This window comes from Lithobates pipiens, unplaced genomic scaffold (genome assembly GCF_037356315.1).
Source record: "Lithobates pipiens isolate NorthernLeopardFrog02 unplaced genomic scaffold, aLitPip1_a1.2 Scaffold_8, whole genome shotgun sequence".
In the NCBI taxonomy this organism is placed as follows: domain Eukaryota; kingdom Metazoa; phylum Chordata; class Amphibia; order Anura; family Ranidae; genus Lithobates; species Lithobates pipiens.
Genome location: NW_027507903.1, coordinates 104908810 through 105052988, shown reverse-complemented (window position 1 = coordinate 105052988; position 144179 = coordinate 104908810). Strand labels below are relative to the sequence as shown.

Genomic DNA, 144179 nt, shown 5'->3' with positions numbered 1-144179 from the left:
GAGCTTGGTTTATTTTCACCACGCCAGTGGGTCATGATCAGGGATGCATGCACTGTCCTGTCACCATTTGAGGAGGCCACAAGGATGGTGAGCAGTGACAGTGCATGCATCAGTGACACTGTAACTCTTGTCCACCCGTTGGAGCATAAGCTGCGTGGAATAATGGACAGGGCACTTGAGGCAGAACAGAGGCAGGACGAGGAGGACTTCTTTGCCTCTCAAGGCCCCCTTTATCCAGACAGTGCTCCTGCTGTCCATCCCATCACACAGGAAGAGGACGAGGAGGAGGATTGTGTCAGTATGGAGGTGGAGCCTGGCACTCAGCATCAGCAGCAGCAGTCTTTTAGGGATGATTTACAGTCCCAAGAAACCCGTGGACTTCTACGTGGCTTGGAAGAGGTGGCTGCGGATCATGTTGTCCTTAGTGACCCAGAAGACTCCGGACCGAATGCCTTAGCTAACCTATGCTTCATGGCCTCCCTGATCCTGCAAAGCCTGCGGAAGGATCCTCGTATTCTTCGGATCAAGGAGAGGGACCATTACTGGCTGGCCACTCTCCTTGATCCACGGTACAAGGGTAAGGCAGACCTTATCTTGCCGTCGCAGAGGGAGCAGAGGATGAGACATCTCCAGGAGGCCTTGCAGAAAGGTCTGTGCTTTATGTCCCAGAGACTGGGAGCTTACAAACTCCTGGTCCTGGACAACGTGTTGCTGAGGCTTCAGTCAGTCACAGAAGGAGCGGTGGAGAAGGTGGCCATCTGACCGATGCGTTCAGACAATTTTTTAGTCCGTAGCCCCAAGGCATGATCGGTTCCAGCAACCATTGCCAGCGTCTGATTTACATGGTGCAGGAATACCTAGGGGCAAGGTCAGACTTGGACACCTTTCCCACCGAAAATCCTCTAGCTTACTGGGTCTTGAGGATGGATCACTGGCCAGAGCTTGCACAGTATGCAATTGAGCTACTGGCCTGTCCTGCATCCAGCATTCTTTCGGAATGCACCTTCAGTGCTGCTGGAGGCTTTGTAACCGATCACAGGGTGCGACTGTCCACTCGGTTAATCGACTGACTTTCATAAAAGATGAGTCTTGGATCACCACCAGCTACCAAGCACCTGAAGCTGATGTAACCGAATAATTTTTTTTCAAATGTCACATCCCTTCAAGACTGCCTATGCTGATGCTGAGTGACTGTCCTGTTATTTAGACTGACTATCCTCTTCCTCCTCAATGATCCTGCTGATAGCTTGGAAGAACTTTTTTGGTTCTGGGTGATGCCAACAGCCCAATTTTTCGGCCCCTGTTTAACAGGGGCGTGTAATTACAATTTTTATGCAATTCTTTGCAGCATGGCTCATTCCTGAACTCCAATTAGAGTATATGGGAGAGGTTGCAATGTCGTGGCACCAGCAAGCAGTGCCTAAGGCCCAATTTTTCAGCCCCTGTTTAACAGAGGCATGTAATTACAATTCTTGATATAATATTTCACAGCAGGGCCCGTTCCTGCGCCCACCAAGAGTAACTGTGAGGAATTAGCCCCTGTACACGCGGTTGGAGATTTCCACAACCAAATCCGTCGGATTTTGTCCGTCAGATTTAGTCTGACGGATTGTGTCCGAAACTGTTGCATACACACCGTCGGACTAAGTTGTCGAAAAATCCGATCTTTCAGAATGTGATGACGTAATTTTGTTACGATGGGACTAGATTCAGGCTAGTAGCCAATAGCTTTGATGTAGGAATTTGATCTGCGCATGCGTGGCACTTGGTCCGATCAAAATTTTTTACACATGATCGGATTACGTCCGACCAGCCCAGTTGGTCGGGAAATATTTCCAACATGTTGGAAAATTGGGTCCGACGGAGATTCGGACAAAATCAGTCCGATGCATACCACACACAGTTGGATTATCTGACGACACGGTCCGATAAGACGCATTCCGACGGATTCTCCGACCCTGTGTACGCGGCATTATAGTGTTGTGGCACCAGCACCACCACCACAATCACCAAAGGCCCAATTTTTCTACCACTGTTCAACAATGGCATGTAATTACAATTCTTGATATAATCATTCACAGCAGGGCGCTCCAGCGCCCACCAAGAGTCACTTTGAGGGCTTACAGTGTTGTGGCAACACCAACACCTTAGGCTCCCATTTCTGCAGAGCATATAGGGCAGGCCCCTACTTTCAAACATCCAACTTACAAACGTCTCCTACTTGAAAATGGAAGGAGACAACAGGAAGTGAGATGAAAAAAGACGGACAGCCAAAAAAATTATACAGGGGTGATAACCCTACCCTATGTTTCCAAAAAACGTAAAATAGATTTTTTGACTAGTGCTACACTTTAAAAATGTACCAGTTCAAAATTACAAACAGATTCTACTTAACACAACAAACCTACACAGTCCCTGTCTTGTTTGCACCGCCTGTATACTGCTGCTCTGAGTAGGGGGGTCCTATGCCTTTCCTTTTTTTAATTTGGGTACGGGGTTCCCCTAAATATCTGTACAAGACCCAAAGGGGCTGGTAATGGGCAGGGGGGGCTACCCATGCCATTTTTCTCAATGATTTTCATCCGTATTGCCGGAACCAGATATTACATTAAAACCACAAGCAGTTTTAAATGACTTTTTTTCAGTTAAATGTAATTTTGTTCAGGGACTGTTCTAAACACGGGACACACGTGCCACTTCACAGGCATACTATAGACACCCCCCAGGTACGATATTTAAAGGAATATTTTTTTTTTTTTACTTTAATCGTCATTAAAATCAGTGCTCCCGAAAAAACTTCAGTTTTAAAAAAAATTTTTGCCATTGACCCATGTCCCCTGGAGCAGGAACCGGGTCCCCAAACCCCTTTTCGGACAATATCTTGCATATTAGCCATTCAAATTAGCACTTTTTATTTTGAACGTTCGAGTCCCATAGACTTCAATGGGGTTCTAAAGTTCACACAAATTTTCGGTCCGTTCGAAAGTTCTGGTGCAAACCGAACCGGAGGTGTTCGGCTCACCCCTACTCGCCATCTCCATTCGCCGGGACCCCAACATACAAGGCGTTCAATGTGGCTCTCAAGTTTATAAATGTGGCCTGTTTGCAGACGACAAACACTGATGCCTAGTCATGGATTCCTATCTTAGGGAAAAAGACATATGGTCATTTCCGTCCCTCTCCTTACATTCACACCTAGGGGTCGGTGGTTAATTTCCTCCTCTTGGGCACAGCTAGCTCCCATTGGGGGTGTGCAGGGAGGAGGTACACCTCTGACCATTAACGGGAATACCAACCCTTCACTCTAAGCCCGACGGATTTAGTCCGGAAGTGGTGTTGCATACACACGGTCGGACAAAGTTGTCGGAATTTCCGGTCGACAAGAACTCGGTGACGTAAACCTCATACGACGGGACTAGAAAAGGGAAGTTCAGCACCACGTACAGCACCCTTTGGGCTCCTTCTGCTGATCTCGTGTTTCTCGCTTGTTAGTAGAAGTTTGGTAAGAGACGATTCACGCTTTTCAGATTTGTGCTTCAGATCGTTACTGCTCTTCAGTTTATGCTTGTCGGTGCGTATCTGATTATCAGTGCGTGTAGTCAGTTCACATTTGTTGGTCATTGCAGACTGTATCTTGGTATATAGTACGCTTTGATTTACAGTGCTTATTGTCCGCTCGTTTCTGGTTTTCAGTTCGTTCTTTCAGGCCTTGCTGTTTATCGGTGGCTTCTGTTGCCCGTTCTGACCAACCGACCGTTTTAAGCCATGATTCGTGTATGTACTTGTCATAGAGTTTGTGCTGTGTAGGGGCTTGGTGTTGAGCTTTTAGCTTTGACACAGGCCCAGTCCATGAACAGGATGAGGAGGAGTTCGTGGACCAAGAATTGGTTGCTCCAGCGTGACCAGTTCTCGCACATGCCTTTGCTCTGTGAGATCCGGTAGAATAATCCTGATGATTTCAGGAATTATCTCCGGATGACGGACCCCGTTTTTCACTATCTGCTGGCTTTGCTGTCCCCTTATATCAGCAGGCAGGATACCTGCATGCGGCAAGCCATCACTCCGGAGCAGAGGCTCATCGCCACGTTGCGGTACTTGGCGACAGGGAGAAGCCTTCAGGACCTGAAGTTCGACAGGCATCTCCTCCCAGGCTCTGGGAATCATTATTCCAGAGACCTGTTCTGCCATCATACAGGTCCTGCAGAAGGACTATATTAAGGTAAGTTTTCTCCTTTAACATCACATTCTATGTATTTAACCACTTCAGCCCCGGACCAATTGACAGCCTAAGGACCAGAGGTCTTTTTACAATTTCGCACTGCACTGCTTTAACTGGTAATTGCGCAGTCATGCAATGTTGTATCCAAACGAAATTTGTGTCCTTTTCTTCCCACAAATAGAGCTTTCTTTTGATGGTATTTGATTTCCTCTGCGATTTTTACTTTTTGCGATATAAATGGAAAAAGGCTGAAAATTTCGAGAAAAAAATATATTTTCTACTTTTTGTTATAAGAAAAATCGAATAAACTCAATTTTAGCCATACATTTAGGGCAAAATTTATTCGGCCACATGTCTTTAGTAAAAAAAATGTCAATAAGCGTATATTTATTGGTTTGCGCAAAAGTTATAGCGTCTACAAACTAGAGTACATTTTCTGGAATTTACACAGCTTTTAATTTATGACTGCCTATATCATTTCTTGAGGTGCTAAAATGGCAGGGAAGTACAAACCCAACCCCCCTCCCCTCAAATGACCCCATTTTGGAAAGTAGACACCCCAAGGAAATTGCTGAGGGGCATGTTGAGCCCATTGAATTTTTTTTTTTTGTCCCAAGTGATTGAATAATGACACAAAAAAAAAAAGTTTACAAAAAGTTGGCACTAAATGATATATTGCTCACACATGCCATAGTTCTGCTTCTCCTGAGTATGGGGATACCACATATGTGGGACTTTTTGGGAGTCTAGCCGCGTACGGCACCCCGAAATCCAATCACTGCCTTCAGGATTTCTAAGGGTACAAATTTTTGATTTCACTCCTCACTACCTATCACAGTTTCGAAGGCCATAAAATGCCAAAATAGCACACAACCCCCCCAAATTACCCCATTTTGGAAAGTAGACACCACAAGCTATTTACTGAGAGGCATGTTGAGTCCATGAAATATTTTATATTTTGCCACAAGTTGCAGGAATATTACTTTTTTTTTTTGCACAAAGTTGTCACTAAATGATAGATTGCTCACACATGCTATGGGCATAAGTGAAATTACACCCCAAAATACATTCTGCTGCTTCTCCCGAGTACAGGGATACCACATGTGGGGGACTTTTTGGGAGTCTAGCCACGTACGGGACCCCGAAAACCAAGCATCGCCTTCAGGATTTAAATATAAAACGCTACAAAAAAAAACTGTTAGCGATCGCAGGGATCTGGCCTGACTCTGTGAACGCTGCAGTTATGTGTTTAGTGTTTTGTAAGTGACAGTGATCGATCGATACTGCACTTGGGTAGGCTGGGCGGAGGGGCAAAACGCAGGTGCCAGCAGGTATCTGGGCTGATCCTGCTAACAATGCGTTTTTTTGGAACCCTAAACTGCTGGGGACGCTAGTATAGATCTGATCAGATCAGATATTGATCTGTTCAGATTCTATACCACTACGGGAGGTGTATGCTTTGCGCGTGGGTGTTAGCGGTACTGGCACTAACCTAGCGTTGCCTGGGGCGACGCAGACCCTGACCCTAAAACCTAATTGATATCACCCGCCGGGTGATTAAGGGGTTAAACCTTTATTGTGTAATAAATGATGGGTGCCCTGATGCTATAAAAAGCAAACTAACCAGAGTCCCCCGTAACACTTATACGGTGATCACTGGTGAAAGGGTTAACTAGGGGCAATCAGGGGGTTAAAATCTTTATTAGGTAGTATATGGGGGTCCCTGGCGCTATATAAAAACCTGACGGGGAACCTAAATAACTAACTGGCTAACCAGCGTCACCAGTGGCACTTATATGGTGATCGCTGGTGAAAGGGTTAACTAGGGGCAATCGGGGAGTTAAAACCATTATTGGGTAGTATATGGGGCTATATAGCGCTATAAAAACCTGGCGGTGAACCTAAAAAAATAACTAGCTACCTAGCGGCACTATTGACACTAATGCAGCGATCAGAAAAATGATTGCTTAGTGACACTGGCAAAAGGGGGTGAAAGGGTTAACTAGGGGCAATCAGGGGGTTAAAACCATTATTGGGTAGTATATCGGGGTACCTAGCGCTATAAAAACCTGGCGGTGAACCTAAAAAAATAACTAGCTACTTAGCAGCACCAGTGACACTAATGCAGCGATCAGAAAAACGATTGCTTAGTGACACTGGCAAAAGGGGGTGAAAGGGTTAACTCTAGGGGCAATCATGGGGTTAAACCTTTATTGGGGGGGGTAGGGGGCTACCCTGGACCTTACACTAACTGCCCTGACAGTTTTTACTTTTACAACTGACACTGAATGCAGTGATCAGTAAGTAAATGATCACTGCAATCAGTGACACTGTGACTGGGAGGGGGGCGATCGGGGGGGTTGTGTGCCTATGTGTGCCTACATGTCAGTGTAGTGTTGGTGCACACTTACTTTCTCTCTTCTCCTCACAGTCCGGTCAAAAAGACCGCCCCGAGGAGAATTACATCACTTCCTCCCTGCCTGTGTTTACTATACACAGCGGGGGAAGCTTCTCATTCGCCAGGAGCGATCGAGAGGGGATGGCCAGAAACCAACGGCCATCCTCTCATCCCAGATCGCTCCTGAAGTGAAACGGACCGCCGCATCCAGCGGGAGGGGGTCCGATCGGACCCCCCACCCGCTGGAAGGCAAGCACGTACATGTACGTGCTTGTGCCTGTACATGCCATTCTGATGACGTACATTGGCATGCGGCGGTCCTTAAGTGGATTGGATTTCTTTCCTCATTCCCTAATTACCATGATTGCAATATGCTGTAATTGATATGCTGTGCCCCTTTGTCCTCATGTATGCTGGAAACTTTTCAAGTTCCTTTTTTGTCCTTCATGCATATTTGCCTTCACTAACTTCCCCAGCATGCTCTTCTGGGCCCATAAACCTATAGCCTAGTCACTTAGAAATGTATTTTGTCAGCTCCATAGTATTGCTTTCTCCTAAACACCCCCTAAAATGAGTACAAATGTTATGTGTGTGCTTAAATTTCTGCAGAGTGCCAGTTTTTTTTTTTGGTTGGGCCAAACTCATTAGGGACCCCCCTCCTCCCTCCTCCCCCTCCTCCTCCCAACTGCTAGGTCAGCTGATAGCAATCCTCTGCTGACTTTGCCAAACCCAATACACACTATACCTACCTTTTTTCTGGTCAGATTTATGGATGAATTCACCAAAGCATGTAGTGCAAGGGCCTGCCTCAATACTTTCAAATGCTACAGTTTAAAGTTTTTTTTCTCCTATTATTATCTTGATAGGTAATAGCAGAATGTCAAAATGTGCTTCCATTTGTTCCTTTTTTTTGTATTATGACACTTCTTACCTGTCTGTCGGGCTGCCAATAGTCTAAGTAAGGAGGGGCTGGCCAAAGTATCACACATTATTTCTGCATTCAGCTCTCAATGAAGTGGAGAGGGTTACCTGTCCAAAACACCCCCCCCCCCCTAATTTTTTGCAATGGGCCATCAGATGGGGGGTGAGGAATCTGATAAGGGGACCTTATACTTTTGGCTTTAAATACTCATTTCCAAAAATGTTATACCGATCTTGGCCAAAAATGTTTGTGTCTAATCTGCTTGCATTGTTGATGTGCAAAATTACTAATTTTTTTTCTTGTTTGACTCCACAGGAATGGCGTGTGTGCCAGCCGTTGGGACTTTCCCAATTGTGGAGGTGCAGTTGATGGGAAACACGTCCGCATTGTCCCACCCCCCAACTCGGGGTCCTACTATTATAATTACAAGGGGAATAATAGTATCGTGATGTTGGCGGTGGTGTCAGCGACATATGACTTCCTGTATGTGGACATGGGGAAAAATGGCCGCATGTTGGATGGTGGAGTGTTCGCGCGGAAGTTCTACCGGCGTCTCCAGAGTGGCAGTCTGGGCTTGCCACCTCCAGAGGAGAATGTGGAAGGACTCCCCTTCGTTTTCATTGCAGATGAGGCGTTTGCTCTGGCAAACCATCTGATGCGGCCTTTCCCGATGAGGACCCTCACCCCAGATCAGAGGATCTATAATTTCCGGCTGGCCAGAGCCGGAAGAGTAGTGGAGAAAACAGTGCAAGCCCAATTTCAGAGCGAGGTGAGGTGACAGTCTCTTCTTCAGATAATCTTATTATGTTGTGGGTCTGCTACACACACACCTTGTTTTTGTTGATAATGTACTGACAAAAATATTGCTCATTTTCAGCACCATGGCAGAAATATGTGGGGTCATGAAAATGGCGTGATTGGGGAAATTTAAACATCACTGTGGGTGTTATTTACTAAAGGCAAATCCACTATGCACTACAAGTTCACTGCAAAAGTGCACCTGAAACTGCACTTGGAGTGCAAAGTGGAGTTGCCTTTAGTAAATACCACCCATTGCCACAGAAAACAACAACTTTACTACAAATACTGCTTTTGTGCATTGAAAAAGGATGCCACACATTGTTGATAATTTAACTTTTTACTCAAAGCACATTCACATGTGCGTTTAGAAAAGGGTTTTACAACAAACCAACATATTTGGTGTATATAAAACATTATTTTGCCAGGTTGCAGATTGACACCATGTTATGGGTGCATTTTTGTATACATGGAATGAACTGTATGTAAACTTGTTTTTACGCATTTTTAAATCCTTATTTTCCACCATTTTACTAATTTTTGTCATCCTGAGCTTCATTTAAAGTCCCACTTTCTTCCTTTTTGCACCACCGCTGCCCCCTGCCGCGGTGAACCTTTTATTTCCAGATGATAGGGATATAGGCACATGACTTTACCCAGCCATGGCTTCACTCAAAGTCCCAAGTTCCCCAATTCCCCCCTTTTTTTAGTATTCATTCAGGGATGGAAGCTCTCGATGACATCTATGGTTTTATCGTTGTAACTGTCATTTCTGCACCTAGCCTTACTGGCTCAATATTAGCTTTCCCCTGACTATCTGCATAATTGTTTTAAGTGTATAATTTCTTTACCGATTACTACTGCGGTTACCTTATGGTATAACATTGTATACTGTTGCTTCCAATATTGTGTGCACTGGTTGTCTGGGAGTCTCGGCTTTTTTGCTGCTCGTGTTCAATTGGTGCGGGAGCCGTGACGCACACTGGGGCTCTTCCCCCCGCCCGCCTGCATTTGACGCTCGGGGGGGGCGGGTCTGCCGCCACTGCGTGTCGACGTCACATGTGCGTGCCGGTTGTACGGCGCCTTTATTGCGTGGTCCTTCCGGCTCAGCACTATCCATTCTCCCGACTGTAGGTGGGGCTGGGGTGGCGCCGACTGCCTGGCGTATGTACGTCCGGGCGTCGGTGTCCCCGCGCCCCCCTTCATGTCTGTGGTTGTTGTGTAGGGGGCTTGGCTGTGGCGGCGTGCATTTATGGGCGGTGGTCCGGGTGTGCTCTGAGTTTCTCTGAGCCCTACACCACATTGGTTTCACATTAATTATGGACTGATTCCTTTCCTCTCCAATACAGGTACATCTTACACCCTATCTTCACTTAATTCTTTATCCATTGAATGTTTCGGTGATGACCTCTTACCATGGTCTCCCACCGTCACTTCTGTTTGGACTTCATTTCCTCACTTTCACATTCATCACTTTTCTTACTAATTTATCCCTTATTCACTGGTTTCACACCCCATACACTCACCCTTCAACATTGTTTTCGTTCTTTTGTCGTGGTTTGTTTTTTGTTCTTGGTTTTCAATGATTGTTTTAACTACACCTCACTAATTCCCACATTCACACTAGGGGTGCTCGGAGCTCGCCCGGACGTCTGCCTGTGATGATCGCCGCCCTATACATGCCCTCTCGGCTCCCGACACTGATGCTCTGGGGAGGCTTGAGGTCCTTGGCGCCCTGCCTTCCAGCACACACATATTTGTAAGCCATTTTTGTTTTATACAGGTTTTTGGGGGGCTTTATCCATCCCCCCCCACCCTGATTTAGTATACTCGCCTACAAATATTTTCCTATTGCAGATATCTTACATGTCTGCTCCTGAAGAGCGGTTTAAAGCCGCGAAACGCGTCGAGCTACTGGTGCATGAGCTACACAACCATCATGATATGTATTTATACTTCTTCTAACATATTTGGGTTTTTGAGCCTATTGACAGTGCAGATGCTATTATCCCAACACTTGTATCCAACTATGAGTATGGTAGTCCCTTTGATTTTACCTTGAATATCAATGGTTGTAAATATGTTATTATCAATTATTGCCAGGTTGCAGATTGACACCATGTTATGGGTGCATTTTTGTATACATGGAATGAACTGTATGTAAACTTGTTTTTACGCATTATTAAATCCTTATTTTCCACCATTTTACTCATTTTTGTCCTCTTGAGCTTCATTTAAAGTCCCACTTTCTTCCTTTTTGCACCACCGCTGCCCCCTGCCGCGGTGAAGCTTTTATTTCCATTATTTTGGGTAACATTTTTCTAACTTGCCATTTTTGTGTAAACAGGCATGTATCAAAGCATAACATGCAGAACACAGGAACTTATAAAGTTCAACTTTGAAAAGTGAAGACAATATCAGACATGAGTATGTACAAACTGTGCTGATATTGCCTTCATCACATGGGGTGTCACGCCTGGAAAAGTCAAATTTGGAAGATGCACACAAGTTGAGAATCAAAAAGTGGCCAGTTTTCTCCTGTTTCCATGCCTAATGTCAACATGTGCTATCTCCCATCATGGGGTATCAATGTACGTGTTTTGGGGGTGAAACCCCTTCATCTCAGCCACTTTAGTAGCAAGGAAGGGGTTGCACCCACAAAACGCGTACATTGATCCCCCATGATGGGAAATAGTACATGTTGACACACTGTGTGCATCTTCCAAATTTGGCTTTTCTAAAAATATAAAAGTGTTTTTGAAAAATTAAAATGGATGCTAGCTAGTTTTGGGTGTTTCAGACTCTCCCTAAAACATCAATGGTGTTCTTCATTTTTTGCTGAACATCATTGATGTTTTTCTGGATATTCTCTAAATCGCGATTGCACCCCATTATCTCCCCAATGAGGATCTGGGCACTTTCACTGGTAAAATGCAATTCTTCTTCCACAACATCCCCATCACCTAAAAAGAAACCAAAAAAAATACACCATGTATTATAAATATGCAGGCATACATTGATTAGCTTACCTGAAGCTGTGGTCTCCAACACTCACCTGTTGTGGTGCCAATGTTGCCAATTTCGACAATCTCTCCTTCCTCCTCCTCCTCTGCTTCTGGTGTTGGTATTTCCCCTTCTTTGGGAGGTGTGGGGTCCCTGGTGTCCTCAGACGTCCCGAGTACTTAGCACCCAGATATTTTAGAGCAGAAATAGGAATATGGAAACATTGCTTGGAAGTGCCGTACAATTGTGGTTTTTGGCAGAGTTCAAAGCTGAAAACATTATTTTTGACACTTTCTAAAGCTGGAATGCTTACCTGTTGTGTGAACAAATGTAGTCAAGTGCAACTTGGCAAAACATCTTTTTAGGAGTGGGCTAACGAACGATGTTTATTACGAACGATTGAACCCATGAACATGAAAGTGGCCATTTTAAACTGTACAACATTAAATCAAAGCACATGGAGCAGTATGCAAGTAATAATAATAATAATAATATGAACACACGACAACTACTTACTTTTTTGAAAAACTCGCTTGATCCTTCTGTACTGATCGTGCTCCCTCAGTTTTAGGTCTGACCAGTGTTTTCTCAGTTGATCCTTGGATCGTCGTACCCCAAAATTCTTCTGAAGACTCTTCACAACTTTAGTCATGATCTTGGCCTGACATCTGGGTTTGGGTAAGGCCCATACTTACCATCATAGTCGTTCCTCTTCAATATGTCCACCATCTCCAAAATCTCTCCAAAAGACATAGTTGAGGCCTTAAATCTTCTCCTCCGGGATCGGAACATTTCTGGCTCCGGGCTTTCCTCGTCCTCCTCCTCATTAGTGGAATTATTATCATGCCCCTGCTGTGTCTCCGCCATGTGCTCTCCCCACTGCGCCGAAAGAGAAGGGGCGGGGAATAGTCTAGAAAGAACGTCAGGGGCGGGCAGAGTTTCACACATCCGCACTGTATATAAAATGCAACACGCATGCGTCGTACGTATGATCTGTGAGCAGAGTGAGGAGCTGACGTGCCGATCGTACAAATGAAGGTACAATTTTAACTTGGTACATCACTAGCCTATACTGCTTCTATATAGGCCTATGTTGGGACAAGATTAGGAGAGTTTAGCCTGACATTATTAGGGTTTGTCTTGTGTTGTGTCTTGCAGAGAAGATAGATCCCTTCAAGGAACCACATTTTATGGAGCTAATCATTGATATGCTCAGGGAGCTGCCCTGCCTTGGGCAGATGAACAACCCCTTTTATAAGGACCTAAGAAAGAGGAAGGCAGCGCTGGAGAAACTGCTTGGTTTGGTGAAGATCATGGTCCCCACGGCAGACATGACCTATGTGAAGGCCAAAATTGGTGCCCTGAGGAGTACATATCTGAGGGAGCACAAGAACTTCCAGGATTCCCTGAGATCAGGAGATCCAGATGACATTTATGTCCCCAGGATGTTGCACTACGAGAGGCTGAATTTTCAGGCAGACCAGAGGGAACCCAGGCCAGCATTCTACAGTCTTCCTTCAAGGCTTCCTTCTCCCCCAGCTGAGGATTCCAATGTCCAACCCGGGCCTTCCAGGCAGCAACATGTGGAGGGGCCAAGCTTGAGACAGGTATAGCATTGTTCAACATATTTATTGTCGTACATTTAATGATGTTAACTAGATGTTATTATTGATTAGTAAGTTGTGATTTAACAAAGTGGTTTACATATCAATAGACAGTAGTGACCAAAAATGATTGGGACAAGAATGAAAAATGCTGGGCTCAGAATGATAGTCTGTTCTATTTGGTAACAATTTGCAACAGTCACGAGCACAAAATTGTGTGATTGATGACCAAAAAACTAAAACTGTATCCCATTTTCATACACAGGAAGACCTCAGCTGGGAGGAGGCTGTGGCAAATGGCAGCCGGGAGGTCGACCATCGCCCTCCTCCTCCTACCACAACTACAAGAGCAGAGCCACAGCTTGGAAGGAAGTGCCTAAGGAAGACCAGAGAGGGATGGCCTGGGTTCAGTCTGGTCTGACAGAAGATGCAGCCCCTTGTATGACCAAAGCCTGGGGACATAGATGGCATCTGCTCTTCCTGATCTCTTGAACTTCTGGACCAGACTGTTCTCCCTCAGATATGTACTCCTCAGGCCACCAATTTTGCATTTTCAAAATATTTCATGTCTGCCCTGGGGGCCAAAGGCTTCACCAAATTGACCAGTTTCTCCAGCGTTGCCTTCCTTTTTATTTGTTTGACACCTAAATAAAGTTTTTTTTGGTTCAAGAAATACTTGCCTATGTGTTTTACTTCAAAAAAGGACAGTTTATTTGTGAGTAGGCAGGTACATTTCAAAAATACAAAGTCAAATTAATAACAAGGGGCACCAACACCAAACAACCGCCTCTAGATTAAAAAAGAAAACAATAAAATAAAAAGATAATAATGGTGTTGTGGTAAGTTGACACACAAAACACACCAAAAAAATTCTGAAGATGAGCAAACTGTCAAAAAAGGAGATCTTGATTAAAAAAACCAACCACAAAAATTAAAACAAACCAAAAAAAAACGATTGGGGAGATGTGACGAATTCAAATATTGTATTCATGAAATGAGGAAAAAGAAATAAGTTTTGGAGAAGTGTGGGTGAATATGAGCAGCAAAACAACTTCATTCTTGTAGCATTATAAAGAAAAAGAGAATGAGCTGCATTAAAGAATTTTTAACAGCGTGACGAATGTGCTATATCGATTACGAATGGTAGTTTTACCTGAACGAGCGCTTCCGTCTCAGAATTTATTCTGAGCATGCGTGGCACCTTCTCCGTTGGACTAGGCTACACACGATCGAAACTGATGCGCATCGGATCATGTTGTCAGAAAATTTTAAAGCCAGCTCTCAAACTTTGTCTGTCGGATATTCCGACGGAAACAGTCTGATGGAGCCCACACGGTCGGATTATCCGACAACATGGTCCGATCGGACATTTTCGATCTTATTTTCCAACAGTGTGTACAAGGGCTAACACTACCATATCTGTCTAAAATAATTTTACATTTTATATCTTGATTCATCTTGTTGCGTTGCCTGTATCCTATGTTTTGACTGAATCAATATTCTGAATGGCACTTTCAAATGTATTATTCTTGTTGTGATACAAAATAAAATACTTTGAAATAAAAAATAATGTATATATCTTGACCTAGGAGGATGAGGTCCATATGGAGTAGGAGGTTGAGATAGCGGTGGATGTGGCGGTGTAGGTGGAAGCGGCGGTGGAGGAGGACGGAGGTAGCCAACACTGGTTTTTGTTTTACATTTTTTTTTTTTTTCAATTAGGGTACATCCCAAAAGAGTGAGAAAGATCAAAAATACAACAATGGCTGGGTAAGACCGGTATACATGTCTGCACAAGGTATGGACAAGTCCTGTGGGATCCATGCCTGGTTCATTTTAATGAACGTGAGCTTGTCCACATTAGCTCTGGACAGGCGGCTGCGCTTGCCTGTGATAATGGCCCCTTCCATGCTAAATACACGTTCAGATAATGAACTGGCTGCAGGGCAGGCCAGCACCTCCAAGGCGTAAAGGGCAAGCTCAGGCTATGTGCCCAATTTGGAGACCCAGAAGTTGAAGGGGCAGACCCGTCATTCAGTACGTGTAGGTGTGTGCACACATACTGCTCCACCATGTTGGTGAAATGCTGCCTCCTGCTAACACGTTCCATATCAGCTGGTAGTGCTGGTTCTTGTGGCGTGCTGACAAAGCTTTTCCACATTTCGGCCATGCTAACCCTGCCTTCTGAGGTGCTGGCGATGCCCCGGCTGCATTGGTGACCTCTTCCTCCTCCTCTGCCTTCACCTTGTGCTTCCACTGTGCCCCCGCTGTCAGGTGGGAATGCCACCAGCAGCGCGTCTACCAGCGTGCGCTTGTACTCGCACATCTTACGATCACGCTCCAGTGAGGGAATTAAGGATGGTACGTTGTCCTTGTAACGGGGATCCAGCAGCGATAATCGCTCATGTGTGCCAGGCTGCCCAGAGGCAACGAAAAGCTGTCCTCTGTGGGAGTCTTTGTCCTCTGTATCCCCCCAGCCACGCACCAGTGATGGCCATGAGCTGGTCGGGGTGCCACCTTGCTGTGAACATGGTTCCTCCTCCTCCATCTCCTCCTGCTCATCCTCCACCTCATCATCCTCCAGAACTGTGCCCTTGTTGGTCAATTGTGTACCTGGCGTTTGTTGGTGCAGGAACCCACCCTCGGAGCCACTTGTGAATGACTGCCCTGAAAGCCTTTGAAATGATCCCTGTTCCTCCTCCTCCTGTACAACATCCTCTTCCATCATCGCCCGAATCGTTTTTTCAAGGAGGCATAGAACTGGGATAGTAACACTGAGAATGGCGTCATCGGCACTGGCCATGTTGGTGGAGTACTCAAAACAGCGCAACAAGACACACAGGTCTCACATGGAGGCCCCGTTATTGGTGGTGAAGTGGTGCTGTTCCGCAGAGCGACTCACGCATGCGTGCTGCAGCTGAAACTCCACTATTGCCTGCTCGCACAGTCTGGCCAGCATGTGCAAGGTGGAGTTCTACCTTGTGGGCACGTCACATATGAGGCAGTGAGCGGGAAGGCCGAAGTTACGCTGCAGTGCTGACAGGCGAGCAGCATGAGGGTGAGAACGCCAAAAGTGCACACAGACGGCCCGCACTTTCTGCAGCAGCTCTGGCATATGGAGGTAATTTTTAAGAAACCTCTGGACCACCAAGTTCAGCACATGGGCCAGGCAAGAGATGTGTGCCAGGCAAGGCCCAGAGCTGCTACGAGATTATACCCATTATCACACACCACCAGGCCGGGCTTGAGGCTCACTGCCACCAACCACTCATCGGTCTGTTGTTCCATGTCCCTCCACAACTCCTGCGTGGTGTCGGGATTTTCCCCCAAAACAGGAACGTTTTAAAACTGCCTGCTGTCGTTTACCCCTGGCTGTGCTGAAGTTGGTGGTGAAGGCGTTACACTTACCGGATGAGGAGGCAGTAGAGGATGAGGAAGCAAAGTAGGAGGAGTTAGCAACTTGAGGCAAACTGAAGCGCCCTGCAATCCTCGGTGGTGGAAGGACATACGCCAAACTGCTATCCGCCTCAGGCCCAGCCGCCACTGCATTTACCCAGTGTGCTGTTAGGGAGATATAACGTCCCTGACCGTACTTACTGGTCCACATATCCGTAGTTAGGTAGACTTTGCCACAGATGGCATTGCACAGTGCACACCTGATTTTGTCCCCCACTTGGTTGTGCAGGGAAGGGATGGCTTGTCTGGAAAAGTAGTGGCGGCTGGGCACGACGTACTGTGGGACAGCCAATGCCATCAGGCTTTTAAAACTCTGCGTCTCCACCAGACGGAATGACAGCAATTCTAAGGCCAGGAATTTTGAAATGCTGGAATTCAGGGCCAGGGATCACGGGTGGGTAGGGGGGTACTTCCTCTTCTGCTCCAGTGTTTGGGAGATAGAGAGCTGAACGCTTCCATGGGACATTGTGGAGATGGTTGGTGACCCAGGTGGTAGTGTTGCTGGCAGATCCTCTGTTTGCAGGTTGGCAGGTGCCACTGTCACTACAGAGGTGCATGAAGAGGCCGAGACTGCAGCAGAAGAGGAAGCAGGAGGAGCCAGAGACCTTTCTTGGTTTTTGAGGTGTCTACTCCACTGCAGCTTGTGCTTTGCACTTAGATGCCTGGTAATGCAGATTGTGCCCAGGTTGAGAATATTTATGCCTCGCTTCAGGCTCTGATTGCACAGCGTGCAAACCACTCGTGTCTTGTCATCAGCACATTGTCTGAAGAACTGCCACCCTAGGGAACTCCATGGACCTGGCTTTGGTGTGCTCGGTTACACAGGTCACCTGCATGACGTTGATTTCATGTGGGGTCGAGGACCTCATCGTCCTCTACATCATCTTCCACCCAGTCTTCACCCCTGCCCTCCTTGTCGGTCCGCACAATTGCGAAAGCAGCAGAAGTTGGCACCTGTGTTTCGTCATCATCCAAGACGTGCTGCGATGGTCCTCCCATGTACTCATCTTCAAACATAAGTGGTTGGGCATTGGTGCACTCAATCTCTTCCATTTCTGGGGCAGGGCTAGGTGGATGGCCCTGGGAAACCCTGCTAACAGAGTCATCAAAAAGCAGAAGGGACTGCTGCATGATTTGGGGCTCAGACTGCTTGGCTGATTTGCAAGGGGGTGAGGCGAAAGACTGATGGACATCAGCTGCAGGTGCCAACTCTGATCTTTCAGAAGTAGACTGGGTGGGAGACAATGTGAAGGAACTGGAGGCACTGTCAGCAACCCAATCTACTATCGCCTGTACTTGTCCTGGCCTCAACATTCGTAGAGCCGCCTTAGGCCCAACCAAATATCGCTGCAGGCTCTGTCGCCTACTCTCACTTGAGGAAGGTGTTTCACTTGTGCGTGTAGCTGTCACAGATCAACCATGTCCTCTCCCTGCAACAGGAGCCCCACCAGCAGCACCACGACCAGGGCCAGGTCCCTTATTTGACGTTCTCCTCATATTTCTCAAATTTAGGATCTTGAATGGGTGTTTTTTGAATAGCAGAATAAAAGAACAGTATCTAAAAGGGTACATCTCACACATACAGATATGAAGAAAATGCTATTCAAAAAAAATAATTTTGCACTAAATAATTTTTTTGGAATAGCAGAATAAAACAACAGTATCTAAAGTGTGTATCTCACATGTACAGATATGCAGGAAACACTGCAAAATAATTTTTTTGCCCTAAATGGGTGTTTTTAGAATAGCAGAATAGAGCAACAGTATCTAAACGGTGTATCTCACACGTACAGATATGAAGAAAATGCTATTCAAAAAAAATAATTTTGCCCTAAATTATTTTTTTGGAATAGCAGAATAAAACAACAGTATCTAAAGTATGTATCTCACACGTACAGATATGCAGAAAACACTGTAAAATATATTTTTTGCCTTAAATGTTTTTATTTAGAATAGCTGAATAGAGCAACAGTATCTAAAAGGTATATCTCACAGTAACATATGCAGTGCTGGTGCACTGAGCTTGCATAAAATGCCTGCCAACGCCAACCTAACTGACGGATAAAAGTTTTATTTTCTCTGGCACTGGGCTCAGGGCAGTGTAAAAAGATTGTGCACTGCACCCACACAACTAAATCAAGGTAGATCGTTGAGTAATTTGATTTCTGAAGCAGGACTCCTATCTAATTCTCTCCTTCAAAACAGCAGCAGCAACCTTTCCCTACACTATCTATCTTTTCTCTGGAACTGGCCTCAGGGCAGTGTAAAAAAATTGTGCACTGCACCCACACAAGAAAATCAAGGTAGATCGCTGAGTAATTAGATTTCTGAAGCAGGACTCCTATCTAATTCTCTCCCTCAAAGCAGCAGCAGCAATCTTTCCCTACACTATCTAAAGCAGAGTGACGTGCTATGCTATGTGCCTCTAGCTTATATAGAGGCTGGGTCACATGCTGCACTGGCCAATCACAGCCATGCCATTAGTAGGCATGGCTGTGATGGCTTCTAAGGGCACACGAGTTAAATTAATGTTAATTGGCTGCCCTTCAACTGTTAAAAAAGCGCCATTACATTACCGAACCCAAACATACAGTAAATTGTTCGGGTTCAGGACCCAAAAGTCCGGTACGAACACGAACTTTACAGTTCGGGTTCGCTCAACCCTATTTAAGTTAATTTTTTTCCTCATTAATGTACACACCACCCATATTGACAGAAAAAAACACAGAATTGTTGACATTTTTGCAGATTTATTAAAAAAGAAAAACTGAAATATGACACGGTCCTAAGTATTCAGACCCTTTGCTCAGTATTTAGTAGAAGCACCCTTTTGATCTAATACAGCCATGAGTCTTTTTGGGAAAGATGTAACAAGTTTTTCCACACCTGGATTTGGGGATCCTCTGCCATTCCTCCTTGCAGATCCTCTCCAGTTCTGTCAGGTTGGATGGTAAATGTTGGTGGACAGCTATTTTTAGGTCTCTCCAGAGATGCTCAATTGGGTTTAAATCATGGCTCTGGCTGGGCCATTCAAGAACAGTCACATAGTTGTTGTGAAGCCATTCCTTCATTATTTTAGCTGTGTGTTTAGGGTCATTTTTCTTGTTGGAATGTAAACCTTTGGCCCAGTCTCAGGTCCTGAGCACTCTGGAGAAGGTTTTCGTCCAGGATATCCCTGTACTTGGCCGCATTCATCTTTCCCTCGATTACAACCGGTCGTCCTGTCCCTGAAGCTGAAACACACTCCCAGAGCATGATGCTGCCACCACCATGCTTCACTGTTGGGACTGTATTGGAGAGATGATGAGCAGTGCCTGGTTTTCTCCACATACCGCTTAGAATTAAGGCCAAAAAGTTCTATCTTGGTCTCATCAGACCAGAGAATCTTATTTCTCACCATCTTGGAGTCCTTTAGGTGTTTTTTTTAGCAAACTCCATGCGGGCTTTTATGTGTCTTGCACTGAGGAGAGGCTTCTGTTGGGCCACTCTGCTATAAAAACCCGACTGTGGGAGGGCTGCAGTGATGGTTGACTTTCTACAATTTTCTCCCATCTCCCGACTGCATCTCTGGAGCTCAGCCACAGTGATCTTTGGGTTCTTCTTTATCTCTGTCTCCATGGCTCTTCTCCCCTGATAGTTCCAGACGGCCAGCTCTAGGAAGGGTTCTGGTTGTCCCAAACATCTTCCATTTAAAGATTATGGAGGCCACTGTGCTCTTAGGAACCTTAAGTGCAGCAGAATTTTTTTTGTAACCTTGGCCAGATCTGTGCCTTGCCACAATTCTGTCTCTGAGCTCTGTTCCTTTGACCTCATGATTCTCATTTGCTCTGACATGCACTGTGAGCTGTAAGGTCTTATATAGACAGGTGTGTGGCTTTCCTAATCAAGTCCAATCAGTATAATCAAACACAGTTGGGCTCAAATGAAGGTGCAGAACCATCTCAGGGATGATGAGAAGAAATGGACAGCACCTGAGTTAAATAGAAGAGTCACAGCAAAGGGTCTGAATACTTAGGACCATGTGATATTTAAGTTTTTATTTTTTAATAAACCTGCAAAAATGTCAACAATTCTGTGTTTTTATGTCAGTATGGGGTGCCGTGTGTACATTCATGAGGAAAAAAAAAAAGAACTTAAATGATTTTAGAAATATAACAAAGAGTGAAAAACGTAAGGGGGTCTAAATACTTTCCGTCCCTACTGTAGATTGAAATTCAACCAGTTGAGCAGGAACCACTTGAATTTTAATCCCTCTATGGCCATTTCTGTTCATGAGAAATCAATCTACTCCTCATTAACTGGCTTGTTGATAATTTTTCACACGATCAGTGCATGGTCCCACTTTCAGAATAAAATGACACAGTGTGGGGAATTCCCCTCCTATCCACATCAAATGTGTGGATGGAAAAATACATTCAGTCTTTCCATGTAAGGGCAGCTTAATGCCGCATACACACAGGCCGAATATCGGGTGGAATTGGGCAGTGCAGTAAAAACCGCTAGATATTTGGCCCGTGTGTACCGCAGCCCGTCCAGCTTCTGTCAAAGGGGAATGACAGAAAAAGATCTGCCGCTCGGCATCTGATAGGCACTCTCAGCCATTGGCTGAGATGGCTGACTGGTGTGTTCTGGTAGGGGAGCAGTCCCCCAGGCAGAACAAAATAGCTCAGCAAGGGAGACCGCTGTACTAACATAGGATAGTTCGCACATTTGCTCCTACTGAGCTCCTCGTTTTTTTTTTTTTTCAGCCTGCTGGGTTGACGAAAAAAAAACTGCTAGTGTGTACTAAGCATAAGAATGTGAACAGGCACCTTGAAGTGACTTTTCTAAGGAGATCATTAACTACTTGGGGAGGTGAAAGCCCTTATAAGTCCCCAACACCTGTCTAGTTTACCAAAACCAGTTCAAACATTTAAAGTGAGTGTAATTTTATACAAAAGTGAGTACACCCCTCACATTTTTGTAAATATATTTATATATATATATATATATATATATATATATATATATATCTTTTCTTGTGACAGCACTGAAGAAATTACACTTTTTTACAATGTAAAGTAGTGAGTGTATAGCTTGTATAACAGTGTAAATTTGCTGTCTTCTCAAAATAACACAGCCATTAATGTCTAAACCGCTGGCAACAAAAATGAGTACACCATAAGAAGATTGCCAAGACCCTAAAACTGAGCTGCAGCACGGTGGCCAAGACCATATAGCGGTTTAACATCACAGGTTCCACTCAGAACAGGCCTCGCCATGGTTGACCAAAGAAGTTGAGTACATGTGCTCAGCATAATATCCAGAGATTGGCTTTGGGAAATAGACGTATGAGTGCTGCCAGCATTGCTGCAGAGGTTGAAGGGGTGGGGGGGAAGTCAGCCTGTCAGTGCGCAGACCATACGCCGCATACTGCATCAAATTGGTCTGCATGGCTGTTGTCCCAGAAGGAGCCTCTTCTAAAGATGATGCACAAAAAAGCCTGCAAACAGTTTTCTGAAGACAAGCAGACTAAGGACATGCATTACAGGAACCATGTCCGGTGGTTTGATGAGACCAAGATAAACATATTTGGTTCAAATGGTGTCAAGCGTGTGCGGCGGCAACCAGGTGAGGAGTACAAAGACAAGTGTGTCTTACCTACAGTCAAGAATGGTGTGGGGCTGCATGAGTGCATGATCCCCTCCCTTCAGAGACTGGGCCGCAGGGCAGTATTCCAAGATGATAACGACCCCAAACACACCTCTAAGATGACCACTGCTATGCTAAAGAAACTGAGGGTAAAGGTGATGGACTGGCCAAGCATGTTTCCAGACCTAAACCCTATTGAGCATCTGTGGGGCATCCTCAAACAGAAGGTGGAGGAACGCAAGGTCTCTAACATCCCACCAGCTCCATGAAGTTGTCATGGAGGAGTGGAAGTGAACTCAAATTGATACCTGTGAAGCTCTGTTGAACTCCATGTCCAAAAGGGTTAAGGCAATGCTGGAAAATAATGGTGGCCACACAAAATATTGACATTTTGGGCCTAATTTGGACATTTTCACTTAGGGGTGTACTCACTTTTGTTGCCAGTGGTTTAGACATTAATAGCTGTATGTTGAGTTATTTTGAGGGGACTGCAAATTTACACTGTTACACAAGCGGTACACTCACTACTTTACATTGTAGCAAAGTGTAATTTCTTCAGTGACATGAACATGGAAAGATACAATAAAATAATTACAAAAATGTGTCTCTTTTGTGAGATACTGTACATATACATTCATCCTCATCTATATATAACAACAAAAAGGAGAATGTGAACCAAGACAAAAAAGACCAAGATGTTGAACCCCTGCTGTTCAGTGTTCTATTCATCAGAAGAGTGAAGTACCTTGAGAACATTTGGTTTTGTGTAGAGTCGTTATCTATTCAATCTCTTTGAACCACTTCATTATCATAAAAGTCTTATGTAAACAAACATGTTATTCATATGTTTATAAGCATTCTTTTGGCAAAGTTCATCAAAGAAGTTTCTTGGAGCCGTGGTCCACAAAGGTAGTATGGCGATATTTCTCATTTTTCGTCACCCAGAGCTCCTGTTCACAGAAGAAGTTGTGTGTAGTTTAGAATACGAAGGGTGAGACAAAGTAAACTTTTACTCACAATCTGTGTGTTAAATCACACCGTTAGGGCTTAGTCATACGGTCGGAAACGGGGGTGCTAAAATCAGGAGGCTGAGACGCAGCTTACCACTCCCCAAGCGCCCAGCTAAAGAAGGGCATGCAGCTGCTCATTGCACTACACATGGTGCAGCAAACGTAAAATGCATGATTCATTCGGTGGGTGGTACCACTGCTGAACATGACCCATTTAGATGTATGGGGCTGTGCCACAGCCGCCCTACAACTGCATTCAATGCACATGATTGGGGAGCAGTTGTTCAGCCTTTTTAGGGTTAAAACAGGCCATGAGAAAGCAACATACTGCCTTCCTCACTGCCTGTCAATTTTCCTCTGACAAAGACACCACCATGGATCACTTTTCAGAGGGGTGGAAAAGGCTGCAGCATATGAAAAAAAGCCTTTAGCACACATTGGTCATGAGACATGTAGGAACAATTCATAAAGTACATTTTTGTTAGAGTGAGTGTAGCGCAGTGCTCATTTACTCACCATGCTCAGATGTAGATGCAGTCCCTTTTAACTCCTTTTCCCCACAACTTTCTGGGTTGCTGGATATGCCCAGGGAAGATACATTTCTCAGACTCTTTCTCTCAGCAGCTCAGAGAGGCTCTCCATTGTCAGAATTGGCATGTGAGCGACAAAGCAGGAGCCAAATGGCACAAAGCTTCTATGGAAAACCAAACTACTGTGGAGAGCACTTCCCCAATTGCTACCATTGTGTTCTATTTCCAACAGAGTGATCCCTCTGTGTCCTTGGGCCTGGATTTCTTCTAGCTATTCACTTGTGTTAAGAATAATATAAAGCAAAACTGCACTACTCAAACACACCACTTTGTGAGCAGCAGCTCAAATCGTTCTACTACGACACTCGGAACTCTATATAATGGGGAGCTGCGCTAAATACAATGGAAAAAAAAATTTGGACAAAAATTTCTAAACCAAACCACATGCAACAAATATTGTATAATACTACCCACACGTGTACAAACTCATAATGTAAATAAATCAATAAATAAGTATATAATAAATTAATTATATAGACCAGGTAAATGAATAAATAAATAAATTAGATAAATTAATTCATATATACAGTGCTTGCGAAAGTATTCAGCCCCCTTGAACTTTTCAACCTTTTGCCACATTTCAGGCACTGCACAAATCTGGCCTTTATGGAAGAGTGGCAAGAAGAAAGCCATTTCTCAAAGATATCCATAAACAGTTTTGTCTAAAGTTTGCCACAAGCCACCTGGGAGACACACCAAACATGTGGAAGAAGGTGCTCTGGTCAGATGAAACCAAAATCAAACTTTTTGCCCACAATGCAAAACGATATGTTTGGCGTAAAAGCAACACAGCTCATCACCCTCAACACACCATCCCCACTGTCAAACATGGTGGTGGCAGCATCATGGTTTGGGCCTGCTTTTCTTCAGCAGGGACAGGGAAGATGGTTAAAATTGAGGGGAAGATGGATGCAGCCAAATACAGGACCATTCTGGATGAAAACCTGTTGGAGTCTGCAAAAGACCTAAAACTGGGACGGAGATTTATCTTCCAACAAGACAATGATCCCAAACATACAGCAAAATCTACAAAGGAATGGTTCACAAATAAACATATCCAGGTGTTAGAATGGCCAAGTCAAAGTCCAGACCTGAATCCAATTGAGAATCTGTGGAAAGAGCTGAAAACTGCTGTTCACAAACGCTCTCCATCCAACCTCACTGAGCTTGAGCTGTTTTGCAAGGAAGAATGGGCAAGAATTTCAGTCTCTCGATGTGAAAAACTGATAGAGACATACCCCAAGCGACTTGCAGCTGTAATCGCAGCAAAAGGTGGCTCTACAAAGTATTAATGCAAGGGGGCCGAATAATTTTGCACGCCCCACTTTTCATTTTTTTATTAGTTAAAAAAAGTTTAAAAAATCCAATAGATTTCGTTCCACTTCACAATTGTGTCCCACTTGTTGGTGATTCTTCACAAAAAATTTAAATTTTATATCTTTATGTTTGAAGCCTGAAATGTGGCAAAAGGTTGAAAAGTTCAAGGGGGCCGAATACTTTTGCAAGGCACTGTATATATTGTAAGCCCAATAAATATAGTGTGAACTTAACTAGACCTTTTTTGTGACAAAAAATTCGTAAACCAAGCCACATACAGCAAGTATTATGACTAACACCCACAGGTGTACAAACTCGTAATATGAATAAATAAATCACTAAATGGGTATATAATGACTCATTAATGTGAATAAATTAATTATATAAGCAAAAATATGGATGAATATGTAAATTAAATAAATAAATTCATAAATAATGTGAACCAAATTGATAAACTAGATTGAGGAATTCATAGTCCATATTCAGTGTGCAAGCCAAAATGGACAAAAAATAAAATAATAGTCCAAGCAAGTCCCTCAAGATTTAACAAGCCAAGGCTCATATGAAATCCAGTGTAAAGTGAAGAAAAAACACCACCAGGAATGCGTGTTGAAAGAAGTCAAAAGAAGACCGCCACCAATAAGTATTTCTGGCCGCTTACCAGAGCGCGAGATCTCAGGTTTAAACGAGATCAGAAATCGCATGTATAAGTGGTCAAGGCAAACCGTCACAGGAAACCAAACAGGAACCTCTCTCTTCGAGTACTCCGGATGTTCAGACCATAATGACTCAATCCATATGTAAAATAAGGGGACACTCGCATAGCATAAAACCCTTTAACTTTTATTTAATAAAAAAAGTAGCAAGTAAACTCACATGTCCAACCAATGCAAAAAAACAGTTAGCAAAATACGAGCCGGCTGGCCCTCGACTGCCGCCCGTAATTCCGGGTCTGGCGTAGAATGCGGTGACGTCAGCACGCCGTTCCTCCCTACGCATTTTTTGTCACTATACAGATGTGATCACGAGATACGGTATACCGTGATCACGTCCGTATAGTGACGAAACGCGTAGGGAGGAATGGCGTGCTGACATGCAGGGAGCACCATCAGGTGTTCTGGAGCACCCAGGCCAATTCTGACATTTCTCTCCTATTAAATATGTAAAAATCATCATTTATTTGCTAGAAAATTACATAGAACCCGAAAAAATGATATATTTTTTTTAGCAAAGACCCTAGAGAATATAATGGCAGTCATTTTATCTCTCACGGTATTTGCGGTATTTTTCGAACGCTTTTTTGGGGGAAAAAAATGTTTTGTGCTTAAAAAAAAACCCAGTAAAGTTAGCCCAATATTTTTGCATAATGTGAAAGATGAAGTAAATAGATACCTAACATGTCACCCTTAAAAATTTCACACACTCGTGGAATGGCGCCAAACTTCGCTACTTAAAAATCCCCATAGGCGACGCTTTAAATTTTTTTACTGGTTATATGTTTTGAGTTACAGAGGAGATCTAGGGCTACAATTATTGCTCTCGCTCTAATGTTCGCAGCGCTACCTCACGTGTGTGCTTTGAACACCGTTTTCATATGTGGGCGGGACTTACTTATGCGTTCGCTTCTGCATGCGAGCACATGGGGACAGGGGCGCTTTAAAAAAAAAATATTGTTCACTTTACTTTATTTATTTTAGTTTGACACTTTTTTCCCATAAAAATAATTTTTTTGATCACTTTTATTCCTATTACAAGGAATGTAAACATCCCTTGTAATAGGAATATGGCATGGCAGGTCCTCTTTATAGTGAGATATGGGGTCAATAAAACCCCACATCTCACCTCTAGGATGGGTGGACTGAAATAAAAAAAAAATTAAAAAACGATTCTGGCTTTGATCGTAGCGGTGAGTCAGTAGAGGCACCGGAGGCCAGCGCGGGGGGGGGGGGGGGGGGGGCGGGTGCCCCCTCTCGCCTCCCATAGGAACGATCAAGGAACAGCCGCTATGATCATTTTTATGGTATAGGGAATTTCCAGCTGAAAAAGCTGATATCTGAATGATGCCTGTAGCTGCAGACATCATTCAGATATCCCTGCACAAAGTCAAGTCAAAGTCGGCAGGTGGGAAGTGATTAAAATGCATTTTTTTTTTTTTTTAACACAAAGTTGTCCATTTATACAATATTTCTAACACATAGCATGTACAAACCAAAAATGACACCCCAAAATACATTCTCCTTCTGAGTACCGCGATACCACATGTGTGAGACTTCCACAGCCTGGCCACATACAGAGGCCGAGTACGGCCGGGTATCACTGAGTATTGCAGAGTATGGCCAGGTATCACCGAGTATTGCAGAGTATGGCTGGGTATTGCAGGGAATCACCGAGCATGGCTGGGTATTGCAGGGTATCACATAGTATGGCTGGGTATTGCAGGGTATCACCGAATATGGCTAAGCATGGCCGATTATGGCTGGGTATTGCAGGGTATCACCGAGTACGGCTGAGCATGGCCGAGTATAGATGGGTATTGCAGAGTATGGCTGGGTATCACTGAGTATTGCAGAGTATGGCTGGGTATTGCAAAGTATGGCTGGGTATTGCAGAGTATGGCCGGGTATTGCAGGGTATCACCGAGTATGGCTGGGTATTGCAGAGTAGCAGGGTATTGCAGAGTATTGGCAGGGTATTGCAGAATATTGGCAGGGTATTGCAGAATATTGGCAGGGTATTGCAGAGTATTGGCAGGGTATGGCAGAGTATTGGCAGGGTATGGCAGAGTATTGGCAGGGTATGGCAGAGTATTGCAGAGTAATGGCAGGGTATGGCAGAGTATTGGCAGGGTATCACCGAGTATTGCAGAGTATTGGCAGGGTATTGCAGAATATTGGCAGGGTATTGCAGAGTATTGGCAGGGTATGGCAGTAGGCTCCCCCGAGCGTGGTCCGGTGGTAGCGCCCCCGAGTGCGGTCTGGTGGTATCAGCACACAGATGTGGTCTGGTAGTAGGCTCCCCCAAGTGCGGTCCGGTTGTATGAGCACACAGATGTGGTCTGGCAGTAGGCTCCCCTGAGTGTGGTCCGGTTGTAGGGCCCCTGAGTGCGGTCCGGTGGTATCAGCGCCCAGATGTGGTCTGGCAGTAGGCTTCCCCGAGTGAGGTCCGGTGGTAGCGCCCCCGAGTGCGGTCCGTTGGTATCAGCACACAGATGTTGTCTGGCAGTAGGCTACCCCGAGTGCAGTCCGGTGGTAGCGCCCCCGAGTGCGGTCCGGTGGTATGAGCACACAGATGTGGTCTGGCGGTAGGCTCCCCCAAGGGCGACCCGGTGGTAGCGCTCCTGAGTGCAGTCCGGTGGTAGTGCCCCCAAGTGCGGTCCGGTAGTATGAGCACATAGGTGTGGTCTGGCGGTAGGCTCCCCCAAGGGCGGCCCGGTGGTAGCACTCCTGAGTGCAGTCCGGTGGTAGCGCCCCCGAGTGCGGTCCGGTGGTATGAGCACACAGATGTGGTCTGGCGGTAGGCTCCCCCAAGGGCGGCCGGTGGTAGCGCTCCTGAGTGCAGTCCGGTTGTATGAGCACACAGATGTGGTCTGGCAGTAGGCTCCCCTGAGTGCGGTCCGGTTGTAGGGCCCCTGAGTGCGGTCCGGTGGTATCAGCGCCCAGATGTGGTCTGGCAGTAGGCTTCCCCGAGTGAGGGAAGGTTGTAGTGCCCCTGAGTGCGGTCCGGTGGTATCAGCGCCCAGATGTGGTCTGGCAGTAGGCTTCTACGAGTGAGGTCCGGTGGTAGCGCCCCCGAGTGCGGTCCGTTGGTATCAGCACACAGATGTTGTCTGGCAGTAGGCTACCCCGAGTGCGGTCCGGTGGTAGCGCCCCCGAGTACGGTCCGGTGGTATGAGCACACAGATGTGGTCTGGCAGTAGGCTCCCCCGAGTGCAGTCTGGTGGTAGCGCCCCCGAGTGCGGTTCGGTGGTATGAGCACACAGATGTGGTCTGGCGGTAGGCACCCCCAAGGGCGGCCCGGTGGTAGCGCTCCTGAGTGCAGTCCGGTGGTAGCGCCCCCTAGTGTGGTCCGGTGGTATGAGCACACAGTTGTGGCCTGGCAGTAGGCTCCCCTAAGGGCGGCCCGGTGGTAGCGCCCCCAAGTGCGGTCCGGTGGTATGAGCACATAGATGTGGTCTGGCGGTAGGCTCCCCCAAGGGTGGCCCGGTGGTAGCGCTCCTGAGTGCAGTCCGGTGGTAGCGCCCCCAAGTGCGGTCCGGTGGTATGAGCACACAGATGTGGTCTGGCGGTAGGCTCCCCCAAGGGCGGCCCGTGGTAGCGCTCCTCAGTGCAGCCCGGTGGTAGCGCCCCCAAGTGCGGTCCGGTGGTATGAGCACATAGATGTGGTCTGGCGGTAAGCTCCCCCGAGTGCGGCCCGGCGGTAGTGGCAGCAGAACACTCTGTTTTTGGATAGGTGGAGTTTTGCTCCTGAGAAGTGGGGAAGGTGTCGGTGTCACTCACCTCATCTTACATAGATATTTATAGAAATGTGTTTTTAGAGATTTGCAACTGAATGTTCTCCTCCACAGAACCAGCTTCTCTGGATTTGGATAAATGCAAATGTGTAAAGACAACAAGGAGTGTGGAGCTCCGGGCGCAGGCAGGGAAAGTGAGCGCCGAGTTCCCGCCTCCCTCCATCCATCTCCCCACAGACCGGCTCCCTTCACAGCCTGACTTCCTCATGACTCCCAGATGTTTCCTCCCCTCCCCCACTCCTCCCCCCCCCCTCCTCACCAGGCTGCGCTTCCTCCGCTCTCCGCTCACTTCTATCACACGGCTACACGGAGCGGAGAGCTCCTCCGACACCGACAGACCCGACACCCGGCCATGGAGGAGGGCGACACCCGCTACTAGGTGAGAGCAACCGCCACCCGGGTGTGCAGAGAGGAGTAAAGAGGACTGTGCAGAGAGAGAAGAGTAGAGTATAGAGGACTGCGCAGAGAGAGAGGAGTATAGAGGACTGCGCTGCGCAGAGAGGAGTATAGAGGACTGCGCAGAGAGAGAGAAGAGTATAGAGGACTGTGCAGAGAGGAGTATAGAGGACTGTGCAGAGAGGAGTATAGAGGACTGTGCAGAGAGGAGTATAGAGGACTGTGCAGAGAGAGAGGAGTATAGAGGACTGTGCAGAGAGAGAGGAGTATAGAGGACTGTGCAGAGAGAGAGGAGTATAGAGGACTGTGCAGAGAGGAGTATAGAGGACTGTGCAGAGAGGAGTATAGAGGACTGTGCAGCGAGGAGTATAGAGGACTGTGCAGCGAGGAGTATAGAGGACTGCGCAGAGAGAGAGGAGTATAGAGGACTGTGCAGAGAGAGAGGAGTATAGAGGACTGCGCAGAGAGAGGAGTATAGAGGACTGTGCAGAGAGGAGTATAGAGGACTGTGCAGAGAGGAGTATAGAGGACTGTGCAGAGAGGAGTATAGAGGACTGTGCAGAGAGGAGTATAGAGGACTGTGCAGAGAGGAGTATAGAGGACTGTGCAGCGAGGAGTATAGAGGACTGTGCAGCGAGGAGTATAGAGGACTGCGCAGAGAGAGAGGAGTATAGAGGACTGTGCAGAGAGAGAGGAGTATAGAGGACTGCGCAGAGAGAGGAGTATAGAGGACTGCGCAGAGAGAGGAGTATAGAGGACTGCGCAGAGAGAGGAGTATAGAGGACTGCGCAGAGAGAGGAGTATAGAGGACTGCGCAGAGAGAGAGGAGTATAGAGGACTGCGCAGAGAGGAGTATAGAGGAGTGCGCAGAGAGAGAGGGGAGTATAGAGGAGTGCGCAGAGAGAGAGGGGAGTATAGAGGAGTGCGCAGAGAGAGAGGGGAGTATAGAGGAGTGCGCAGAGAGAGAGGAGTATAGAGGACTGTACAGGACTCTGTTGGCCATACATGGGACATAACACACATGACATGTAGGACTCCTCCGTGTCACACATGGGGGGTTCTCAGTGTAGCTCTGGAGACATCCACTTCCCATGTCCAGCAGTGGGGGGGGGGGGGCGAGTGTCCTGGATTGCAGTGACAGTTCTTGTTTCTTGTCCCTGATAAATCTCAGGATATTCTCTGTGGAATACATTTCTCCTTTCCCATGCTGGGTTATTGGATGGAGATGTTTACAATGTGAGGGAGTGTGTGTTGTAGTGTGATTGGTCTGTAGGGTATGGGGAAGTTCTATCACAGAGATGTCTCCGTCATTTACATCTATATATAGAGCAATGTACATATCATATACATCAATATATAGATCACAGCAATGTACCCATCAGTGTATACATCATATACTATAGTAATACATGTATTATATATCACAATGTATCCTTTATGTAGATCAATGCATATATTGTATAATGTAGCACAGCAATCTGTGTCTATCGTGTGTGTGTGTGTGTGTGTATAATGTATGTGTATATAATATAAAATCTCAATATGTCTATCTTAAATATATGTTAATGTGTATATATAATATGCCACAGCTATGTATATATCAATGTGTTTATAGCATAAATATTCTCATATAGCACAGCAAAGTATCTGGAACTGATGTTGAAATGTCGGTAACTGAACGCTGACGGAACATTCTTCTTCCTTCCCTGGTGTTCCTGTTTTGTCTCATTCATAGTTGCTCAGCTGTCCCTGGAATCTGAGGGACTCTCAGTGGTTTGTTGGGATTGTCCCTAGGAGGGTTGTACGGATCCCTCTGTGCCATAACTGGATCAGAATTAGTTTTCCTTGTGTTGGGTTCATGTATTGGTTTTTTATATGGAAAGATCGTCTACATTTGAATGCTTCGCGATTGTGTTGTCCTCACTGACACTAGTTAAAAGCTTAGACCAGTGGTGGCCAAATTAATTGTTATAGTGCAGCCCTTGTCATCAGCAAAGAGCAACTTCATATTATTCAATGTAAGTAATGTTACAGACAGCTGTCAGAGACTGCAGGCATGCAACCGGCGGTGGGCAGGCGCCCCCCCGTAGGCGTGCAACCGGCGGCGTCCAGGCGCCCCGCAGGCATGCAACCGGTGGTGTCTTGCTGTTACAACCCCTTTAGAAATCTGTGCTCCTATGTTTTTGCCACCTGCAGCTCCCTCAAAAATTGTGCCACTTTTGACGTTTCACCCAGCAATACACATTATAAAAAGCTAAAAAGTGATAGTACAGAGAGAGTAAGATAACATGACAGCAATGAACTAAACCATTTTCATTCAGTAAATCAGCTTGTCGTGTGAGAAAATGAAAACTCGGTTGCGGTCAGCTGTCTGGGTGCTGATTTTGCTGGTGCTGGAATGTGCCAGGCAGTGGTTGGTTATGATTTAGAAGACCGTTTTTTCCCCTCAACCACATAGCTGTATTCCATATCTCATTTATATGTATTACATGTGACCTTAGGTCACACTGCTCTGCCTTCTTGTGCAAGCTTTGTGATCTCCCCAGCAGATGAAAATCAAATCTATTGCCCTAGGGGAAGATCTTGGGCAAGTGCTTGTTTGTTTGTTTGTTTGTTTTTTTCCATTATTGGTACAAGGCCATGTTCAGGTATTGCTGGAGCCACTGGCATTTTATGCACGTTTGCAAATATACCGGGCATTTTATACTTGTTTTGCATGTGTGTGTATAAGTGGTTCGTGATCTCTTGTGCATTTCGTTAGTTATGCTTATTTGTTTATGTAGTTTATAGCCCAAACAGTTCTGATTATCTAGGCAAAGCACTTGGGTGTGTTTGGTATTATTTAAAGCACTATTAAACCCAAAAATAAAAATGTAATCAATTGCAGTTTACCAAACCTTAGATGTGGTGGCTGCAATTGTTGTTTTTCTTTTAGGCTTTTTTCTTACCACCTGGTGATCCCGCCAGTGACACACTTCTTGTCTTATGCCTGCTATACATGGACCAAAATTCAACTGGTTCAACAGGAGCCAAATTTAAATTTATGTATGGGCTGGCTGGTCGTACACAAGTCGATTGATAGACCAGCCTGTCGTTTTTTTTTTACAGAACAGTTAGTGCCATTGGCTATAGCCGCAACATTGATTATTTTTTTTTTTTCTTAAAGTCAAATCTTTTTATTTTGCTTTTAAAGATAAATGAGATCTGGGGTGACAATTTTAAAGCATGACATGGTTATCTATTTACTTGGCGTAACATCATCTTTCACTAAATTGGTCTAACTTATTTATTTATTTTAATTCATTAATGTGTATTTGTTTTTAAAAAAAGCGTTTTGAAAGATGCAAATACAGTGTGACATAAAATATTGCAACAACTGCCATTTTATTCTCTAGGGCAGTGATGGCGAACCTTGGCACCCCAGATGTTTTGGAACTACATTTCCCATGATGCTCATGCACTCTACAGTGTAGTGGAGCATCATGGGAAATGTAGTTTCAAAACATCAGGAGTGCCAAGGTTCGCCATCACTGCTCTAGGGTCATATATATATATATATATATATATATATATATATATATTTTTTTTTTTACTTGTAAACAACAAATGTTAGAAAAAGGCCTGGTCTTAAAGTGGAAAGAAAGAAAAGCTTACAGTCACTTAATATGTTTGTATCAAGGTTTTTACAAATTGTCTAATTGTCCCAAACAAAAAAATGTATATATCCACTATAAATTTAACTAAATATATGCTTTGCGGTTTCAAGACTGCTATATATACATTAGCACGGAACCATGTGCTTGTGTGACATATTACAGGCCAAAGCTGCCTCCCATGCTGGTTACTGCAATCATTTTGTCAAGCCGGCCATAGACCATTTGAATCTCGACTGGTTCAGTGGGGGACCACCTGAGATACGAACCATGTATGGGCAGGCTGAATATACCCAAGTTGATAGGTCAGTCAACCAGGGTACAACTAGCCTGTCAGATGTTACATGCAATTATTGCTAGCAGTAATCACTGTGTGTTGTCCAGGCAGGAACAGCTCCCCGTGGCTGGAGAACATAATGCCTGGGAGGGATTCAAGCGAGGGAATCGAGGAATCACTTTATGGCTGGCTTTATTTGAATTGGGAAATCAGGTGTAGGAAAGTACAGTTATGGCCTACCAGGGAATAGACTTTCAACTTTCTCATTGTTTTTGACTTGCAGTATAAAACTAAACTAAATTTAAAGTGTTACTAAACCCAGGACCCTGCATTCACTATATCTGGTCTTCCACAAGAATGCAATATTTTTAGTAAATCTAAACTGGTAAAAAAACTTTTTTCTTAAGCAGTATATAGCAGTCTTGTGACATCTGTCAGTGTCTGGTTAAAGCGTGTAGGAGGAGTTTTCATTCTACTTTGACTGTCCTATGAAGCTGCAGAACCCCTGATCCTCTTTCTGGACAGTGTTGATTGGCCCTGTGCTAATCACTGTAAACACAGAAACCTCTGTTCTGTCAGGAGAGGAGAGACAGATCCTCTTTTCCTACTAAGTAGGGACAGCAATATGTCTCCTACCCCAGTCAGTCACATCCCCATACCCGTTAGTAACGCACACACACACGAGGGAACACAGTTAACCCCTTGATCGCCCACTTGTGTTAACCCCTTGCCTACCAGTGACATTTACTCAGTAATCAGTGCATTTTTATAGCACTGATCACTGTATAGTTCTCAATGGTCCCAAAAATGTGTCAAGTGTCCGCTCTGTCTACCGCAATGTCGCAATACAGCTAAAAATCACCGCCATTACTTGTAAAAAAAATTATAAAAATGCCATAGATTTTTCCCACGGTTTGTAGAAATATATATATATATATATATATATATATATATATATATATATATTTATATTATACTGTTTTTTTTTTTTTTTTTTCAAAGTTGTCGTTCTTTTTTTGTTTAGAGCGCAAAAATAAACCGCAGAGGTGATCAAATACCACCAAAAGAAAGCTCTATTTGTGAGAAAAAAAAGGATGTCAATTTTGTTTGGGTACAGCATCGCACGACCGCACAAAAGTGACGCAGTGCCATATCGCAAAAAATGGCCTGGTCAGGAAGGGGGCATATCCTTCCGGGGCTGAAGTGGTTAAATATAAAGGCTCATGCAAACAGGATGACAGGGCATTTGCTTTCCCCCTCTGAACTTCAGAATTTGTGGCAAGAGAAAAGCTGTGTTGCACATGCATTTAAGTGTGTCAATCATTTGAGCATTAATGGATTCCATTGGCCAGAATATTATTTTATTCTGACCATTAGAGGGCAGTAACGTTTAAATGTGCTTATTGTTTAGACGCGTCAGTTTTTTATGTGCAAAATCTCATCCCCTGAATACACTTGTGTTTGTTTTTTTGTTGTTTTTTTCAACCTGCGAACACTGATAGTTTCCAGCATAATAAAGTGATTGTAAAGACTTTTTTTTCATAAAAAACAAACAAATCTGTTATACTATTAAAAATACTTTTAAAACAAAAGTTTTGCACAGAGCAGCCCCAGTTCTCCTCCTCTGAGGTCCCTTTGCTGGTGCTCCTGGGCTCCAAAATCCCAACCCCACAGCAGCCGCTTGATATGGGGGCACTTGTGCGAGCTCTCTCCCAAGCCCCGCTCTTTGTTTCCATAAGACACACAGAGCGAGGCTCTGCCCTGCCCTCACTCCCTCCTCACTGGCTCTGACAGCAGTGGGAGTCTATAACTTCTGCTGCTGTATCTGAGCCAATGAGGAGCGAGAGAGCTGAGAGAGCCTCGGCTCACATGCACATTGCTGAATCAACATCGGGCTCAGGTATGTGTTTAGGGGGGCTGACTTACTGCATAGAATGTAGCAGGGTAGAAAAACATCTTCCTTTACAACCAAACTACCAAATTGGGGTTAGACTTCCATAGGTGTTTTGAGACGTTTTCATAAGGGAGACTTCTTGAGCATTAGAAAGCTCTTTTGGTGTGGGACTGAAACAATTGCACATTGTGATTTGCGTTACTTTGACAAAGGTCAGTGTGACTTCCTAAACAAATGAAGTGGCGTGGGCATCATAACAGTTGCCAGTGTCATGCTATCTACTTGGATTTGCTTTTCTGCTCATACTTTTGGCGACATCATGTTTAAATCATGAATAAAAATCCATTCACATTTCTAAGTATGGCTTGAATAGGAAATGTGTTGTCACAGCTACTTGGGGGTAGGGGGGGGGGATCTGACAACTGTTCCAAGTTTTCTGTAATTATTACTGGTTTACCAGCGTATGGTATACATAAAACCCCCACTATCATCCCCCCCCCCCCAAAAATTCTGCATTGTTCAGGCTGGTTCATTGAACTCGCAGGTCCTTGTGATGTCTTTTCTGTGGAGATCCTGGCCATTGCTATGTACCTAAAATCAGGGTTGCCAACCTCCAGCAAATTTACTGACAGTTTGTAAAAATCTTAGATTTTCTTTTTTTTACAACTGCCAGTAAATATCAGGGGCTGATCATTTCATGCTGTCTTTGACTTTTTAAGTGTAAGTCAAGCAAATTACTTTGTTATAGGTATTATCAGTGTTTCCATATCATGTCTATACTGTTGAAATATTCACCGCGTTAGCTTTCATTAGGAGTTTTGTAATTTCTCAGGTTGTCAGTAAAAAATGTTCCATGTTTTGTCCGTAAAAAATGCTGCTGGAGGTTGGCAACCCTGCCTGAAATCCTACTATAGGACTGTGCTGAGGTATCTTCTCGTGGGATTTTGAACAGTCAGCATGCCTAGAATCTCTCGCCAGAAATTGTGATGTCACCCCTTGCTTAACCACTTCAATACCGGGCACTTTCACCCCCTTCCTGTCCAGGACAATATCCAGCTTTTAGTGCTGTCATGAAACACTGTACCCAAATTTTTATCACCGTCTTCCCACAAATAGAGCTTTCTTTTGGTGGTATTTAATCACTGTTGGGTTTTTATTTTTTGCTAAAAAAACAACAAAAAAACTCAAAATTTTGAAAAGAGAGTTTTTTTTTGCCTTATTTTCTGTTTAATGTTGTAAAAAGGTAATCTTTCTCCTTCACTGATATGTGCTGATGAGGCGGCATGTATGGGCACTGATGTGGAGGCATGTATATGCCGCACTGATGGGTGTCACTAATAGACGGCACTAATATTCTGCACTGATAGGCAGCAATGATGGGCACTGATTGGTGGCACTGATGGGCACTGATTGCCTGTACAGTCTCCCCTGTCAGTGTGAGGTGAGGAGAGCCGATAAACGGCACTTCCGTGTGATCGGCTGTGATTGGACACAGTCGATCACATGGATAAAGAGCAATGGCTCTTTACAGAGATCAGGGTCCTGCCACGGAGAGCAGTGACACACTGGGGATGTCATATGACGTTGCCCCAGAATGAGAGGGGATTCCGCCCACTGTATAGTAAAAGGAGGTCATTTAAAGAAGGCTTTAGGGAAGAGGGAAGCTAAGTATGCTTAAAGAGGAGGGCCGGTTTAAAAAAAAAAAAAAAAAAATTAAAAGTCAGCAGCTGCAAACACTGTAGCTGCTGACTCTTAATTAGCACACTTACGTGTCCAGGGCGCCCGCAATGTCGGCCGCCCGAGGCTGACCCGTCCCTCGGCTCTCTGGTCCCGGCGCCGCCATTTTGGCTAAGGGAAACAGGCAGTGGAGCCTTGCGGCTTCACTACCCGTTTCCTACTGCGCATGCGCGAGTCACGCAGCGCTTTGTGAATGGGGCGCGCTGTGTTCTGGGACACACAGTTCCCAGAACACAGCACGACCCATTACCCAGAAGACGCCACACGGAGGAGAGAAGACAGAAGATCTCCGCGGAGGAGGAAGAGGCAGATTAGGACGATGTGCCTAGCAACAGGCATTTTTATTTTTATGATTTTTTATTTTTATTTTTTTCTTATTTTTAATGTATTTGTTTTTTTTCAGGGTGGCCCTCCACTTTAACTGCTTCCGGACCAGCCGCTACAGTTATGCTGAGGCAGGTTGGCTCCCCTGCACGAGCCGTCGTAGCTATATGTCGGCTTGCAGGGGTGCCGATGCTGATGGTCACAATGACCAGCAGCCATTAGCGATCGTGAGCAGGAGACAGAGAACAGGGACGAGTGTATGTAAACACACACTTCCCTATTCTGTTCTGACAGGAGAGACAGATTGTGTGTTCCTATTAGATAGGAACCACAATCCGTCACTTCCTCTAGTCAGTCCCCTCCCACTTCAGTTAGAATCACCTCCCAGGGAACACAGTTAACCCCTTGGTCGCCCCCTAGTGTTAACCCCTTCACTGCCAGTGACGTTTTTACAGTAATTATTAATTTTTGTAGCATTGTTTGTTTTTTTTTTTTAATGGGGATATTTATTATAGCAAAAAGTACAAAATATCGTGGTGTTTGTTTTTTTGGGGTTTTTTGTTATTTTTTTTGGTTTATAGGGCAAAAAATTAAAACCACAGAGGCGATCAAATACCACCAAAAGAAAGCTCTCTGTGGGGGGAAAAAGGACGTTAATTTTGTTTGAGTGCATAGCCGCACGACCGTGCAATTATCAGTTAAAGCGACGCAGTGCCGAATCGCCAAAATTGCTCTGGTCAGGAAGGGGGTAAAATCTTCTGGGTCTGAAGTGGTTAATGACCCCTTTTTTTTTTTTTTTTTTTTTTTTTTTTTTTTTTTTTCTTCACTGCCCCTTTTTTAAGGCCTCTTACACACAGGTCCTATTGCAAACTCCTCCTAGAAGTCTTTCCTCCTTGTAGCAAGTTTTGGCAGAAAAAAAGCCTGGTGCTTGTAAAAGCATCTATAGCTTTTACAAGCTTTTAGGCACTTTTACAGGCTGCAAGTGCTTGGGGGTTAATTAATTTAATTGGCCAGAATATTAATTTATTATGTTTAGAAAAAACAAACGCGGGCAGTGCTCACATCTGGGAAAACTCCTCATAGATAAAAGATGGAATCCTTCACTGGATGCTCTGGCTCAAATGGCCTCCGTCCATTGCATACATCACTCAACAACAAATGTATCTGGCAACTCCAAAATCCATTTGAAGATCTTTATTGCTCTAGTCACTCTTGAACCGGAACCCAGAGCAAGTGCATTGGGCTATATTAGAAAAGAGGTCGGGCCAACAGGTACATTGATAGCGAGAGGCCTGTACTAGGCAAGAAAATTAATTGGAAATAGGGGGAAAACACTGCGCTATAGTCAGATGTACACAAAAAAGCAGCCAAAACAGCCAAAACAGCAGCCAACACCAAAAACAAACAAAGTTCAACAAGCAAAAGGTAAAAATAGTGTAGCGCTTCTATGGTGATAAGTGTAATTAACATATATTAAAAGGGTAATCATATAACAGAAATCATATGAATAATATAAATGGGTGAAGTAAAGTCCAATTGAAATGGGCACAAGTTTCCACAATGCAGCTGGCACGAGGATGGCCAAACCGCCTCAAAGTAAGAAGAAGATCCCACTAAACGAATGTGTCCATGTAAATCAGCTTGTCTGTAAACATCAAGGAAAGTAGATAAATACTTCTTACCAACTCTGTTGGACTCACACAGTCGTATGACAGTTGAGTCTGTAAAGCTTGAGGTCTCAATCTGGGACCAAGGAGTGGATCGAGGAAGGTCCGTCGAACTGGTGGGGAAACTCCGAACGGCTATATGCCCGATGATGTATTTCACAGGTGGAACATCAGGATAGTTTATAATCCAGCTCAGACGCGGCCCATTACACACCGATACTCCAATCACCCCAAGATGGAGGGGAAGATGTTTGGGGGTTTAGACCAAAAAGGAAAAAAGGAAAAAGAAAAAAGGGCTCCACATGGTGCGGGTCAGACGGTATAAAATGGTAATTTATTAAAAGTCAAAAAATTAATAATGACTTAGTGATCACAAAAAATGGAATAAAATAGGACTAAAAGCAATGTAGGGTGCCAACAGCTAGCCCGACGCGTTTCGACACATATGTCTTCGACAGGGGCATGCCCCTGTCGAAGACATATGTGTCGAAACGCGTCGGGCTAGCTGTTGGCACCCTACATTGCTTTTAGTCCTATTTTATTCCATTTTTTGTGATCACTAAGTCATTATTAATTTTTTGACTTTTAATAAATTACCATTTTATACCGTCTGACCCGCACCATGTGGAGCCCTTTTTTCTTTTTCCTTTTTTCCTTTTTGGTCTAAACCCCCAAACATCTTCCCCTCCATCTTGGGGTGATTGGAGTATCGGTGTGTAATGGGCCGCGTCTGAGCTGGATTATAAACTATCCTGATGTTCCACCTGTGAAATACATCATCGGGCATATAGCCGTTCGGAGTTTCCCCACCAGTTCGACGGACCTTCCTCGATCCACTCCTTGGTCCCAGATTGAGACCTCAAGCTTTACAGACTCAACTGTCATACGACTGTGTGAGTCCAACAGAGTTGGTAAGAAGTATTTATCTACTTTCCTTGATGTTTACAGACAAGCTGATTTACATGGACACATTCGTTTAGTGGGATCTTCTTCTTACTTTGAGGCGGTTTGGCCATCCTCGTGCCAGCTGCATTGTGGAAACTTGTGCCCATTTCAATTGGACTTTACTTCACCCATTTATATTATTCATATGATTTCTGTTATATGATTACCCTTTTAATATATGTTGATTACACTTATCACCATAGAAGCACTACACTATTTTTACCTTTTAAGAAAATTAATTGCAATCACGGAACCCCCCGGGACCGGAAGAATGGGTCAGAACTATGAATAAGTTAGTATGGATAGAAAAAGCAACGCTAACTAGACATGGTAACTACAGCAAGTTTGTTACGCTGTGGAAACCCTGGCTGCAAAGAATGAATGTCCCCTGGTGAGTGATAGATTTGGAGTAGGATATAAAGATTTAAATTGAGTAGCCTCTGAGAAAAAAAAAAGAATATTTAAGTGCTGGAAAATAAAAAATTGTGGATATATGGTATATTGGCATTTTATATGGTGGGGGGGAAGGGAGGGATTGGATAGTAGAATATGTAAAGTTGTATACAATGTATTTGTTGTTAACGGTAAATATGGATCTCCTTGTATGACACTTTTGTTATAACGTTACTTTGAAAACAAATTACTAAAAGATCTTTATTGCTAAATGATAGTCATTATTAAAAAGGGCTAACGCGTTTTGGCATATAGCCTTTATCACAGCCTCAGACTGCGTTATTTCTTTTTAATACTGACTATTATGTAGCAATAAAGATAATCTAATAAACAGACAGGCTACCATGCAGGGTTTTTTAAAGGTGGGAAAAAAATGGCAGGCACCCCTATGAGCACCTGCAAAAAAAAAAAAACATCCAGTATGCATGAGGCCTAAATCTTTCACAGCATTTTGTGGTTTACAGTTTTATTTTTTCAATATTTGGTACGTCTTTAATTTTGCAAGAGTTATGTTGATCACTTTTTTAAAAATATTTTTTATAGTTGTGTATACATTGTTCTATATGGCAGGTTTTGCAGTTATTTTCGTGAAAGTTGTTGCTGATATTTAGTTAAACTCTCCCAAAAACCTTTTCTTTATTTCATAGAGCCTGCAAAAAAAAAAAAACCTTCTTTCTTTTATAACATTAAAGTGACTCTCTTTTTTGCTTAGATGGTCTGGAGCGAATTTGTATTATAGAATATAGTGAATGTGCAGGAGTCTGTCAGACAGTTTATACAGACTAACATTAACATCAGAGGTTTATAAAGGTATTGTTAACATGTTCATAAGTGAGACATCAGTTGTTAGGTTTATTATATGCATATAAATAAAGATTTCTCTTTAAAAAAATAAAAATAAATAAAAGACTTCCCCTGCATTTTTGATTGTGGACTGTAATACCATGCTTGGGTTAAGCTGGAACCCTCTCTATAGGCATGGATTTAAATATAAATAAAGTATATGAATACATCATCGGTTACGTTTATTTTTATGTCAGCTACTCGCTGTTTTTCTTCTGAGCTCCCTTGACTAGATTAGAATTTTGTTTTGATTTGTAAATTGTCGTGGGATTCAACATTGACTCCTGAGGGGATTTTCCCAATGTAGATATGTGAATATATGGCACTTCTTAACGTTGTGCCAGCGTACATGCATATCATTATCCTGCTGAGACTTTCTTCCCCTTTAAAAAATGTATGCATTTTCAACAGCAAGATTAAAAATATGTGGGTTTCTTCCGGGTACTCTGTTTTCCTCCTCCACTTCAGAGACATGCTGGCACCTGTATAGATTGGCCCTAGTATGTAAGAATGTGAGTTAGGCTGGTCATACATTATGCAATTCTCCTGTACAGTTTTGAGGTCAAACCTAATCACTTTTAATTTGTCTGCAATCAAGCAGGCACTTGCACTACATAGTTCAAGGTAAATCTAAAGGAAATTGAATAAGAAAATTGTATAATATTTGGCCAGCTTTATTGACCTTAGATTGTCAGCTCCTTGAGGGCAGGGGCTGATATGATTGTACAATATATAAAGATGTAAAGCTATGCATAAATTGATGGCACAATACAAGTGCCTATAATAAATAAATATTATTATACCTATTTATTTAATTATACCGTAATTTTAATGCTGATAACATTTTCTTTTTACTTTAAATTTTTTTTTCTTTTTTTAACAGATTAAGGATATAGCCCACATGAGCAGTTAGACAGACCGGACCAACTGAAAACTGATGGCAGGGAAGAGGCATTCAGGAATCATGGACCACACTATGTACAACAAGATGTCACGGGTGGAGGCAGCACCGCAGCATTCTATACCTTGCACAGGAAAGGCGATTGCTAAAGATCTGCAGGTTTGCAAAAACTTCTTGACGTACCCTCTGTCCAACACTGAAGGCCAGCATTCCTTTAATCCCTGGAGTTCAACTACAGCATATCTGCAATATGCAGGCAATGCCTTGCATCAGAATTTGCAGTCTGGTGGAGTTTCAAAGTGTCAAAGACCAGAAACTGAGAGGATAAATAATCCATTGCAATTGTCAGATAATTCAAGTAGCCATTTTCCAGCTCACCGACACCCTGTCAATAATTACCATATGTCTCCATCTCGTGCATATCCTACAATTGCTGTACCCCGTCCAGTATACAGAAATTCTAGCATTTTTATTGACAAAGCCTATCAGACACAAGAATTCCAGTCAATGGGTGTTAATGTGGGATCACAGACCCTGTGCCCACCTAATATGGAATGGAGCTGCTCTACCCATTTTCCATATTCGTCTTCACCTCTATATGTGTCTGGTATGAAAAGTTTTCATCCAGCGCATAATGGATACCTTGAGGCAACTACTAGTCCATCGTCTCTCCCTCGGAGTGTGCAGGAGCTGGGTTCTGTTCACAGACACAGAACAGAAATAAATTCTTCAGTGGGAAGTTCTCCATCCTGTTACCAAGATGATGTCTTTACAGATCGCTTACGTCCCTTTGCACAACACAACATTCCGCTGCTCTGTACAGAAGGCAATGTCTCTGTAGGAAAAACAAGAAATTCAGCTTTTACTACCCCCACACATGAGCACTACAAATGTATTAACTATCAAGGTAACCCAGACACCAGAATGGGACATATGTATTCAAAGGCTTATTATGATAGTGCCATGGACAGTTACCACCAAAGAACTGCTCTCTATTCCTGCAATGTGGATAAGTCTGTATCGCCCCTTAGTGTAAAAGGGTCCACCACTTATGCAAAAGCACAAAAACTGCATTCGGGTCATGCAAACCCAGAGCATAGAGCAATAGCTCAATTTGATGACAATACACAAATTAGTCAGGCTCAGGCTGCCTTACAGTTGCAGATTAACGGTATGTCCAGAAGCAGAGAGCCACAAATTTGCCAGAGCCAAATAGATAAAGCTTCATTGTATGGATCTGGTCAAATGAACAGGAGAAATTTTTGTGTGAACTCTGCAAATATGGATAAAGAGCATGTACTCGGTTCAGCCCGTGTGAACAGTGATTTGCATGAAAGAGCCTTATATGAAAAGTCTATCACAGAAAAGAATTCACATGTTTCCTTTCTTCAGCAAAATAGAACTTCTAAGATATTACCGGCGGACCCCACAAAATGCATGGTTGCTAGCGAGCCTGTTAAAGAAAATTCATTGATCTCAAAGGTGCCTTCGTCTCCAGGTTCTTTACATACGCTTAGTCACAGGAGAATGTCAAATGCTACATTTGATAAGCAGACTGTTCCTAGTCACAATCACGCAGCCAATATGGCACATGAAAATTCTACAGTGTTGAAGTTGTCTGTCTCTTCTGGATCAATCTACCAACATCAAATGAGCAATGACAATCGGACGTCTAGTCATGAGAACAAGGCAATAAAAAGTCCAGGCTGTGCGCTTCCTGAAGATTCTAAAGTGGATGCAGATGGTCCAAAATCCCCCCCAATGCCAGTGATTAATGATGTGTTTAGCCTTGCTCCATACCGTGCTTATTTAGAGGGGACAGCACCCCACCCATTTCCATCCATCCAGGAAAGTGATGTAAAGAACAATACATCTACCTCTTTTTTTCCACAGCGGTCATCCCCTTCAGAAAAAGCTGGGGAAATTGAAAAAGAAATTATTCCAGATATAGTTAATACTGGGTGCCATAATATAGAAGGCACACAACAGCAAGCTGATACACGAACTAGAGAATCTCGGGATGCCAAAATCCGAAGGAATACTATGGATGCAGAGGTTCTGGATCTCAGCTTAAAAAAACCTCAAACTTTTTCCTCTACACAGGACCAAGGGAATACATCCCACAGTAGCCATAAGTCCTCCCCTAAATTAGTTAATGAAAAAAACGTATCTCAGGTCTCTGGGGATTTGTCCACTAAGAGCCAGGAGAGCTGCTTGTCTCAGCTTACAAGGATAATGGTCCATTCTAAAAAAGAACTACATGTGCCTCACACTACTGTAATCACACCTAGTACCAATATGGAAAACTCTCCATCCCAGGCCTCTGAGAAAACATCTCGCTTGGCTCAATGTACTGCTGCCAAAACTTTTATCTGCCAAAGCCAAGACAGCCGACCATCTCAGGCACCTGAGACCAGTACTCAGGAGTATCAAAGGAGTCCAGGAGCATCAGAGGTATCACGGAGTCTGGCCCATGAAAATCTTGCAAAGCACAGCTTACATGCAGATAAAAACCTCTCTCTACTTAATTATGCCAATTATGCATATCCGACCAAGAACCAGTCCATATACTTAAATGAGAAATGCAATTCTCGATTAACCCAAAACGTATCACAGCAGCTTGAGGGAAGCTGCACATCTCCGTCTTTGAAGAACTTTACCCCTCAAGCTAGAAGCAATTGCCACCCTCAGACTGCAGAAAGCAAGCCTGATCAACCTCTTGAGAGCTACCAGTCTAATGCCACTAAGTGCCTATCCCTTCAGGCAGCTGAGAAACTGCCACACAAACGTCAAGAAACTGACACTTCTCAGACCCCAGAGACTCTTCATCTTCAACAGAACTGTTCTTCTCAAGCTAATGAGACTATTCCACGCCACCGTTATTATAACTGCATATCTGAGCCTGTTCACAGTTCACCACAGTCTGCAAATATCTCACTATTTGTAAATACAATCCAAACTCCCACCACTTTTCTTCCACAAACCTTTATTTATTCTTCTCCAGCTGCTGTTTTCTGCCCTAAAAATCTTAACCTGCCTTCACAACAGCATCAAAGCCAGTCCACTGACAAAAGAGCCAGAAAGTCTGTTGAGTCATGCCAGTCAGAGACTTCACTTTCAGGATCTGAAAATGATGGCACTGGCTTCAGCAGTTCAAAAGCATTCATGATCCGTAAATACAAAATAATGAAATTTTCCAATTCTGGACTTGAAGTCCAGGAAGCCAACAGTAAGTCTGCTTCCAATGCATTGCCTAGAATGTTCTTACTACCTTCTGATGGAACACAGTCGTTACCTCCTAGCGCTCCAGAATCATCTCCAATCCTTGGGGAAGCTAATGTGTCTTTGGCAGGTGCCGATGATCTTGCACAGACTGGATCTGGGCAACAGTTTTCAGAACTTCATCGGTCGGTGAGAGCAGCTGTCACCAGTTCAGTAGCAAGATCTCCATCTAGCTTGCTTGAGGACTGGCTTGAGAAAACCAAGGCTGTAGAGAGAAGCAAGACTCCAGCAAAGACCAAATCTGGTTCTAGACCAAATGACCCATCTCCAGAGTCACCTGGCCGTGACATATGGCAAGAGTTTGATGGTGTTCGGTTACGTCTTTTTAAACTGCTGTCTCAGTTAGAGACTTTTATGTTTACTCGAAGTTGCCCTTTCCCACATGTAATACGGGCTGGTGCAATTTTTATTCCTATTTACTTGGTAAAGGAAGTTTTGTTTCCAGAACTGGGCACATCTATAGATCCAGTTTTGCAGAAGCACAAGGTAGAACTTCGTCCCACTACTCTATCTGAAGAAAAGCTGCTCAGAGAGACTGAACTAAAAGACTGTCCATCTCGCATGCTAAAATTGTTAGCCCTTAAACAGTTGCCTGATGTTTATCCAGACCTTTTACACCTGTTTTGTGAACATACTATTCAGAATCATCTCGGTGAGTGTACTGTTTTAGGTTTATGTGCTGACATGGTTAAACCTGATTTATCACTCATGTTTAAAAGGATGCTTTGGTATCTTTTAAAAAAAAAAAAAAAAACACACATACTATTCGATATTGTATAATGGTACAGATATTAAGCATTAGAAATAAAGCCCAAGCTGTGGCTATTTTTTTAATGGGTAAATATATTAATATAATAATATTTAATTGACTAATTTTCTGACTCTGATGGCCAGAACATTGTTGCTTATGAACAGGGTGGATTTGATTTAAATCATAATTTTTAAAGAGCAACTGTCATCTCTCTGTCTCGCAGCAGCTCCTCTTCTGACCCGCTGTTGACTCAGACCGTTCCATTCACTTTAATGGGGCGAATGGTGATGCGGCAGTAGCACAACAAGGTGAGGGAGTTGGCAGCAGGTGAGTGCATGCCGGCTAACAGGCACTGCCATGTCTGAAATGACAGGTGATCTTTAAGTGTAAGCACTTATTCTTGCTGGTAGTTACTCTTTAATATTTGCAAAAAGAAACAAAGGTTTCCTATTTACAATAATAAGCTGTCAGGGTAGTAAAAAGGCTATATCAGAACCAATTAAATCACACAATTTGTAGTGTACATAGATTTGCAAAACAATGGGATAAATGAATATTCCTGAACTTTGTTTTATCTCATGGTTACTGTAAAATTGTGTTCTTGCATCAATGCAGTTCATGTTATTTCAGCTTGCAGAGTTTGAATTCATTGAATGAGTTTACTAAAAACTTAAATATTGCAGAATATACCTTTTTGATTTCAAATATAAAAAAAATCAAATTTTTAAACAAAAATCAGATGTGTGTGTGTGTGTGTATATGTGTGTGTGTGTGTATATATATATATATATATATATATATATATATATATATATATATATATATATATTATATAATTATATAATTATATTTTTTATAAATCATTGACTTATATCCACCCTGATAATGAATGCCTTGTGTTAAAGCGGTTGTAAACCCACTGAATTTATTACTATTTTCTTCTCACCTGCAAAAGAAAAGGCATAATGTGCTAGTATAGCATACTAGCTCATTATGAAATACCTTAGAACGAGGCTCCGACATCTGGCCCGATCCACGCCGAGGGAGCTGACATGCTCCCTCTGCGTTTCTTCCGGGTATTGCGGCTCCGATGCTGTAGGTGGGAGATTTCTTCCCGGCAGGGTCCGGCGTCTGCCGGGCTTCAAGCCAAGAATCCCCTGTGCGCATGCGCCACTGCAGTCAGTGGCGCATTGCGAGGGGAATATCTCCTAAACCATACAGGTTTAGGAATTTTTTTTTACCTACAGGTAAGCCTTATTATAGGCTTTCCTGTAGGTAAAAGTCAAAAAATTACTTTACAACCACTTTAAAATCGCTGAGAGTCATTGGAAACCTTTAAACTTTTATGCTTGTTCCTGCCGACACCATTGCCATGATATGTTGTAAGTAAGGAGAGGAGATCTTAATTTTTGTAGTTCTTCCTCAAATGTGTTGATTTTTTTTTTTTTTCGCTTTAGAAATGGCTCTTAAGTTTTTTGAAAGAAAAGTTCACTGAACTGATTCCTAAAAGGAATGCAACGGTGAAGCTTAATGTACAAATATTTTACCAAAGGTAAAATGAAAGTATATCCAAAGCATGTTTTTTGTTGTTTTAGTAGGGAACAGGTCAAACCTTGTCATGGTGATTTTTTTTTTTTTTTTTTTTCCCCTTTTCTTTTTTTGTCATATACACATCTCAAAGAAATCTTTTCTTAGGCAGTTGTCCCACAACAGGTGTCTCCCTAGGGGGCTTCCCCTCTCCATATGATAGTGACAACTCAAATTTATGGATTTTCTATTTCAGTCCCAGTGACAGTACCAAGATAAATGGAGTGAACCTCCCTAGTGGCAACGCAAACCGCAATAAAATCTAGTCGGGGTCGATATCTCTTGCCTACTCTAAAACATATGGCTTTAGATATCCTTAAGATTCATGTTGCGAGTCCTTTGGCACATGGTTATGTTGGTTAGGCTATTTACTTGTATATTCCAGTTAATTTTTCCACTTGATAATGCTTTGTAGAAAGTATGTGAGGGATAACTTGCTTTTTAGGGTAAATCTGGAGTTTGTAAATGTCCAGGCAATTTTTAATGTTAAAGGTGTTTAAAGTTTTTTCCCTGTGATCTACATTTTCTTCCCGTCATTGGGACATGAATCGAGGAGAAATCTATCCAACATGCACACAAACAGTAATAGAAAGATTTGGGTCACGTTTGTTTCTGTGTCCCCACAAATGAGATTTCATAAACTGGGACACAGAAATACAATCACTTTAAAGATCAAAATGAGTTTAAAGTCTTGTTTAACAAAAATAAATAACAAACATGTTCTTACCTCCTCTGTGCAGTTGGTTTTGCGGAGAAGCATGGATTCTCCTCTTCTCGGCCCCCTCTTTGCTGCTCCTGGCCCATCCCTCCTATCGAGTGGCCCCTCAGCCAGCAGCTTTCTATGGGGGCACCCGTTCAGACACGGAGCCCCGTCCTGGCCCCTCCCCCTTTCTACCCTGATTGGCTGAATGACTTTGACAGCTGTGGGAGCCAATGGTGCCGCTGCTGTGTCTCAGACAATCTGGAGGAGTGTCCCGGATGGCTTAGACATTCATGGACATCGCTGGAGAAATACGAGACTCGGGTAAGTAATTAGGGGGAGCTGCTACGCACAAAATGTTTTTTATCTTAATGCATAGAATGCATTAAGATAAAACCCTTCTGCATTTACAACTTATTTAAGCATGCTATCCAAAACTTAAAGCTAGGCAACTTAAAAAAAAGTAAAAAAAAAAAGTACGGTATTTATCGGCGTATAACACACCTCAAGTTTTGGAGGGAATTTTAAGGAAAACAACTTGCATTTAAATGCCCATCAATGCAGCCTTATCAGTGTCATTTGCAGCCTTGCATTGCAGCCTTATCAGTGTCATTTGCAGCCTTGCATTGCAGCCTTATCAGTGTCATTTGCAGCCTTGTCAGTCATTTGCAGTCTTGCATTGCAGCCTTGTCAGTCATTTGCCACCTTTGTAATGTCGTTGCAGGCTTGCCGTTTAAAAATGGCGCCACCGAGATACAGAGCGGATGTCCTGTGTATCTCGGCGGCTTTCAGTAGCTCTCGGCCGTTCTCGTGGCTTTCGCCCATTTTCGCCGCTGAGAACGTCCGAAAGCAGCCAACCAGCTCACAATCGGCGGGGGATCGGCGTATAACACGCACCCACGATTTCCCCCTGATTTTAAGGGGGAAAAAAGTGTGTGTTATACGCCAATAAATACGGTATATATCTCTTTGCAACACATGCACATTTTCATACGTTTTATATTTCTTTCAAAGAATCTGACACGTGTTGATACTGCGCGTAAACTTTTCATGAGGCGACTGTATGCAAACTTGGTGTCATTTTTACCTTTTATGAATTCCCTCTTGTCAATACTGGGGGTAATTGGGGTACACATTTTCTTTAGGCCTCGTTCACAAGGGGCGATTACATACTTGCTACATGTGAGGAAACACAGGTGTTTGCATGCATCCCTGTGCCAGCATTCCATGTACACATCCGTTGTGTCCCAATATGACATGGGTGTGAGTGCCAGTTTGTATAAATGGCTGCTAATGTGGAATACATATGGAGATCATAATTTTGACTCTCTATTGTTCTGGGACCATGACGGCTAGTTAACTAAGATTTTAAAAAGATAGTTGGATGGCAGCCAACATATTACCCTTGGTAAATCACATTTTTTAAAGTGATCCTGTCTGCAATATAAAATTATAAATAATGCTGTTACCTGAGAGTGTAAATACCTCTCCTGCTGCCAGATGCCATTCTGCTACTGAGGAATGTTCACCTAAATACTGCTGGAAAACTGATACTTGGGTAGTGTGGATTTCATGGGTTCCCCCGCAGCATTCACTTGTTGACCTCCGTGTCACCACAGTGCCCTATAGGTCATCAAGTAAAACCACGGAATACTGCCAGAGACCCAGAAGATCTGCACTCCCATACCAGAAGTGTCAACTTCCCTGGAGCCTGGGAATTATTCCTCAGCAACTGAGGAGATAGGTGAGGTAGATGGTAATACTTTTTTTTTTTTTTTTTTTTTTTTTTTTTTTTAGGTAACCGCTTTTATTTAAAATTTGTGCCAGAGTAGCTTCAAAAATATTTCCATTAGTAAAAACAATCACTGAAAAGAACAGGATGGAGCATTTGATGCATTGTGTGATCCAGTCCTTGCAACCTGGTCTTCTGTCTACGATAAAAAGTCTTTACTTTCTCATGGCAAATCATAACCATGTAATTTAGTGTACCAAATCCATTTCCAGCTAAAATTGCCCATGCTGTGCCCTTACTAATGAAGCATTTTTATTTTTACTTCTGGACCAGACAAATTTCAATCCATATATGGCTGTCCCCGTTTAGACAGGGAAAACTTTTGTTTAAAACTTTTTGGAACAGCCAATTGTGTGTATTCTGACAGCAGAGGGTTCAACCCGCTGGCTGATTGATCTATGGTCACCTTAACATTTCTCTGATAACAAAGAATGGAAAAATTCCAATTGTGAATTCAGAAAGGCATATAAGCTATTCCAATTATATGATTTACCCATCACATACATTATAAAATCAAACAAGATTTTGCCATCATCTCCCAGTGTCTAGAAAATGTTTGATGCGTGTCCTTTTGCAAATTGTCCCCATAGTCTTTGAAGGGTAACTACACCAAAATAAAAAATGATTTTCACTCACCGGCCACTTTATTGGGTATACCTTTTTGCCTTCATAACTGCCTTAATTCTCCATGGCATAGATTTAACAATGTGTTGGAAACATTTCTCTGAGATTTTTGTCCATATTGATATGATGGAATCACGTAGTTGCTGCAGATATGTCAGCTGCACATTCATGATGCAAATTTCCCATTCCACCACATCCCAAAGGTGCTTTGTTGGATTAAGATCTGATTACTGTGGAGGACATTGGAGTACAGTGAAACCAGTTTGAGACGATTTGAGATTTGTGACATGGTGCGTTATCCTGCTGGAAGAAGCTATCAGAAGATGGGTACACTGTAGTCGTAAAGGGATGGACATGGTTAGCAACAATACTCGGGTAGACTGTGGCATTTAAATAATGCTCATTTGGTACTAAGGTGCCTAAAGTGGGAAAATGTCCCATACACCATTACACCACCAACAGCCTGAACCATTGATATAAGACAGGATGGATCCATACTTTCATGTTGTTTTTGCACCAAATGCTGATCCTCCCATCTGAATGTCGCAGCTAAAATTGACTCCTCAGATGAGCAAAGTTTTCCAATCTTTTATTGTCCAAATTTGGTGAGCTTGTGCGAATTGTAGCCTCAGTTTCCTGTTAGCTGATAGGAGGGGCACCTAGTGGGGTCTTCTGCTGCTGTAGCTCATTTGCTTTAAGGTTTGATGTGTTGTGCGTTCAGAGATGGTATTCTGCATACCTTGGTTGTAAGTGGTTATTTGAGTTGCTATTGCTTTTCTGTCATCTTTAACCAGCTGGCCATTCTCCTCTGACGTCAACAAGACCTTGTCGTCCACACAACTGCCGCTCACTGAATATTTTCTTTTTTTTCGTTCATTCTCTGTAAATCCAAGAGATGGCTGTGCGTGGAAATCCCAGAAGAATAGTAGTATTTGAAATACTCAGACCAGCCCGTCTGGCACCAACAACCATGTCATGTTCAAAGTCACTTAAATCTCTTTTCTTCCCCATTATGATGCTTGGTTTCGACTTCAGCAAGTTGTCTTCACCACCTTCTAGATGCCTAAATGCATTGAGTTGCTGCCATGTGATTAGCTGATTAGAAATTTGCGTTACCGAGTAACTGAACAGGGGTACCTAATAACGTGGCCAATGAGTGTATAGGATACAGTCTGTCAGTAGAATTAACAAAGCAGCCATTGTTGTGTTACCCCCTGTTATTGCCCCGTAACAGTTTCATTACCTGGTGATCCAGCTAGTACACAGTGGTCACATATTTGTTTTATGTAAAATCTTTATCACAAAAGGAAAAAAACTATTGCCACAACTGCTTATACAGTGTTAGCTAGAGCTGGGATTTGTTTTTAATCATCCAACACCACCCTCTACACTAATTTAACAGTGCCTATTGTTCAAGGGTGGCTACATTGGTCTCTCATAGATGAGGTGGAGCAGTGAATGTAGCCACCCTGAGACAGGCAGTTTTACTGGCAAATCACCAAGTGAAAATAAAAGTAATGTCACCACATTCAGTGTTTTTGTAGTAAAAAAAAAAAAAAATTTTACATTTTTGTTTTGGGATTTGGGTATGCTTTAAATCTGCTGTATTCGATGCTAAAGCTCTGTTTTTTCCACCTTCATGTGTTCATAGCAAGCAGAGTGGGTTGCAGAGCAGTACTTGAAAAGCTGTGTGCTGGTCATTTCTTCCCCACTCCGGTTCCCTGTCTCAAATTCTGCATGCTAGTTCCAGGGCAATGACACTTTAAATTTAATTCCACTGTCTTTGAACTAACAAGCTTCCTGGTTGCTTTATAGCTACTGCGGATCCCTCTCTACAGCTTTCCTGATCAGTCGGCTGTCCAATGCACAAGGATGCTCTTCAAGGGAGTACCTATTTGGTACCTCCTTGGCCAAATACATCAAGGAAATCACTGTGGGTAAAGGTAGCCCCCTACCTCAAAAAAATAAGCTTGCACTATTTCAGGTAGGCCTTTGGCTCCTGAGACCAGGAAAGTTCCTTTCACACCTCTCGTCCCTTGAGCTCCAAGCTTAAAATATAACTAAATGCAATTTAAAAAAAAAATTGGATAGAGTTGGGAAGTATTAGGATACCTATTGGCTTTTATTACTGTCTGTGCCCTCTTTAAGGAGATCCGCGCTTTTAGGTTGTCCCCAGAAAAGCAAGAGAAACCTGGGAAAAATTGGGAAACCTTCCAATGGTGACACTAGTTTTTGTGACACGGGGGTCCCTAAGGCATTCCCTTAATTTGCAGAGATTTCCTATGACTTCCTGTTTGGCTATGGGACAGGAAGTAATGGTAAATCCCCCCCAATGGGACACTCTTGAGGGGTTATAACCCACCCTTTCACTAGCCAAAAAAAAGTATTGCCCAAACTGCTGCTTGAAACTGGCCTTGGAAGTCCACATCTGATGGAAATATGTTCCAGGTTTAAAGCCTTCCCAATGAAGGGGATCCACCACTTGTCGGGAGGTGGGCGACATCTATCTGTCTTGTTGGCCACCTGATCTCAGACGTTTTAGTCTCGAGTGTAATTTCCAGGGGCTACTTACTAGAGTTTAAAACTCTGCCCCTGCCCCTATGCATGCTCTTGATTTTAGCTATTTTCCTCACAAATACTGGCAGATCTGAATGAAGAATAATTTCATGTTTTTTACTCAGATCTGTTCACTGTTTCCAAGGCAAAACTCAGCCAATTCTAGATATAAAGCTTTCCACTTGCTCCTGTGTGCCCAAAAGTTCTATGAGGAATTGACCATTGCCTCCCTTCTACTTTGGGAACTTCTGACCTCAGTGGACATCAGAAATGCTTACTTATGTCTCAGTTTTCCTCCTAATTCCTATCTCCAGTTTGCTATTGCCATCCCCTTTGGTATGTCCATGGCACCCTGGGTCCTTCACCAGGATACCTGCTCCAATCCTATCTCTACTCCATTCTTGGGGGATTCACATTGTTGGATACATGAATGATCTGTTAAGGGGCAAGTCCTTCCAAGCCCCATCAACCAATGTTCAGTGGACAGTGTAGACTCTGAGATGGTTTAAGGTCTTGGACCTGATGGTAGCCTTTTTTGAGGCAGTCTTATACACCATGTTTTACTCCAGACCTATACAAATGAACACTCTGGTGGAAGACAAACGGAAATGGTCTTTAAACCATGCCAATGCGTGTGGCTTGCAAGGCCAGAAAATCTTTCTCCCGAAGACATGGAAAGATTTTGTCGGCCTATCGGGCTGGGTAGGAGTCCCAGATGCCCTCTCAGTACAGGGGACTTGAACATCAGAGAGCTAGACTTCCCGTCAACATCTTGGAATTCAGTGCTGTTTAGTTGTCCCTTCAATAATGGACATCCTGGGCTGCCAGGTTATCTCCCCAGAATCCAACCAGACAATGCCACAGCACTGATATACAGTAACATCAAGGAGGCTCTAGAAGTTACACCACTCAATGAGATGCAGACTTGAATCCCACTTGGGTGGAGGTGCACATTCTAGCCAGTCTGCTGTCCACATCCCAGGTGGAAAATTGGCAGATTTTCTCAGCCATCATCTAAATACAAGATAAAGATATCATCCCCGAAGAACCATTGCTTGGTGGATTAGACAAGTTCACGTTCAAATCTATTGTTTAAAAAGAATGGGGTTCCTCCCTGCCCTATAAACTTTACCAGATCCAGTGATTTGGCTTTTCAGCATCGGGCATCTGTTTCTCAGATTAGCAAGACTGCCCCTTGGTCTACTGTTTACACATTTGTTTGGGCCTGAACATCTACTTGTTAAAAGTCATTTCTAATGCCAGTTTTGGGCAAAAGATACTAAGCTAATATTGGTTCAGTTGAGCCCCTTCTTGACCTGTTGCATTGACCTGCTTGCGTTTTTGTGCTGTGTTGCCCAAGACAGCAAGACTAAGCTTAAAGTAGAATTTTATAGACAAAACTTTTTCATTTATAACCCTTGTCACTTCTTTTTTTTTTTTTTTTTTTTGGCCATCTGTGTCCTAATGGGGAAATTTACTTTCACTTCTTTTCCCATAGCCAAAACAGGAAATGAGAGAAAATCCTAGCAAATTAGGGGAATCCCTTGGGGCCCTCTAGGTCACCAGAACTAGTGTCCCCATTGGAAGATTTTCCCCTCTATTACTTTTTTGGGAACCACACAACATTTGGGATTTTCTTTTTTGCTTTCAATGATTATGGTAAATGGTACAAATAGAGTAGATCTCCCTAATGGGGCACAGACAGCAATAAAAACCTTATAGGCATTCTAATCCATCTCCACTCTGTCCAAAACAAAGTTTTGCCTTTTAGTTATACTTTTACATTAAGGCTTCTGTGACAGGAGGGCTCGTGAAACCCAGAACCCCTTGAAATGTTGGGGAAACCCTTGTTTTAGCTTCCCATGCACCTTCTATGTCTAAGTTACCCTGTGTCCATTAGGGGCACAGGGTGACTGAGAAAATATGGCTTGGATTATTTAATTAAATCTTATTTTATTGAGATATAAAAGCAAGGTAGAAAAAAAAAAGTACAGAATAATCCAACATATTAGTTTTGCATTGATACATAAACAGTAATGGGATAATGGTAATGTGGGCTTCGAGCGTTTCTGGAGGAAGCGCTGAGCCTTCTGATAGAGAGTTAAACACCTTAGCCATAAAGGGGGTCAGTAGAGGAGCAAATGTTTTGTAGAATTTAGGGGTAAAACCGTCAGGTCCTGGGCTTTTACCGGAAGGGGTGGCCGCTATCGCTCCTACTACCTCGTCCGCTGTGATTAATTGCTCTAGCTCTTCTACAGTATCGCCATCTAGTATAGGGAGCTTAGTTTCCTCGATATAGGACTGTCCGTCGGGCGCAGGAGTGTGGGATGGGCTAGAGGTGCCGCCGGTCTGTAGGTTGTACAGTGTTTGGTAGAAATCTCGGAATGTTTGTGATATCTTGGAGGGCTCGTGGAGCATTTCTCCAGAAGGGGCCCGAATATGAGGTATAAATGTGGAAGATGTGTTTGGGTGGAGGGTGCGGGCCAACGGTCTACCACATTTATCTTGGAATCGGTACCGATGTAAAGCAAGTCTGTCCGCATAAGTACGAGCTGAGGCCTCGTACAGGTCCTTGAGTTGGGATCGGGCCAATGAGACCTCTCTGTCACCAGCGTAGGGGCTCGTTTATGCTGGGTCTCAAGGTCCCGAAGCTTTTGTGTTGCTGAGGTTATTTCAGCTGAACGAGTCTTTTTCAAGCGGGTCCCCGCCTGAATGAAGATTCCTCGCAGAACAGCTTTAAGCGCCTCTCATTGGAAGGGTAGCGAGGTGGTGTCTGTGGCATGAACTAGCAAGAAATTAGACATCGTTTCTGAGACCTTGTGGGAACACTCAGGGTTCACGAGAAGGGAATCATTCAGCCTCCATGTCCATTCACTCACCGGTGTTGAAGGAATAGATAGTGTCAGATATATAGGCGAGTGGTCAGACCAGACCATTGAGTCTATGTCACATTCAGGTGACCAATCTAAGCAGCTATGGTCAAGAAGGAAGTAGTTGATACGACTATAGGAGTGATGGACCTGTGAGAAATGGGTATAATTGCGATTTGTTGGAAACAGAACCCATCAGATGTCGATTAGACTGAGGTCGTATATAGCCTGTTTAAAAGCCCTCAACTTAGTAAAGGAGATGGATGAGCGAGAGGTTGACGAGTCCAAGAGTGGGTCTAGGGGGCATTAAAATCCCCGCCTATGATTAGTTTACCTTCCGCAAATTCTGACAAGATCTTCATGTATCGCAGAGCAGTCGAGATTTGGTTAGTGTTTGGTAGGTAGAGGTTGGCTATAGTGAATTTGGTGCCCCATAGGGAGAACTTTACGAACACATACCTTCCATGAGGGTCCGATAGCTGGTCTATCAGGTCAATCGGGAGCGTTTTGTGGAAGGCAATAGAAACGCCTTTAGTTTTCTGAGAGGGATTTGTACTGTGGAACCATCTGTTAAAGTACCTGTTGGAGCAGGAAGGGGTGGAGATTGTGTGGAAATGTGTTTCCTGTAACAGTAATACGTTGACCTGCTGTTTATGCATTTGGTAAAAGATTTGTCCTCTCTTGGATGCGATATTGAGGCCATTTACATTGTACGAGCAACACTTCAGGCGAGGACAAGATAGTACTGTGTGGGCCATAGTGGAATGAGGATAAGCAAATCAGGTGATAGACAGGGGGGGGGAGAAGGGAAGGGGGAACTTATAAGGTAGCAGAAAGTGTACTAGTATAAAACTAAAGAAGGAGGGCACCTTGGTAAGGAGCCTGGCAAATCTAAGGGGTCCACGAGAACGGGACACCACGTGAAAGTTCACGTAAACAGGCACTATTCGTGCCCGGCCTATTGAGGGTGGAAGGTCGAAGCTGAGAACCTGAGCCATGAGCCCAGTACCACGACAGGCGTGTAAAACTTCACTGAGGCACATCAGTATAACAAGATCTTAATACAGAGCACACATCAGATCCTCCATGAGGGGAGCGACGGTCCGCATGGGCAAATAGCTCCATACCAGCCCAGTCTCCCCCCTCCGCAGAGGAGACATTAGTCCGTGAGACACCTCACGGGAAGGGAGCAAACATTTTCAACATATGTTATCCACATACCCCAACAGGGGGCCCCGAGATCAATCCGTGTAATAATACTGAGAGCATGTTAGGGTGAAACTATCCGGTGTATAAGAAACCGTGAGTAGATAACTAAGGAAGCCCACGTGGATAGTGGCAAGGGACCGTGGACCCAGCCGGTCCATCCGTCGCCCCTCCATCCATATCCAGGTGGGCCATTATCGCTAAACATCTAGAGAGTAGACCTGTACAGTAAAGTATATTAGAAACTCAGCATTTACATAACTAGATCAAGCATTAGCAACCTGCTGTTTCATTGCCTCTCCTGAACCCCAGCCAGTTACAATACACTAGCAAAGGGCAGGGAGAAGGTCCGTCATTTTGGTGCACCAGCTGTATTGAGGCATTAGTGTATGCAGCCGACCACCCCGTCTCCCATTGTGGCATAAGCAACAGAATATATGGAGGAACAAGTAAGATGAGAGGAGGGGAGAAACAACAAAAAAGAAAAACTTCCCCAAAAAAGAAAAAATGCGGCCTGTCCAGGAGACAAGAGTTGGGTATAATACTGAGGTGGTGCTAGTCATACAGTGAGCATTGAGATGAGTCCAAAGGGTTTCTTGGAGTTACTTTAATCTTCCGGAGAGGTAGGGTGATGTGGGCCAGGATCAACAGAGTGCGATGCATAACTCGGATGTCTGCGGCGTTGTGGGAGAGGGTCACGTGTTTGTACCCTAGCGCGGTCATCTGGCGGGTCCAGCCAGTTAGGTACATCAGTTGGATCTTGCTCCAAAAAGCTGAAAAAGCCTGGATCAGAGAGGACAAGTTTATGCTCGGCCCTGGTCACTTTGATGCCGGAGGGGTGCCCCCAAGTGTAGGTTTCTCCGGCTTGACGTATCCGGTCTAGCAGTGGGCGGACCATTCGGCGCATGTGGAGAGTGTTGTGAAAAAGGTCTGGGTATAGGCGGATAATTGAACCATCAAAGTCTACAGAACCCAAACGCCACGCTTTGCGCATAATTTCTTCTTTAAGGGTGAAATAGTGAACCCTGCATAGGATGTCACGTGGGAGGTCACTATGTTCCCTCCTGGGCCCCCCCACCCTGTGCATCCGGTCTATCTCAATAGGGGACAAAGTCTCTCTTCCCAGGGCTAGGTTGAGGATGGCAGTGATAGATGGCTTCAAGTCCGTACCCGCCGTGGCCTCCGGTATGCCCTGTAGTCGTATATTATTCCTGCGGCTCCTATTCTCCCCGTCTTCTATGCACAGTTGATGTTGACGAATACGGTGCAGGTGTTCCTTGGAGGCCCGCTCAAGGGACGTGATGCGGGCTGCATGTCAGATTCAGTATCAGTTAGGGCAGAGATTGCGGTCTGATTGGTAGAGACCTGCTGTTGGATGGCCTGAATGTCTTTGTGGAGTGAGGACTCCATTTTAAATGCCCAGGACTCAAACTCCACTCGGAAGGCCGCTAGAAGAGTCGAGGCTTCAGATCTAGGTAATTCTCCTGACATTAAAGGGGCCATGGCGCAGGGCCTGCATCTGGAAGTGGGACAATAGAGTTGCCAGATCTGGACGCTACACTTGAAAGGTCCGAGTGCTGGGTCGGGGGGGTCATCTGATTCCTCGCCGTTGGCGGCTGAGTAGGAGGAGGAAGTTTGCTCTTCCCTGGATTACGCGCGAGTGCCATCTTGTCTCTGGGAGTGCGGGGATCGGACTGAGATGTGAGGAGCAGGTATCGCTGGATTGTGCCCTGTTGTAGATCCTCTGACTCAGTAAATCGAGAGCTGTGCGTGGACATGCTTTTCAGGGATGTGCAATGTCTGAGGTATAGCTTGTCCACTACAGGCGGTCACGGGGCTCAGCAGGACATGATCGTTCCGTTTCTCTGCAGAGTTGAACGGACGGAGACCCCAGGTGGGCACTTATCTGATTGGACTGCTTTTGTGGCTGTGTATGTAGAAATCCAGGCTCGTAGGGATGAGGGAGCTCAGGAGTGTGTGCGCATACAGAAGCCTGGGTGAACCAAGATGGCCGCCTTTCTTGGTTTCTGTAACCGTATCAGCAGCCCGCGTATTAAGGGGGGTTGATCCTTGAAGTTATCCCCGTCTATTTCTGCAGGCCGCCAGGCCAGGATTTTCAGGGGGTTAGTAAGTCTAAGATGGGGCTCAGAAGAGATGGGGATGTAGCAAGATGGCCGCCCCTCTAATTCTCTGAAGCCAGGGCCCCGGCAGCAAATACAGCCAGATAAAAGTATATGCCCCCTTAACCACTTTCAGACCGGACCATTTTGCTGGTAAATGACCAGAGGTCTTTTTACACTTTGGCACTGCGCTGCTTTAACTGGTAATTGCGCGGTCATGCAATGTTGTACCCAAACAAAATTTGCGTCCTTTTCTTCCCACAAATAGAGCTTTCTTTTGATGGTATTTGATTGCCTCTGCGATTTTTATTTTTTGCGATATAAACGTAAAAAGACCGCAAATTTTGAAAAAAAATGATATTTTCTACTTTTTGTTATTAGAAAAATCCAATAAACTCAATTTTAGTCATACATTTAGGCCAAAATGTATTCAGCCACATGTCTTTGGTAAAAAAAAAGTCAATAATTGTATATTTATTGGTTTGCGCAAAAGTTGTCACATCTACAAACTAAGGTACGTTTTCTGGAATTTACGCAGCTTTTAGTTTACGACTGTCTATCTCATTTCTTGAGGTGCTAAAATGACAGGGCAGTACAAAACCCCCCCAAATGACCCCATTTTGGAAAGTAGACCCCCTAAGGAAATTGATAAGAGGCATGTTGAGCCCATTGAATATTTTATTTTTTTGCCTCAAGCGATTGAATAATGACAAAAAAAAAATTTTTTTTTTTTTTTTACACAAAGTTGTCACTAAATGATATATTGCTCACACATGCTATGGGCGTATGTGAAATGACACCCCAAAATAAATTCTGCTGCTTCTCCTGAGTACGGGGATACCACATATGTGGGACTTTTTGGGAGCCTAGCCGCGTACAGGGCCCCGAAAACCAAGCACCGCCTTCAGGCTTTCTAAGGGCGTAAATTTTTGATTTCACGCCTCACTACCTATTACAGTTTTGAAGGCCATAAAATGCCAAGATGGCACAAAACCCCCACAAATGACCCCATTTTAGAAAGTAGACACCCCAAGCTATTTGCTGAGAGGCATGTTGAGTCCATGGAATATTTTATATTTTGCCACAAGTTGCGGGAAAATTACAAACTTTTTTTTTTTTTTTTTTTTTTTCACAAAGTTGTAACTAAATGATATATTGCTCATGCATGCCATGGGCATATGTGAAATGACACCCCAAAATAAATTCTGCTGCTTCTCCTGAGTACGGGGATACCACATATGTGGGACTTTTTGGGAGCCTAGCCGCGTACGGGGCCCCGAAAACCAAGCACCGCCTTCAGGCTTTCTAAGGGCGTAATTTTTTGAGTTCACTTCTCACTACCTATTACAGTTTTGAAGGCCATAAAATGCCAAGATGGCACAAAACCCCCACAAATGACCCCATTTTAGAAAGTAGACACCCCAAGCTATTTGCTGAGAGGCATGTTGAGTCCATGGAATATTTTATATTTTGCCACAAGTTGCGGGAAAATTACAAACTTTTTTTTTTTTTCACAAAGTTGTCACTAAATGATATATTGCTCACGCATGCCATGGGCATATGTGAAATGACACCCCAAAATAAATTCTGCTGCTTCTCCTGAGTACGGGGATACCACATATGTGGGACTTTTTGGGAGCCTAGCCGCGTACGGGGCCCCAAAAACCAAGCACCGCCTTCAGGCTTTCTAAGGGCGTTACAGTTTTGAAGGCCATAAAATGCCAAGATGGCACAAACCCCCCCCCCCAAATGACCCCATTTTAGAAAGTAGACACCCCTAAATTTAGGGGTACACTAGTGAGACTAGGTAATAAATGGCGGGTGCCCTGAAACTATAAAAAAATAACTAACCAACCAGCGTCACCTGTAACAGTTATATGGTGATCACTGGTGAAAGGGTTAACTAGGGGGCAATCAGGGGGCTTTATGCGGTAGTATATGGGGGTCCCTGGCGCTATAAAAAGCTGCGGCGAACCTAAATACCTACCTGCCTAACTAGCGTCACCTGTGACACTAATACAGCGATCAGAAAAACGATCGCTTATTAGGCTGGGTTCACACTGGAGCGATGCGGGAACGCCACGAATGCGCGGCGGGTTCCCGCATCGCATGCCTCCCGGCGGCAGTTCACACTGCCCTATGCGAACTGCTGGGAGTGTCAGTGAAATGTTAATGACACCCCCAGATCAGTTCGCATATCGCAGTGCGATCTGCAAACTTGGATCGCATGGTGTGAACACCCATGCGATCCGATTCTGCTGCGGACCAAAAAAAGGGTCCCGTGCGAGTTTGCGGCGGGTGCGGCGGGTGCGACACGAATTCAGCCATACTATCTGTATAGCTGAACTCGAATCGCACAGAGATCGGATGTGATTTGCACTGCAGTGCGGTGCGAATCACATCCGTTCTCATAAACCGCTGCAATGTGAACCCAGCCTTAGTGACACTGGCGACGGGGGGTGATCACGGGGTTAAACCTTTATTGGGGGGGTTAGGGGGGTACCTTAGAACTAAAGGGGGCTAACCCTAACTGCCCTAACAGTTATTAGTCACAAATGACACCTGCCGGGTGATCAGGGGGTTAAACCTTTATTAGGTAATAAATGGCGGGTGCCCTGAAACTATAAAAAAATAACTAACCAACCAGCGTCACCTGTAACAGTTATATGGTGATCACTGGTGAAAGGGTTAACTAGGGGGCAATCAGGGGGCTTTATGCGGTAGTATATGGGGGTCCCTAGCGCTATAAAAAGCTGCGGCGAACCTAAATACCTACCTGCCTAACTAGCGTCACCTGTGACACTAATACGGCGATCAGAAAAATGATCGCTTATTAGGCTGGGTTCACACTGGAGCGATGCGGAAACGCCGCGAATCCGCGGCGGGTTCCCGCATCGCATGCCTCCCGGCGGCAGTTCACACTGCCCTATGCGAACTGCTGGGAGTGTCAGTGAAATGTTACTGACACCCCCAGATCAGTTCGCATATCGCAGTGCGATCTGCAAACTCGGATCGCATGGTGTGAACACCCATGCGATCCGATTCTGCTGCGGGCCAAAAAAAGGGTCCCGTGCGAATTTGCGGCGGGTGCGGCGGGTGTGGCGGGTGCGGCGGGTGCGGCGAATGGCTGAACTCGAATCGCACAGAGATCGGATGTGATTTGCACTGCAGTGCGGTGCGAATCACATTCGTTCTCATAAACCGCTGCAATGTGAACCCAGCCTTAGTGACACTGGCGACGGGGGGTGATCACGGGGTTAAACCTTTATTGGGGGGGTTAGGGGGGTACATTAGAACTAAAGGGGGCTAACCCTAACTGCCCTAACAGTTATTACAGTCACAAATGACACCAATGCAAAAAAAAAAAAAAAAAAATGACATTGGTGTCACTGTGACTGGGGGGCAGGGGTAATTGGGGGGGTGATCGGGGGGTAAAGGGGGGGTGTGAGTGTGCCTGGCATGTTCTACTGTGTGTGGGATGTGTTGGTGCAACTCACTGATCCGCTCTCCTCCGTGTCGGAACGAAAAATACCGACACGGAGGAGAGAATACATCACTTCCTCTCCTGTGTTTACATTACAGGAGAGGAAGTGATGTCACCGGGGATTTCCATTCGTCGGGAGCGATCGCGAGGGGGTGGCCATGAATGAATGGCCGTCCCCTCGTCCGGGATCGCTCCCGAACGAAAACCGACCGCCGCAGGCACCGGGCGGGGGCCCGATCGGGCCCCCGACCCGCGGGAGGCAAAGCACGTACATGTACGTGCTTATGCCTGCCCGTGCCATTCTGCCGACGTACATCGGCGTGAGGCGGTCGGCAAGTGGTTAATAACCCCTTTGGGGGTCTCTGGTGATCAGGCTAGAGTGCTCCTGGGGGTGGATGGGGACGGATTGAGCCCAGGGAAGGCAGCGAGGCCACCGAATGTACCAAGATGGCCGCCGTCTCTTACCAGGACCCTTCTGGATGATCCCAGGGCGACTCAGGGGTGACTTTGTGCCGCAGGTGGCAGGCTGGATGTTCCTGGCAACCTGCATGTGGAGAAAACTGCCCCTGGGCTTTGCAGTCCACCGGATCTCGGCCTCCGGGTGGAGCAAGATGGCCGCCGCTCCTCGTTGCAGGTCGAAGCCTTGGACCGTCCTGCCGGGAGGCCGGATCCCTGTGAACGGCGAGCCCACACTAATTGTATGCCCCAGCTCCTCCTGATGTGCCCAGGGCCTCCGGTGGGGTCCGTTCCGCTCCGTTGGACGGGAAGGCTCTGGGTGTGCGCTCTAATAGCCAGAGCTCACCCCAGGCACATCCACTCGGGTCTCCAGCCACTCCCTCCCCCAATGGCTTGGATAATTTAAAATGGGGCAGTAATATTTATCCACAATATCTCCCAGGATATATCTATACACCAAAGAGCTGATCATTGACCTCTCTACAATGTAGTAGACAGGCGGACTCCTACTGGAGCTCTTGGTATTGTGAGAAGGTGTCCTGTGTTTATATTTATGATAATGTATAATCTACTGTGTAAAGCTCAGTAATAAGTCTGACCTGTAGTGAAATCCTGATTAATCACAACAATGGCCTGGTGGGCGCAGACTTACATCAGCTGCGTTTAAAGGATTAGTTAATCAGCTCATGTAAATTTTATGTTTCTGGTTACACGTGTATTGTTAGAGTAATATGAGCAGGGGGGGGGGACCTCCTCTTCAACCATTTATAAGACTGTATTCTTGTTCTAATAAACCGTTCATGTTCAGCAACCAAACGAGTATTGTCTTGTTTGTTGTTATCAGCGGTGAGAATTATTGATATATACCACTTCCTCCCAGTCTGATTATAGATGACGAAAGCACTCAAGTGGAGTGTGGAACGTTTTGTTACATTCCCCTTTCACACATGCTGTCCGTTTGTCCTTTTTTTCATCTATCCGTTAACTGCTGAAAAACTTACATCAATGCTTCTCTATGGAAAAAATTTAAATGGATGATCATCTATTTACATCCGCATCCATCACCTGTTTTTTGAAACTGATCAAATCTCTAGTTTTCTTCTGTTAAAAAAAACAGATCGGACGTAAAACGGATGTAAACTGACAAATGGTTTTGACGTGATTGAACTGATGAAATGATCGGTCTGCATGTGTGAAAGGGGCCTAAGACTTAAAATTAAGACACTCTGTAGTGTACTTTTAGGAAAAGACTTAAAGCGGAGGTCCACCCTAAAGTGGACCTTCCGCTCATTGGAATCCTCCCCCCCTCCGGCGCCACAATTGGCACCTTTCAGGGGGGAGGGGGGCGCAGGTACCTGTACAGTACAGGTATCTGCACCCACTTCCGGCGTAGATTCTGCAGAAGGTACGCCCCTTTCCACAGAATCTACACCCCTTTCCGAAAGTCCCCCCCTGCCTGCTGGGAAACACACGGATCCCAGAGACAGCGGGGACCATCCTTATTGCGCAGCGCGACTCGCGCACGCGCAGTAGGGAACCGGGAAATGAAGCCGAAAGGCTCCACTTCCTGATTCCCATACCCAAGATGGCGGCGGCAGAACCCGAGAGACGATCGAGAGATCGGCTTCGGGTGCCGACATCGCGGGCGCGCTGGGCGGGTAAGTGTCATTATTTTAAAAGTCAGCAGCTGCAGTATTTGTAGCTGCTGGCTTTAAAAAAAAAAAAAAAAAAACGGCGGAACTCCCGGCGGACTCCCGCTTTAAAGCGGGGGTTCCACCGCCGTTTATTTTATTTTTTTTCCTCCTAATTGCAATAATTATGTTTTCTAATTATGTCACTTACTTTTATTTTTTCCAAAGGTGTCTTGCTGCCGTTTTTCTGTCATAGAAAGCATTTATAAAAATGTCTCCTGACGTTTTCCATTTTGCCTGTGGGCATGTGAAGCCCACAGGTATTTGTCTTCTGGGACACTGTGCTGCTAATGTCCCAGCATGCACCGCCCGTATAATCTCGGATCTCCTGGGCGCCGCACAGACTCCTGGGAAATTGAAAAAATTATCCCAGGAGCCTGTGCGGCCGACAGGAAGAGCTGACCTGCCGATGAAGCCCCGCCCATATCCGCAGCAGCACCGCCCCTTTCTGGAATCTCCAGGAGAAGGAGATTTAAAATAAGAAAAAAAGAGCACAAGACAGCAGCAAGGTAAGGGGGATATCCAGCGATTAGGAAACCAGATCATCACATAGGCATAGGAGTAGGAATTCGGGTGGAGCTCCGCTTTAAGTCTAGTAGACACTAATCCAACATCGGTAAAGCGATCTCCCTCACTGAACTGTTGTGTTCTGAAAGAGGGACGGCCCCTCTGCCAAAACACTTCAGCCAGCGCACTCAGCCATTGGCTGAAAGCGCTGATCAGGAGCTGGTTGGGTGCTGGTTTTTCAGCATTTACGTCCGACAGGAGCCGCCCGAATGGACATTCGGCCCATGTGTACAGGGCTCTACCTGTACAATCCTTTTCTTGGAGTACAGTACAGGTCACAGAACCCTTCCCCCTCTGTCATTTTATGATCTAATGATTTCAGGGAGTCGGAGATGTTTACCATGGATGCTGCTTTTTTTTTGTATCCAATCATCTGAAGGTAGCTGTATACAACCCATGTTTAGCCTAGGTTCACATTTCTAGCAATATTTGAGAGATCAAATGGCAGCCTATTAGAGGCAAAGGAACTGTTCCAATCGGTGCAACACCAATTTTGTGGCGCCGCACCGATTTGCAAAAGTAGTTCCTGCACTACTTTTGCCGATTTCAGGTGCAACTTCAATAGACATCTGTGTGGCTTCATACACAAATGTCTATCAAGTAGCACCTAAAATTATGCTGACCTTGCTACTTTGAAATCGCACTACTTCAAGTGAAGTGGGTGCGATTTCAAAGTAGCATCAATACGAACCAGGACTAAAAAATAAGATAGATTGTGTCCTGTACTCCACTCCCAAGAACAGGATGTACAGGTAAGTCAAAAACCGTGTTTCCCCCAAAATAAGCCCAGGTCTTAATATTCATCTCGGCAACAACACACAGTAGGGCTTATTTTCAGGGAGGTCTTACCATGCAATGTGCTGTCTTCTCCCCCCCTCTCTCTGCCTGCCTGACAGGAATCCCCAGTGTGAACTGAGTTAAAATGCTTGTGAAATCCTATAATCCACTCTATTACAGTAGTATATAATGTACAATGTGTGTGTTTCTGTAATATAATTGTGCCTAATACCTTCGTTATAGGACCGATATGCGCTTCTGTGACCCACTGGAACTCTCTTCCCTGCATTTATATTACAGAAACACAGTGTACATTATATACTACTGTAATAGATAGGATTAAAGTATTTTAAATTGTGGGCGGCACAGTGGTGTAGTGGTTAGCACTCTCACCTAGCAGTAAGAAGGGTCACTGGTTCAAATCCCAACCACGACACTACCTGCCTGGAGTTTGCATGTTCTCCCTGTGCCTGCGTGGGTTTCCTCCGGGTACTCCGGTTTCCTCCCACTATCCAAAGACATGCAGGTAGGTAAATTGGCTTCTGTTCAAAATTGGCCCTAGGATATGAATGGGGACCTTGGATTGTGGGCTCCTTGAGGGTAGGGACCAACATGAGTGTGCAATGTACAGGGATAGGGACAATTGTAGACACTCACTCAGGTTGAACTGGATGGACTGGTGTCTTTATTCAACCTAACTAACTATGAAACTATGATTAAAGGCTTTTACAAGCATTTTAAACTAGGGCATATTTTTGGGGTATATTGCAGCCCTCCTTAAAAAAAATAAAAAAAATAATGCTAGGTCTTATTTTCAGGGAAACGTAGTATACCGTATATACTCGAGTATAGGCCGACCCGAATATAAGCCGAGGCCCCCAATTTACCCCCAAAAAAACTGGCAAACTTATTGACTCGTGTATAAGCCGAGGGTGAGACATGCCTGTCCATCCCTGTGTGTGTGTCCGTCCATCCCTGTGTGTCCGTCCATCCCTGTGTGTCCGTCCATCCCTGTGTGTCCGTCCATCCATCCCTGTGTGTGTGTGTGTCCATCCATCCATCCATCCCTGTGTGTGTGTGTCTCCATCCATCCATCCATCCATCCATCCCTGTGTGTGTGTGTCTCCATCCATCCATCCATCCATCCATCCCTGTGTGTGTGTGTCTCCATCCATCCATCCATCCCTGTGTGTGTGTGTCTCCATCCATCCATCCATCCATCCCTGTGTGTGTCTCCATCCGTGTGTGTGTGTGTGTGTGTGTGTGTGTGTGTGTGTGTGTGTGTGTGTGTGTGTGTGTCCAGCCTACCTTTGTCCTGAGCCTCCGTCCCGTGCCTTGCCTCCTTGCCTCCGTCCCGTGCCGTGCCTTGCCTTGCCTTGCCCCCGTCCCGTGCCGTCCCGTGCCCTCTTCGTCGGCGGCCATTGTAAAGTTCAAAAGCTGCGCCGCCGCCTTCGCCTGTGATAGGCGGAACACTGAATTTCCCAGCAGCCTGTGTTCCGCCTATCACAGACGTCGTATCATCCTCGTCGGTAGTACGAGGATGATACGACGTCCGTGATAGGCGGAACACAGGCTGCTGGGAAATTCAGTGTTCCGCCTATCACAGGCGAAGGCGGAGCCGGAGGCGCGGCTTTTGAATAGAATGGCCGCTGTCTGTCTGCTCGACACGCTGATCGAGCGGGCAGACAGCGATGACTCGAGTATAAGCCGAGGGGGGCACTTTCAGCCTCAAAAAAGAGGCTGAAAATCTCGGCTTATACTCGAGTATATACGGTACTCTTTCTGGCATCATACAAGTACACTCTTTTAAGTTTGTGTCTCTACAGGATAAGGATGCAAGCTTTAAGCCAGGCATGTCCAAAGTCCGGCCCGCGGGCCAATCGCGTCCCGTTTTGAACGGCCCGCCTGGTAATCTAAACATGTATATCTTTTGTGGCACCCGACGATCTCCCAGCGCCGGGGCCACAAAAGATATAGTCTGGCTGCATTGGAGATAGGAGGCTGTACGAGCGCTGTGCACACAGGAGTATTTCCTGTTTACACTGCAGCCTCTGTAATAGGAAGTCCCATCTCCGCCATTGGACGACTGTTCTGTCCATCAAAGGAGGCGGGACTTTCTCTTAAAGAGGCCGCTGTGAAAACAGGAGATTCTCCTGTTCTTTGGCGCTCGTCCAGCCCCCTCCATGTCCCCTCCAAGGCTGCACTGATGGCAATGGTAAGTACATTCCTGGCTAATAGTGAGTGAAATCCTGGCAATGGTGGCTGCATTCCTGGCAATAGTGAGTGAAATCCTGGCAATGGTGGCTGCATTCCTGGCAATAGTGAGTGAAATCCTGGCTAATGGTGGCTGCATTCCTGGCTAATGGTGGCTGCATTCCTGGCTAATGGTGGCTGCATTCCTGGCTAATGGTGGCTGCATTCCTGGCGAATAGTGAGTGAAATCCTGGCTAATAGTGAGTGAAATCCTGGCAATGGTGGCTGCAGTCCTGGCTAATGGTGGGTGCATTCCTGGCTAATGGTGGGTGCATTCCTGGCTAATGGTGGGTGCATTCCTGACTAATGGTGGGTGCATTCCTGGCTAATGGTGGGAGCGCAGATGGGCACTGACCCTTATTTTGCTTCAGAGTTTTTTATTTAAAATTTTAAGTTTTTTTTTTCCTGAAACTTCCCTCTTATTCGCCAATAAATACGGTATATCCAAATAACACACCCGAGCTCATCTCTTCAACACACACAGCCACAAAGGCAAGAGAATTCTTGTTGGGCCGTGTATTAGTGTTCGAATGAACACACTTAGACCGATTTTTAATGGTTCAAAGAATGTCAGGCAAAATGGTCGGCCCTCGTGCATGTTCACTTCATCAAATCTGGCCCTCTTTGAAAAAAGTTTGGACACCCCTGCACTAAGCACACAGTTTAATTTTTTTTTTAAGTATATTTGAATCACAGTTGTAGTTGTGTGCTAAGCCATTGTTTAGATTTTTTTTTTTTGCTGTGAATTGAACCTATTTAGGCCAAATGTGTAAGCATATGGTTTTTCTTTATGGTGTTTTTTTTTTTTTTTTTTTTATCACCATCACAAAATTTTCTGTGATGAAACTGTTTTAAAGTACAGACAAAGCTCGTATGGTGCATTCCTGTGACCCGTTTTCACCCGACAGCGGCTAAAGCCCACTATTGGCTGACGTCACGAGACGGTCCAGGTTTAGTGAAAGATTGAGACCATATGTTCAGGAGCCTGGACCGGCACCTGGCTCAGCCTCTCGGCAATCGCCCCTTCCACAGCTCTGTGATCCAGTGAGGGAAGGGGGGGGGGGCAAAGCAGAGAGCTGGAGGTTGACAGTCTCAGCTCCCTGCTCAGAGCAGCTGGACGAATTGAGCAATCAGCGCTGTTAATCACTCAGTTCTCAGCCTTAGGGAGGATGGGGGAGAGAGATGCGGCATTGCATCAATGCTGCATCCACCTAGGTAAGTATGATTTAAAAAAAAAAAGAAAAAAAAGCCTCATCTCTCTTTTAATACTGCCACAAATCACTACTGGTCTCAGACTGTTGCTACATAACATACGCAGACTTTGCTTGATGGCTTTTGGTGAGGGTCACACACCTTCAATGTTGGGTAGTAGTGGACAAGTTATAGAATTGAATTTAACCTTTTTATCTGGCTCCTTTTCTTTTACTGTGGGCTCTTATCTATATACTTTGTATCTTTCAGGTTCCTGCACACAGTCTGGGCTGCATACACACAAGTACGTATGTGATCTTTGCTAATCACATGACCCAGGAGTGTGCTACAGTGTGTGTGTATGTATGTATGGTATGCATGCTTACCTGTGTGTATGAATCTATAAGTATGTCTGCTTCTCACATGTGCCTGAATGATGCTACATGAATGCTAATATGAGCTAAAGTAGGATCCAGGTTCATCAGTAATATAATAGCAGTTGATCTGTCTTTACACACAGGATACAGCAGCCCACAGCAACCAGTGAAAATTTAATATTCTGTACCTGACTAAGATGTAATCACTTGTTTCAAGTTACATTTGACCTGACATCATAAAGAAATCCTTTATTGCAAATATATGAATTTCAGGGTTAACCAGAAAAGGTCTGTGTCTACATTTAAAAAAAAATTTTAATATGCAAATATCACTTTGGATCAGAAAAGTCAATGGTTAAGCAATGGAGGGAGCTCTCCGACAATGGCTAGTGAAGCTTGTAGTGGTGCTATCACCCTTAGACTTTGTGCTCCCTCCTCTACCATGCAGTCGCCGCTGGCTGACACAGGGAGCTGGATCATGTGCCCGGACCTAAGTTGCCTGAAAATAGGTAAATATATTGTGAGTATAGAAAAGAATTGCTCCCCATTAAAATCTAATTTTGTTGCTTCGCAACCTGAAATGAAGACGCACAATTTTTTATTTTATCTAGCTGTGTTTACTCAGGACAGCTTATAACATCCAAGTGAAAGATATAACACCAACATGTCAGCAAAAAATTCAAAAACCGAATCACTGAGTTGGAAAAAAAATCCCTGTCTTCTGGGACACACACAGGTCCCAGAAGTTGGTGGGACCATTCAGAAAGCGCAGCGTAACTCCTGCATGCACAGTAGGAAAGCAGCTCTGAAGCCTGAAGGCTTTACTGCCGGTTTCCCTTACTTGCAATGCCAGCTCCTACACGCAAAGCTGATTAAAGAATCGACTTGGGTTGCCGACATCGTGGAATCCCCAGTCAGGTAAGTGTCCTTGCGTTAAAAGTCAGAAGCTACAGTATTTGTAGCTGCTGAATCTTATTTTTTTCCAGACTGGAGCTCCTCTTTAAGCTAAGGTTAGCAGATATTCACTGTATGTGTATATGTATAGTAATATCCATGAACCTTTGTTGTATAATAGTGTTGTAACAAGACATACAAACTGTATTAGGTGTGCTTAGTGCAGAAACCCATCTTGTATTGGCATACTTAAAGGAGTTGTAAGGGCAGAAGGTTTTTTTTTTTATCTTCATGCATACTATGCATGAAGATAAAAAACCTTCTGTGTTTAGCAGCCTCCCCAGCACCCCCCAAATTTCTTACCTGAGCCCCATATCTTTCCAGTGATGTCCATAAGTGTCTTAGCGGTCCAGGACTCTCCCTCCTGATTGGCTGTGACACAGCGGCACCATTGGCTCTGCAGCTGTCAATCAAGGTCAGTTAGCCAATCAGAGGCAAGAGGATCCAGCATTGTCGGCAGCCGAGGCCAATCGATCTCTCGGCTGCTGCTGCCGCCGCCATTCTAGGTAAAGGAATCGGGAAGGGAAGCGTTGCAGCTTCACTTCCCGGTTCCCTACTGCGCATGTGCGAGTCGCGCAGCGCAATAGGAATGGTCTGCGCTGTCTCTGGGACCCGTGTGTGTCCCAGCAGACAGCGTGCCGGGACAGGAAGAGTCCTAAACTCCCATGTCTAGACTCCCTTTAGGGTGCAACCCCACTTTAATAAGGCTCTCAGAACACTTATTTGGAGGCAGTTCCCTTTCAAACAACCTGCATATAATTCAGGAAGTTTAGGTAGCATTACCGGCACATGTGCCAAATTCAGATAGTTCTACTGCCACTTTAACTGCTTGCTGACCGCCTCACGCCGATATACGTCGGCAGAAGGGCTCGTACAGGCAGAATCACGTACCTGTATGTTGCCCTTTAAGAGGCAGCTAGCGAGCACGCGCGGCAAGCTCCATGAGTCGGGTCGTGGGTCCCGTGGACTTTATCGCCGTGGGGACACCCATGATTGCCTCACGGGGAGGAAGAACGGGGAAATGCTAATGTAAACAAGCATCTCCCTGTTCTGCCTAGTGACAGTATATCACTGATCTCTGCTCCCTGTAATCAGGAGCAGAGATCAGTGACGTGCCACATGTAGCCACACCCCCCACAGTTAGAAACTCGCCCTAGGACACAACCCCTACACTGCCCCCTAGTGGTTAACCCCTTCACTGCCAGTGTCATTTACACAGGAATCGTGTATTTGTATAGCACTGATTGCTGTATGACAAATGGTCCTAAAATGTGTCAAAAATGCTAGTAAAAAAAAAAAAAAAAAAAAAAATTTATAAAAATGCCATAAAACTATCCCCTATTTTGTAAAAGCTACAACTTTTGTGCAAATCAATCAATAAACGCTTATTGCGATTTTTTTTCTTTTACTAAAAATATGTAGAAGAATACGTATCGGCCTAAACTGAGGGAAAAAAACGTTTTTTTTTATATATTTTGGGGGATATTTATGATGGCAAAATGTAAAAAAATGTGTTTTTTTTTTTTTTTTTTAAATTGTCGCTCTTTTTTTATTTATAGAGCAAAAAATAAAAACCGCATGGGTGATCAAATACCACCAAAAGAAAGCTCTATTTGTGGGAAAAAAAGGACGCCAATTTTGTTTGGGAGCCACGTTGCACCACCACGCAATTATCAGTTAAATCGGCACAGTGCCAAATCGTAAAAAGTGCTCTGGTCAGGAAGGGGGTAAATTCTTCCGGGGATGAAGTGGTTAAGAACTTGTCCTTTTGGCAGCAACAGATTCCTAAAGAACTGCCACCAGTTTGCAGAATAGTAAATTGGTGGTAATTAAGGCCAGTTCCCAGCTGGTGTACAGAGGCGTGGGGTGTGGCTGTGCTGGGAAGCTGTCATGAATGTGCACTGTCAATCAAGAATATGTCAGACCTGAGGATGAATAGTCGCTGCTCCTCATCGGGCTCCGACCACCCCTACTACAAAACTCCTCTGCCATGTCGCTGTCAGTGAAATGGGCATAGAGGCTAGGGACGGGGTGCACCGAGGAAGAAGAGAGGACTCCAATGATATAAATGACAAAAAAAACATGTAATAAACACAAACTGCCAAGCAGCAGGAAATTGGAAGTGGAGAAAAAGAAAAGAGCAGTATATATAAGAGGCACCTGTGCAAGGCAGAGAGGCAGCCATGAAGAGTGGGGATTGAGGTCAGCAAAGCAGCAGCACAGTATTATAACTAGCAGGGCAGAAAACTGATAAGAGTGATGCAAAGCAGGGCATAGAAAGCCTAATAATACAGTAAGACATTCTAGAAAAGTGGCAGCAAAGGGTCACATTACTCAAACAGGTGAGGAAAATGACTTCAACAGTCAGTCCCATCTGCTTTTAGAGCAGAAGGACAACTGGCAGTATTGATATTCGCCTTACCAAGTGATTTAACAGATTGTTGGGCTTTTTTTTTTTTTTTCTAACATTGATTTTGACAACAGCAGTTTTGACACCTTACAACTGCTCACCTGAATAATCCCATTATTGCTGAAATATCTGGTTGCTGTGATTTACTGTACTGTCCATCAATGCTTATTGTCTGTGTATATGTAATATATAGAGGTTTTGTTACAGCATAATATTAACAGCATTATGAATGAATGAATGGCAAAGCTTATACACATTAACAGCCTTTCAATTTGAATGTTTGTGAGAAAATAATGTACAAATGTAAAATAGGTGTAGCGTTCTAGCAGTTCTGATAAAAGTTGCATACAAGTCATTATTACCTCCCTAGTGTCATGGTTTGTTTATCCATATTCCATAGGTGCAATAGGAACCTGAATCGCCAGCCAATAATTGTATTGTGACTTGCTTAATGTCTGCCAGCTAAAACCCTTGAGGCGACGCAAAATACATAGTGGCATTGTTCTCCTTACTGTGAATTCTGAATTCACTTGTCTATTTTCTACATAAAAGATTTCTTGCTAGTGGTAGTAGATATTGAGTACATGCATTTAAAGGTAACTTTGCCCTTGACCCAAGGCACTCGAGGCCGATTTAAAAATGTGATTAGCAGAATAGAGCAACTGTTTGTCATTCATTCCTTTCTCCCTGTTTTTGTTTATTTGTATTTATACCTTTTTTGCCAAAAAAAGACAAAAAAACCCCCACAGCATTAGCCAGCAATTGATTCGCCAAACCATTATATATATATATATATATATATAATGCAATTTTTTACAGCAAGATTCCCCCCCCCCCAACAGCCCAAACCAGTGGTGCAGTGTGTGCCTCCTGCAGCTTGTCCATCAGTATCAAGCTGAAAGTTGTAAACTTTGCATGGAACCGTATGCTGAATCCTTGGGAAGAAAGTTTTTTCTGCTGTAAAAGGATGCACATTGAGTTAATGGTTTGATTGCACTATTGCGGTCTTGCTGTAGGCTCAGTTCACACGGTCGCGACCTGGGACCCGACTTGAGACCCCAAGTCGCATTACATGTGAAATCCCATGTTATTCAATAGAGAACTGTCACTTCAAGGTAAAATTCTCCTAAACCGCACACGTTTAGGAGATGTTTCCACTATTCCCTATAGGTAAGACTAGAATAAGGCTTACTATAGGTAAAAGTGATAATCGGGGGTATACAACCACTTTAATTTGCTCAACTAAAGTCGTCCAATTTTAGAAAAGGTTCCTGTACTACTTCAAAGTGACTTCTATCCAACTTGTGCCCATAGACTTTAATGGTAGTCACCTCCAAGTCAGATCCTCCTCCTAATTGATGTGATTTGGATCCTTCATTACAGGAAAATTACCCAGGCATTCCCTGAAGTTGCTTCAAGTCTGTGACTGTCACGTCGTGGCCATGTGAATTGGGCCTTCTAGAAAGTAGATTATTTTTAAAGGACACTTTTTCTGTTTCTGAGAGCTGTGGTATGTTTGTTGAAGTATGGAGGTTGCCAATTTTCAAATGGTTCCTCACCTAATAAATTGACTAATACAGACCAGTTTGTTAACTGTGTCTGCCCTTACCATAGATAGATAGATAACATGCTGAGGAGGAAGGAGCTCACAATCTGCTCATACTTTTTCCATATGTGTCTGAATGGAGTCTCTGTCAATAGGGTACATAGGGTGTTATTCCGAAACTCCACTGGACTACGTTTTGATCCCAACAGTATTTAGAGGAGGTCTTTATTTTTTTCAGTGAATTGTACTCTTTTTTTTTCTAGCGACCAGTATTTCTTCTCTGCTTTTCTAAAACTGCATCATACCAGACTATTAAAGAGGAAGTGTTTGAGTTGGGGGTTTTCTTTCTATGATTTTTTGGCTATGTGGCACAAGTTCCGTCAGCTTCTCTATACCATGGTGATGAGCACCAGGTAGAGTGAGAGACTAGATACGTTGTAAATACTATTGGCATACATTACAAATGTTTTACTTATGTTATTCTAATTGTCTGAACTTCAAATGGTACACTCTAAGAACTTGATATAGTGTAGCATGTGTGCTTTGTTGGACTATGTCAGCATAACACAGGCAGATGTCCAAGGAACTACTCTTTATATTGGACTCATTGTTGTTCTGGATGTATATTATACTATATTGTGTGTAAATATAAATAAGATTCTTAAAAAAAGGAGCATGCTTCCCCTTTAATTGTCACTTACCATGTTTTTGTTTGCTATTTCCTGTCAGTGGTCTCGTGGTGGTCTCTCTTTTATTAAAAAGTGTTTGTATAATTCTCTCTCAACAGATAATTGCTCCAGAAAAGACTCTGAAAAATTGGAAACCCAAGCACCCAGTCCATCAAAAGAGTCAGAGACTGTATCGCCTAGGAAAGGCAAGGCTTCCCTGATAATGAGACTACAGCAAGTCTATAAGTCCCCAGGGAGCCGTGTGTATAAGGCCTTACAGCGGAGGCCTCTTGAGAAGAGAGGTACAGAGAAGCTACAGGCAAAAAAAGTGTGCCGTAAAAAAAGCTACAGAGACCGAACACTAATGACTTATAAACGGAGAAGAAGGGTTCGGTCCAAGTGCGGCAAAAGTAAAGTTTTTCCAGATTTAGTGGGAAAACGCATTCTGCATTTGTTTGACGATGGCGAGCGTGAAACTTGGTTCCCAGGTAAAGTCCTACGCGTGCATCGGCATTTCCGTAATCCACGAGACACGCAGTATGAGATTTGGTATGATGCTGAACCTGACACTCGCTATTTCTTAGAATTACTACAGGACTATGAAAAAGGATGGCTAAAACTGGACAGTTAATTCACCAATCACACACCAACCAGGCAGGCCTGGAGCACAGTGATTGGCTTGAACTATTTTGATTGAAGTTTCTATTTCTTAATTGTGGGGACAAATATGTGATTTCTGAAAGAAGTCCAGCAGTCTTCCAATTTTTTTTACAGTTTTTATAAATTTTTATTCGTTTTAACATGTTCTTTTTTTAATTCAGGTATCGGCAATGTATTGTGATAGTAAATATTGGAGAACAAGTTTCTCTTTAATATAAAAAGTGCCTTAAATATTTCTTGTATTTGTGTATATATATATATTATTTAAGGTTATTTTGTGTGTAAAGTTAAAAATGTGAATAATGCCAGCAATCGTGAAATAAATCCTTGCTGTATTGTAACACAACTGTTAGTACATCAGGAAGCCCTGGGCTGCTTTTAGATCTTTAAACTGATGTCTTTAGCTGTACACAAGCTTGTGGTTGCAAGACAGCCAATGTGCTCTAGTAAATGCCTTATTGTACCACTGCTCCATGCATAGACACCACTGGAAATGGACATAAAAATATGGTCTTATGTGGTCACTATTCTTTGTGAGCCAAACTGAAGTAGATCACACTCGCTTATATGCAGCTTTTGGACGCATTGAGATCTAAGCAGAGGCAGCATAGCTATGTATCTTTATTGGTAAAGACAGTCTAGGTCTTCCTGATGTACGAACAGCAGCTTTTAGGAGTACAGCTACCTTTTTAACATCTATTCTTGCTTTGGTGGACATGGTATGGGTGCTAAAAAAAAGTAAGAAAGGGTTCTCCCTCTAGACCAGCAGTGGTCTCCAAACTGCTGCCCCTTGTTTGCCTTTGGGTCACTATTCCATCCACTGACACCAGTAATAGGACATAATTCCTATCACTGACACCAACAATGGGGTACTATTCCTCCCACTGACACCAACAATAGGGCAGAAATGATAGGGCCCCATTATTGGTGTCAAAGGAAGGAAATGTGCCTCATCGTTGGTGTCACTGGGAGCAATGACACCAACAATGGGGCACAATTCCTTCCCTTGACACCAATGATAGGGCACTATTCCTTGCAATGACACCAAAGATGGGGCATTATTTGCTCTCACTGATGCCTGGACATTTTCTACTCCCAGTGGCCACAATCTGGCCCGCCTAAATTATAGTATAAAGGACAGAAAACTTGCCCTTGGTGTAGAAAGTTTAGAGACCCCTGCTCTAAATTACCGTATTTATCGGTGTATAACACACACCCCAAGTTTAGGAGGGTAGTTAAAAGAAAAAAACTTTTAGGGGGGAAGTTTAAGGAAAAAAACTTACATTTAAATGCCCATCAATGCAGCCTTATCAGTGTAATTTGCAGCCTTCCATTGCAGCCTTGTCCGTCACTTGCAGCCTTGCATTTAGCCTTGTCCGTCACTTGCAACCTTGCACTTAGCCTTGTCCGTCACTTGCAGCCTTGCATTTAGCCTTGTCTGTCACTTGCAACCTTGCATTTAGCCTTGTCCGTCACTTGCAACCTTGCATTTAGCCTTGTCCGTCACTTGCAACCTTGCATTTAGCCTTGTCCGTCACTTGCAACCTTGCATTTAGCCTTGTCCGTCACTTGCAACCTTGCATTTAGCCTTGTCCGTCACTTGCAGCCTTGCATTTAGCCTTGTCTGTCACTTGCAACCTTGCATTTAGCCTTGTCTGTCACTTGCAACCTTGCATTTAGCCTTGTCTGTCACTTGCAACCTTGCATTTAGCCTTGTCTGTCACTTGCAACCTTGCATTTAGCCTTGTCCGTCACTTGCAACCTTGCATTTAGCCTTGTCCGTCACTTGCAACCTTGCATTTAGCCTTGTCCGTCACTTGCAACCTTGCATTTAGCCTTGTCCGTCACTTGCAGCCTTGCATTTAGCCTTGTCAGTCATTTGCAGTCTTGTCTGCGGCTTTGACATTTAAAAATGGTGCCGCTGAGATAAAGAGCGGATGTCCTGTGTATCTCGGCGGCGCTCGGTAGTTCTCGGCGGCTTTCGCCTATTTTCGGACGTTCTCTGCTATATTTGGCCACACTCGGCCGTTCTCGGCGGCTTTCGAGCCGCAGAAAGGGCTAAAATTAGTGGGGGATCGGCGTATAACATGCACCCCAGATTTACCCCTGATTTTAGGGGGAAAAAGGTGCGCGTTATACGCCAATAAATATGGTATTTGGTTTGAAAGGGAACACAGTGCACTAATTTCTAGGGATAGCATACGTTATACCTAAAAACGGGGACAAAAAAGGAAACCAAACACAAAAGCAGTATAATATAGATAATCCACATCTTGTATCATTTGCATTCCTGGTCTAGTGACCTCATTCACGAGGTTTCCGAGAAATGATCCATTCTAAGCTTGAAACATTGTTATGCAAAGAATCACATAGTTTCTGTAAATGCTTTGTTTTTTAACCCGTAGGAGAAATGTATGCACTGTACTTGTGCTGCATCCAAGTACAGTGTTCAGTTTAGGGCCTTCTGGTTCTGTAAATAGAATTCCTGTTGAACCCTTTGTCCCATTTTTATAGAAATGCACACTGAGGTTGATTACTGGAAACTGCAGAGTGCAAAATGTGGTGCAGCTCTGCATAGAAATCAATCCGCTTCCAGGTTTTGTCAAAGCTCATCTGAACAAGCTGAAGTTAGAAGCTGATTGGCTACCACACGCAGCTGCACCAGATTTTGCACTCTCTAGTTTTAGAAAATTAACCCTATTGTATATAGCCTTGTAGTAAAGTGATTGTGAACCTCAGACATGAAATATGTACAAAGCGTATATCCCTCTATAATGTGGACTTGTCAGAATTAAGAGCACTAAGCCCTGGTTCATACCAGTGTGGCCTTGAAATCGCACTACTTCAACTCGATTCCAAAGCCATAGATTGGTGCTATTTGGACCTCTAATTTTCACTGCGGCTTGAAATTTCATTTTACAGAAGTCTATGCAAGTTACAATGAAATCGCAAAAAAGTAGTGCAGGAACCTTTTTCATAGTTGCTGTGACTTGAATCTCAACAATTCGAATGGTTCTATTGTCGCACTGGTGTAAACCAGGGCTTAGTGTCCTTTCTGTCTGCTGCTTTGTTCCTTTTATCTGCATGAATCACTTTTGGACAAGTTTTTCTGACACCAAGCGAAAAATGGTGACAGGGGAGGGGCCTCCAGCTGATTGACAGCCTCAGCTGTGTTCCTGTGTGAAGGGGGGTGTGTCCCTTCCCTCCAATGAACTCTCAGAGCTCTGTACTGAGCTCTGCAGAGAGTCCCTTCAGCTTTCAGCCCTCTTTTTTTTTTTTTTTTTCTTTTCTGAATTCTCAGACAAATGTTATAATTCAGCACTTTGAACAGATGTACAGAAGACTGCAGATAGGTGCAACTTATGTAGGAAGATTTGTTTTATCTGTGTATCAGCCGAGACCAGTCACTTCACTGGGTGCATGTAAGGGTTTACAACCACTTTAAGATCTCATGTGTATTGCTGACATGTTCCACAAAGATTTTAGAACCCATTTCAGCACCAGCTAATCTCTGTCCTGGTCTGGAGATGTACTTATCTTTTTGTACTGGTGTTGAACCCAGACAGTTTTTACATATCCCCTAGATGCTGTGTGCTAGACTTTAAATTTGCTTTAGTTTACCTTTCTTGCTGGCTTTATCCACTTTTTATCTTTATATTGCACAGGGATTTGACAGCTTGTCCACTGTTTATTTGTGGTACTGCTGCTGTCCCTGTTACTGTGGACATATGTCTTAATATTTTCTATCGTCACTGATAGATGCTTTTCTCAAAGAGATAATCCTGTTTTTGTTTTTTTGTTTTTTATAGCTTAGGATTTTCACATTTGCACTTCTTATGCCTGTATTTAGTCAAAATACTGTGTACATGTAAAAAAGGGTAGAGGATCTTATCAGATTAGCCTGTGGAATATTTATAAAACGCCTTGGACAACTTTTTTTTTTTTTTTATTGGTAACTGTTACTCCAAGAAAAGAACAAGACCTTGTGTGCAATAGTTTTAAATATGTTTTTAAATTGCTCTATACTGTGCATAAATTGACATTAAAGGGAAAATTGGTGCACGGAAACTTGTGTTTTTTTTTGTTTTTTTTGTTAATTTAACAGCAAACTCCCCTACTTCAAAATAAATGAAAAATAATTAGTGATGATCTGTTCTTTAGGTGAAGGCATATAGCATGTTGGCGTGTTTCCTGTTAGAAAATATTCACATACTGTGACTTGCATCAAATATCATCAAAAATCTAATAATAAAAGGTGTTTATTCCTAATTTTTGAGGAGTGGTTGTTGGACATGTGCAAGTGACAAACTAAACATAGATCTCTAGTCTGTAATATGTTCATCTATACTGACCACATGACACATCTCCTGAATTTCAGCTAATCCGGTCTGTAGAAAATATTATTTTTGCCTTTGCCTTTCACTTCGGATTTCTTACTTTTTTTATCTCTATTGGGAGACTTCTCCTCGCAGAACAGGAAGTACGTTTTCTGTATATTTATTGGAGAAAGTTTGAATTTCTGACTGGTTTTTAAGCCCCTTTCACACTGGGGCAGTGCGTCCGTCGGCGGTAAAGCGCCGCTATTTTTAGCGCCGGTATGCGGCCATTAGCGGGGCGGTTTTAACCCCCGCTAGCAGCCGAAAAAGGGTTAAAAACGCCCGCAAAGTGCCACTGGTATAGCCGCGCTGCCCCATTGATTTCAATGGGTAGGAGCGGTGAATAACACCACTCCTTCATCGCTCCAAAGATGCAACTAGCAAGACTTTTTTTACCGTCCTGCTAGCGCACCGCTCCAGTGTGAAAGCCCTCTGGCTTTCACACTGGAATGAAAGGGGCTGGTTTTTTCAGGCGCTACACAGGCACTATTTATAGCGTTGTAGCGCCTGAAAACCGCCTCGGTGTGAAAGGGGCCTTACTGCTGTACATGCCTTCATAAAGGGTGGATTTGTTTTAAAATGACTAATCATAATTTTTAAAGGGCAACTGTCATCTATGTCCCACAGCCGCTCCTCCTCTAACCCGCTGTTGACTCACCAACAGTCCCATTCACTTTAATGGGATGGCTGGTGAAGCAGCAGTGACACAACAAGGTGAGGGACGTGGCGGCAGCAGGTGAGTGGATGCCTGCTAACAGGTGCTGCCATGATGGGTCTAAAATGACAGGTGCTTTTTAAATGTAAGGACTTGTTCTTTCTGGTAGTTAGAATCTTTAATATTTGCAAACAAAATTAAGGTTTTCTATTTAGAATAATAAGCTGTCAGGTTAGTAAAACGCCTATTTCAGAACTGATTCATACAGTTTGTAGTGTACATAGATTTGCAAAGCAATGGGATAAAGGAATATTCCTGAACTTTGTTTTATTTCATGGTTACTGCAAAATTGTGTGAATGCATCAATGTAGTGCATGTTATCTCAGCTTGCAGAGTTTGGACTCATTGAATGAGTTTACCGAAAATGTAAATATTGCAGAATATGCAACCTCATGCTACATACCTAAGCTCAATTTCATGCTGAATAAATTAAATTATTAATGTACCTTAAATAGTAAACTCTTTAGATTTTTACCCCAAAAGCATTTTATTAAAATACATTTGATAAAAAAAAAAAAAAAAAATCAGATTTTTAGATTTTTTTTTTTCTTTTCTTCAAATCATCAATTTTTATCCACACTGCCTTCATGTCTTATTGACAACCACATACCCCAAGTCATGTACAAGTTTCATGGGCCGAGGTGTACCTGGCACCCAGGGCCAATAATTATGTTGACACCCCCCCTTCCAAAAATGTTAGAAATGTAATTTCAAATTGTGGGTGTGGCCAAACTGTTATCAGTTTTTAGGGGCTTAAAGGGGCATCGTTAAATGAAACCTGAGCCTACTACCCCTCTGCTCAGCACACATATGCCACAGTCATTGTACCCACAAAATACTCTTTATGGATGGAGCCACAAACAAGAGTGTAACAGACGTACAGACCTCAGCACACTAATTTTGCTAAAATGAAACGCTTCCATCCATATCCTTTTCTACACACAGCCTACCCGAAGAAGAACTTCAGGAGTGATGTACTTAGAGTGTAGTATTCAGGAGTGTGACGTGTAAGGCTGACCATACCCTATGCCAGTCATGGTGAACCTTGGCACCCCAGATGTTTTGGAACTAGATTTCCCAGGATTCTCAACTACACTGCACGTGCTCTCCGGAGGATAGGATAACTGCATCAAGCCTCTTTCAAGACACATTCTCACCTGCTTTTTTTTTCCTCCAAAAACTGACCCTGCATATGGCTATACTCTTGCTGGCATTTTTAATACACCCACAGGAACACGGTCAACGCCTGGGTTTTAGCAGCTCCTGTGTATAGATACACAAACCCATCCATTTTGTCCTCCATTCCATGTGTTCTCCATTGGGAATCTCCTCACTTAGCAATGGCAGATCACAAGTGCAGGGGAGCTAAGGGATAAAAGGGCCAAATAACATGCATTCCACACATAACCCTCAAGAAACTCAAACCATCACTCTGTCCCAGAGCAATGCCCTATTATAACACTGGTCCAAAAAAGAGAGTTACTATTGACAGCGATTAAGTTGTATATTTTATATAAAAAATTAAATTTTATTAAGTATCAAGGGAATCAAATTTCTTATACAAAGGTGCATTTCCTTAAAACCAATCTCAATAGCCAGACATTAAGTGTCGGTTCACACAGGGGCGACTCGTCAGGCGACTTAGCAGCCTGACAAGTCGTGTCCCGTTCTGTGCAATGGAACCGTTCTAATCGGAGCGACTCAAGTCGCTCCGACTTAAAAAAAGGTTCCTGTACGACTTTTGAGGCGACTTGCATTGACTTCTATACAGAAGTAATTTTGCAAGCCGCTGCTAAAGTCGGATCCCGGTCGCCTGAGGCAGCCGCGCTGCAAGTCGTGCCGCCTCAGTGTGAACCAGGTCTTAACATATGTTACCAATGACAGACTACACACGAACAAGAAAAACATAAAACGACACTAAACACACCACATGCGAGTCCGGACCCGCTGTTATAGTCAGTTGAAACCACCAATTATTCCAAATCCTTTTACATGATTCATTAAGAGAACAAATTGTCTCAAAATCAATCAATCAGTGGATATTCACATGACTAGATCAAACATAAGGTTAAAAAAATTAGTAGATAAAAGATGAGGTAGATAAATATTAAATATCAGAACGAATTCATTCAGGCTCAATCTTTTAGCGAACGGTAAAAGTTATAAGTTTGAAAAATGAAGCTGGTTGGACATTGGTGAGCGGTATATAAGTTAGTATAAGCGGTTAGTCAAAGGCAGCAAGGTAGTTCTATCTTTGGATCAGTTCTATTGGCCTAAAAACTTTCTTCCTCTTTTTTGTATGCATTCATGGTTACGATAGCAATACCCTAATTGGTTAAAAAGCGATCACCGATTATTTAAATAGGTGACCGTGTGTTGGTGGTTATCTTGCTTTTTCCCTTTCCCCCATATTCCTATTACCTATTATAACACTGCTTCCATTGGTCTGATTCTGGCTCCCTCGCAGGCATGCACTATGTCTTTGACAAGAGATATCACTGTCACTTTGAGTTCTTTGAAAAAACTCTCAGCACTTCTAGAACCTTTTGGTTTCCAGAGGCCATAAATGTTACACTTTCTCAATCCTGTTCTAGATTCAGTATCGGAACCCCCTTTCCTTGAGAATATTATGAGGAAGGGTATAAAGAACCCTACTTTTTTAGCGGAGGATTTTCCTTCCCTGCATTGTATGAGTTACAAGCTGCAGCTTAAAGCCAAATGCTTTCTGCTGTGAGCACACGAATTGACATGGTGCCCTATGGAAATGTTTCTCAACTCCAGTCCTCAAGGCGCCCCAACAGGTCATGTTTTCAGCATTTCTCTTAGATGAAACAGCTGTGGTAATTACAAAGGCAGTGAAACTGATCAAATCGCCTGTGCAACATAATGGAAAGCCTGAAAACATGACCTGTTGGGGCGCCTTGAGGACGAGTTGAGAAACAATGCCCTATGGGCACAAAAACATGGCTAAGTCCAGAAAGACTTTTCCAATACATGCGCAAAGTGTGCATGTTTGAGGACTGGCCCAGTCCTGAAAGGTTTTTCACTCCTCCAAAGCTTTTTGCTGAGGATTCTAAGGATTTCATTGATGGGAAGTTCTCTTAAAAGCCTTTGATTGTATAGGTACTGCCCTTTAACAAGCTATTGCTGATATGTCCATTTGCCAGACTATTCATAAATGGATGGGGCATCTGAATAGCAAACATAAACCTGTCTTTGAGGGCCTTGTCCTCTTGGATCAATTGCAATTGCTATATAAATCCTGTATAACCACTTGCCCTCAGGAAGATTTGCCACCCCCCCATTACCAGGCCATTTTTGGCTTTTCTGCACTGCGTTACTTTAACTGACAATTGCGCGGTTATGCCACGTTGTACTCAAAATGTATCAACCCAGCCCCCCCCCCCCCCCCCCACACACACACACACAAATACAGCTTTTTTTGCGTTATAAACTAAAAAGACTGAAAATTTGGAAAAAAAATAAAACCATTTTTTTACTTTTTGTTACAAAACATTCATTAAAGGTAAAAACTAAATATAATTTCTTCATGAAATTTAAGCCAATATTTATTCTGCTACATATCTTTGGTAACAAAAAAAAATCCCAATATGCCTTCAGTGGATATAAAGTCTACACACCCCTGTTAAAATGTCATGTTTCTGTAATGTAAAAAAAGAGAAATATAAATAGTTTCAGAGCTTTTTCTACCTTTTTAATGTGACCTATAAACTGAAGACTAAAATAAAATGGTTGCATAAGTGTGCACACCCTTTTATATATGAGGATGTAGCTGTGTTCAGAATTAAGCAATCATGTTCAAACTCATGTTAAATAGGAGTCGGTACACACCTGCCATCATTTAAAGTGCTGATTAAGCCCCAAGTAAAGATCAGCCGTTCTAGTAGGTCTTTTCTGACATTTTCGCATCCTACAGCAAAAGCCATGGTCCGCAGAGAGCTTCCAAAGCATCAGAGAGATCTCATTGTTAAAAGGTATCAGTCAGGAGAAGGGTACTAAAGAATTTCCATTAGATATACCAGTGAAGACAGTCATCATCATGTGGAGGAAATATGGCACAACCGTGACCTTACCAAGAACTGGACGTCCCTCCAAAATTGATGAAAGGACAAGAAGCTTAAAGTTTTGGAATGGCCCAGCCAGAGCCCTGACCTGAATCTCATTGAAAATCTGTGGGGTGATCTAAAGAGGGCTGTGCACAGGAGATGCCCTCGCAATCTGACAGATTTGGATTGTTTTTGCAAAGAAGAGTGTTCAAATATTGCCAAGTCATGATTTGCCATGCTGATAGACTCATACCCAAAAAGACTGAGTGCTGTAATAAAATCAAAAGGCGTTTCAACAAAGTATTAGTTTAAGGGTGTGCACACTTATGCAACCATATTATTTTATTGTTTTATTTATATTTCCCTCCATCTAAAAGATTTCATTTTGTTGTTCAACTGTGTTGTACAGTTTATAGGTCACATTAAAGGTGGAAAAAGTTCTCAAATTATTTATCTTTGTCCAATCTTTTTACGTCACAGAAACCTGACCTTTTAACAGGGGTGTGTAGACTTTATATCCACTGTATATTGATGGTTAATGCAAACGCTATAGTGTGTCTACATCGTACTATCGTATGTGTGTGTATATATATATATACTGGAATTTGTACTATTCTTTTTTTTTAATACTCGGAATGGCAGCGATCAGCGACTGATTGCCGGATTGCAGTGGACAATCTGACACATTGTTTACATATTCAGAGCTCTGCCCTGTCTTCCTCCTCAAAAATCAGCAGGTGCTAGAGGACATCCATTGGCCGGCACCTGCAGATCGGCTTGTGCCTAATCAGAGCACAGCCGGTGGCACGCGCCCCCTATCCAGAAGTGCAGAATCATGGGTATGTGCCAGTGCATCCCTATTCACTGTTTCAGCTCCTATTTCCGCCCCAATGTTTTGCTGAATTCAGAGCTCAAACGAACTAGAAGACACACAGGGCTCCTGTGCAATTTGCATCGGAGTCACTCTGGAGATGTGTGAACCAACTCCATAGAGAGCCAGTCGCAATCTTCTAACATGCGAATTGGATGCAGAGAAACAATATACAGAAAATGGGATACATTAATCTGTTGAAAACAAGCTTCTAGTCTGATATGCATTGTTCTGTTCTTAAATGGTTTACAATATCATAACAAAAATCATGTAAAGCAATATTTTTGTTACAAAAAATGGTAATTCATGAAGCAGATTAGGATGTACCAGACAGATTTGATCGGTATCTAACTTTTTTTCTGGTTATCTAAACTGACTGACTTTATCATGTTACTTCAAAGGAAATAAGGTTTTCCTGTGAGACAATGAGTGTTTTCACTTAAGCTTTTAATACCAAAAAAACAAAAAACGTGATCCTGTTCCCTTAGAGCAGTGGTCATCAACCCTGTCCTCAGGGCCCACTGACAGGCCAGGTTTTATTTATTACCTTGGAGAGATGCAGACTAGAATACTGTAATCACTGAGCAGCAAATGATATCACCTGTGATGTATTTCAGTTATCTTTCAAACCTGGCCTGTTAGTGAGCCCTGAGGACAGGGTTGATGACCCCTGCCATAGAGCATGTTATGCAGCACAGTGCTTGTGCTGTGTCATTTGCCCCCCTGTAACACCTAAAAAAAACTTCCCTCTGCAAACTGACCATGATAATCCTGACACCATGGTCTGTTTACATCAGTTGGTCATCAATCCTGTCCTCAGGGCTCACTAACAGGCCAGGTTTGCAAGATAACTGAAATACATCACAGGTGATATCATTTGCTGCTTAGTGATTGCAGTGTTCTATGGGAGGACAGGGTTGATGACTACTGGTTTACGTGATTCTGTCATCCGCAGCCTGCTATCTGCTCTCCTGTGTCCTCTCTGTCCTCCTCCCTTCTCCCCTCCCTGCCTGTCTGCCTAAACCGCTGGCAACAAAAGTGAGTACAAATGTCCCAATTGGGCCCAATTAAACATTTTCCCTCCCCGGTGTCATGTGACTTGTTAGTGTTACAAGGTCTCAGGAGTGAATGGGGAGCAGGTGTGTCACATTTGGTGTTATCGCTCTCACTCTCTCATGCTGATCACTGGAAGTTCAACATGGCACCCAATGGCAAAGAACTCTCAGAGGATCTGAAAAAATAATTTTTGCTCTACATAAAGATGGCCTAGGTTATAAGAAGATTGCCAAAACCTTGACATTGAGCAAAGAAGTTGAGTGCACATGCTCAGCATCATATCCAGAGGTTGTCTTTGGGAAATAGATGTATGAGTGCTGCCAACATTGCTGCAGAGGTTGAAGGGGTAGGGGTGTCAGCCTGTCGGTGATCAGACCATACGCCGCACACTGCATCAAGTTGGTCTGCATGGCTGTCGTTTCAGAAGAATTCACATAACACAAAGGAGGGGAAATGTCTAATTGGGCCCAATTTGTAAATTTTCACTTAGGGGCTCACATTTGTTGCCAGCAGTTTAGATATTAATGGCTGTGTGTTGAGTTATTTTGAGGGGACAGCAAATGTACACTGTTATACAAGCTGTAAACTCACTACACTACACTACATTGTAGCAAAGTGTCATTTCGTCAGTGTTGTCACATGAAAAGATATAATAAAATATTTACAAAAATGTGAGGGGTGTATTCACTTTTGTGAGATACTGTGTGTGTATGTCATATATATATATATATATATATATATATATATATATATATATAATATACACACCCACACAGGTGCTTCTGTACTTTTAAATAATTTGTTGGTTTTAAATTGCTCATATATGAATCGAAATTTGGCTGGTTCCCAAATTCGGATCCATGTATGAGCACTGTGGTTGAACAAGTTGATCTACCCGATCTTCTTCTGTACAACTGCCCTGTCAGATTTTTGCCATTCGATCAGCACATGCAGCACAGCATGCAGTACTGATCAGTGTATTCTGATAGTGAGCTGGCCAGTCATGTGATCGCAGATCTCGTCTCTAAAATTAGGTATTTACAGCATTTATTTTTATAAATCACACACGGAAGGGGACACTGCAATAGGAGACAGCATGAATAGTACATACATGTTACAGTTATTCAAGCAGCAGGAGCAGAGGGGGCAGCACTGTCACAAACTGACAGGCAGTGAAGGAGGGGGGAAGAGGACACAGGAGAGCAGAGAGCAGGGCTGTGGATGACGGAGGCATGTAAACTGACCACGGTACCAGGGCTCAGCAGCCATGATACACCGTGGTCAGTTTACATAGGGGAGGGTAGAAACTGGCAGAATCAGACAGGTTTTTTAGGTGTTACAGGGGGCCAAATGACACAGCACAAGCACTGTGTCATATAACATGCTTTAACAGCTTAAGGACCACCTCCTGCACATAAACGTCGGCAAAATGGCACGGCTGGGCACAAGCACATACCTGTACGTTGCTCTTTAAGTTCCAAGCCGTGGGTCGGGAGCGCGCCGGCGGTCCTGAGCTCCGTGGCCGCTGGTGTCCCGCGATCGGGTCACCGAGCTGAAGAACGAGGAGAGGTCTGTGTAAACAAACCTCTCCTCGTGCTTCCTACTGAGCCTGTCACATATCATCTGTTCCCTGTTATAGGGAAAGACGATCAGTGACGTCAGATGCCAAGCCACGCTCCCCAAAGTTAAAAAAAACAAAAACACACACACTTAACCCCTCCCCGCCCTGTAGTGGTAAACTCCTTCACTGCCAGTGTCATTTACACAGGAATCAGTGCAAAAAGTAAAAATATAATTTTTTTTTCAAAATTGTCGCTCTATTTTTGTTTATAGCGCAAAAAATAAAAACCACAGAGGTGATCAAATACCACCAAAAGAAAGCTCTATTTGTGGGGAAAAAAAAGGATGCCAATTTTGTTTGTGAGCCACGTCGCTTGACCGCGCAATTGTTAGTTAATGCGACGCAGTGCCGAATTGCAAAAAGGGGCCTGGTCCGTTGGCTGCAAATTGGTCCGGGGCTTAAGTGGTTAAAGGAGCAGGATCCATTTTTTTTTCCTTTTTTGGGGGGGTTGACATACGCTTTAAAGAGCAACAAGTGAAAGCAATCTCTGATCTACTGATGCTGTCAAGGAATCAATGAGGCCTGGTTCACATTTCATCCTAGTGCACCACAATGAACCTACGTTTGAGTACACTGCACGGCAAAGATATGAACTCTTTGTGTCTTGTGCATTGAAGGCTCAAAAGAAAAGGTGCGGGTGCATTCCCTCCAATGAAGATCTTCCCTCACTTGCTATGCAAGTTAGAGAAGGAAAGGGTTCCAGTCATTCTCATTGCACTAAATTGGTGTGTTACACAGACACTGAGGTTTCTGGTGGACAAGCCTTGATCAGACCTGGCCCAAGGCCCCCTATTCCAACCTGCTTCTTAAAGCGGAGTTCCACACAAAAGTGGAACTTCTGCTTTAAGCACTCCTCACCCCCTGACATGCCACATTTGGCATGTAATTTTTTGGGGGGGGGGTACTTAGTTTAGAGTGGGACTTCCTGTCCCACTTCCTTCTTCCTGCTCTCTGCCCCCTAGGCTGCCCCTCCCTGCCAGCAATCTTCTGGGACACGTGACAGGTCCCAGAAGATTGCCTGACCACTAGCAGAGCGCAGCGCGCACCCGGCCGGGAAGCCGAAAGCTGTCAAAGTCGGGTGCCCACAGTGGCTATGACGGCGTCAGCAGAGAGGAGCAAGGCTCTGGGCGGCCTCATCACTGGACCGTGGGACAGGTCAATGTCTGTTTATTAAAAGTCAGTAGCTACACTTTTTGTACTTTTAATAAACTAAAAAATGTGTGGAACTCCGCTTAAATCAATGGATTTAGGGCATGGAGGTCGAAACCAAAGTCCTAAAGGATAGGGGTATTTCTGGCCCACCTTACTCAGAATAAGAAAATCCAACTCCTTCAAGATTTACCATTACACATGGCTTACTTTGCCTGGTGGACAGGAAGCTCAGTCCCAGGGAATAATCTATAACTTGTGTTTTGTCCTCTCTGTTGTCTGGTCAACCCTTTAAGGCCTGATTCACACCTATGCATTTTTAGTGCTTTTTGCATTTTGCAGATTTGCTCTACATAATGTGTTCCATAGGAAACCATGTTAAATGGACTGTAGTGCAAATCTGCAAAATGCAAAAAGCATTAAAAATGCATAGGTGTGAATCAGGCCTAAATTAGTATTTTTTGCTAGAAAATTACTTCAAACCACCAAACATTATATATATATATATATATATATATATATATATATATATAAAATGGCAATCATTGAAATATTTTATGTCACACTGTATTTGTGTAGCTTTCTTTTAAACGCAATTTGTTTGGAAAAAAATTACTTTTTTTAATACAAAAACAAAACAGTAAAGTTTGCCCATTTTTTTGTATAATGTGAAAGATGTTATGCCAAGTAAATAGATACCTAACATGTCACGCTTTAAAATTGCACACACATGTAGAATGGCAACAAGCTACGATACTTAAAAATCTCCTTAGGCAATACTTTAACATTCTTTACAGGTTACCCGTTTAGAGTTACAGAGGAAGTCTAGTGCCAGAATTCTTGCTCTCACTCAAACAATCGCAGTGATACCTCACATTTCTTATCTATTTTACTTTTTATTTTTATAGTCTCATTTCATTTTTTATATTGCTTTTATCCTTATTACAAGGACTGTAAACATCCCTTTTAATATAAAAACACAAAAGGTACAGCGATAAAAAAGGGTGTTTTAACCACTTGCTTACTGGGCACTTAAACCCCCCTCCTGCCCAGACCAATTTTCAGCTTTCAGCTCTGATGCACTTTGAATGACAATTGCGCGGTCATATAACACTGTACCCAAATGAAATTTTTATCATTTTTTCCCCACAAATAGAGCTTTCTTTTGGTGGTATTTAATTACAGCTGGGAGTTTTATTTTTTGCTAAACAAACAAAAAAAGATGCAAAAAAAAAAAAACTATTAAACAGGTAATTTTTCTCCTTCATTGAAATGCGCTGATGAGGCGGCACTGGTGGGCACTGATAGGCTGCACTGGTGGGCACTGATAGGCACAGTTAAGGCGGCACTAATAGGCACAGATAAGGTGGCACCGATAAGGCAGTACTGATGGGCACAGATAAGGCGGCACTGATGAATGAATGAATGAAATACTTGTATAGCGCACAATGCGAACTGAATTGCCTCTAGACTGATGGGCACAGATAAGATGGCACGGAGGGGTGGCACAGATGGGTGGCACTAAGGGGCACTGATAGATGGGACTGATGGGCACTGATAGGTGGCTCTGATAGGTGGCTCTGCTGGGCACTGATGGGCGGCACTGATGGGCACTGGTAGATGACACTGATGGGCACGGATATGTGGCACTGAGGTGCAGCACTGTTGTTGAGGCAGATTGTGGGCACTGATGGGTGGCACTGTGGGCACTGATGGGTGGCACTATGGGCACTGATGGGTGGCACTGATGGGTGGCACTTTTTTAATATTTAGGTGGCACTGGCAAGGGGAAGGTGGGCACTGATGAGCTGACCGTGATCGGAACTGAAGTCCCTCTCACGGCCGCCGGTGATCGGCTTTTTTTTTGTCCGATTACCGGCTCTGTTGTGTCACATGATCAGCTGTCATTGGCTGACAGCTGATCACGTGGTAAGGGGTCGGGATCGACCCCTTGCTCCGATCCATGATCAGGTGAGTCTCATAGACTCGCTGATCACAGAGCGTGCAGGGGGGGTGCGCAGGCCACTCGTGCACGGGACGTCTATTGACGTGCATGCGACGTCAATAGACGTAGTCCCGGCAAAGCAGGTCCGCGCTGTAGCCGTCATTCGGCTATAGTGCGGATCTCCAGTGGTTAAAGGAGAATACAAAGTATAAAGTTCATAATGATAGGATTCCGGATATTGTGATTCCGAATGGTAAACAAGAAATCTTGTGAGGAATACACTGCCTCTTACCATAAACTGTGAACCACCCTATAAAGTGGTCACTGGTGCTCTTTACAAATCAGATCACTCTAGGTCACTCTTATATCAAATACCAAAATAATTCCTTCCACATCAGATAGACTCCATATGACAGAAACTCCACCAGATATATAATGTCAACAAAGCAGATAGATATCTCATGGTGCAGTATGTTCAAAAAGGGGGAGCCGTTTATTAAAACAGTTTCCAAAATACACACTCACTTTATCGCTTTTACTCTTATTACAAGGAATGTAAATATCCCTTGTAATAGAAATAAGCATGACAGGTGCTCTTTATTGGAAAAAAAAAAGACCCCAGATCACTCATTTACCTTTAAAGTAAAAAAATAAATTGAAAATTCATCCCTTTAAGGCCAAAAGGTGGAAATGACGTTGAACGTCGCTCCAGTCCTAGAAGGGCATAGAGCTGAGTGGGGGCTATCTTGCCCTCCCTCGGCTTCCTCCCCAGACACCCAACAGCTCTGACCAGCTCCGGGCTGACCAGCTCCGGGCTAACCAACAGGTCCAGTAAGCCCTGAGACGTCCAGGAATCGTCAGGGGGGAAGGGAGCACCTTGCCTGCCACCTCTAAAAGTGATCCTCTGCTGAATCCGCCTCTGGGACCTCTTTTATCAGAAGCAGAATCACCCACAGTACAAAAAAATAGCTAGCTGCTGCCATAACAACAGTATTTAATGTCAAAGTAATGACGTAGATGTACTGTGGACAGTCTTGAAGTGGTTAAGGGACAGTTTTCCGCTTTATTCATTCTCTCCCAGAAACCTCTTGCCTTGAAGTCTGCAGTCTTGATCTGCTTTGTTACCTTTGGATCTAGACCTGGTGCTTTCTGTTTTTCAGCAACTTCCCTTTGAACCAATTAGCGATATTCAGCTGAAAGACCTCACTTGTAATGCTTCCTTTCTGATAGTCAATACATCAGTTAGGTATGTTTCTGAAATGGTAACTCTTTCTTGTAAAGAGCCCTTTCATATTTTGCACAAGGAAAATGTGGTTTTGAGACCAAAAGTTTCCTTCCTAGCCAAGAGGGTCTCTGCTTTCCACCTCAGTGAGGACATTTTTCTTCCTTATTTCTCACTCCACCATTGCTAGGTAGATAAGGCAACTTTTTTTCCAGACCATACACCCTTAAGGAAAGGGTTCCTTCTTTTGCTATTAGAGTCCATTCCACCATGGCTGTTTGTGTCTCTTTAGCTTTCCAGTGTCAAGCTGCTTCCCAGATTTGCTAGGCTGCCACCTGCTGCTATGTTTGCACGTTGCCCCAAGTTTTAAGTGGATGTTCAGGCCTCGGCTGATGTAAGCATCAGTGGTAGGGTGCTTCAAGTTTGCTTATGTCCCATGGTCCGTGAATATAAGTCTTGTGTCCTGTATTACATGCTTATGATATTAGGCATTTTGACTTGCCTGTAAATTCTTTATCTTGGAGTACAGGACGCATCTCCCCTCGCTCTTTTTATTTTTTATTTAATTTTTTTTTTTTTTTAAGTGTTTTCAATCACCTGAAGGCAGTTGCATATAACCCTTGACCTATGTTAAGGAATTTATAGGTAAGTCTAATTCTTTTTTTGTCAATATAAAATAAAATAGCAAAAACACTAAAACATTTTTCCTCATACGTTTTGTGTTCACTGCTAGTACCCCCAAAAATTGAATTTCCTGCCAACATGATTGGCTTCCTGGTGTTCCCGACTGGTTTCCTCCTATTACAACACTGGAACTAGTCATGTAACTATAGTAGGCAAATCTTCCCACTAGGTACCAAGGGTGTGTTTGCTGCAGTAGTAGATGTAGATAGCATTAGGAATTTTTTTCTACAAGTATAAAGAAAATAGGGCACAGTAAGCTGTAAAAAATGGATGTCTAGTCTGACATGCTTTGTATTGTTTTTATATGATTTACATTATCATAACAAAAATCACAGACATATAGCGATATGTTTGTTAAAAAAAAAAGTGATATTTTGAGAAGCAAATTAGGATGTACCAGACTGATCTGATAAGTATCTAAGAACTTTTTTCTGGCTCTAAACTCATGACTTTAGCATGTTACTTAAAATGAGATAAGTGTTTCCTTTGAGACAATGAATGAACAATGACAAAACTACAAAACATGTTCACTAATGCCAGGAGTCTGGCGGACAAGTTGGGAGAACTAGAGCTGCTACTGTATGAGGAGAAATTAGATTTTGTGGGAATTTCAGAGACCTGGTTCAATAGCTCTCATAGTTAGCAAGGTTGAATAAAGACACCGGTCCATCCCGAGTGTCTACAATTGTCCCTATCCCTGTACATTGCACACTCACATTGGTCCCTACCCTCAAGGAGCCCACAATACAAGGTCCCCACTCATATACTAGGGCCAATTTTGGACAGAAGCCAATTAGCCTACCTGCATGTCTTTGGAGTGTGGAAGGAAACTGGAGTACCCGGAGGAAACCTACGCAGGCAGAGGGAGAACATGCAAACTCCAGGCAGGTAGTGTTGTGGTTAGGATTTGAACCAGCGACCCTTCTTACTGCTAGGTGAGAGTGCTAACCACTACACCACTGTGATGCCCTTGTGGTGTCCGATCTGTTTATTTCCCATCTGGTCATAGCTCCAGTTACATGGAGCTATTTCTCCGGATGCCAACCCATACACAAAATTATTAAGTGGTAGAACATAAGCTTTAAAAGAAAAAACAATGGCTTTGCACATGCCCAGAAAGTAACAGTAAATCATTATAGATTTTGAGTGAAGGACAGGAAAACATGCACTGTGCAACATTTACATGATTTACACGATTGTCTGGCAACCATTCAAGGGTATTCCCTATATCGCAAGGACAGGGAGGGTAAAAAAAGGGAGGGGTATGCCTGTATATCAAAAATGATATATAGGTGAATGTGAGGGATGAGATCACTAATGGAGCAAGGGAAGAGGTGGAATCCTTTTGGGTAGAGTTACATAGGGAGGAAACTATGGACAAAGTAATACTGGGAGTATGCTATAGGCCCCCTCACCTGAGGGAGGAACGTCCTTCAGAAGGAGGGGGATCACGCCTGGTGCTCGTGTCACCCGGACATGGCGCATCTCGGATCGGCAGGAGGGCTCTGTGATTGGCCCTCCTGATCACATTACGGCCGTGTCCAATCACGGCCATCATGTGATGTAAACAAACAGCCGGTTGCTAGGCAATCGGCTCCTCCTCTCCTCACACAGAAGTGATTGCTGAGGAGAGGAGAGCAGATCGCTGCAGCCGGCTGGTGATCAGTGAGTATGAGCTGTTTTTACAGGTTTTTACTAACTGATCACTAGTCTAGTGTAAACACACATCACCACACGTCACCACAATACACATGTCACCACACATTTCCCCGAAAACACACATGTCCCCAAATAATAAAAATACATTTCCCCAAATAAAAAAACACATGTCCCCCACTAAAAAAACATGTTCCAATGATTATCTGCACGCATATGTACATGATCATTTGCGTACATATGTCCGTGATCACACAAACCAATTATTATACACTTAACAAAATTTTTTTTTTACCAAAAACATGAAGCAGAATACATTTTGGCTTAAATTTATGACAAAATTTGATTTTATTGGATGTCTTTTAAAATAGAAAAAAGAAAATATTGTTTTTTTTCCAAATTTCTGCTTTTTTTGCGCTTATATCGCAAAAAATAAAAAACGGAGTCGTGAATAAATACCACCAAAATAAAGCTCTATTTGTGCGAACAAAGTGATACAAATTTCATTTGGGTACAGTGTAGCATGACCGTGCAATTGTCATTAAAAGTGCGAGAGCGATGAAAGCTGAAAATTGGGCTGGGAAGGAAGGGGGCGAAAGTGCCCTGTATTATAGTGGTTAAGGAGCTCAGTCAAGTAATTGCAATACCATTGTTCCTAATTTTTACAAACAGTCTACTGACTGGTATGGTACCAGCTGATAGGAGAAAAGCCAATGTAGCATCAATCTTTAAAAAAGGACCAGGATATATCCCGGGGAACTACAGATCAGTTAGCCTAACATCAATAGTATGCAAGCTCTTGGAAGGGAAGATAAGGGACTAAGGGACTATTTACAAGGTTTTAGTAATGAAAACTGTATCACTAGCAGTAATCAGCATGGATTCATGAAAAATCGCTCTTGCCAAACAAATCTATTAACCTTCTATGAGGAGGTGAGCTGCCATCTAAATGAAGGAAGGCCAGTAGAGGTAGTATATCTGGATTTTGCAAACATTTGATACAGTTCCCCACAAACGTTTACTATAAAAGCTAAGGTCTGTTGGCATGGACCAAAGGGTGAGTCCCTGGATTGAAAACGGGTTACAAGAGCGAGTTCAGAGGGTAGTGATAAAAGGGGAGTACTCAGAATGGTTCAATATGGAAAGTGGGGTCCCTCTGGGTTCTGTTCTGGGACCAATCCTATTTAATTTATTCATAAATGCCCCCCCTCCTGAACCATACCACTCCACATGCCCTCAACATTGGGAGGATGCTTTGGGGTCCCCCCCAAAGCGCCATGTCCCCATGTTGATGGGGACAAGGGCCTCATCCCCACAACCCTGGCCGTAGGTTGAGGGGGTCACCTGACCCCGCCCCCCTCTGACGCTAGTGGGGGAAGCCAGGCTTCCCCAATGATGTATGGGTGACCCTGCCCCCTCTGATGTAACGTAGGTTTCCGTTATATCAGAGGGGGGTGGGGTCACCCATACATCATTGGGGAAGCCAGGCTTCACCAAATAGCATCATAGGGGGCGGGGTCAGGTGACCCCTTTCTTTGGCCCCGCCCTCCTCATATAAGAAACGTCAGGCCGCCAGGATCCCCGCAGTGTCTCCGACAGTGGAGACAGAGGATGCATAGATGGACTGTGCTGGACTGGAGGGAGAGATCACCCGTCGCTGAATCAGATCAGCCATCGCTGGACACCGGAGAGATGATCATCCATTGTGCATAGCAAGAGTGGATTACCACCACTGGAATCTTTTTTTTTTAATTTTTTTTATTTTTAATAAAGGAATTTTTCAAAAGTGTGTTTGTCTTATTTAACTATTTTTTACACTTTCTTTGTGAAATGGTAAGGGTACATTTGTACCCCCTTACCATTTCAAACAGGGGGGGCCAGGATCTGGGGGTCCCCTTGTTAAAGGGGGCTTCCAGATTCTCATAAGCCCCCCACCCGCAGACCCCCACAACCACTGGCCAGGGTTGTCGGGATGAGGCCCTTGTCCCCATCAACATGGACCCCAAAGCATCCTCCCAATGTTGAGGGCATGTGGCCTGATACGGTTCAGAAGGGGGGGCGCTCTCTCTTTTCCCCCTCTCTTTTCCTGCGGCCTGCCAGGTTGCGTGCTCGGATAAAGAGTCTGGTATGGATTTTTAGGGGGACCCCACGGCAATTTTTTTTTTTTATTTGACACGTTTTTTTTAACAATGACTTTCAATGAGTGTTCTCTGTATTACGGGCCGACAATTCATTATAGCCGCAGGTGATTTTAAATGACTTTTTTTTCTGCAGAAATGACACTTTGTGCAGGGACAGTTCTAAGCACCAGAAACATGCGCCCCTTCACAGGCATACTATAGACACCCCCCTGGTATGACATTTAAAGGAATATTACACTTTTATTGTTTCACTTTAATCATTATTAAAATCACTGCTCCGGAAAAAACAGACGTTTTTAAAACTTTTTTTTGCATTGATCCATGTCCCCTGGGGCAGGACCCAGATCCCCAAACACTTTTTAGGACAGTAACTTGCATATTAGCCTTTAAAATTAGCACTTTAGATTTCTCCCATAGACTTGTACAGGGTGTTCCGCGGCTTTTCAAATTTGCCACGAACACCCCAAATTGTTCACAGTTCACCGAACAGGCGAACAGGCAATGTTCGAGTCGAACATGAGTTCGACTCAAACTCGAAACTCATCCCTATTCCCAATCCCGGGCCTCCATCATTCAACTGTACCCCATGCACCCTGCACCCTGCAATCAACACAATTTAGTTCCCATTTCTATTCTTACCAAGACCAGACTCCCTTTCTCTTGTGCCCTTTGGAATTCCCGCTCAGTCTGCAACAAACTCACCTTGCTCCATGACCTGTTTATCGCTAACTGAGCTTTAATCTACTCACCATTACCGAAACCTGGCTTTAAGAATCCGACACAGTGTCTTCTGCTGCCCTATCCCATGGTGATCTTCCCTGGACTCATTCCCCCAGATCTGGTGAACGTAAGGGAGGAGGTGTCGGAATCCTTCTAGCCCCACATACCACCTTTCGGGTACTTCAACCACCTCCCTCCCTGTCACTTTCCTCTTTTGAAGCACACTGTATATGTCTTTTCACTCCAATTTCTCTAAGGATAGCTGTGATCTACAGGCCCCCTGGACCAGTATCAACCTGCCTTCTCTGCTTGGCTACCCTACTTTCTTCTGAAATCCCCACAATCATTCTGGGTGACTTCAACATCCCTATTGATAATAACACTCCTGCCAATTCTAAACTTTTCAGCCTAACCTCCACCTTTGACCTGAAGCAGTGGATACACGCTCCTAATCACTCTCAAGGCAATTCCCTTGAGCTTGTTTTCTCTCACCTTTGCACGCTGAAATAAAGGCAAAAATGCCTGTAAAAGCGGCTTTTTTTTGAGCTGCAGTGTACATGAGCCCTAAAGGAAAACAAAGACTTTGCCAGTTTTACCTCCCTTCAACCTAACTCCAGAAAAGGGATAGGATAGCCTGTATGGGGGTTCTAGGTCTGAACAAGAAAGACAACAAACAAATAATAATTATTATTATTGTAGCAAGATCCCAGGACTCCTTTAGTCTACTGAGAACCTCCAGGGCCAAGAGTCGCTGACATCCTTCTGTGTAGAGTGGGCTGTAAGGCATAGTGGGTGTAATGCATGATAGATTCATGGGCGCCAGACACTTCTTGAAAAGATTTTATTTCTCTTGAACAGGACTTTGTGAGAGAGGGTTAGGGCCTGGACACCCTTAGGTAGTTGCAATATTAATTAGCAGACTCCGAGACTTCTACAGGTAGACAGCCATGCAGGGAAAGGCATCCAGCAAAACACCACATCTGCATGTGTAGGAATGCTGTCTCCTATGGCAACAGTCATAAAATAGTTCCTAACACAATTTGTGTATACAATTTGTATACTTTCTCTACAATTTCTTCTTGTAGGTTCTCAACCCACTGAGCTCCCAGTCTCTCTCACTAGACTTACTGATTCACTGCCACCGAATCCCTTGAGCTCTTTAATCCTCACTTTAGTATCTTCCTCAAGCGTTACCTCCGCTTCTCTGCTGGTTCCCTAGCTTGGCACTCCAGATACCTCTCAGGCGTCACCCCACCGGCCTGCTCGGTCCCCGTCTTGACACACAAGGCTGCTCTGCAAGTGTCACCTCTGCTGGCTGGGTCCCTGGCTTGACACCTCGTGAAGCATCCCACTTCTTCACCATCCCCGGGCGGTGAGAATACTGCTCAGGTACTTGCTTCAGCTACTCCCTGTGGTCCCTTGTAATAAGCTGGTTGGTCCCTTAGTGACGACAGCTTCCCCTCTACCTCCGACTACGACAGGTTCTCCGGCCGGCAAAACCGGCAATTCTGGTTGGACTGCAAGCCGCAATCCCAACCCTATGCTGCTCTCTTGCTTCTGGATAGGCTCTCAGACAGCCTAGCAGCAAGATGTGCCGGGGATAGGTCCAATCTCTGGCCTAGCAGCCAGGGCAGTACAACACACATCCACCCAGACAACTATCCAGGTGGCACAGAACCCCGATCACCTGACTCCACCTGGTTCTCCCAGCAGGCCAAGGGATTTAAGAAACCCCCTGCCCTTTGGTTGAGATACCTCATACACTCCTAATCTGTCCTTGATTTGCCCTTGTCTTATCTAATGTCCCCAGGTACCCAGCCACCTAGTGGCAGAAGAGAGAAGTGCACCAATTCCAGACTTAGGGTGAACTCAATTGATCCCTAACAATGAACCAAGGTAACTACACCTGGCAGGTAAATTTAAGAGCAACCCTGCCTAAACATCAGGTTTTTATATCATACAGGATTTATGTAGCACCAACAGTTTGCGCAGCGCTTTACAACATGAGGGCAGACAGTACAGTTACAATACAATTCATTACAGGAGGAGTCTTACAGTCTAGGATGAAAAAATTGGTTATTCCCAAGAAGTAAGACTTTATCAATATAATAAAAATATATATAATAGTACTGTTCTGTGTATCTGTTCTGGGGCAGGAAATTAGAAGGAAGTGAAAGCTGTAGGTTCATATAACAGCCAACCAACTAGCATTTTTAAATGGAGATCAAAAATAGAATATCATGTACCTTGTATTTTTTTCATGAAAGGTTTACTTTAAAATCAAAATTAGTTTGTAAAAATAAACCATATAACATTTATATTTTTAAAATTGCATAGTATATTTCCAGGTCAATTATGAAGAAAACATTATGGATCTACAAATAAAGACTATACCATCCTTTAACATCATGTTTTTCCCATGCATTTTATCAGTATTTACTCTGGTTCCCAGACACATTCTGATCTATGTAATGAACTAAAATTGCCAGATAAAGGAAAGCTAAGCACAAAAGGAAATTGTCACGCAATACAAATGATCATGTTACAATCTAACCACCAATGTTACAAATAATCACGCTGGGAAACCAACATCTGTGTGACAAAAGATATGATAGGTTTAAAGTGAGATTTGTAAGGTGTTCAGGACAATGTTGGGTTTGAGGTGAACCCAGCCAAACAGCAGTTCTCTATATTGTCAGTGTATTGAAAACTGTTGCAGGGAAAGGACAGAGAAAACTGTAAAAATGCATAGGAAGAGATTGAGGTCAGTTAGGAAACTACATTATTTTTCATTGCTAGCTCTTTGGGCCAATCAACCTCTTGATGCTCTTTCCCTATTATTTTAATATTTATTATTAATATATTTATTATTTTAGCTGTCTGATCCATAGTTTATTTTAATGAAGCTTGATTGCATCAAGGGGCAATAATAAAACTTATTTTTGTGTGTTTTATTTCAATCTATGGATTTTTGTGAGTGTGTGCTTATTTACTTGATACTGTTTGTGGGAATGGGTAAGGGTGTACCCCTGTATTTAGCCCTGCCCCCATTTTACACCCACCTCCTTCGTGGAGCATCTAAAGTGGGAAAGAGGTCATTGTCCCACAACATTGTGACAAGGGTGCTTTACAGGGGAGGGGAGGCTTCCCTGCCCTGCCCCGCTTGAACCTCCTCCCCCCCAACAGGGAAAAGTATATGACCTGATCTGGTCAAAGAAGGGGGTTCACACACTCACTGCCCTGCTTTTTCTGGCCACCCTGGCTGCATGCCTGGATAACGGTCTACAAGGAACCCCACGCTGTTTTTTCCCCCACTTTTTTTTTTTTATGAATACTGTCTGTGAAAACCATACTATTCTGTATTACCACATGCAGTTTTTAGGCATCCCAAAAAATGTATTTAAAGAATTTGTGTGTGGTCAATGTCACCCTCTAAATTGCATGAAAAGACCTCCCTGTTGTATGTTGCCCAGCTCCCTGCACCCTTTTATCAAAAATAGCTTGCATTCTATTCTATTCAGAACCCAGTGGATTCATACAACCCTAGTTGGAAGATGTTCTCTGGACTTCTGTCAACCTCTACTCACCCAGCTGCTAACAATTTAACCACTTGCCAACCACCCACAGAACATTTACTGCAGGTGGCCAGCACGGGTAGGCTGTATCACGTACATGTACATTTTGAACAAAAAAATCCCCCTATATAAATGGGATTATAAGTGACCACCAACACCACACACAAATCAAAAACATGAATATTTTATTAACAAATACAGAACAAAAGATACACAAAAATACATTATTGGCTACATCCCCTTGCCACATACATGGAAACACTCTGTGACTTGTCAATTAATCTATGGGCCGCATTGCCGAGCCCCTGGCTTCAGTCTCTCCTGCGGGCACAATCTCTTTGCAAATCTTGATCCTATTGAGGCTTTTTGCTTATTTTGAGTAAAACCTTGTATATGAGAATTGAGGCACCTACAGATTTGTACAACCCGTTCTTTCTTTACACAGAAGATTGGGAAGGGTGGATCAAAAGGGAAGTAGTCATGGCCAAATACCAGTCTGGGACAAAGCCAAACAAACCAATGACAGGCATGTGTATGGAATGGTCCCAATACATCTATCTTTGATTTCATATCTCAGAATTATCAACTTACCACCCAACTTTTTGCTCTTCACCCCTGAAGAAAGTTTTCAGCAACTAGAAACGCGTCGGGTGTGGGATCATCAGCTTAGAGTATGATTAATATTTATTGGTTGTTTTTTTTTAATGTAATTATGTGTTTATAACATTTTGCTACAACATTGGGACACTGTTTGCTTAGTGGTCCCTCTGGTTTTAATGTATTTATGTGTATCTTTTGTTCTGTATTTGTTAATAAAATATTAATGTTTTTGATTTGTGTGTGGTGTTGGTGGTCACTTATAATCCCATTTACATAGGGGGATTTTTTTGTTCAAAATGTATCAGGGATGAGACCACCACACTAGAATCTTTTGATCCACTGAGAGCCCCCTTCTCTCTTTCACGTACATGTACATCATCCAGCCTGTTCCAGGTTAGGAGTATGCAGCATGCCGCTCCTGCAACTGCTGTGTTCACCGGACACAGCGGATTACGGATCCTGGTACCTGCCTGCTTTTGGCAGCCGAGGTATCATGTGATCACAATGTCAGCAAAGCTATTATAAATTAATTTCATTCATAACAGCTGTGTTTCCTATAGAGTGATGCTGTGATTGGCCCACAACTATCACATGGTAGCCAATCACAGATCACTAGTAATCACAGCTGTTATGAATTTAACCCTCTATTCTACACTCTCAAATTCACATCTTCAATCTATCCCTCTCTTATGGCATCTTCCCCAACTCTCTTATACATGCTTTAGTCAACCCCATACTTCAAAAGTCCGAACTGGACCCCACCAATCTTAACAACCTATGCCCCATCTCCCTGCTCCCCTTTTTATCCAAACTCCTTTAACATCTCGTCTACAACGGATTGACTGACCACCTCACCGAGAATAACCTTCTTGATCCCCTTCAGTTTGGATTTCGCCCTCAACACTCCACAGAACTGCTCTTCTAAAATGAACAAACAATCTACTAATGGCCAAAACGAATGGACATTATTCTGTACTTCTGCTCCTGGACCTCTCTGCTGCCTTTGATACAGTTAATCACCCCTCCTCCTCAAAAGACTCCATGCCTTTGGTTTCCGCGACTGTACTCTTCACTGGTTCTCTTTCTGCTTATCCAACCGCCTCCCTGGGTCAGCCTCCAATGGCTTCCAATACCATCTCTACGCTGACGACACCCAAATTTATCTCTCTACCCCTCAGCTCACTCCTTCAGTCTCCTCACGTATCACTAATTTACTAACAGATATATCAGTCTGGATGTCGCACCACTTCAGCAAACTCAATCTATCGAAAACCAAGCTCATTATACTTCCTTCTCCACATGTCCATTCCCTTGATCTACTTCAACTCCCTCCTTATTGGCTCCTTATTGGCTCTTTATTGGTTTACCTTTACATAGGATATCCACCCTTCAGTCCATCATGAATGCTGCTGCCAGGCTCATCCTTCTTACCAAATGCTCCGTGCCTGCTACCTCTCTCTGTCAATTCTTCTATTGGCTCCCGCTCACCCAAAAATTTGAATTCAAAATACTAATAACAACTTACAAAGTCATCCATAGTTCAGGCCCCAGCTACATCACTAGCCTAGTCTTAAAATAACATCCTAATCATTCTCTTTGTTGCTCCCAAGACCTCCTGCTCTCTAGCTCCCTCTTCACCACCCCCCATGCTTACCTCCAGGACTTTTCCAGAGCCTCTCCCATCCTATGTGTCTCCAGTTTTTAAACACAAAAAGTCCAACGTTCATTAGATAGTGATCGGGTCACTATCTAATGAACGTTGGACTTTTTGTGTTTAAAAACTGGACACATTATTTATTTATTCATTCATATAATTTGTTGCAACTATTCACTTCACAGGGTGTTGCTATTATAGTTTAATAGCAACAAAAAAAATCAAATTTTTTTTTTTTGTTATCAATGACATTTATGTTATGTGTACACTTTATTGGATACATTTGAGTTGAGAATGTGTATCTTTAGCATATTCACTGAGTATTTAGCGCAGCTCATTCTGCACTGCTTGGTAGGATTTTTGCACATTATTATTTATTTAGAGTGGCAGCAAGTGTTTTTTTTTTTTTTTTTGTGTAAGCGCAGTGGTGATACACAGGTGTGAGGGCAGAAGTGTGTATTATTTTTTTTGATTGTATCTGTAATGCTTTATTTTATTACATTGTAGTAGCATCAAAAGATTCTGCTTAACCACTTCCCAACCAGCGCACGACGATGTACGTCGACAGAATGGCACGGGCAGGCATATTGGCATACAGGTATGTCCAATATTCGATACCGCCGCGCCATCGGGAGCGCGCCGGCGGCGGCGCGCTCCAGCGCTGGTCGGGACCCCCGTGAGTCCGGTCGCGGGACCCGCGGACTCGATCGCCGCGGGCATCCCCGCGATCGTCTCACGGAGCGGCCGAATGGAGGAAATGCTGTGTAAACAACATTTCTCCATTCTGCCTAGCAACTAGTGACACTGATCTCTGCTCCATGTGATTGGAGCAGAGATCAGTGTTCACTAAATGAAAGCCCAACCCCCCCACAGTTAGTAACACACCCCTAGGAACACTTAACCCCTACACTGCCACCCACTGGTTAACCCTTTCACTGCCAGTGTCATTTACACAGGAATCACTGCATTTATATAGCAGTGATTACTGTATAAATGACAATGGTCCCAAAAATGTGTCAAAAATGTCCGATGGGTCCCCCACAATGTCGCAGTCACAATAAAAATCGCAGATCGCCGCCATTACTAGTAAAAAAAAAAATAATAAAAAATTATTAATAAAAATGCTATAAAACTATCCCTATTTTGTAAACGCTATAACTTTTGCGCAAACCAATCAATAATTGCTTATTGCGATTTTTTTTACCAAAAATATGTAGAAGAATACGTATCGGCCTAAACTGAGGGAAAAAAATGTTTTTTTATATATTTTTGGGGGATATTTATTATAACAAAAAGTAAAAAATAATGCGTTTTTTTCAAAATTATCGCTCTATTTTTGTTTATAGTGCAAAAAATAAAAACCGCAGGGGTGATCAAATACCACCAAAAGAAAGCTCTATTTGTGGGAAAAAAAGGACGTCAATTTTTTTTGGGAGCCACGTCGCACGACCGCGCAATTGTCAGTTAAAGCGACGCAGTGCCGAATCGCAAAAAGTGGTCTGGTCTTTGACCAGCAAATTGGTCCGGTCTGAAAGTGGTTAAATCATATCTAAAGACAAAAATAAAATGTGTATACATTGCTGCTTAACAGTCATTACATGTGATGGTTTCATCATTTTTCATTTTCAGGCTAAGAAATTTTTTAGCAAGTATTTAGGTTACTTACCTGTTAGCCTTCCTTAAAAAAGAAAACAAATGCATCCACCTAGTCTAAGGAGACTGGTAAGCTGCAATTTATACAACTTTTGTTTTTGGGTTTAGAAACGCTTTTTGATCAACCGTTGATCAAAAAGGATGAATAAAGATAGAGTTTATGAATCATACTGTATGTAAACGGCTGGTCTTCCTAAAACTAATAGTTCCATTTTTGGTAGATGCTGGAGAAATTTTTTTCATACATCTTGGGGGCCTGTTTTGGGGAGTTTATGTGTCTTCAAGACTGATGTGATCATTATGAGGGGGTTACCCAGGGGCGTAACTATAGGGGGTGCAGCAGTTGCGACCGCAACCGGGCCCTGTGATGCAGGGGGCCCATGCAACCCCCTCTACATATGGCTGCTCTTTAGTTGTGCATTCCTCGCATGACCTGTTCTCCCCAGCCAGAGTCCCGCCCACCCCGAGTCCGGCCCACACTGCACTGCATACTTCTCCCTGGTAAACAAACTTTAAGCACACAGATGCAGTGCAGCCCTATGAGGGCCGGCTCCCCGGAGGACACTGCAGGCTTGTCTGCCAGCCCCCCCTCCTCCCCTGTCATGCACAGATGATGAAAGGTCTTTCTGGGAGATATGCTGATCGCCCGTCCAGCACACTGGATGGAGCCCAGGACAACATGGATGAGTGCGCGGCCTACAGCTTGATCATGGTGAGTCAGAGGACCCCACACACCATTACATACCCCCCTCCATCTCCCCCTGGGAACAGGGACCCCTTCTCACGTGGGGACAGGGACTCCCACCTCCCCTGGGGACAGGGACCCCTTCTCACCTGGGGGCAGTAACTTCATCTGCCCTGGAGAAAAGGACCTCATCTCTTCTGGGGACGGGGACCCCATCCTGCCTAGGGACAGTCCCCCAATGAGGCAACTAAAAAAAAAAAAAAACTACTGACACCAGTGGTGGAACTACAGGGCTCACAAAGGTCATACCTGTGACCACGCCCTGGAGTTCCACCACTGGACTCGGAGGGAAGGGCCCTGGCTGGGGTTCAGGGGGGCCCTTCATGGTTTCTTGCATCGGGGCCCTGAAGGTTCTAGTTACGCCACTGGGGTTACCCTTTCCTTACTGGATTTCTTTTATTAATTTTATATTATGGCAAATGCAAAGGTGGGAAGGAAAGAGGCAGAAATTATGGCAGGAAATAAAAAAAAAAACAGTTTTAAACACAAAAGTCCAACGTTCATTAGATAGTGATCGGGTCACTATCTAATGAACGTTGGACTTTTTGTGTTTAAAAACTGGACACATTATTTATTCATTCATATAATTTGTTGCAACTATTCACTTCACAGGGTGTTGCTATTATAGTTTAATAGCAACAAAAAAAATCAAATTTTGTTTTTTGTTATCAATGACATTTATGTTATGTGTACACTTTATTGGATACATTTGAGTTGAGAATGTGTATCTTTAGCATATTCACTGAGTATTTAGCGCAGCTCATTCTGCACTGCTTGGTAGGATTTTTGCACATTATTATTTATTTAGAGTGGCAGCAAGTGTTTTTTTTTTTTTTTTTGTGTAAGCGCAGTGGTGATACACAGGTGTGAGGGCAGAAGTGTGTATTATTTTTTTTGATTGTATCTGTAATGCTTTATTTTATTACATTGTAGTAGCATCAATAGATTCTGCTTAAAGTGGGGTACCCCCTAAAAAAAAAAAATTAAAAGTCAGCAGCTACAAATACTGCAGCTGCTGGCTTTTAATAATCGGACACTTACCTGTCCCGGGTTCCAGCGATGCGGGGGAACGAAGCCCCCCCCTCGCTCCCCGCTCCGCTCGCGGCGCCGTCATGCATACTGTGGGCACCCGGCTGTGGCTTCACAGCCGGGCACCCACTGCGCATGCGCGAGCGGCGCAGGGCGCCGTGATACGCCGTACAGTCACCTGGGACACGTGACAGGTCCCAGGTGAATGTGCGGCGCGAGGGGAAGTGATGTCACCAGCCCGGGCAATGAAGAAGGCAGACTACGAGGGACCCCCTAGCAACCGGTATTTAGAGGTGAGTAAAAATTTTTTTTTTTGCCAATTATTTTTTTTTGATTTTTTTTAAGAATTTTAAGTAGTTTTATTTTTTGGGGGGCAACTCCACTTTAAATCATATCTAAAGACAAAAATAAAATGTGTATACATTGCTGCTTAACAGTCATTACATGTGATGGTTTCATCATTTTTCATTTTCAGGGTAAGAAATTTTTTAGCAAGTATTTAGGTTACTTACCTGTTAGCCTTCCTTAAAAAAAGAAAACAAATGCATCCACCTAGTCTAAGGAGACTGGTAAGCTGCAATTTATACAACTTTTGTTTTTGGGTTTAGAAACGCTTTTTGATCAACCGTTGATCAAAAAGGATGAATAAAGATAGAGTTTATGAATCATACTGTATGTAAACGGCTGGTCTTCCTAAAACTAATAGTTCCATTTTTGGTAGATGCTGGAGAAAATTTTTTCATACATCTTGGGGGCCTGTATTGGGGAGTTTATGTGTCTTCAAGACTGATGTGACCATTATGAGGGGGTTACCCTTTCCTTACTGGATTTCTTTTATTAATTTTATATTATGGCAAATGCAAAGGTGGGAAGGAAAGAGGCAGAAATTATGGCAGGAAATATTTCTGTCAAGAGTATCTAAGAGAACCGACCTGACACCCCCAGACTGCAGCTAAAATTTAAATAACACCTTTGCGTGTGCTGATTCGTACATTTTTTAAATTAAACACAAGGCATGCATGCATGGATTTAATTATTTTAGAGATTGCATTCTTAAGGTAGGGAACATAATCGTACAAAAGACCCCCACTTAAAGAAAACCTTTTTATTGTTTTAAAAGAAACAGGATGTCTCCAATTTACAAGCCAACCTCAATGCTCTGTCTAATTGGCCATCTATGTGGCAGATGAGGTTTAATGTTGAGAAATGTAAAGTTATGCACTTGGGGGCTAAGAATACAGTGGTGTGAAAAAGTGTTTGCCCCCTTCCTCATTTCCTGTTCCTTTGCATGTTTGTCACACTTAAGTGTTTCGGAACATCAAACCAATTTAAACAATAGTCAAGGACAACACAAGTAAACACAAAATGCAATTTGTAAATGAAGGTGTTTATTATTAAAGGTGAAAAAAAATCCAAACCATCATGGCCCTGTGTGAAAAAGTGATTGCCCCCCTTGTTAAAACATACTATAACTGTGGTTGTCCACACCTGAGTTCAATTTCTCTAGCCACACCCAGGCCTGATTATTGCCACACCTGTTCACAATCAAGGCATCACTTAAATAGGAGCTGCTTGACATAGTAAGGTCCACCAGAAGATCCTTAAAAGCTACACATCATGCCGAGACCCAAAGAAATTCAGGAACAATTGAGAAAGAAAGTAATTGAGATCTATCAGTCTGGAAAGGGTTATAAAGCCATTTCCAAAGCTTTGGGAATCCAGCGAACCACAGTGAGAGCCATTATCCACAAATGGCGAAGACATGGAACAGTGGTGAACCTTCCCAGGAGTGGCCGGCCGCCCAAAATTACCCCAAGAGCGCAGCGATGACTCATCCAAGAGGTCACAAAAGACCCCACAACAACGTCCAAGGAACTGCAGGCCTCACTTGCCTCAGTTAAGGTCAGCGCTCATGCCTCCACCATCAGGAAAAGACTGGGCAAAAATGGCCTGCATGGCAGAGTTCCAAGGAGAAAACCACTGCTGAGCAAAAAGAACATCAAAGCTCGTCTCAATTTCTCCACAACACATCTTGATGATCCCCAAGACTTTTGGGACAACATTCTGTGGACCGATGAGACAAAAGTGGAACTCTTTGGAAGGTTTGTGTCCAAGTATATCTGGCGTAGAAGGAACACTGCGTTTCATAAAAAGAACATTATACCAACAGTAAAATATGGTGGTGGTAGTGTGATGATCTGGGGCTGTTTTGCTGCTTCAGGACCTGGAAGACTTGCCGTGATAAAAGGAACTATGAATTCTGCTGTCTACCAAGAGATCCTGAAGGAGAATGTCCGACCATCTGTTCGTGTACTCAAGCTGAAACAAACTTGGGTTCTGCAGCAGGACAATGATCCTAAACACACCAGCAAGTCCACCACCGAATGGCTGAAGAAAAACAAAATGAAGACTTTGGAGTGGCCTAGCCAAAGTCCTGACCTGAATCCTATTGAGATGTTGTGGTATGACCTTAAAAAGGCCGTTCATGCTCGAAAACCCTCTAATGTAACTGAATTAGGACAATTCTGCAAAGATGAGTGGGCCAAAATTCCTCCAGGACGCTGTAAAAGCCTCATTGCACGTTATCGCAAACGCTTGGTTGCAGTTGTTGCTGCTAAGGATGGCCCAACCAGTTAATAGGTTTATGGGGCAATCACTTTTTCACACAGGGCCATGATGGTTTGGATTTTTTTCACCTTTAATAATAAACACCTTCATTTACAAATTGCATTTTGTGTTTACTTGTGTTGTCCTTGACTATTATTTAAATTGGTTTGATGTTCCGAAACACTTAAGTGTGACAAACATGCAAAGGAACAGGAAATGAGGAAGGGGGCAAACACTTTTTCACACCACTGTATGCATGCATCACACATTCTAGGGGGAGTCCAACACAACCGGGGGATCCATAGTGGAGAAGGATCTGGGGGTTTTGGTAGATCATAAGCTCAATAATAACATGCAATGCCAAGCTGCAGTTTCCAAAGCGAGCAAAGTCCTTTCCTGCATTAAGAGAGGTATGGACTCCAGAGAGAGAGAGATCATTTTGCCCCTGTTCAAATCATTAGAAAGACCTCATCTGGAATATGCAGTTCAGTTTTGGGCACCAGTTCGAAAAAAGGATATTGGGGAACTGGAGAAAGTGCAGAGAAGGGTAACCAAACTGATAAGAGGCATGGAGGAACTCAGCTATGAGGAAAGATTAGAGGAACTGAATTTATTCACTCTTGATAAGAGGAGATTAAGGGGTGATATGATAAACATGTGAAAGTATATAAGGGGTCCATATAGTGAACTTGGTGTTGAGTTATTCACTTTACAGTTGACAAAGAGGACAAGGGGGCACTCTTTACGTCTAGAGGAAAAGAGATTTCATCTCCAAATACGGAAAGGTTTCTTTACAGTAAGAGCTGTGAAAATGTGGAATAGACTCCCTGCAGAGGTGGTTCTGGCCAGCTCAGTAGATTGCTTTAAGAAAGGCCTGGATTCTTTCCCAAGTGTACATAATATAACTGGGTACTAACATTTATAGGTAAAGTTGATCCGGGGAAAATCTGATTGCCTCTCGGGGGCCAGGACAACATTTTTTCCCCTGCTTTAGCAAATTGGATCATGCTCTGCTGGAGTTTTTGCCTTCCTCTGGATCAACTGTGGGTATATAATTGGGTATATGGGATTGTATGATATCATTTTTATTATTTTTTTTTGTAGTTGAACTGGATGGACTTGTGTCTTTTTTCAACCTAACTATGTAACTATGTAAAAATTAGGTATCCAAAACTGGGACGTACTGTACTAATCTGCATATCACTGGGAGTCATTGGGAACTATTTGATGACGGGTTATGGCCATATCTACATACTATTTTTTTTTTTTTTCCCACACATGCATGGCTGTTGGAAGCATTAAGATCAAATAAACATTTTCCACAGGAAGAGTTGTAATTCTGCTTGGGTTATATTGTGTTGTTTCTTAAAGATGTCCACTCCTAAGTATAAACGTCCACTTTACGAAGTAAATGGTGATTAGTGTAGTTTAAAATTCTAAAGTAAAAGCAACATAGGGGTATTGACTGGTGATAATTTTCTATAGTACAGGCATACCCCACTTTTAAGTACACAATGGGGTTTATTTACTAAAGCTGAAAAGTGCAAAATCAGGCTCACTTCTGCATAGAAACCAATGAGCTTCCATTTTGTAAATATAAACATTAACAGGAAATGGGGGGATTAGGGAGAAAAATAAAAAATATGGATGAAAGAACCTTCACATAAAAGACCTCAAGAGAAAAAATGTGGGTTCAGTTGGACTTTTTAGGCATAAAAGAAGTTGTAAACACAACCGATATATTCAAGAGAACTTATCTCTATTTATTATCAAAACAGAAAAAATAACATTTTTACACACACAAAGAAGTTTTTTCCTCCTTATACATACACATTTAAGACCTAATTGACATCCTATCAGAGGTAATATAGTCCACTCAAAATTTCTAAAAAGGAAAAACAAAATACATATTTATATAAATATAAACTAGAGGATATCAAACATACAGTCGGAAATTACATATGTTCTGGTGCTCTACATGTTTCGCGTCTATTAGATAACGCTTCTTCAGGAGCTGATAATAGTGTTATTTCTTCATAAAGTATGTCCCAAACAGGGAACCCAAGCCAACGAGGAAGGCAGAGAAGTTGACAAAATTTCAAACACCCGTTTTCTCCAAAAAAGAAAAAAGGGGGGAGGGTAGAGATTGGACGGTAAATGAAAATATAGGTTTACAATTGGTGGGATCACTTCAACATTGTTTTGAGCCCTAGAGCTTCAAACATACGGTTTTAGTAGGTGTTCATAATATGTGGGTAGCCAGAAGGTAAGTGGTGATAAATACTCTGGGTATCCCCTGAGCTTTAATGAGCTTTATGTCCAGCGGCCATAATTTTCACAAACAACAAACATTATAGGGGCGAACGGGCTGAAGAGTCTGCCTTTTTGGTTCCCCCTTTTGTCTTCCCTCTCTACCCAGCGGGAATCTGGCTCGCCATTTTTCTGGAGGGGATCACTACACTTAAAGCTCAGGGGATACCCAGAGTATTTATCACCACTTACCTCCTGGCTACCCACATATTATGAACACCTACTAAAACCGTATGTTTGAAGCTCTAGGGCTCAACACAATGTTGAAGTGATCCCACCAATTGTAAACCTATATTTTCATTTACCGTCCAATCTCTACCCTCCCCCCTTTTTTCTTTTTTGGAGAAAACGGGTGTTTGAAATTTTGTCAACTTCTCTGCCTTCCTCGTTGGCTTGGGTTCCCTGTTTGGGACATACTTTATGAAGAAATAACACTATTATCAGCTCCTGAAGAAGCGTTATCTAATAGACGCGAAACATGTAGAGCACCAGAACATATGTAATTTCCGACTGTATGTTTGATATCCTCTAGTTTATATTTACATAAATATGTATTTTGTTTTTCCTTTTTGGAAATTTTGAGTGGACTATATTACCTCTGATAGGATGTCAATTAGGTCTTAAATGTGTATGTATAAGGAGGAAAAAACTTCTTTGTGTGTGTAAAAATGTTATTTTTTCTGTTTTGATAATAAATAGAGATAAGTTCTCTTGAATATATTGGTTGTGTTTACAACTTCTTTTATGCCTAAAAAGTCCAACTGAACCCACATTTTTTCTCTTGAGGTCTTTTATGTGAAGGTTCTTTCATCCATATTTTTTATTTTTCTCCCTAATCCCCCCATTTCCTGTTAAGTGATAACCAGGACGTGGCATTTTGTTTAATTTTTTCAGTGTATCCACAGACACCACCCTGTGATAGATACACATCTTTATTCATTTAAATACCAATGAGCTTCCATGTTTTATTACAAAAGCTTGGTTGAACAAGCTGGGGTTAGGAGCTCATTGGATTCTATGCATAAGTGAGCCTGATTTTGTACTTTTCAGCTTTAGTAAAAAAAACACATTGTGTACTTAACAGTGGGGTATGCCTGTACATGATAACCTTTGACCTTCAATCTATAAATGCCATCTTCAATCCTGCCATAAAAGCTATCTGTAATGGCTAATAATGTATACAAGCAGAGATGGTATATGCCCATCTAATAAAGGAGGAAACTTGTGTAAAATACCAAAACACAGTGAAGTAAAAAAACTAAATAAACTTGTGATAAACTTAGCATACCAAGGTTATGACCCTATGTCTCAGGGGGGCATGATCTGGACATGTAATTGCCAGAATCTTCAGGGACCATGTAAGAGGTCACAAGAAATGACAAACAAAATTTGTACAAGTTAATTCATAATGTAAGAAATTGGGTAATACTAGAAAGAAGAATTTTAGATACAGTTTCTGCTGTTTTTTGTTTAACCCCTTAAAACCTTTTTTTTTTTGCTAGAAAATTATGTAGAACCCTCAAACATTATACATTTTTTTCTAACACCCTAGAGAATAAAATGGCGGTTGTTGCAATACTTTCTGTCACACCGTATTTGCGCAGCGGTCTTACAAGCGCACTTTTTTTTGGAAAAAATACACTTTTTTGAATTAAAAAGACAGCAGTAAAGTTAACCCAATTTTGTTTTATATAATGAAAGATAATGTTAAGCCGAGTAAATTGATACCCAACATGCCTTGCTTCAAAATTGCGCCCGCTCATGGAATGGCGACAAACTTTTACCCTTAAAAATCGCCATAGGCAACGTTTAAAAAATTCTACAGGTTGTATGTTTTGTGTTACAGAGGAGGTGTAGGGTTAGAATTATTGCTCTCGCTCTACCGATCGTGGCGATACCTCACCTGTGTGGTTTGAACACCGTTTTCATATGCAGGCGCTACTCGAGTATGTGTTCGCTTTTGCACGCGAGCTTGGTGTGATGGGGCGCGTTTAAAAAAAAAATTTTCTTATTTATTTTAAGTTTTATTTTTACACTGTTCTTTTTTTTTTTTAAATAGTGTCACTTTTATTCCTATAACAAGGAATGTAAACACCCTTGTAATAGAAAAAAAGCATGACAGGATTTCTTAAATATGAGATCTGGGGTCAAAAAGACCTCAGATCTCATATTTACACTAAAATGCAATAGAAAAAGTGAAAAAAAAAAAAAGAAGTAATTTGACAAAAAAATGTCCCTTTAAGAGCTATGGGCGGAAGTGATGTTTTGACATTGCTTCCACCCTGCAATGCTATGGAGATGGGTGGGGGCCATCTTCCCCTCACTTGTCTCCATACCCAGGAAACAGAAGGATCTCATCACCTCTGCCGCTACCAATGGCTCCGGTAGGCGGCAGAGGGCACCGGAGAATGGCGGAAGGGGGGGCCCCTCTCCCGCCACCAATAAAAGGGATCTTGCGGCGAATCCGCCACAGAGACCACTATTATCGAAAAACCGGAGCGACCTCTGAAGCAGAGGATACCGGGGTTATGGCAGCTAGCTGCTGCCATAACAAAGATATCCCTCTTCAAATTTAGGACGTATATCGGCGTGTGGCGGTATGGAAGTGGTTAAGCAATTAAAACCTAGTATCCACAGTCGGTGTCATTTGTTCAGTTCCTTCTCGCAGAGAAAAATTGCAAGGTTATCCTCAAAGTGTAATCAAATTATTATCAGGCAAGTGACAATGAATGTTCGAAAAAAAAAAAAACAACTAGTGTTTGCATTTCTGAAAAATAAGTAATGATATCTCCACCTGGGTTGTTTGTCCTATGTTTTCAGTAGGGATAAGCTTCGCCTGGAACATCGGATACGGGATCGAATACCGAACGTTATGGGCCATTCGGGCCAAATTCGTGTGGCGCTTATGGCCCACAATGCACTGCGCCATCGGAGTGCATTGCTGGCTCATGATTGGCCAAGCATGCACTGTGACCCCGCATGCCTGTGGCCAATCATAGCTCAGGCTGTGTAGTACACGCCCCATACTATATAAGCTCGCCAGCGCGGCGGCCTTGTGTAGTGTGTTGGCGTCTGTAGGAGTTAGTGGGTGTTCTGTGTACCATCAACACAGTATACACTGTTCGTTATCGGACGATTTTGCGTTCTTGCTCTTCTGTAGTGGTTGTTGTCTGCGTGCCCTGACCGCAGTATACACCATTATATCCACTTATATAGCTAGCTATATTGCTCTTTTTAAATAGAGCTTGCAGTCAGTTGTAGGAGATTGTGAGTGCTGTCTGCGTGCCCTGACCGCAGTATACACCGTTATATCCACCTATATAGCTAGCTATCTTGCTCTTTTTAAATAGAGCTTGCAGTCAGTTGTAGGAGATTGTGCGTGCTGTCTGTGTGCCCTGACCGCAGTATACACCGTTATATCCACCTATATAGCTAGCTATCTTGCTCTTTTTAAATAGAGCTTGCAGTCAGTTGTAGGAGATTGTGCGTGCTGTTTGCGTGCCCTGACCGCAGTATACACCATTATATCCACCTATATAGCTAGCTATATTGCTCTTTTTTAATAGAGCTTGCAGTCAGTTGTAGGAGATTGTGCGTGCTGTCTGCATGCCCTGACCGCAGTATACACCGCTATATCCACCTATATAGCTAGCTATCTTGCTCTTTTTTAATAGAGCTTGCAGTCAGTTGTAGGAGATTGTGCGTGCTGTCTGCGTGCCCTGACCGCAGTATATACCGTTATATCCACCTACATAGCTAGCTATCTTGCTCTTTTTAATAGCCAGGTCCCCAAACCCTTTTTAGGACAGTATCTTGCATATTAGCCATTAAAATTAGCACTTTTTATTTCGAACGTTCGAGTCCCATAGACTTCAATGGGGTTCTAACATTCGTACGAATTTGCGGTCCGTTCGAAAGTTCTAGTGCGAACTGAACCGGGGGGTGTTTGCCTCATCCCTAGTCTTCAGGCATTATGCCTTCATGTGTTAGAAGAACTTCCCTGCGAGGATAGGTCTTATTGCACATACTTGCAAATCAGGAATAAAGCTTGGTAATCTCTCGGGCTTTACTTTTATTTATTGACTTAATAACTGGTTTGGAGGGTATTGTTTATATTCTCTTGGGGGCCAGTTTTAACACACGGTGGAGGACAGGTAAGTTGTACCTAAATCCCGATCTCCAGGACTTTGTACCTTCTCTATGACTGTAAGGTGCCGAAGAGCACATTCAGCATTCAGCATTCAGCAGCAGGTATGAATTTTGGAAAAAATTCAGTTTTTCTTAGGTCTCTTTCTTTAATAGCCACCACAGCTGATGGATTGGTTTTAATATAACAGGGACCCTACATTTTCACATTCCTTCATTTATGAGGTTACCATAGTGGTGAGCTCAACATTTTAACCCTCTAGTCTAGCACTGTAAAGGATAATCACTGGAGTGCTCCTTCAATATCCTAGAATGAAATGATAACTTTATACCTTGTTTCCACCCAAGGACCAAGACTGGAGCTCAAGAGACCATGGGGGTATGACATAGAACTAGCAGGTACCGTAGGTAATGCAAGGGTAATGTGTAATGGTGTATAGCTCCTACATTACCACAATTTAAAACATATTACATATAAATTAATGTGACATTAATGATGGGTTGCAGCTTGGATCAAATGGTGTTCAACCAATCACTAAACAATAAACAAATAGGATTAGGGATGAGCTTCGAGTTCGAGTCGAACTCATGTTCAACTCGAACATTGCCTGTTTGCCTGTTCAGTGAACAGTGAACAATTTGGGCTGTTCGCAGCAAATTCGAAAAGCCGGAACACCCTATACAAGTCTATGGGAGAAATCTAAAGTGCTAATTTTAAAGGGTAATATGCAGGTTACTGTCCTAAAAAGTGTTTGGGGACCTGGGTCCTGCCCCAGGGGACATGGATCAATGCAAAAAAAAGTTTTAAAAAGTCCGTTTTTTCAGGAGCAGTGATTTTAATAATGATTAAAGTGAAACAATAAAAGTGTAATATTCCTTTAAATTTCGTAGCTGGGGGGTATCTATAGTATGCCTGTGAAGGGGCGCATGTTTCTGGTGCTTAAAACTGTCCCTGCACAAAGTGTCATTTGTGCAGGAAAAAAAGTCTTTTAAAATCACTTGCGGCTATATTGTCGGGTCCCGTAATACAGAGAACACTCAATGAGTGTTCTCTGTATTAGCCGACAATTCATTCATTCATTGATAAAAAAAAAAAAAAAAGCGTGGGGGTTCCCCTAAATTCAATTACCAGGCCCTTCAGGTCTGACATGGATATTAAGGGGAACCTCGTGTCAAATAAAAAAAAAAAATTGATGTGGGGGTCCCCCTAAACATCCATACCAGATCCTTCAGGTCTGATATGGATATTAAGGGGAACCCCACATCAAATTAAAAGAAAAATTGACGTGGGGGTCCCCCTAAAAATCCATATCAGACCCTTTATCCGAGCACGCAACCTGGCAGGCCGCAGGAAAAGAGGGGGGGACAAGAGAGCCCCCCCTCCCTCCTGAACCGTACCAGGCCACATACCCTCAACATTGGGAGGATGCTTTGGGGGTCTGTGACCCCTCAAAGCACCTTGTCCCCATGTTGATGAGGACAAGGGCCTCATCCTCACAACCCTGGCCGGTGGTTGTGAGGGTCTGCGGGCGGGGGGCTTATCAGAATCTGGAAGCCCCCTTTAACAAGGGGACCCCCAGATCCCGCCCCCCCTGTTTGAAATGGTAAGGGGGTACAAAGTACCCCTACCATTTCACAAAGAAAGTGTAAAAATGGTTAAATAAGACAAACACACTTTTGAAAAATTCCTTTATTAAAAATAAAAAAAATAAAAAAAAGATTCCAGCGGTGCTAATCCACTCTTGCTATCCAGCGACAAATCTCCGGGGTCCAGCGATGGATGATCATATCCAGCGAGAGGGATCTCTCAGTCCAGCGCTGTCCATACACCCATCTTCTGTCTCCATTGCGGAGACACTGCGGAGATCCCAGCGCTGACGTTTCTTATATTAGGAGGGCGGGGCCACCAGTCACCTGACCCCGCCCCCTCTGACGCTGGTGAAGGGAGCCAGGGGTTCCCCAGTGATGTATGGGTGACCTTGCCCCCTCTGATGTAACGGAAACCTGCGTTACATCAGAGGGGGCGGGGTCACCCACACTTCACTGGGGAACCCCTGGCTTCCCTCTCCAGCGTCAGAGGGGCGGGGTCAGGTGACTGGTGGCCCCGCCCTCCTAATATAAGAAACGTCAGCGCTGGGATCTCCGCAGTGTCTCCGCAGTGGAGACAGAAGACGGGGGATCTCTTAGTCCAGCGCTGTCCATACATCCGTCTTCTGTCTCCACTGCGGAGACACTGCGGAGATCCCAGCGCTGACGTTTCTTATATTAGGAGGGCAGGGCCACCAGTCACCTGACCCCGCCCCTCTGACGCTGGAGAGGGAAGCCAGGGGTTCCCCAGTGACGTGTGGGTGACCCCGCCCCCTCTGATGTAACGCAGGTTTCCGTTACATCAGAGGGGGCGAGGTCACCCATACATCACTGGGGAACCCCTGGCTCCCTTCACCAGCGTCAGAGGGGGCGGGGTCAGGTGACGGGTGGCCCCCGCCCTCCTAATATAAGAAACGTCAGCGCTGGGATCTCCGCAGTGTCTCCGCAATGGAGACAGAAGACGGATGTATGGACAGCGCTGGACTGAGAGATCCCCCTCGCTGGATATGATCATCCATCGTTGGACCCCGGAGATTTGTCGCTGGATAGCAAGAGTGGATTAGCACCGCTGGAATCTTTTTTTTATTTTTTTTATTTTTAATAAAGGAATTTTTCAAAAGTGTGTTTGTCTTATTTAACCATTTTTACACTTTCTTTGTGAAATGGTAGGGGTACTTTGTACCCCCTTACCATTTCAAACAGGGGGGGGCGGGATCTGGAGGTCCCCTTGTTAAAGGGGGCTTCCAGATTCTGATAAGCCCCCCGCCCGCAGACCCTCACAACCACCGGCCAGGGTTGTGAGGATGAGGCCCTTGTCCTCATCAACATGGGGACAAGGTGCTTTGAGGGGTCACAGACCCCCAAAGCATCCTCCCAATGTTGAGGGTATGTGGCCTGGTACGGTTCAGGAGGGAGGGGGGGGCGCTCTCTCGTCCCCCCCTCTTTTCCTGCGGCCTGCCAGGTTGCGTGCTCGGATAAAGGGTCTGATATGGATTTTTAGGGGGACCCCCACGTCAATTTTTTTTTAATTTGATGCAGGGTTCCCCTTAATATCCATATCAGACCTGAAGGGTCTGGTATGGATATTTAGGGGGACCCCCACATCAATTTTTTTTTTAATTTGACACGGGGTTTCCCTTAATATCCATGTCAGACCTGAAGGGCCTGGTAATTGAATTTAGGGGAACCCCCATGCTTTTTTTTTTTTTTTTTTTTTTTATCAATGAATGAATGAATTGTCGGCTAATACAGAGAACACTCATTGAGTGTTCTCTGTATTACGGGACCCGACAATATAGCCGCAAGTGATTTTAAAAGACTTTTTTTCCTGCACAAATGACACTTTGTGCAGGGACAGTTCTAAGTACCAGAAACATGCGCCCCTTCACAGGCATACTATAGATACCCCCCAGCTACGAAATTTAAAGGAATATTACACTTTTATTGTTTCACTTTAATCATTATTAAAATCACTGCTCCTGAAAAAATGGACGTTTTTAAAACTTTTTTTTGCATTGATCCATGTCCCCTGGGGCAGGACCCAGGTCCCCAAACACTTTTTAGGACAGTAACCCGCATATTACCCTTTAAAATGAGCACTTTAGATTATGAACGGTCGAGTCCCATAGACTTTAATAGGGTTCTAAAGTTCACACGAAGTTTAGGTCTGTTCGCAGGTTCTGGTGCGAACCGAACAGGGGGGTGTTTGGCTCATCCCTAAATAGGATACAAAATGCCGTTCTACCTTTTAAGTGATTACATAAAAGGTAATGCGCTCCAGTGACCACTTCCGGTTTCTGGTTGCGTTCCAGTGATCATTTCCGGTTTCAGGAGATGATGCGGCAATGTTATCCGCCCTCTGCTTGTGGAAAATAGGTCAGATTAACCGCTGTAATTCATTCGAGGGATGATTACATGTGCGATTGATGAGTATATATATTTTCCCAAATTAGATTGGTTTAATTCGTTGTTTTAGTGATTACTTCCAGTAATCGAAGTATTGTTATTTTTTCACTTCTGGTTTATCGGGGGATCTTTTTCGGAGTAATTTATTAATTTATTTATTCTTTATCTGCTTTATATGATTTGGCGGAAAGTACCCATTAATCTATAGCTCACTGCTTTGTGTAGTAAGTGAACGTTCCACCTTCACAGTGTGTACGTCCTGACGCCCAACCTGACAAACTTTGCATACAGTCCCCTTATTGAATGTGAATTCAGCACCTGATGTTCATATTGGGTTATTTTATATAGAGCATGCTTGCATCTTTTAGTCATGCCTCTGATGATATCCCTCTTGGATGAAACATGTAAGGCTGACTGATGCAAGCATCCTGAATAAGAAATTCTGAAGATATCTATTGCCATTTTTACGCCCGTGTGTAACTTCATTCTTGTAAGTGTACTACAATAAAGTTTTTACATCTTTTATATGCGGGCTTCACTATGTTTTGTTGCTTCACCTCCTGCCTTGCATGGTATGTGTAAACTATCTGGAACTCCGGAGCCTGAAGTGTTTTGATTGCTGCTTTTTTCGATCAATGTATGGTGCTTGAGGAAGATTGACATCAATTGGAATAGACCACATCCTAGTGATCATCTTTCTATCTGAGAAAAAGTGGAAGTTGTGCTGACAATTTTTTGATGCTCTTCTCTAGTTGTGATCTGGTAAGCAGATTCGATACACATGGGTGTTGTGTGATCTTTCCTGCACTCCTTGGAAAAGGTGGAGGTCTCCTCACTGTTATAAAGCATTCCTCACATTGTTCTCTTCAATGATGGAACTTGTATAAGCGCTGCACCTTGGACTATACATAAAGATAATTATTTTAAATTTAACAGTGTATCATCATCAGTGAATACATTTACTAATCAATAAAAAGTGATTAATATTGATCCAATAATGGAAACAATGGTATTGCAGTTCATAGAATGTGAAATAAACGTGACTTCATCTTTACAAAAATCTTCAAGCCTCTTCCCCAATCACCTCAGGGCTCTCAGTGTGCTCACCTCAATAATATAGTATACACGCATGTACAGTAATATCCAGCTTACTTCTCTCTAGTCAGATTGGTAATCTAAGATCTCAGGGTACAGGCATACCCCACTTTTAAAGAGGGATTCCACCTAAAAAAAAAATATTAAAAGCCAGCAGCTATAAATACTACAGCTGCTGACTTTTAATAAATGGACACTCACCTGTCCCGGGTTCCAGCGATGCCGGCAGCCGAGGCCGATCGATCGCTCGGCTCTCGGCTGCTGCCGTCACCATTCTAGGTGAGGGAATCAGGAAGTGAAGCAAATCGGCTTCACTTCCTGGTTCCCTACTGCGCATGCGCGAGTCGCGCAGCGCAATAGGAATTGTCCGCGCTGTCACTGGGACCCGTGTGTGTCCCAGCAGACAGCGTGGCAGGACAGGAAATGACATAGACTCCCACGGGAGTCTATGCCCGGAAGTGGGTGTAAATACCTGTCTTTGACAGGTATCTCCACCCCCTCCCCCCTCTAAGGTGCCAATTGTGACACCGGAGGGGGGGGAGGGTTCCGATCAGCGGAAGTTCCACTTTAGGGTAGAACCCCGCTTTAAGTACACAATGGGGTTTATTTACTAAAGCTGGAAAGTGCAAAATCAGGCTCATGTCTGCATAGAAACCAATGAGCTTCCAGGTTTTATTACCAAAGTTTAATTGAACAAGCTGGGGTTAGAAGCTCATTGGTTTCTATGCAGAAGTGAGCCTGATTTTGCACTTTCTAGCTTTAGTAAATAAACCCCATTGTGTACTTAAAAGTGGGGTATACCTGTAGTAATGTCTCCCACTCACCGGGGTACTCTTATTCACCTAGATCTTCCTCCTCAGCATTGGGCTTGTGGTCCCTTTAAGAATGTATGGTCCATATACTGGGGTGCACTCACATACCATGTGGGGACATAGAGGATAGCCCTATAGTGTAATATGCTTTATTTATGCCTAAAATGATGCTTACATCAATAAAAAAATTACACAAGCATATCAGGGATACCGGTCTTCCTAGTTTGACATCACGTCTGGTCTTCTCTCCTACAGACTCCGTCCTACACATTGCAGCACATGTCACTTGACTTCATCAGGGAAAAACTTCCTTGGAATACCAATTTGACTAAAGAGAAGATTATTAGATCATTATTATTCACTATTTATTGGTTTGTACATGTATACACTGATGGTGATGCATTGTTTAATGTGATGTAAATACTTTTATGTAATCACTTAAGAGGTAGCATGGCATCTTTATCCTATTTGTTTATTGTTTAGTGTAAGGCCGCGTACACACGCGGGGACTGTTCGCTCAACTTTGTCCGTCAAACAGTTTCAGCGGACAGTCCGCTCAAAATTAGCATGGACGGACTTGCCCACACACGACGAACGAACAGTCCGCTGAAACCGTGCGCGATGACGTGAACGGCACGTACGACGGGACTAGAAAACGACGTCCTATACACTGCAATGCAAACTTCGGCGTGTAAATCCTTTCTGAGCATGCGCGGAACTTAGTTTGACGAACAAGCCTACACACGAGGGGACTGTTCGCTGAAACAAAGTTTCAGCGGACAGTTTTTCGGAAATTCCAAAAAACTTTGTTCAGCAGACTGTTCGCTGAAACTGTCCGCTGAAAGCCCACACACGAGCGGACTGTCCGCCGAAACACTGTTCAGCGGACAAAGTTGAGCGAACAGTCCTCGCGTGTGTACGCGGCCTTAGGGTAATGTTGGCAAGTATTATTTAACCAAAAGAGCAGTGGATACTTTAAACATACTTACAGCAGAATAAGGCTCCTTTCACATGGGTTGCCAGGGGCTGAAGCTGAAAGTAATTTTCACTGAATACAAAAAAAAAAACAGGTTCCTGATGTGTAAGCTTGGATTTTAAAAGAAGAAATGAAAAGTGATCTTTACATAATAGAGACAGGCATTCCTATCAATGTATTATAATGGATCTGTGTTAGGTGGGCTAATCGCTGTTATAATCTGACAGGCATAGTATATCATAGTAAAAAAAAATCCTTTGAAGATAAGACTGTCTCACTGACCACTGCCTCCCTTAGTAAGTGTAAGGCCCCTTTCACACTGACGAACCATTCAGATCCGCCTGTCAGTTTTTCAGGCAGACCTGAACGGACGCTCCATAGAGGTCTATGGAGTGTCGGATGTCAGCAGTGACATGTCCGCTGACATCCGACCCACTCTGATCCGAAAAAGTGTGACGGAGGAAAACGCTATTTTTCCATCCGTCATCGGATCGAATCGGGTGATGACGGACACTGCGGTCCGTCGTCATCCTATCTCCCATAGGGGAGAGCGGCACTGTGACAGGTCCGTCCCTGCGCAGTGTGCAGAGACGGACCTGTCATTTTCCTGCTCAGCGGAGATCGCTCCGGCGATCCCCGCTGAACAAGCGGATATCCACGGGGCGGATCACCACTGATCCGCCCTGTGTGAAAGGACCCTAAATCACAGCTGTGACCAGTAGGTTAAAGTTCCTACATGACTTTTCTATAACATTATTATTATTATACAGGATTTATATGGCACCAACAGTTTACTCAGCACTTTACAACATTATGGCAGACAGTTCAGTTAAAATACAATTTAATACAGGAGGAAACAGAGGGCCCTGCTCTTTAGAGCTCACAATCTAAGAGGGAGGGAGAGATATCTAAGAGATACAAGAGATTCCAAGTGATACCTAAAATATAAACTGGGGGGGGTGAGCTGATAGGGGAAGTGGAAATACAGTTGTTATGTGGGGGCAGGGTAAGCAGGGTTTTCAGGGACCGTCTAAAAATGGACAGAGTAGGAGATATTTGAACAGATTGGGCTAGGGATTTCCAGAGGATGGGAGAGGCCTAGGAGAAGTCCTGGAGGTGAGCATGGAAGGAGGGGAAAAGGGAGCTAGAGAGCAGGAGGTCTTGGGGGAATGAATATATTGATCCAAAACATGGTAAGTGTACCATATCATGCCATGTATTGGCAAATTTAATGTGAATGGTGATAAAATAAGGAGGTAAAATAACAAGTCTCCATTTATTGCCACCCATAGCACCATTTTCTTCATCATTAACACCTACTGGAATATTTAGAGGTTTCCAGGTGATCTTCTGCAATTTGACATGCAAGGGCAAACATTTAGCACGAGTACAATACAGGCAGTCCCCGAGTTACATACATCCGTCTTACATACAACTCATATGTGCAAATGGAGGGAAACCACAGGAAGTGAGAGGAAATCTACCCCTAGGAAGGGGAATTTACTCCTGTAATGCCTTGTACACACGGTCGGAAATTATTATTATTGAATTATTGTTAGCAGCCTCTATAACACAGAAATATACACAAATTAATGTAATTGACAACTGTTATAATTTTAGGAATAGTTTTGGCTGGTATTAAAACTAAAACAATGTTAGCTGGGATCATGTGGCTAACATGTGACGATTGTCTCATACATATTGTAGGTGCTGTCTCATACATAAACCTTAACTTCAAGGGACAACAGTGTAATTTAATTGTATACAACTGTCATCTTATACTGTACATGTAGTATATGTAATGCACAAAAAAGTATTATCAGAACTCTATGGGTTAGCCAAAAATACAGTGCTGCAACATTGAATCAACCTAGGACAATGCCATCCAATAAATGATGAGTCACTGCTTTGACTTTCAGAAGTGTGTGTGTAAATTTCAGCTTGAGCTTTTTAGCTGTGTAAACAATTAGCATTGTTTTCCAAGAAACTGGAGAAAATGTGAAAAGTAGCATAAAGCAGCACCCAATGGTTTTAAAATGCAAACACAATATTTCTTTACATTTGTTTTAGACCTGATTCCTAACCATAACAAATAAAAATGTGCATATACAGAATAACTATACATTTAACTATACATCCCTTTAATTCAACATTATACTTATTTTTGTGCATACATCCATTGCACGCAAGATAGTTTGCTACAACAGGTGCCACAATCCCTATCCACTATTAACTGTCAGCCTTCAAGTTTTGTAGCACTGCCTGTGTTTGCGTACTCGGGTTCCATGCACACGCTTATGCACAGATGTCAGATTTTGACATGCGGCAGTGTCCAGTCCTGTCCATGCAGCCACTGCTTCTACATCCACCTCTGCAGGCTGCCTGAGCACGGCTCAGGGTTGATGCAGGTGCAATAACAGACATGGCCTGAACACAGAGCGGTTGTCAATGCCTGTGTAACTGATGCCTAAAGCAACAGCTCAGTAATGACAAAAATCTAAATGCACAATTATGTTCAGACAATTAGACCTCTTTCACACTGAAGCAGTTTTCAGGCATTTTAGCTCTAGAAATAGCACCTGTAAAGCACCTGAAAACCGCCTCCCATTCATTTCAGTGTGACTTTTCATACTGGGGCAGTGCGCTTGCCAACTCCTCCAAGCAGCATCATTGGGGCAGGTTGAAATTAATGAGCAGCACTTCCAAAGCACCTGAAAAGCGATTCGGAAGTGCTGCAACACGGGCGCTTTTAATCCCTTCTTTGGGGTTAAAAGTTCCCCGCTAGAAGTTGAAAAGTGATGCAAAGGCGTTGCTTAAACTGTGGTAAAGCACCACTAAAACAAGCGGCACTAACACGGCCGCCTCTCAATTTGAGAGGAGTCTTACAGGAAAATCATGTTTTCAGTAATTTAGGCTGTCCCTAAAAAAGAAGGGTCATATGCAGTAATTCAGAGATTAGTCCAGTATAATTGAATAGCAATCACATGTGAAACTTTGAGACTGAAATTAAACACACTATCCAGAACACTAAAATGTATCAGTGATGTGATGCAGAAAAAATCTTGATCTGATAATAATGCAATTTTATGACTGACATTGGTCACTACATCATATTTTTCAGTCAATGAAATACAATATTTAGAAAGTGTGTCATGGGCAGTCCCTTAACCTCCCTGGCGGTATCCCTGAGCATGACACTGGGTTGATTTTCTATGCCAGAAGCGGTAACGCCGATTCTCGGGGGAACATTGCAGAGCTGCCAGCGGAGCCCTTACCTTCTCCTGGCGTTCCAGCGATGTCCTCCTATGTCCTCCACTGTGATCGCCGGTGAGATCACCGGCATCTGACTTCCTGGTTCCGTTCCCTGCGAGCAGCATTGGGCGCATGGGAGCGGAACTGGGCGGGAAATTCAAAAGTGAAACACAAACACATAAAAAGAGGTGATAAATTGTAATCTGAGAGGATTACACTGTATCATCTCAGATCTGACACTGATAAATGTACAGTGCCCCTTGCCTCCATTGTACTGTAATTTGTGCGCATAAAATATTTATAACATGGCATCAAAAAAGCGCCACTTCGCTACAAAAGCGCTTTTGGACCAGTTGAGTGACAGCAGCAGCGACACAGAATTGCTCGCAGAACTGAGCGATAGTGAGTCGTGGGGACATTTGTAGTCTGACACTGACACTGACACTGATCTGGCAAGTGACCTCAGCGATGTGCGCACTTGGTGCCCTATTGACTGCAATACGGACCAGGTAGTGCCCCCAAGATTCCCCTTCACTGGATCACCTGGGATGAAGGTAGGTGTTGAGCATGACAACCCTCTAGCATACCTGAAATTATTCCTCACTGAGGAGGTGATTGAAAAAATTGTCACAGAGACAAATCGCTACCAAGAGCAGCAATCCGCTACGCTGCATGCCAGGTTTTCCAGAAGCAGAAAGTGGGAACTGGTGACCAAAGAGGACATCTGGCAGTTTCTGGGACTCATTATTCTTCAGGGGGTGGTGGGGAAACTGCTCCAGAAATGGTACTGGTCCACCAGTAAATTACTGGCCACTCTGTTTTTTGGCACCGTGATGTCAGAATACCGGTTTTCCCTCATCATGAAGTATTTCCACTTCACGAACAATGAAGAGTTTGATGAGGCCACGCATCCTGCGCCCAAACGAAAAAAAATCTGGGAGGTATGCCAAATTATTGTGACCAATTTCCAGCGGACCTACGTGCCAGAAAGGGACGTCAGTGTGGATGAAAGTTTGATGGCCTACAAGGGACGCCTAAGCTGGATACAGTTTATTGCATCTAAAAGAGCACAGTTTGGCATCAAATCCTACATGCTCTGTGAGTCATCCACTGGGTACATCTGGAATTCAGTAATTTACACCGGTAAAGGCACGAAGTTCAACTACAGGTACAGCAGCTATGGGATGGCCACATCATCTGTCCTTACACTGCTGGAGCCATTGCTGAACCAGGAATATTGTGTGACCATGGAAAATTTCTACACATCTCTGGAACTGTTTGCAGTTTTGCTACAAAACAAGACTGATGTGTATGGTACCATTAGGCCGAACCAACGTCACATGCCATCTATGTTTTCCAAGAAAAAACTAAAAACTGGAGAAATGGTTGCCTGGCAGAAGGGTAAGATGATGGTAATGCTATGGTGAGACAAGAAGGACGTGTGTCTCATGTGCACTGTGCACAATACCTCCACTGCCATGGTCCACACAAAAGGTGGGAAAGATGTGCTGAAGCCGCAAGTCATGATAGACTATAATAGCACTATGGGAAGTGTAGACAGAGCCGTTCAGACAATGACATTTTATCCGGCAATGCGCAAACAGCAAAAAAAAATTACGCAAAGATTTTCAGGCATCTTCTGGCCTTTGGAATTCATATATCCTGTACAGAGCAAAGAGTGACAAGCCTCTTGTTCATTCTGATTTTATCTGGAAGGGTGCAGAGCAGATTTTTGTCAAACACCAGATGCCATCAGTAGCTGTGAACAGACATGGACGATGTGCTGTTGACATTGCCAACCCAGAACGCCTAAATCCCTTGTACACACGGTCGGAGAATCTGTCGGAATGAGTCTTATCGGACCATGTCGTCAGATAATCCGACTGTGTGTGGTATGCATCGGACTGATTGCATCCGAATCTCCGTCCGACCCAATTTTCCAACATGTTGGAAATATTTCCCGACCAACTGGGCCGGACGGACCTAATCCGATCATGTGTAGAGCATTTTGATCGGACCAAGTGCCACGCATGCTCAGATCAAATTCCTACATCAAAGCTATTGGCTACTAGCCTGAATGTAGTCCCATCGTAACGAAATTACGTCATCACGTTCTGAAAGATCGGATTTTTCGCCAACTTGGCCCAACCGTGTGTATGCAACAGTTTCGGACACAATCCGTCGGACTAAATCCGACGGGCAAAATCCGACGGATTTGGTTGGCAAAATCTCCGACCGTGTGTACGTGGGCTAACAGGTCGTCACTTTATGGACTACATACCGCCAACCGCAAAAAAGACAGCACCTACCAGGATGTGTGTGGTTTGCTGTTCAAAGAGAGATAGCAAAGGAAAGAAAGTCCGAAAAGAAAGCAGGTTCTATTGTCCGGATTGTGACGTTGGACTGTGTGCTGTACCTTGTTTCAAAATTTATCACACTCAGAATGTTTATTGAATTTTGTTTGTTTGACAAATTTCATTATTTTGTATTACATTATTGAAAAAAATGATATTATTTATTATATTATAATTCATGATTTTGTGTTTATCACATCTGGGATGCCTATCACATCTGGGATGCCTACTAGAGTTTTGTTTGGTCAGGTTTAAGTAGGTAATTACTAAGAATTGCAGGCCTATAATACATAACGCCAAATTTCCATGCAAAAAATTGTACCGCTTTTGGTACAAAATTCCTGACATATTCATACCGCCAGGGAGGTTAAAAGAGAAGTATAGGTTTGGACTTTTTTTTATTCATACTTACCTAGGTGGATGCAGCATGGGTCCCATACTGCATCTGTCCCCCAGCGCCTCTGCACTGAGAACTGAGTGATCGAACATCGCCGATCACTCGGTTCTGACAGCTCCCCAAGCAGAGAGCTGCAGATTCTGTCAGTCACAACTCTCTGCTCCCTCCTCACTCATTGGGGCGCTGAGCTGTGGAGGGGGCAGGGGCATTGAGCCGGGTGTCTGGTGGATCCAGACTCCATTGTCACGATGACTCTGTGCCTGGACCGACTTCTGTGACGTCACCAGACAGCAGACTTCAGCCTTCAGCCCACTCTCTACTGAAAACAAATTGCACTCCTGTGATCCATAGGAGTACAGCCAAATGAGCTTTGGCTATACTCCTCCTTTAAGGGTTAACTAAAAGTCTTGTTTTCAAGATGTAATCCACTGATCCCTTGACACTACAGGTGAAGTTTAATAATACATACAGTACTAAAAAGAGAGGAGTATAATTACTTGTATAGTATTTATTTAAAGGCCAGCAATAAGGCAAATATAACTTCTCCCTGGGGGTGGGCTCCTGAAGGAAAATTGTAACGGCAAAAAAAGATACTTTTTACTTTATAATTTAGATATTTTTCCTTTTCAGAAAAGGCAAGAAGCAGGAAGAGGAACAGTTCTGTAAAATAAATGGCTTAAAGACTAAGTCCACGCATTTGCAAAAAAGAATACATGTACATACAGTGGAGACTCGTGCTCAAATTTTTTTTTGGGGGGGGGGGGTGCAAACAAACTGAAAAAAAAACCCATCAATTGCAGCCACTGTCCATCAAATGCAGCTACTGTGCCCATCAATTGCTGCCAATGTGCCCATTAAAACGCAGCCACTGTGCCCATCAAATGCAGCCACTGTGCCCATCAAAGGCTGCCACTATGCCCATCAAATGCTGCCACTGTGCCATCAAGCGCAGCCACTGTTCCCATCAAGCGGAGCCACTGTGCCCTCAAACACAGCTACTGTACCATCCTTTCCTGCCAGTGTGCCCATCAATTGCTGCCAGTGTGCCATCAATTGCCACTACTGTTCCCCATCAAATGCTGCCAGTGTGCCCATCACTTGCCGCTTCTGTGCCCCATCAAATGCTGCCAGTGTGCCCATCAATTGCCGCTACTGTACCCCATCAAATGCTGCCAGTGTGCCCATCAATTACCATTAATGTGCCCCATCAAATTCTGCCAGTGTGCTCATCCATTGCCGCTACTGTGCCCCATCAAATGCTGCCAGTGTGCATCGCCCAGCACTTACCTGTCTCGCAGCGGGTCAGCGGTGGTGTGCTGCATGCTCCTCGATGTCAGCTTCTGTCCTCTCTATCAGGCATCCAACCACAGTGCCTGACGTTTCAGCCAATCAGGTAACAGGTAACAGACATGAGCACCTGATTGGCTGAGAGGCGGTTCAGTGTTAGCAAAGTGAATTCCTTCGCTTTGCTAACACACATCTGAGTGAACAGTGAACGCACAGCATTGCGCCTACGGCTCTAATAAGGTGCTTCCAAAAAACACCCCGCCGCTGTAATTCATGTGCCCAAAAAGGGGCGGACACCTGAATAGGGGGTGTCAGCGGCGACCATAGATAGATTCATGCAATGCATGAATCTATCTATGGTGATAGAGAGGTGCCAGGAGAGAGGGGGCGGTGCTCCTGCGCCCTTTATAGACGCACCACCACTGTGTACATACTGTATGTTTGCAGAAAAAAATGTGAATTTTTAATTTTATTTTTTGCAAATAAATCTAAAAAGTATTGCAACAGTGATCAGTAGGTCATGAGTGCACCACCAGGGTCATGCAGACTCTTCCTCTAACTCTATAGCTATACCAAGGTACAGACTTTCAGTTGAAGAGCTTATAGGCAGGTTGAAGATTTCCCCTTTAAAAGTTGCTCCTCCTAGTGATAAGTGTTGCCCCTTTATAGGGTGGGAAGGGTATCAAGTTTGGGGTTTATTCAGGGATACTGTCTAGCACCATCAAGGCGAGAGCTGTAGAGAGGGAGATGTGAAAGGATATCTTAGAGCAAGATTTTCCATAAAAATCAAGGAAGAATTATGGCTGAGGGTATAAATAACACTTTTCTCCCTCTTTACTCTAAAGGGGCCATGTCATAAAGTTTATTCACTATAATATGGAAGTTATTTGATCAGAATTTGGACTGTTAAGTTTGGAAGTTAAAGAAACTACCTTTGTAACAAGGAGCCTCTGAGTGATATTCTGCTGGGATTAATGTGTTAAGTACAGCCAATGCTTGGGGGGGATGTTGTGCTTTACTGGACCAAACCTGATTGAATCTGGAGTGTGAGATAGAATCACCTCATATATCATGCGTCAGGTGGCTTGTGCTCCCATGGTCATGGGCCCAGGGTAGTCAGTTGGGCTTTTGGAACTTTTATCTGGACCATGTGTAAAACAGGTCAATGTAAGAGTACTTAAGGAGTGAAGGGATAATGTGGACAGTGACCAGGAGAACGTGGAGAAGAGGTCTAGGACTGGCATCTGTGCACGTAATAATATGTGGGTTTGGGCGGAACACATGTGTGATGCCCTCCAACTCTGTATGTAAAAACAAAGCCTGACTGCATGTGTCAACCATGTGGAAAGGAACTGCCCCCCCCCCCCCCCCCCTTACAGGCTGGAGGAAGGCCAATGGATTACGACTGCAGTGTTCACCGTACTTGTTTTCCACTGCATTCCTTCAAATGGGTTTTGTTTGAAAAAACAATTCTCGATCAATGGCTGCAGACGCTAATCAGTGTCTTTTGACAGTGCAGAGTCCTCCCTGCCAGAATACAATGTCTCAGTGGGGAGGATTTCTCTATCTACCTTAGCTGTATGGATGGAGGAATCCATCTATGGCTAGCCTTCAGCTAATAATACACTGATTGAAATTCGATCGAAATTTTAATCAGCACTTGAGCTCCCCATTCAACAGAAGTTGTAACAACTCTCTGTCTGGCCTACAGCAGAATGATATAAAAAAGAAACAGAAAAGCACCTGAGGGCAATGTTTAATATACAGTAATATAAAATATCCAACACTTACATCAAGGTAAGGAATGGTGTGCTCATGAGAGATCAATTGTCCTGGGATTGTCTACAATGTCTATAGCGTGTCCTGGGTGAGCAGTGAATCCAGCTGCGGGAGCCGCAATGAACCAAAGAGGGAGCCGGCGGATCCTTGTGGATGGCTGGAGGAGATGGAGATCATCAGCTCAGGGAGTGACGCTTCTGGGCCTGTGATGTCAGCAGGGTGTAGAGGTTGTGGTTGGATGGAGGAAACTATTATCTGAATTTTTTTCTGCAAAAGGAAAAGTCGGCGCTTAGAGGAAATGAGCAGCTAGCAAATCATGGTAAAAATACAAAACCCTCTACCATAGACCTACAACATTTTTAATACGTAAATACAGGCATAACTCACTTTTAAGTACACAATGGAGTTTATTTACTAAAACTGGAAAGTGTAAAATCAGGCTCACCTCTCCATAGAAACCAATGAGCTTCCATGTTTTATTACAAAAGCTTAATTGAAGGTTAGAAGCTCATTGGATTCTATGCAGAAGTGAGCCTGATTTTGTACTTTTCAGCTTTAGCAAATAAACCCCATTGTGTACTTAACATTGGGGTATGCCTGTAAATAAATACCTCTTATAATTTTATCATGCCATATAAAAAATATATAACTAGTATCATGCATAATGCAAGGCCTTTGTTGATTTGGAGTTAGAGGCTCGATGTTAGCCAACCCATTGACCGGGTTATACAGGTCCATGGTCAGATTAAGGAGCGAGCCCAAGACCTAACCGGTCAACCATTACTGATATTTGGACCTAAAGGTTGTATATACATTCATCAAAGGGAACTGGCTGCTACTACTCCAAATGACAGCTCAATATCTGTTCTTGGGTACCTGAAGATGCAACTACATGGCACATTATAGTGCTCAGGCTCAGAGGGAGTGGGGCCATTTGTTTAACATATTGTGATGGAATAGATGCTGAGAATGTAGTGGCATCCATAATAGAAGTTATAATGCCCCTACCAAATTCAATTGAAGTAAGCTTTTAGCTTACACAGCTACAATAGTTAATACTGCCCCCAAGAGAAGAAGCGGAACATAGCCAGGTGCTGTTTAAAGGGACCAGAGCTGACCTGAGAGGGGGAGCATAACCATATTGTTTACTAAAGCGATTTGTGCTGCTCACAACTTTGAAGCTTACCTTTCTGGTAAGTGCACACTGATGGTAGTCATTTGGTGATGTCTACAGACTGAAGTTTGTTTCTTCACCAAATTGTTGGATGAACTGGTGGTAGTTTTATTTCTTTATATCTTTACACCTTTGAATGAACCGATGAAACTCATTTATTAATATATTTATTTATGCACAGTTTCTATTTATTTGGTGTTATTATTTACATTTTTCACACTTTGCATTATACTATTAGTATATTTTTTATGATCAGTAAATTCTTATGCCCTTTACACATGGATTTTGCGACAACAAATGTAAGCTTGTTGTCGGAAAGTCCGACCGTGTATATGCAACATCGAACATTTGCTGTCACAATTTCCGCCCACAAATGTTTGAGAGCAGGTTCTCAAATTTTCCGACAACAAAACTTGCTGTCGGAATTTCCGATCGTTTCTACAAAAGTCCATCGCACAAAAGTCCACACATGCTTGGAATCAAGCAGAAGGAGCCACACTGGCTATTGAACTTCCTTTTTCTCGGCTCGTTGTACATCTTGTACGTCACCGCGTTCTCACGTTCGGCATTTTGGCCCAACATTTGTGTGACCGTGTATATGCAAGACAAGTTTGAGCCATCATTCCTCGGAAAAAAATCCACAGTTTTGTTGTAGGAAAATCTGATCGTGGGTACGGGGCTTTACAGTCGTGTACATATAGCTTAATATGTTTCCCAAATAAGAACAATACCACCAAAAAAACACAAAAAAAACTGATATTGGAAATCTATGACAGTTTCTGAATTTAAGACCTTCCTGGGCCTATCACTTCTCATGGACATAGTTTAAAAAAGTGAGTTGCTCCACTGACCCAATTCACCATATGCCTCTGCATCTATGACCAGAGCTAGATACGAGCAGATCTTGCGGTTTATGCATTTTAATGACAATGAACTCTGTCGTCCTCAGGGTGACCCTGAATACGATCAGCTCCACAAAATTCGGCCCCTCAGAAACCATTTCAACCAACAGTTTGCAGCCTTGTTTACTCCCGATTAAGTTGTCTGTGATGATATTTTCTGACTGCTTGTCTTCCAAACAGTATCTTCCCAGCAAGTGTACCAGATATGGGGTCAAGATGTATAAGCTTTGTGTCAGGGCAACAGGCTATACATATAGTTTTATGGTTTACAAGGGAAAAGATAGTCACGTGAAGTCCGAGAACTGCCCAGACTACATAGGGAGGGCCGCCAAGATTGTTTGGGACTTGTTGTCAACCTTATTCGGAAAGGGGTACCACTTGTACTTGGACAATTATTACACGAGCGTGCCACTTTTTAGTGACTTGTTTGATCTTGGAATTGGTGCATGTAGCACCGTGTTATCTAATCGCCAGGGCTTACCACAACGGCTTGTAGAGTGCCGACTCAGACTGGGGGAGAGAGCCTGCTTGAGACGTAATAATTTGCTTGCAGTGAAGTAGAGGGATAATCAGAATGTTTTTGTTCTGTCCTTTTTTTCATGCAGATGCGACAGTCCAAATTCCAGCGGCGACTTGTGTTGTGGAGAAACCCCTCATGAATTCAACCTTAATATGGGAGGGGTGGACCCCAACGACCAGTTATTGGCGTCGTACTTAATTGCCCATAAGGCCAGATGCTGGTACAAAAAAGTGTCTGTATCCTTATTCCAATTGGCTCTGCTGAATGCTTCAGGATGAACTGGATTGTTCCTTAAATTCCAGGAAGAGATCATCACAGCCCTTCTGTTTCCAGCTGGTGCTGTGGCCCAACTTCCCAATCCAAATGCAGTGATCCGGCTTCATGAGAGGCATTTTCCGTATGTCCTCCCTGATACCCCTACCCAACGATCACTGCAAATAAGATGTTGTTTCTGTAGCAAGCACGCATATAGGCGTGACGCCCGCTATTATTGTCCCTATTATTGTCCCTAAGTGTGAAAAAAAAAAATATATAAAAAAAAACAAAAACTAGTTGTCGTTTTATTTTTCTCTCTTTATTCGCTCTCTATTGTTCTCTCTCTATTGTTCTGCTCTTTTTTACTGTAGCTTTTAACTGTAATGTTTTATTGTTACTATGTTTTATCATGTTTGCTTTTCAGGTATGTAATTCTTTTAAACTTTACTGTTTACTGTGTTTTATTGTTAACCATTGTTTGCTTTTCAGGTACATAATTCAGCTGCAACACTGATTCATTTATCTTGACAGCAACAGCGTTTGCTCTCACAATACGTAAATCAGCAACTCCAGTGCTGTAGGAGGTAATTTCACCACCACAGTTAAAAAAAAAATGGGGCATGTATGCCCATCATTAGAAGTAGGTGGATGCAGAGTGGTATTCTAATGGTGGGCATACCCACCAATCAATCTCTTTTTTCATTCAGCCCACAGGGGCTGCATGAAAAAAAGAACATTACAATATATGCCCAACAAGGACCAGCAACGTATAGGTATGTTGTTGGAATTTGAGTGGGTTTACCAGAATGATGCCTGCAGGTTTAGGTATCATCTTGGTATCATTCTTTTCAGGCATCGGCCGGCTTTCATGTAAAAGCAATACTAGTGGTTAATTAGCCACTAGACTGCTTTTACAAGCAGTGGGAAGGAATGTTTCCCCCCCACCTGCCGTGAAGAAAGAAAAGGAACATTTTTTTTTTCTTTTTTTCAATTTTAAAAACTTTGTGACAAAAAGCGAGATCTGCAAAATACTCAACGTTTCTCTCAGCAAAAAGCTTGGGGTGTCTACTTTCCAAAATGGGGTCATGGGGGTGGGGGGTTTTGTTATCTTGTCATTTTATGGCCTCCAAAACACTCCTAGAAAACCTGAAGGTGGTGATTGATTTTCGAGGTCATGTACGTGACTAGACTGACAAAAAGTCCCACGCATGTGGTATCCCTATACTCAGGAGAAGTAGCAGAATGTATTTTGGGGTGCAGTTTCACATATGCCCATGGCATGTTTGAGCAATATATCATTTAGTGACAACTTTATGAATAAAAAAAAATTATTGTAATTTTCCCAAAACTTGTAGCAAGATATAAAATATTCCATGGACTCAACATGCCTCTCAGCAAATAGCTTGGGGTGTCTACTTTCCAAAATGGGTTAATTTTGGGGGTTTTTGTGCTATCTGAGCATTTCATGGCCTCCGAAACTGTGATAGGTAGCGAAGAGTGAAATCAAAATTTACGCCCTTAGAAAGCCTGAAGGCAGTGCTTGGATTTTGGGGTCTTGTACATGGCTAGACTGCCAAAAAGTCCCACACATGTGGTATCCCCGTACTCAGGAGAAGCAGCAGAATGTATTTTGGGGTGTAATTTTACATATGTCCATGGCATGTTTGAGCAATATATAATTTCATCGACAACTTTGTGTAATTTTTTTTTTTTTGGTCATTTTTCAATCATTTATGACAAAAAAATAAAATATTCAATGTGCTCAACAAACATCTCAGCAAATTCCTTGGGGTGTCTACGTTCCAAAATTGGGTCATTTGGGGGGGGGGGGGTTGTACTGCCTTGCCGTTTTAGCACCTCTAGAAATAAGGCAATCACAAAATAAAAGCTGCGTAAATTCTAGAAAATGTACCCTAGTTTGTAGACGCTATAACTTTTGTGCAAATATACGCTTTTCTTTTCTTTTTTTTACCCGAGACATGTGGCTGAATGCTTTTTGGCCTAAATGTATGACTAAAATTGAGTTTATTGTATTTTTTTATAACAAAAAGTAGAAAATATAATTTTTTAAAATTTTCAGTCTTTTTTCTTTTTTGCAAAAAATAAAAACTGCAGAGGTGATCGAATACCATCAAAAGAATGCTCTATTTGTGGGAAAAAAGGATGCAAATTTTGTTTGGGTACAGCATTGAATGACCATGCAATTGTCAGTTAAAGCGATGCAGTGCCAAATTGTAAAAAGTGCTCTGGTCAGGAAATGTTTAAATCATCTTTAACTATTTGTAACCCTTATGCTACTAGCTTTAGTAAATAGATAGGAAGGTATACTGTATTTTCTTGTTTTAAACTTTTGTTAGATTTCTTCTTTTGCTTCCTGGTTTCAGGTCTAGGCCAAAATAATGTTATTGTAGTAGGATTTCATATTAACCCATGTATTTCATATTAGTTATATTAATCTACAAGTGTTAATATAATTATTATTATTATTATTATTAATTATTAAAGAAGTTGTAAACCTCGGAAAAAAAAAAAAAACCTCCAAGACAAAGGCAAAATGAGCTAGTATGCATCAGCGTTGGCACTCTGAGTACATGGCCAACATCTTCCACCGAAGTTACTTCCCGGGTTCACAGCACCAGCGATTTGATTGGCCGGAGCCGCGATGACGCACGGCAGAAGCCACCGTTATGCAGGGGAGCAGGAGAAATGATAGAAGCCGTAGGAGCACACCCCGCCCGCAACCTAGATGGGGTAAGTGCGGGGCTGGATGACCGACCAACCGCAAAGAGTGGGAGTGTTTGTCATATTATTATTAATTTAATATTAAGCAATAGTTATTAGCCTCTAGAAATGTATACTATTTCATAATATAGCAAACCTCATTTTAAGTTGAACTCTTGACCACTGCCAAGAAAAACAACCTTGACAAGAGATAAAATAGAACCTGGTAAGATGGCATTCCTTAAAGTAGGAAAACAACCATTGACAAGAAATGTAATAAAACTTTCTATACTGTTGGCGTTAAAGTGAATAGTGTGTAACATGGGAAGACTACGTACATTAATTATGTCGACAAGTTCATAAAGGTCTGCCTGTGTCTTAACTAATACCATATATATATATATATATATATATATATATATATATATATATATATATATATATATATATATATATATTACTAGTTATACAATTAGACAATATTAAATAAAACAGTTAACTTTGCATATGTACACTATATTACCAAAAGTATTGGGGTGCCTGCCTTTACATCATGAACATTAACGCCATCCCAGTCTTTGTCCATGGGGTTCAACCTGCCCCACCCTTTGCCGCTATAACAGCTTCAACTCTTCTGGGAAGGCTGTCCACAAGGTTTAGGAGTGTGTCTATAGGCATGTTTGACCATTGTTCCAGAAGCGCATTTGTGAGGTCAGGCACTGATGTTGGAAGAGAAGACCTGGCTCGCAGTCTCACTCTAATTCATCCCAAAGGTGTTCTATTTGGTTAAGTTCAGGACTCTGTGCAGGCCAGTCAAATTCCTCCACCCCAAACTCGCTCATCCACACTATAGTGCCAAAAGTATTGGGCCACCTCTCCAAATCATTTGGTGGAGGGAGGATTATGGGGGATTATGGTGTGGAGTTGTTTTTCAGGGGTTATATAATATCTAAAATATAAAAATATATAATATAGTGTATATATAAATAATATAGTGCATATTTATGTAACCAATATATAAATACATACATATATAGAACTGTATGATTAAACACTTTTAAGACACTTAACACATAGGGTGAGGTGAACGAAAGTTTATTTTCCCAAGCTATACATATTTTAACGTCCTTGGGTTGGAGAAGTCTTACCAAAACAAGAAAAGTTTGATTTAGTGATGAACACGTTGGGTGTCATACTGTCTCTACACATTAATTTAAATGGGTACAACTACAGACAAAAACAATTATAAATAATTTTTAATAAACATATAGGAATTTTGGAAATGAATACGTTTGTCTGGTTGTATGACAGGTATCAGATTTATAGTTAGTTACAATAATGTAGATCTTAGCAACAAACCACATTGTACCTGATATGCTTGCATTATAAGAAGCTGTATAAATTAGACTTGCATCTTTCCATGCATTGAACATGATCTTGTATGTTCCAAGCTGTTATTAATAAACCTGCGTCATAAGGTCCTGCCTGGTCTGATACGTTATTATTCTACTTCATCATACATCCTACGAGTCTTCATGGGCTTTTTTTTTATCTGGAGGAAGGGAGGATGGGCTTTCTCAGCTAAGCGCACCCTCCTGCCTGGATGTCTGAGATATACCGTACTTCTGGAAAATATATGCTAAATTAATCATTTTCCCCTACTCAAGATGGCCACAGCTAGAAATTCTGAAGGGTGTTTTTCAAAGTGACTTCTAAACAAAATAAAGCACAGAGACACTGTTGTTTTGTAAGTTTGCCTTGAATATTAAAAATGAATTAAATAGTGTTTCAGTTTATGGTGTTCATATACATTTAAGTTACTTCTTAAAGCAAATGGTATGGTAAAGGTTAAAGCCATCCTTGAGTCTGCTGCCTACAGGCATAGGCCCACCTCATCTAATGAAAAACCTGTCCTTTACCTTAAACTAGAATGTTACCGCTTTATAACACAACATATTCTCATTTTGATATTTGCATTTGTATCACACAAATTTATGTTTTGACCCGTTCAGTGCTTCGAACCTCAAGAACAGGGCATCTGTTTTTTTCATCTGGAGAAAGGGAGGATGGGCTTTCTCAGTTAAGCACACCCTACTGCCTGGATGTCTGAGATATAATTCTGGAAAGTACATGCTGAAGGTATGATCTTCCCATACTCAAGATGGCGTGGCTAGAAATGCTGTGTCATGTTTTTTAAATTGATTTCTGAACAAAATTAAGCATGGAGACATTGTTGTTTTGTGAGTGTGCTTTAAATATTAAACATGTACTAAACAGTGTTTTCAGTTTATGTTGCTCATGTACAGTTAAGTTCCTTCTTTAAGCAAATAGATAAAAGCCACCCTTTAGTCTCTGCTGCGTATAGCCACCACACCAAATGAAAAACCTGTCCTGTACCTTGAATTAGCCTGTTCATGCTTTAGAACAAAACATATTCTCATTTTGATATTTGCATTCATACCACACAAAATTATGTTTTGACCTGTTCAATGCTTAGAACCTCAAGGACATGGCATCTTGTGAAACTGATAAGGTGGGAGATCCCAGCCTTTGTAATGAAAAATGCTAAATCTTCATTGTATTTTCTTTTTTTTTTTTACATTGCATAGTAATTATTTATTACATTTATAGCTCATGTTCCAGGACAAGAGATAATATAGAAGAAAGCACAGTATTAAAGCTGAACTCCATATATTGACTAAGAATTACTTGGGCCTGAAATACTGTACCCAAATTAATTTCATATCATGTTTTTGAGACAGATAGGGCTTTCTTTTGGAGGTACTTAATTACCTCCATTTTTTATAAAGGAAGAAAAATCTTAAAATTCTGAAAAGTTTCTGCTATAAAATTTTGCAAATAAATAATGTTTTTAAGAAATGTAGGCCAAATTTTGGTATAAAAAACAAATGGGTAAAAGGTTAAAGAGTCTACCAACTACGGTGTATACACTATATATATATATATTTGCCCAGAGACACTTAAAAAAAACGAGCTGCAAAGCTAGTACCGACGCCAGGCGGCGTTAAAAACAGTTTTTTTTTTACGTTTTGCATTGGCGTGCCTGTTTAGCCACGCTAGCTTTCAGCTGAATTTCTCTGTCTCTATTCAAAATCAATGGTTCACTATGGGAGCCCATTGATTTGAATAGACGTCACACCAGAAGTCGGATCAAGATGATCCGACTTGCGGTGTGACTTATGCCGCGTACACACGTATCAGACTATCCGGCAGACTTAGTCTGGCGGACAAACTGCCGGACTGTCCGCCAGACTTTCTGAATGAGCTACCTGCCCACACACTGCATTGTTACGGCGGACTATCCGGATGATGTCCCCGCCCATTTTGATGTCACAGTCCCAGAGGATGCTGGGACGGTGACATCATAATGGGCGGGGACATCATCCGGCGATGTCCCTATATAAGTCGCCGCACGCCGTGTGTCCTGTCATAGTGACCGGAGACAGCGACGAGGCAACATCTCCAGAAGAGAAGAAGAGAAGAACAGAAGACGTGACAGCGGCATCGGCGACAGAAGACCGGGCCACCACTTGTAAAAGAGCTAGAAGAAGGCGCGGTGGCCCGGCAAAAAGAACCGAAGAGGGGGACAAGACCCCCCAAGTCGGAAGAAGAGGGCGGCGGCGAAGAAGAAAGCTCCTCCTAGTAAAAGAGCTAGTAAAAGAGCAGAAGATAGCGGAGGAGTCCAGTGAGAAGACCCCCGAAGACGGAAGAAGACCCCCGGAGCTGTGAAATAAACTATTTTAACCCTTGTGTGTTGTGTTTTTTTTTTTTACATTTTTTTCACAGGTGAATGGGTAGGGGTACATTGTACCCCATACTCATTCACATAGGGTGGGGGGCCGGTATCCAGGGCCCCCTTATTAAAGGGGGCTCACGGATTCCGATAAGCCCCCTGGCCTGCAGACCCAGAAAACCAACGGCCAGGGTTGTCGGGAAGAGGCCCTTGTCCTCATCAACATGGGGACAAGGTGCTTTGGGGTGGGGGGGCCGCGCCCCCCCTTGTTGAGGGCACGCGGCCTGGTACGGCTCGGGGGGGGGCTCGCTCGTCCCCACCCCCTTTCCTGGCCGGCCGGGTAGTGTGCTCGGATAAGGGTCTCATATTAACCTGGGGGGGACCCCCACGCCGTTTTTACGGCATAGGGATTCCCCTTTAAGTCCATACCAGGTGACGGGGGCCAGCGACGCTCCCTTCGCTGGTCCCAGCTACCTGGAGCCACGCTCAAAATGAGCGGACTTTTCTCTGGGCGGGAAAACTCTGTTCATTTCAAAAGTATGGCAGACTGGCACACACACGGCCGTACTGCCCGCCGAAATGCGATTCTGGCAGACAGATTGATGTGCAAAACTCCAATCTTAGTCCGCCAGACTTTTGGGTAAAAAAGTCAGCTGGAGCCTACACACGGGCGGATTGTCCAGCGGACTTGAATCCGCTGGACTTGTCCACCGGATTGTTTGTGTGTACGCGGCATTATGTGCTGAGAATCTTGCAGGGGTACCCTGACAACATTTTGCGTGAGGTCCCCCTCAAGATCCATACCAGACCCTAATCCGAGCATGTAGCCCAGGGCACGATGGGGTGATGATGTCACAAGGGTTGTGTCCTCTGACTTACGCCATCGGGTGGCCCAGCCCAACAAATAAAAGTTATTGCACATGCGGGACCCAGCATTACATTGGGAGATCGTGTAAAGTCAATATCAGAAGAAGAAGTAGACCCTTCAATGTATTTAATTTCAAACATGGTGAGTCTTTTGAAGATCAAATTTTTTGACACATTTTTGGAAAATGAACAAAAACATTGAAAATTCATTTTTTTTTACATACAGCTCTCAATTAATAGGGTATTTCTCAAACACAACATGGGCATACTTAGAATTACACCCCAAAACACATTATTTTAAGCTTTCACGGGGCATAACTTAGGTATGTTAGGTCATTTCTTGACTATCTATCACATGTTTGGAAGCCTTGGAATGCCAGGACGGTAGAAACACCAACAGAATGACCACATTTTGCAAAGGAGACATCC

At 43.4% G+C, this 144179-nt stretch overlaps 1 protein-coding gene across 3 annotated transcripts; it reads left to right on the top strand.

Annotated features, from left to right (window-relative positions):
• The first annotated feature begins 29709 nt into the window (after positions 1–29709).
• CUNH15orf39 (chromosome unknown C15orf39 homolog) lies at positions 29710–81138 on the top strand. Of its 3 annotated transcripts, XM_077472606.1 has the most exons (4): positions 29710–29837; positions 42531–46482; positions 70726–70759; positions 76530–76674. In XM_077472606.1, exons 2-4 carry the CDS (start codon positions 42585–42587, stop codon positions 76531–76533), a joined length of 3936 nt encoding a protein of 1311 aa, XP_077328732.1. In that variant the 5' UTR covers positions 29710–29837; positions 42531–42584; the 3' UTR covers positions 76534–76674. The 3 variants fall into 3 exon arrangements, with proteins under 3 accessions (XP_077328732.1, XP_077328730.1, XP_077328731.1); XM_077472604.1 differs by lacking the exon at positions 70726–70759 and having other exon boundaries at positions 76530–81138; XM_077472605.1 differs by lacking the exons at positions 29710–29837; positions 70726–70759 and adding an exon at positions 40882–41614 and having other exon boundaries at positions 76530–81138.
• The last annotated feature ends 63041 nt before the right edge of the window (positions 81139–144179 follow it).

Coding starts and splice junctions, on each gene's coding strand:
- CUNH15orf39 (XM_077472604.1), top strand. CDS start 42,585: ATGGCAGGGAAGAGGCATTCAGGAATCATGGACCACACTATGTACAAC. Junction 46,483..76,529: donor TACTATTCAGAATCATCTCG/GTGAGTGTACTG, acceptor CTCTCTCAACAG/ATAATTGCTCCAGAAAAGAC.